The following is a 144,179-nucleotide window of genomic DNA, read 5'->3' as shown; positions in this document are numbered from 1 at the left end:
GGGTGCCTGGGTGGCTCAGTCAGTTAAGTGGCTGCCTTCAGCTTGGGTCATGATCCTGGGGTCCTAGAATGGAGCCCAGCATCCGGCTCCCTGCTCAGCGGGGAGACTGCTTCTCCCTCTTCCTCTGCCTGCCACTCTGCCTACTTGTGCTCTCTCTCTCTATCTCTCTGTCAAATAAATAAGTAAATCTTTTAAAAAGAGAGAGAGAAGTGGTATCTAAGGTGAGATCCAAAGTATTAGCAGCAATTAATCAAAGAAGACAGATATCTGTAAATCAAGGAGGTGAGACATAATTGTGACATATCTGAAGGCCTTAAAGGAATTCAGGCGCCCCAGGTATAAATGAGAAAGATAAAAAGCAGAAAATGACAGAAATCAGATAATGAAGGGACTTTTAAGTCATTAACGAATTAGAACTTTAGCTGGAATAGGGAGCTACAAAAGGATTCTGAACAGAGGACTGATTGTTAGATTTTTATTTTTCATTGGTGTCTCTGTAATGTGGAGAAAAAATGGGTTAAGGGTGAGGCAATGATATTATTTATCCTGATTACCGAATTTTTAGCATTCTTTAAAATTTTGTGCTCAGGATGAGTGCCTCACTCAGCTCAGACTAGTCTCAGCCCTGGTAGAGTTGAAAAAACTTGATATGATTGGATAAGTGATGTGATTGAGAAAATAAGGCTACATTGAATGTAGCGTTCTGACTTGAACAACTAGGTAAATAGTGGGCTCATCATCCTAATGAATTTAGTTTTGGATATGTTACATATTAGATGTCTTCAAAACATCTAATTGGAGTTATCAAACAGTTATTTGGAAATACAGCTTTGAGCTCAGAATAAATGTTTGGGCTGTAGATAAATCTGGAGCTATTAGTATATGGATAGCAATTAAGCCATGAAAATAGATGAAATAACTAAAATATAATGAGAGTAAAAAGAGGGCTAGAATAGAACCCTGAGGAATACCAGCATTAAAAAGATACGTAAAGAAGGGGGTGCCTGGGTGGCTTAGTCAGTTAGGCATCCAACCCTTGATCTCAGCTCAGGTCTTTATCTCAGGGTCATGAGGTCAGGCCCCATGTTAGGCTCCACGCTGGGCATTGAGCCTACTAAAAAGAAAAGACAGGCAAAGGGGAAAAGCCCACAAATGAGACAAAGAAGGAATGGCCAAATTGGTAGTTCTAAGGGAATTGTTCAGAGTAACAAATGTTACTGAGTCGGAAAGTGAGATCAGGGAGAAAAATGCCCATTGAATAGAGCAATAAGAAGGTCATTGATTCAGAGAATGTCAGTTACGGTAGATTGGCGAAGATTCAAGACTGATTAGAGTAAAATAGGAAGTGACTAAGAGGTGAGAAAGGGAAAATGGTATGTATAGCTGAATGTGACATGGAGTCAAGAGAGGATGGCAGACATGCTTGAATATTATTGGGAAGACTCCAACAGAGAAAGAGGTTGAAGATGCAAGGAAGAGATAGTATAATCAATATCAAAGCACAAATGGCAGAATTACCTTTGTGCAGAGGAAGAACATTGCCTTCAACTAACTGGAGGGAGGAGAGGATAGGTGTGGATACAGGAGTTAATAGATTTGGTGGCAGGAAGTTGAGACAATTTCCATTTGACAGCTTCTGTTTTCTTTGTGAAGTAGGGGGCAATATCCTCTACAGCAAGGAAGAACTAGTAGGGAAACCTAAGGTTCCCATTCCTCTTCTTTAGTTAAGTGGCCTTGACATTTAAGTGTGGTCTTATCCAGTTCATCACCTGGCCTTCCACAACACCACTTCCACTGTCCCCTCCACTATTGAGATTTCCAGGTAATTCTTAGTTTTAGGGCCAATCTATTTCCTCTCCAAAATCTTCCTCTTGTTTAGATACCTCTTTATCTGCCCACTTACCTCCCAAGATTGGCATCCTTTCTTCTAACATTTTTTTTCTGTCAACAATAAGAAGACTGTGGTAGGTAAAAGGTGCTATTTGGAGAAGTTTTGGAGACACCGAGAGGATGAATAAAGAAAAAGTGGTGATATGAATATGAGTGGAATAGAGAATTTAGAAAGTTAAGGTAAGGAAAAGTAAGAGGATTCAGGCATTCTGGTGTGCAAAGATACTGGAAGGTCCTACTTGTCACTGACAAGACATCTTTGGTAGAAGATCTACTTGAGGGACATCTTGCTGCAGTTGGGAAATCCATTAAGGAGGGAAGTACATCTGGGATCATACCAAGATAGTCTTCCTGCTGATGTTAGTTAATAAATTTGAAAAAAATAATATTTACTATTCCATAATTATAAAAATAATATCAACTAATGCTGGTAATTTAGAAAATAGAAAGAAAAATATGAAAATAAAATCTACTTATAATTAGTTGTGGGGATGTTATTAAAGAATATGGGGTAAGGAAAAGAGAATGAGCTCAAGTACAATAATGGTACAGAAAAGAATTTTTTGTAGGAATGATGATCAGTGGTTAGAATGTAGAGACCTAGTGGAAAATAATGAAACATAAAATGGGAAGGAGCAGCTTTAGGTGAGCTCCACGGGGCCACATCTTTTTTATATCGTCAGTCCCAATAGTGTCTAGCACAGTGTTTAGTGCAAGAATGAGTGAATGAGATGTTTTATGGTGGTTAAATGGGTAGATTTCTGATTCAAACAGACCTCAGGTCAAAAATGCAATTTCTAACATTTTCTAGCTATGTAATCTGCACAAATTGCTTAATTTCTTTTATCTTCAATTTCCTCAATAAAATGCAGAGAGTAGTACATATTTTTTCAGATGAAATCAGTTAATATATATAAAAGACTTAACACTTTACATATAATAATAAACCTTTAAAGATGGTTAATGATAATAATAATCATCATCAGGATAATATGAATTTGGGAAGGCCTTTCCTGCCAGGAGTTTGGGCTTTTTAGGTAGGACCTGAAACGAAGGTTTTAATTTGGCATCAGATAAGAGAAGGAAGATACCAGGGATTGAGAAAGTACTTGCTAGACATTTTAATAATCCAGGGCAGAGGTTGTGAGGCCCTAAACAAGAAATGTAGCAATAGTAAAGTAGAAGAAGGGCAGATGGGAAATACATTGAAGAAAGAGTCTAAATGAAAACTTGGTAAAATATCAGATGTAGAGATGGCGAAAGAAGAGAGAATCCAGAGATGACTTCTCTTTCTGTGATACAGGGAAGTCTCAACAGATTCCTTCTCTTAACAACTGACAACTTTATTCTTCTCTTGGGTCCCATAATTTATATAATTCCTAAAGTTGGGAAGGTTAAGTCAGACCCCTCCCTTTAAAAGATTTGCCAGTCATTCCTACACATCAGCAGCCTGTCCTTAGCATTGACATACTGAATGTGCTGAATGAGAAGCTAAGAACCTTGTTTGTGTATCAACTGCAGTTGTGTTTTCAATGGGAAGCAAAATATACAGAAAACCACCTCCTGAAGGAAACATAGTAACTCAAGTTGCCACATGTATCTGGGTAAGTCTGACTTGTTTACCTGCCTTTTCAATCAATGGAAAAAAATTATATGCTGAGTTTAAAGGCCTTTAAACACAGGTATTTATTTTCCCCAATGACTGCTGTTTTATCTCTGTACCTTTTGGCAAGCTGAGATTAATCCATTTTCCTCTGTACCTCTACTCAACCATTAAGTAAAATAATAATAGTAATAATAATAGTGATAATAATAATGATGATGTTACCATTTTTTAAATTGGCAAAAATCATCTGAAATGTGTATATGTTATATATGTTGCCAACAGGATGTAGGGATAGATAAAATTATATTGGAAATATTCTGAAATTCAATGTCTGATGAAAGCAAAGGGTGGAAGTAAGTCACTTAAAGTATGTATGTCTGAGGAAGGGATAATGAATTGGAATGGTTTCTTTTTGTCTCTCATGTGATATCTATGCTCTGCCCTAGTTTGCTATTTCCAACCGTTTCAACAACCGCTCTGGGGACATTCCAAAGCGACAACACTGGCTGGACTGGGCAGCTGAGAAATACCCTGTAAGTTGGAACTGAGGAACTATGCTTCCATGGAGAATTTCCTAAGTCCAAACTGATTCCTTCTTGCTGCATTTGGCCTCTCCTCTTACTGTTCTGGCACATTTTTACTGTAAGCAAGACAACCAAATTTAGCAATTCAGCCTATCCCTTCTTCCCCTTTCTTGCAGAAGCAGCTCATTATGGATGTGAAGGCACTGACCAGGGTACTATTCCTTTATATCCCATTGCCCATGTTCTGGGCTCTTTTGGATCAGCAGGTAAGAATAGTTCTTTTGAAAGCTACCCCTTCTTCCAGCCCCTTTCCTCCCACAAGAAAGAGATTTCTCATAATCACTTCTGTCTGCCCTAGGGCTCACGATGGACCTTGCAAGCCACCAGGATGAATGGGAATTTGGTGAGAAAAGATTTTCCAGAGAAATCTATTCTTTTCTTCATAATAAATAAATTTCCTTTTTTAAGGAAAATGATTTCTTTGGGTTTTTTGCCTGAAAACTGACTTAAGATCAGAAGAGAGTTGTCTTTAACATGAAGGTACTGAGTACACAAAATTTTAAAAAGCTACTCTAGAAATAAAAAACAGAATCTTATTTTTAGAAATCAGGAATATAAGGATGGAAAGGTTTCAGTGTGTACAGGGAAGTACTGAGAAGATAGTCAATGAAGTGATCCAGCTATGGGATAGAGATTGTTTGCTCCCCTCTCAGCCTTCCTGGGGCACAGCAGGCTCAGGTTTGACTGGTGCTACTGCACATGTAGCCCGGTGTCTGGGCTGAGATCATGTGGAGGACTTGGAAGTGCAGTATTTTGTACATGGATAAGGAATAAGAAAGTTGCAAACATTATTTTCTGTTTTTCTATTCTCCATTCTTTGGCCAACTCAAAGTTACATCTGTGCGCTCAATTGTTCTACTTAGATTATTATGTTTTTCTACCATCTCCATGGTAAAGGAGGCAGGAGAGAATGATGCTAGGATTTCATTAACCAGTCTGTTTGGAGCCTGTCAAACACAAGTTACTTTTTCCCTTTCTCTCTCTCTCTCTCTCTCTCTCTCCCTTTTTTAAAAGATTTTATCTATTTATTTGACAGACAGAGATCACAAGTAGGCAGAGAGGCAGGCAGAGAGAGAGGAGGAAGCAGGCTCCATGCTGAGCAGAGAGCCCGATGCAGGGCTGGATCCCAAGACCCTGGGATCATGACTTGAGCCAAAGGTAGAGGCTTTGACCCACTGAGCCACCCAGGTGCCCCTCCCTTCTCTTATTGCCCAGGATTCACTATGGTTGTTCTGTTATTGACTCTTCTAGAACAACTCTGGAAACACTATGTGTTAGTGGAAGTCTTCACCCTAACCATGATGTCTTGTGCTACACATTACCTCCTACAACTGCAGTGACTGAAATTAACAAAAACACACTGACCCTATTCTCTCTCAAGAAAAATAATATTCTCCTTTAGGCTTACCTGCCTTCAGTAAACATAGCCTGAAGCCATTCCCAGTCTGTTTCCCCAAATACCCTTAAAAGCACCATGTGGCCCTGAACCAATGACCTGGTAGATTTTATCTTTTGTGTCTCACCTGCTAATTAAATTTTTTTTCTGTTTTAAGAGAGAGAACACAAGTGGTGGGGCGGGGCAGAGGGAAAAGGTGAAAGAGAATCTCAAGCAGGCTGCACCCTCATCGCAGATAATTAACAGTATTTTTGATCTAAGCTTTTCTTGTCTTTTGCCACTGTATAAATGTAATTTGTTATATGTTTCAGGGTTTTTTTGTGCTTCAGCCAGACCAGATGCAGGTATGAGATTTCTGTATACTCATGGGGATTTATGGCTTTCCTCATCCATACTTCTATCTGAAGTAATGGGATTACCAACTGTAACTGGACATTTGTTTCCTTATATGCTGAGGAGGGTTAAGGATAAGGATGAAAATACTCTCCTTAAGCCTCACACTTCTCTTTCACATCCTCTTTTAAGTAAGCAGCTCCTGCCCAGCTCCAAGGAGGGTGAATTTTGAGCTCACAGGAGATGTATAAACATTGGATTTTTTTCCCTGTTAAGGTAGTACCTTGGAAATATTGTCCAAGAAAGTATAAGGCATTGTTGTGTGAGTAACAAAGTCAGAATCTCAGTTTACTGGTGACTCCCATTTCTTTTTTTAACCCTTGTTTAATCCCCAAGTCTTCCTTCTCTTCTTTACTCCATGACATTTTCCCTTCAGCTGTGGAACAGGAGAAGATAAGTGAAAATGAGAAGGAAGAAATCCTAACTGATTGACAGAAAAACAGGTTCAGAGTGAAACTGATTCTGTAGGATGTTCAGAAGCTGAGGTGCTATGCAGGAGAAATCAGAGTCCTTGGTTTAACGGGACTAGAGATGTGGAATCATTCTGTACTTAGTATGATGAAAGTATGTTTGGATGTTAGGGAGAGTGCACACAAGCAAATGAGAACACATACTTACACTCAAGACAGAAGAACACTTTGTAACTATCCTTTTTACCATGGTATTGCAGGTACTAAATCCCCTCCTGGTTCTTATCTTCATCCCATTGTTTGACCTTGTCATTTATCGTCTGGTTTCCAAATGTGGAATTAATTTCTCGTAAGTGCTCACAATGCCTTTATTGCTCAGACTGACTTAATATTTGCTCAGCTTAAAAAAAGATTCAATGTCAGTACTTTCTACTTAGTATGATTTGTTTTGGCATATCATTTTTCTGTTTCTGTGTACCTAAGTTAAACTAAATGCCTATTGGTACTGGAGGATGGGAATTAGATCTAGCTAATTTTCATTAGCCATTCCTGCACATTTAACTGCATGATGTTGAAGGGGTAGATCTAAGCTTCACAGAAAGTCAAAATTATGTGAGAATAGGCTCCTAAAGCAACCTGTTGCTTTGTTCTTGAATGTTGCCTCTTCAAAGAAGTCTAAATCCTATGATGATAATTAATCCCTGTAAATCTTTTATTGTCCATATGAAACAAAGCAGGGACATGGTAAGAGCAGAAATAGGTTGTCCCTAATTACTGCTTTTCTCCCATTCTAAATAGAAGCACCAGATGTCATATGGAACTGTTGAATCACTATAATGTGATTCAGTATACACCTGAAACTAATATTACACTATGTTAACTAACTGGAATACAAATAAAAACTTAAAAAGAAGTGTTACTTTTTTTTTATTTTATTTTTTATAAACATATAATATATTTTTCCCCCAGGGGTACAGGTCTGTGAATCGCCAGGTTTACACACTTCACCGCACTCACCATAGCACATGAAGTGTTACTTTTTATAAATTTGACAGAGGAGGATTTCAAGTCTCCTCTAATTCCTGATTTAATAGCAATTTCTTTTTGATGATGACATTACAATATTCAAATGGCCTTTTGTCATTTACTCATTAGTTGAGCAGATATTACTGAGTTTAGCACGAATGCCATGCAAATATAACAGCACAAATGAATGCTGAAAGAGTTCCCTGTTTAGTAAGGGAGAGAACACATGCAAGGATAATTATTACCCAATGTGAAATGTATTAAGTTCAGTAAGAAGGGAAGCAAAGTGCCAGGGAGTTATGGAGAAAAAAGAGAGTCCTTCTTACTGCTAGAGTCAAGAAAGACTTGTGGAGGAAAAGAAAATGGGGTAATAATGTATCGTGCTTGGCATATGGTAAATGTCCAATAAATTTGGATGTGTTACTACTATTTTTTGGTATGATGACATAATGGATAGAAAGATCATCATAAACAAAAGTTGAGGTGAGGAAATGGGTTGAATAGAAAACTATTCAGTGTGATGAGTAGAGGAAGAAAGCTGTGTGAAGGGGAGAAGTAGCTGAGACCAAATCAGGAAAGGTCTTTAATGGTAGGCTTAGAGGGTTTCAATTTTAGCCTTTTGAGTCTAAAGTTTCCATGTAATTGTCTATCCCTTCCTTTTGCAGATCGCTTAGGAAAATGGCTGTTGGTATGATCCTAGCAAGCCTGGCATTTGCAGTTGCAGCAGCTGTGGAGATAAAAATTGATGTGAGTTCAATAAATCTTAAGCTCCATGAGGAGTCAAACTGAGTCAAACATATCGTTGTTCACTTTTCTGACTTGTTCAATCCTGATTGCCTGGGACCTAGCACAGAACCTGTTTTGGAGAAGATGCATCATAACTACCTGTGGTAAATGAGTAGATACGGGTAGAAGAGCAATGCAAAACAAGGCCCACCTCCCACCTGAGTGATCCAGAGTATACTGTCAAGGAATTCCCAAACACTAATATCCAAGCTATCTTCTCATCTCTTTGGAAAGACAGGCTTTTGAATAGTTGGCAGATCAAATAGTCATTATTGGGGAATGACATATGAGGTCACAACTGAGTCAAGAAGCATGGAGTTTGTCATGTAGCATTGGTGCTTGCTGCACTGAGCTGGTGTTTCTCCCCTCCAGACTGCCTTCAGCGTTTTCTAAGCAAAATGCCCTCCAGAGGGAGAAAACTGCATCCTCCTGACTGGACGGACTAGGATGTCAGAGGTAGGACTGAGAACTACCTCCAAGGGTTGTTGGTAATTCTGACCTGTGTTCTCTGTCCTAAGAGAATGACCCCACCGCAGCCTGGTCCCCAAAAGATTTTCCTGCAAGCCTTGAATCTGGCAGATGATGAGGTGAAGGTGACAGTACTGGGAGATGAAAACAATACTCTGTTGGAAGAGTCCATTAAATCCTTTCAGGTAAGGTATGGACTTGAATAAATTAAAAACACATTCAGATTATGCAACAAGGTGACAGCATAATATTGTAGTTAGAAGCATGCACTTGTAGAGGCAAACTGTCCCCAGTCCAATTCCTGGTTCTGCCATTCCCTAGCTATAAGACCCTGAACAAGTTATTTTATCTTTAAACCTCAGTTTCAGCACCTATAAAATGGCAATAATTTTTATGCCATGAGCTGTTGTAAGGATAAGTATTATATGTGAAGCACTTAGCATAGTGTCAGGGACATTGTAAGGTCTCAGTAGGTTGTAATTTGTACTGTTATTTCAAACTGCCTCCTAATATCACATCCTCTGGAAGGATTTGGTTCATGTATTTTCACCATTACTACTGTACACATTCTGAAATATTTATATTTTTTAAAGATTTATTTATTTATTTTAGAGAGCAAGAGCACGAGTGGGAGGGGCAGAAGGAGAGGGAGAGAGAATCTCAAGCAGACTCCATGCCGAGTGCAGACCCTGATGCGGGGCTCAATCTCACAACCCTGAGGTCACAACCTGAGCTGAAAGCAAGAATCAGTTGCTTAACTGATTGCAACACCCAGGTGCCTCTGAAATATTTATTTTAAAATATTACTTTTTAATAATGAAATTAATATACATCTATTATTGAAAACTGGAGGGTATATAGAAAGACATAAAAACCACCATAATTGCATCACCCAGAGATGATCAATCAGCATATTGGTATACACAAATAAACTAATTTCTAAAAGGTAGTCAAACTCTATAGTACTGAACGTTGATTTTTTTATTAACATTAATCATGTCATAAGAATCCTTCTGTATCCTTAGATAATTTGAGAATATGATTTTAATGGACACATGATATTCCATTTTATAGATATATCATAGTTTATTGAAGTATTTCCTTATAGGCGTTTAAGTTTTTATTATACATAATTCTGGGGCGCCTGGGTGGCTCAGTGGGTTAAGCCTCTGTCTTCAGCTCAGGTCATGATCTTAGGGTCCTGGGATCGAGTTCTGTATTGGGCTCTCTGCTTGGCAGGGAGCCTGCTTCCTCCTCTCTCTCTCTCTCTGCTTGCCTCTTTGCCTACTTGTGATCTCTCTCTGTCAAATAAATAAAATCTTTAAAAATAATAATATGCATAATTCTACAAAGAACATCCTTACTCATAAATCCTTATGCATGTCTCTAATTACTCTCATATGGTATTTTCCTAAAGATAGAATTACTGGGTTAAAGGGCAAAGTTGAAAGTATTTGATGAGCTCACCCACCCTGGAATGTTATGAGATAGTGATGCCTATGATGGGGTAGGAAGTGAATGTGACGCTTTTTTCATTCTACAGAAGATGCCACACTATGCCCAGCTCCACCTAAAGACAAAAAGCCAGGATTTCCACTTCTACCTAAAATATCACAATCTGTCTGTCTACACTAAGCATTCTATGGAGGAGAATAACTGGTACAGTCTGATCGTTCTAGAAGATGGAAAAAACATTTCCAGCATGATGGTAAGTTGAGGAGTAGCTTAGGTTCCAAATTGTTATCAGAGTGTATTTTAACCAGCTCATCAAAGATAAGTCTTACCAAAGATAAGTCTTACGATCAGATTTTCTGATTATCAGTTCCTTGTTGTCAGCTGTAACTGATTTTTACTTTCCTCTATTATAGGTGAACGTTGAAGAAAACAAAACAACCAATGGGATGACAGCTGTAAGGTTTGGTTGTCAAGGAGACCCAAGGCCCCTCTGTGTTGAATCTTGGTCTCTTCTGATCTGTGGGGCTTCAGATAAAGCAGCCTCACATTTTACTTGTCTTGTACATGGATTTTCTCTCCTATAATATCAAGGGCATTGGTCTTAAAGGCATCTTCTAGAACAATAAGAGGCAGATAAGCTTGCTTTCCCATGTGGTATTAAAAAAATGACCCTGTATCTGTATGTGTCCCCTGTGCTCTGGTGCATACATCCCTTTCTGTTGAATTTTATCCACTTATTTTGCTCTCAGGAAAATAATTAAGTACTTTCATCTCTGTGATCACCGGGAAAAAATTCAGGAGTGAACAAATAATCCTCTCTTCATGGTTGGTAGTTGAATATCTCTTATTGTTACTGTATTTTTAAAGCAAAGTATAGTTTTATTATAAGCCTGTAGAGGCACCACGGTGGAGTAAAGGTAATACCTTTGGAGTCAAAAGACTTGTTTTTGAATCCAGATAAGCCCAAAAGTCATGTCAGACAGCCAATGAAAGTTACAGAAATGGAGTATCCAAGAGGTCACCTGCTTTCTGCAGCAGGAAATCAGGCATGAAATAGACAGATGCACATGTCTATGTCCATCAAGATTAGGTGGCTGCTGTTGAGACTAGCACTTTAGAGGAGAACTTGTAATGAAATGTCTGAACTTTGCTGAAGGGTGGAACAGTCATAATAATTTCCTTTTGAATATGCTTTATAAAAAGTAAACAACTCAAAATAAGTAAGATGATAGCGAGGATAAGACTTCCTGGGTGAGAAAGCCATAGGAACCTCCAGAAGGGGTAAAAGGAAATTTCTAGATCAGTGCAGGAATCAACATAGGGGTTCTAGAGGAAACTGCCCTTCTTACCTGGTGGGCCAGAGATTAGTACAAAAGCTATCAAAATACCAAAACCCATACTGAGGAAACAGTTTAGGAATCCAGGTTCAGGGCACCAAAAAGATCATTCTGGAAGGGCCCAGGATTGTCTGCAGATTCCAAAATGAAAACTCAACCTACTAATGCCTGGGAGTCCGAGTTTTGTATAGTCAAATCAGACTTAATTTTATAAGAATTTATAAGAAGATACAGTATCAGTTTTACATAAATACTGGAATATATATATATATATATATATATGTGTGTGTGTGTGTGTGTGTGTGTGTGTGTGTATATATACATATATATATATATTCTAGTGTACATATATCCACTAGTTTTTCTTAGTGGAGTCTCAACTGACGAATCCCACCATTATAAGAGGGAAAGAAATCGGATGTGCTTAAACTGGATTAATGAGGCAACTCAGACTGCCATAGGTGATTATGATTGTGTCCATCCCAGCTAGAGATGATGTAAGAGTGTGACAGATGGAAAACTAATACCTCAGGAAAGATAAAGTTAAGGATAACTAAGACTATTGATTATTTCTTACATGTGAGTTCATTTATTTATCCATCTAATAATATATAACATGGACCTTTTGTCTGCCAAAAACTGTTCTAGGCACTGGGAACATAGTGGTAAACAGGTGTCACTGTTTGTGAGGGTTTGTCTGATGTGTAACAATGTCTCTACCCTTAGGTTTGTTAATACTTTACGTAAAGAGGTCAACATCTCCCTGGGTACAGATATCTCCCTCACTGTTGGTGAAGACTATGGTGTGTCTGCTTACACAACTCTACAAAGTGGAGAGTAAGAGCATTACCCTTGTGGACATTTTATTTTTATCAACAGCTGTTTTTTAAATGATTTCTTTGCATATAGGTGAGGGGATTAGGTATATTTCAGCTAATTTTGAGTATACCCAGGTTCACTGTTTTACACTGTTCCACTAATTCATAAGACTTGGAGGAGAAAATTCACAAGAATTCAGTGAGAAAACTTAGGCCCTGAAATCCACAAAAGGAGATGTTTGTGCTTTCTTTATTTAGGTATAAAGTTAAAAAAAAAAAAAAAACTACCTGGTAGGAATGAAGAGCTCAGATCAGTGGCTGAAAAACCTGGCACAGAAATATTTCATTCCTAGAGACTTGCCTTCAAAGGAAATGGTGGCTTTTCTGCTTGACTCAGCCTGAGTAGAGAGATGAGATCAGTCATTCCCCTGGAGATGGGAGTGCTTTTCTAGGCTGTGGTGTTTGTTCTAACTAAAATTGTCCTGTTCCAGATACCCTGCAGTGCATTGTAGAACAGAAGATAAGAACTTTTCACTGAATATGGGTCTACTAGACCCTGGTGCAGCTTATCTGTTTGTTATTGTTAATGTAAGTAGCTCATGGCCACCGCTACTCTCTCCTTCCATATAACTGTATCTATATTTATATCTGTATGTCTATGTCTGGATCTGCATTTATCTTGCAATCACATACTTATTTCTAGTGTAAAGTGATAGGTCCTATCATGACTTCAGAAAACCTACTAAGGTCTCTAGAAGGGATGTTAAAAGAGATAACATTGGTAGCACGCATGTAATAGAAATACAGAATGATATAATACATGGCCCTTTGTGTCTGGATTCTTTCATTTGGCATATTTTTCAGGGTTCATTCATATTGAGACATGTATCAGTGCTTCATTTCTTGTTATTACCAAATAATATTCCACTGTATAGATGTAACACATTTTATTTGTCAATTCATCAGTTAATGGACATTTGGGTTTTTCCTACCTTTTCACTATTATAAATAATGTTGTTAGGAACATCATGTACAACTTTTTGCATGGCCATATATTTTCATATCTCTTGGGTATATATCTGGGAGTGGAATTGCTGGGTCACATAGTAGTTCTATGTTTAAACATTTGAGGAACCACTGGGAACTTTTCCAAAATGAATTCCATTTTACATTTTCACCAATAGTAGATGAGGGTTACAATTTTTCCACACCTTCGCCAATACTTGTTTTTCTGTTTTTTGGGATTTTTCTTATAGCAATCCTAGTAGGCTATCGTAGGTGTGAAATGGTAGCTCACTGTAGTATTGATATGTATTTTCTTAATGGCTACTGTTGTTGAGCATCTTTTCATGTGCTTATTGGAGATTTGCATACCTGCTTTGGAGAAATGTCTATTCAGATCCTTTGTCAAATTTCTAATTGGGTTCTTTATTATTGAGTTGTAAGCATTCTTTATATATTTTAGATATGTCTGTTATCAAATACATGATTTAAAAATATTTCCCTATTCAATATGTTTTTTAACTTTCTTGATGTTGTCCATTGAAGCACAAGCATTTTTAATTTTTATGACGTTCAGTTTATCTCTTTTTCTTTGGTTGCTTATGCTTTTGAAATCATATCAAAGAAACCATTGCATAATCCAAAGTCATGAGGATTTATGCCGATGTTTTCTTCTTTTTTTTTTTTTTAAAGATTTTATTCACTTATTTGACAGAGAGAGATCACAAGTAGGCAGAGAGGCAGGCAGAGAGAGAGGAGGAAGCAGGCTCCCTGCAGAGCAGAGAGCCCAATGCGGGACTTGATCCCAGGACCCTGAGATCATGATCTGAGCTGAAGGCAGAGACCCAACCCACTGAGCCACCCAGGCACCCCTGCCTATGTTTTCTTCTAAGAGCTTTATAGTTTTAGTTCTTATATTTAGATCTTTAATCCATTTTGAGTTAATTTTTGCATATGGCAAGAATTAGGAGGTTAACTTTATTCTTTTCTATGTGAATATTCAGTTGTCCCAGCACAATTTGTTGAAAAGACTGTTCTTCTCCCACTAAATGGCCTCGGTACTCTTGTCAAAAATCAGTTGACCATAGATGTGAGGGCTTATTTCTAGATTCTCAATTCTATTCCATTGATCTATATGTTTGTACTTGTGCCAGTACCACACTGTTTTGATTGTTGTTACTTTGTAGAAAATTTTAAAATCAGAAAGTATAGGTAATCCAACTTTATACTTCATTTTCAAGATTGGTTTGGCTATTCTAGGCCCCCCAGGGATTTCCATATAAATTTTTGGATCAGTTTAGAATCAGAAGCTAGCTGGGATTTGGATAGGGATTGCATTTAATCTGTAGGTGATTTTGAGGAATATTGCTATCTTAACAATATTAAGTCTTCTGATCAGTGAACATGAGATCTCTTTTCATTTTTTTAGATCTTCCTTAACATCTAACTTTTTCAACAGTGTAGTTTTTAGAGTATAGGTTTTACATTTACTTTGTTAAATTTATTCATAAGCATTTTACTCTTTATGATGCTATTGGGATTTTTTTGGTTGTTTTGTTTTAGAGAGAGAGAAAGCAGTTGGGAGGGGCAGGGAAAGAAAGAGAGAGAGAAAGAATCTTAAACAGGCTCCATGCCCAGGCCAATGCAGAGCCGTACTTGCGGCTGGATCTCACAACCCTGAGATCATGACCTGAGCCGAAATTGAGAGTTGAACACTTAACCAACTGAACCACCCAGGTGCCCCACAATACTGTTGTTAATGGAGTTATTCTTCTAATTTGAATTTCAGATTGTTCACTGCAAGTGTGTAGAAAAACCAATTGGTTTTGTAAGTTGATCTTTTATCCCACAACCTTACTGAATTCATTTATTAGTTTTAATAGTTTTTCTAGTGGATCCCTTAGGGCTTTTTACATACAAGACTATGTCATCTATATAGAGATAGCTTTACTTCTTCCTTTTCAATATGGATGCCTTTTATCTCTTTTTCTTGACTGATTGCCAGTATTTGAAGCTCTAGTATAATGTTGACTAAAAGTAGTGAGAACAGACATTCTCCTGGGGGGGAAAGTAATCAGTTTTTTATCATTATGTATGTTAGCTGTGGGTTTTTCATAGATGCCGTTTATTTTTTTCTTTCTTTATTTAAAATCAATTAATTAACATGTAGTATATCATTAGTTTCAGATGTAGAGTTCAATTATTCATCAATGGCATATCACACCCAGTGCTTGTTATATCACATGCCCTCCTTAATGCCCATAGTCAGTTAGTAGGTTAAGTTTCCTTCTATTCTTAGTTTGTTGCGGTTTTTGTTTGTTTGTTTTTTACCATGAAAGGGGGTTGAGTTTTGTTAAGTGCTTGTTCTATGTCTATTGAGAGACTTACATGGTTTTGGTCCTTTATCCTATTGATATGGTATGTTACCTTAATTAATGTCCAGATGATAAAACAACCTAGTGATAGTTTTCCAGGGCTGCTGTAACCAGGTTCCACAAGTAGAGTGGCTTAAATATAGGAGTTTATTGTTTTACAGTCATGAAAGCAAGGAGTCCAAGACCAATGTGTTGGTCCTTCTGAGGGCTGTGAAGAAGAATATTTTCCATGCTTTTCCCTTACTTCTAGTGGTTTTCTGGTAACATTTGGTATTCCTTGATATGTAGAAGAATCACCCCAATCTCTGCATTCATCTTCATATGGAATTCTTCTTATATGCTTGTCTGAGTCCAGTTTTCTTCTTTTTTCACCAAGATACTGGTTATATTGGGTTAGAGCCCACCCTTATGCTCCCATTTTAATACAACTAATTATATCTGCAACAACTCTATATCCAAATAAGGTCACATTCTCAGTTAGGACTCAGTTAGGGTTAGGACTTCAACATATGAGTTTTAAGGGGACACAATGCAACCCATAACACTTGTATTTCTGGTGTTATCCCACTAATTGTTCTGTCTTTTGTGTGCTACTCAAGATTGAAGTCTTATATATTGTTTCTGAATGCCCGGATCTAATAATCATTTGGAGTAGAGATAATAAATTGAAGCCCAGGGGCCCAGTTTTTTCCAGAGTCCTGTTTTATTTGGCCTGCACACTACTGACAAAAGTAATGATAATCATTAGTAATTGACAATACTTAAAATTCAGGAGATTTCACCTAAGAATCTAGATTCTTAATATTTCTTAAAAACAAAATCAGAAGATTTAATAACAGGTATTACCATGTGAGTTGGCTGGAGCTGTACTGACTTTACACTTTAGATGAGGCCTGTGCTATCCACTTCACCACAGCTCCCATCATTCCCACTCAGCCTGCTTCATTTACTTAACTATCTGCCCATGACTCTTTGAGTATGTGATCTTGATTTAGAAGCTCAGGTCATGGTCTTCCCTTAGCCTAAGAAAACGCAAACATATGCCCGTGTATTGTTCACAATATCAACTGATAAATCAACTATTTTGAACCCAATGGCCCTATGACACAGAGAATCAAGGACATTTGGATACTAGAGAATTTTGATTTCAAGACTTTTGATCTTGATATTTTAACTGCCGTTTTAATCATATTGTATTTTAGATATTACACCCACTACCTAATAATGGTTTCACTTTAAGAAATACATACAATTTTAGAATTTTTATCCAGTTCATAACAAATATTAGTAGACATAGCCTATATAAAATAAAACTAACCATAGTTAGAAACCTGCATAGTAAAAGTACTTCTAGACAAAGAAATAAAGATTAAATAGTTTTATATATTTGGTAAGATTAGTAACAAAAATATTGACCCTGAAAGAGTTCTTTTTGACTAAAATTCTACAGAAAAACTGCCTTTTTGACATAATTTAAATGTGTAAGATTTGAGTTCAGAAATGATGGCCAGTAAATAGAATTTAAAATAGCAGGCAGTATTTGATATAGATTTTTCAAAATTGATCAACAAAATCTTTTATGTAATGTTTACCAAAAAAATAATTCATTTTGATAAAAGTAATTTTAGTAAAATAATGGAAAATGCTAAAAACACTTTGCACTTAACATAGAAAACTGGACAAGGAATTAAACTTTTCTCAAGAATAAGCTTTCTGGGGGTGCCTGTGTAGCTCAGTTGTGAAGCATCTGCCTTCAGCTCAGATCCTGGAATCCAGCCCCACATTGGGCTCCCTGCTCAGCAGGAAGCCTGCTTCTCCCTCTCCCACTCCCCCTGCTTATACTCCCTCTTTCACTGTGTTTCTCTCAGTGAAATAAATAAAAGAAAAGAAATCTTCAAAAAGAAAAAAAAAAAAGAATGTGCTTTCTGAAAATTCATTGTGTTTGTAAAATTCAGATGCCATTTTATATTTAAAATGTTGGCCAGGATCAGAGTACCTATAGGTCAAAAGGTGGAAATCCAAACAAGAACAATATCAAAATATTCTGCCATTTAGGGACTCTGTCAATAATAGTATCTGACTGACTAAACCCAGGTAAGTGAGCACAGTGTTACCAAAAGGAATTAAAAAAAAACTGAAATTTGTAGAACTTGCTGTCTCTTGAAGGATGAAAATACAAAGAGGGGATGGGTATAAGATCATAGAATGCTGTAGATCAGAAATATTTACTTGAGACTGCTGATGAACCCATTTCTTCTTTTCCTCACTAAGCGCACCAGTCAGGATCCTCAGGCCTGGAAGATGGAAGACATGCCTACCACCAAACTCTCCATTGCATGGCAGCTACCACAGTACGCCCTGGTTACAGCTGGGGAGGTCATGTTCTCTGTCACAGGACTTGAGTTTTCCTATTCTCAGGTAGGTTTTTGCAAGTGAAAAGTGGAGGCAAATATATTGCTTGGAGAAGGATGAATTTTAATTATAATACTGCTTTAAATAGTGTGTGATCCTGGCCAAGACCTCTATATTTTTTTGGCCTTAGATTCCTTATATATGACCCTGAAGAGGGAGTCATGGCAGTGCAGCATAGTAACTGATGCTGTTTGGGATCTAGGAAAGGGTACTTTAAGAATAAGGACTACGGAGTCAAATTGCCCATGTTCAAATTTTGATTGTACAACTTCTCGTGTAAAACTTGAGCAAGTTAATTATCTCTCTAAAGCTATTTTTCTTTATGTGTAAAGTAAGAATACTGATAGAATTTATCTCTTAGGGTATAATGAAGATTATATGGAATAATGGATTGAAGTATTCAATTAAGAGCTCCATCTTATTATTACTGTTCACATTATTATCACCCCTTAAATCAACATGATAGCTAAAGTTGGAGGAGGAGGAGTTCAAATTTGGAAACTTTTGTGGGAAAAGTTTTCTGGATAGATGCTTGAGTCATAGAGTGGTTTGGGGGAGTTTGTTTACTCACAGACCTGTGTCCTCTTTAGGCTCCCACTAGTATGAAATCTGTACTCCAGGCAGCCTGGTTGTTGACAGTCGCAGTTGGGAATATCATCGTGCTTGTTGTGGCACAGTTCAGTAGCCTGGTACAGGTATGGATCTGATGAAGCAGGAGTTTGTGTTTACCCAAGATTTTCCCTCCAAGTTCCTTTCCTCCCTCTTCCTCCATCCCTTTGCCTCCCACATTCTTCACTCAGTGCTGTGTGTAAGATGGTTAAGATATAAACAGACATTGCCAGGAGAATGGACATGTAGAGTGGCAATAATGGCTGCCATAGACCATATAAGTAGAGGCCAGTGAAGCCATTCTTCTTTTAACAAACCTCTGCCTACGCTGGTGACCCTGAGTCAGTTTGTTCCATAGTCCTCATCCTATGAAGATCCGTTTAAAGTTTCTTCATATTCTTCTCTTATATTTATTTCTTCCTGCAGTGGGCTGAATTCATTTTGTTTTCCTGTCTCCTGCTGGTGGTCTGCCTGATCTTCTCCATCATGGGCTACTATTATGTTCCTATAAAGCCAGAGGATTTACAGGAGCCAGCAGATAAGCAGATTCCCTATACCCAAGGGAACATGATCAACCTGGAGACCAAGAAGACAAAGCTCTGATGGCTCCCTGGACTCTTCCCAGACCCTATTTCTGGGATTTTGTCTTGGTTATCACCCATCCTAAGGCATTTTTTTCTCCTACTTGTTAGGGAAGGGAAGTAGCATCATATCTGAGCAGAGGTCCTCCAATTTTCTCTCATGATAGAGGCAGTTCTAGGACTGGATATTCCAGTACATTAAAGAGCAAGTCCCCTGAGACTCTATATCTTCCCATCAGTTACTAAACTCTGTAAACATTGTGTAGTATTCCTGAAGAAGGCCTAGCATCTCTAAATGGCCATTAAAAGCACAAATGTGTAATTGAATTAGTTTCTGGGATTATGTAAAGTTATATGGGAATCCCTTTACTTGCCATTTAGAACCGATGACTCCACATTTTTAGGGATTGATTCAGGGGTAAAATTGCAGAATAACAGAAATGGTACTTCAGGTTTCTTCATAAGCAACATAATTGTACTATTCACTAGGACCTCAAGAATTGGTATTTATGGTGCGATCTGGTATAGGGCCTGGCCTCTCAGCTATCCAGTTTTGATAAGACCATAGTAAATTTTTCAGTCCAGGTGGTAGGAAACAAATGACATTTTATTAATACACAGAAGAAATACATCTTTCTGATAATTACAGTATTTTATCTACTAACCCAAACCCCCCTTTCTTCATATTAATAGATCTTTGGAAACCAAATTAAATGTGGTAAGCATAGTTCTGGAAAACAAGAACATGTATAAATTGTAGAAATTCTGTTGAGTCTTAAGAGTGTACATTTTTCATAGGGACTACAATGTTCCAGCTGGATTATGCCTTTCTAAGGACAGTTATATGGGTACTAATTATAATTTTCCAACCATGCATTTTCAGTGTTGTTGGGTCAGCTTTTTCTTATTATTACATCATTTATTGTTTATTATAACAGATGTTTAATAACAATATTTTTATGAATCCAACTTCCTTTTTAAATTATTATCCTCTTTAGCCTCAAAGTAGTTGATCTGTTTTTGGTAAGTTTTTCTGTTTTACTTTTACCATAAATTTAATTTCTTTTTCCAAGTTTTTATTTTACCTCCAGTTAGTTAACATAAAGTGTAATATTAGTTTTATTTTCTCTTTTTGTTTTTGGTAGGCAGAAAATTGGATTCATTCCTGGCTTATGCTCAGTTGAAATGCCAGAAATCCTCTATAGAAGAAGGAATAAAAAGATTTAGAGAGTGGGGTGCCTGGGCGGCTCTGTCAGTTGGTTTCAGCTTAGGTCATGGTCTCAGAGTTGTGGGATCGAGCTCAGCCTCAGGCTTCCTGGCAGTGAGGAGTCTGCTGGAGAGTCTCTCCTTCATTGGCCCCTTCTCCCCTTCTCACTCACATGTGCTCTCTCTCTCTCTCTCTCTCTGAGGTAAATGAATGAATCTTTAAAAGAAAAAAAAAAAAGATTTAGGGAGATAAGTATGTTAGAGTGGGTCTCTCATGTACTACCAACTCAGCCATCCCAGCCCTAAGGACTTGCCAGTCACAATAACATTGAGAAATGCACTAATGAAGGTAGTACCAAAATATTTGAAAAGCACCATAGTGGCTGGCTTCTGTAGATCAGAGACAAAGGTGGCAAATACTGATATTGAAATGGGTTCTATGATTTCAATAAGGAATATGATATCTCAGGGTGGCAGAGACTAGTAAGTAGCGCCAAATTATCAGAAGAACAACTTGGGCTGGTTACTTTAGTAGACAGAAGTGCTGGTGGGACAATCATAATGGTTCGATTCACAGGAATATTTGGAATTAAATAATTGATTATAGGGTCCCTAGTGCTGAAATAGGGAGTTCATCATGTTTACCTAGGCAAAGAAAATCTATGGAGTAAAGGCCCTTTGGTGGGCATTTATATAGGACACAAACACTCTAATACTCTGAATTCATTCTGAGAGATCCCTTTGCATACCTTTTTTTCCAGACCAACTTAGTATCAATTCTCTAAAGATTTTATTTATTTATTTGAGAGAGAGAGTGAGTGAGAGGTTGAGAGAACACATTGGGGGAGGGTCAGAGGGAGAAGCAGATGCCTTGAAAAGTCCAGGAGGACCCTGCAATCATGACATGAGCAGAAGGCAGACATTTAACCAACTGAGCCACCTAGGCACCCTCAATTCTCATATTGTTCCTTTCATGTCCCTGACTGTGCTGCCAAATCATTAGCTTTCTAGTCATGTATTTCTATAGAGCTTCTCCTTAGGCCAGCTTTCCTTTGTTTTTTTGGTTTTTTTGTTTTGTTTTGTTTTTTAATCATTTTTTAAATTATTTTCAGCATAACAGTATTCATTGTTTTTGTACCATGCCCAGTGCTCCGTGCAATCTGTGCCCTCTCTAATACCCATCACCTGGTTCCCCCAACCTCCCGCCCCCCCCCACCTCTTCAAACCCTTCAGATTGTTTTTCAGAGTCCATAGTCTCTCATTGTTCACCTCCCCTTCCAATTTCCCCCAAGAGGCAACTCAGCTTTCCTTTGGACTAAATGAGCAATGAGATGTCATGTTTAGGGTTCTGCCCACTAGATGGAATTACCTTTCTTTTTTTGCAGGATCACAAACTTGGTGGGACTGCATTGACTTCTGCTGCATTGCAGAAGTCATCACCAACTGTCATGCAAAACCCTCTGCAAAATAGACTCAGATTTTTTTCTGGCCATCAAGAGCATTGCATGTGGCTAAAGTCAAGAATGAGAGCAGGATAGCAGCGCAATGGGAATAGACACACCAGGATTAAGAGCTACCAGCTCATCCAATTTTCAATTGCTCAAGCCCAGTCCCAAATATACCACATGATAAAGGAGTATTGCTGGAAATGGCTGATTCTATGGATTGGTAGATAAAACACTCAATTCATGTGGGGCAACAGTGATCCATAGTCAAATGAGTATTCAGTCTCCACCATAGCCCAATAGCAAGCCAAGAGCTTTTTACTCCAAAACTATGGGCCTTTATGCTGAATCTCCTCTCAGAGCTTCCCCAGAGATCATAACGCATTTGATCATAGATAGTTGCAAGCCACTGGGCTCACTGGTCATAAATAGGATGACCATATAATCTATCATCCAAACTAGGACAGTCTTGAAAATGGAAGGAGGCCCTAGTCATAAATACACTGGGACAATAGGCATAAATTAAAACTAACCTGAGATGTATAGTCATTCAGTCATAGCAGCCAAGTGATTAATTTGTTTGCTTTGTATCCTTCATCAGTCAGAGTGCACACTGAAAGGAATTCAGGAAATTTTGACAGAGAACTCTCAATTCTAAAATATCCTGGATTAGTGGAGTAGGTCATTGAATTACAAGATATCTTCAAGTATCTAGGCAGAAAAAAAGAAATAGTTCTCAAACATTAGTAGGCATGAGAAACATCTGGATGGTTTTTTAAAACATTTCTGGACTCTATACCAAAGTTCCTTATTCAGTAGCCATAACATGGGGTTTGGTAATTTGCATTTTAACAAATTCCCATATGGTGTTGATGCTACTGACCTGGGACCATATATTAAGAGCCACTGATCTACAGAGAAGAGAAAAAATATTCCCACAGACCATCTTCAGTCTTTTCCACATCAGAATTCAATACCAAATGATAATGGAGCAGCTATTACAATATCCTAAAGAAAAAAATTATATCAAGATGTGGTTGAAATTGTAGGGGCCTGACAGCTTTTATAAACATGAACAAACTCAAGTAAAATTGCCTTTATGAGACTTGCAAAAGCTATGCAATGATGAAGTCCTGATAAGAAAAGATGAATAAAAATAACTTGGGAATGGAGAACCTGCATTAAATAAAAAACCAATATTAATTATGAGAATTATGATTGCAAAATAAATGTTAAAATGATAAAATATGTATCTAAACAAACTAATGTATCTCATCTATAAGAAATAAAATATGTAAATTTGAGGTTCCTTTTTTTTAAAAGATTTTATTTATTTATTAGAAGGAGAGCTCAAGCAGTAGGTAGAGGTGGGGAGGAGGGAAGGACTGGCTAGTTCATATCTCTTTTTTTTTATTAACATATATTATTTGCTTCAGGCGTACAGGTCTGTGATTCATCAGTTTTGCACAATTCACAGCACTCACCATAGCACATACCCTCCCCAATGTCCATAACCCAGTCACCCTATCCTTCCCCCGCAGCAACCCTCGGTTTGTTTCCTGAGATTAAGAATCTCTTATGGCTATTTCATATCTTGATGTAGCTGAACTTAAAATGAACTTTGTCCTCCATGAAATTACCCCCAAGAAGCATAACATTTTACTCAACAGAATTGAGACCAGAGCTGGTTTTGATTTTTAAGATGCCTGTATCTTTGTATCCTTTTTGTAGAAGTTGAAAAATAACTTTGAATAAAAATTATATTTTCTTTGGGTTTTTAAAAATAAATATAACTGGGAACTTTATTTTCTTTGACAACAAAACTAAATCAAGAGGTGAGCAGAGATTACAGGGAATGTGAGAGTGGCTAGCATTTGAAACCTGGGGTTTTAAAGCACAATGACTCCAACTACTCAACATTTTCCTTTGTCTTTTTTCATAATCTGATAGGGCTTTCAAAACCTGGGGTTTTAAAACACAATGATTTCCAACTGCTCAACATTTTCCTTTGTCTTTTTTCAAAATCCAGGAGGGCTCTTTTCAAAAATAAAATCTCTTCAAATGAAATATTTGAAGTTTAACAATTCTTCCAGTTTTGTTTCAATTTCCCTTTTTCTGTTAGAAAAGAAAAAAATTTTAAATTAAAATTATCATTTATATGAACACATTTTAAAAGGATTTCTATCATTCATTGTATGTCAGAAAACACATTTTGTAATGATGTTTGACCTACTATAGTTAAGACTTTTATTAAGGTATAGTATATATCATAGAATTCACACATTATAAGCATACAATTTCATGACTTTTAGTAAGTTTACAAAATTGTGCAGCCATCACCACAATCCAGTTTTAGAACATTTCCGTCACCCCGGAAAGAAACCTCCTGTCCATTTGCAGTCAATTCCTGTTCCAACCCCAGTCCTAGGCAACCACTAACTTACTTATTGTCTGTACAGATTTGCCTTTTCTGGCATTTCATATAAATGGGAATCATATGATATGTGGTCTTTTGTATCTGGCTTCTTTCACTTAACATTTTTGAAGTTCATCCATGTTGTAGTATTCATCAGTATTTTGTTTTTCTTTATTACTGAATAGAATTCCATTGTATAGCTATACCACATTTTGTTCATATGTTCACCAGTTGATGGAAATCTGGATTTTTTTCTACTTTTTTTTTGTTATTATAAATAAGGCTTCTATGAACATTTATATATATTTTTATGTAGATAAATTCTCTTGGGTAATAACGGAGTGGAATTTCTGGGTTGTATGGTAAATGTATGTCTAATATGCATTTTTAATTGCCAAAGGTCTTTCAAAGCAGCCCCATCATTTCACATTTCCATCAGCAACTATGAAGGTTTCCATTTTTCCACATTTATGCTACCACTTACTATTGTCTCTTTCCTTATTGTCATTCTAGTGGGTACGAAGTGGTGTCTCACTGTGGTTTTAATTTGTAGTGATAGTATTATTATGATAGTAATGATAGTGATATTATTTAGAACATCTTTTCATGTGCTCATTAACCATTTTTATATTTTCCTTTGTGAAATCTCTATTCAAACCTGTCTCTTTTTAAAAATTTTGTCATTTGTCTTATTTAGCTATAAGATTTCTTTATAGATTATGGTTAGAAGTATTTTTATCAAGGATTTGTGAATATATTCTCTAAGTTTGTGGTTTGTATTTCTGTTTCCTTAATGGTGTCTTTTGAAGTACAAAACTCAAATTTTGATGAAGTCCAATTTATAATTATTTTCTTTTAAGGATTATGCTATTGGTGTCATACTAAGAACTCTTTACTTAATCCAAGGACATAAAGGTTTTCTTCTCTCTTTTTCTCTAAATGTTTTACAGTTTTAACTCTTACATTTAGACTGTTATCCATTTTGAATTAATTATTTACATGTATATGAGGGTTCTAAATCCATCTTTTTACATGTGGCTATCTAAATGACCTAGCATCATTTGTAGAAAAGACAATCCTTCCCTCACAGAATTGCCTAAAAAGCTTTGTAAAAAATCAATTTACCATAAATGTAAAGATTTATTTCTGGACTCTTAATTCTGTTCCACTGATCAATATGTCTATACTAGGTCAGTACCACACTCTCTTAACTATTATAGCTTTATAGTACATTTTAAAATTGGAAAGGATAAGTCCTCCAATTTCATCTTTCAAGATTGTTTTTACTATGCTGGGAACAGGCTTATGTATAGGGACCAACTCCCACTTGTTCATGGTGTATAATTATTTTTGTATATTTAAATATTTGGTAATATTCTGTTAAGGATTTTTACATCTAAGTTCGGGAAGGATGTTTGTTCATAGTTTTCTCTTTTTTTTGTAATGACTTGCAGTGGCTTTGTGCTGTCTTCCTGAAATGAGCGGGGAGTGTGTCCTCCTCTTCTGGAAGAAATTGTATAAAGTTAGTGTTAATTATACTTCTAAAGTTGTGCTAGACTTCTCCAGTAAGACTGTCTTGGTCTGGAGATTTCATTTCAGAGAGCTTTTAATTAAAAATCCAGTTTCCTGAGGTGGCAGTGCTTGTGGTGACTGAGCGGAGCCCAGTGATAGGTTGTTGGTGTTGGTAAAAAGAGACCTGCATATCCCATATTAGTTTGCCAGCTAAAAAAACTGCTGGTGCCAGGAAAGATTCAACATTCTCTGTGCTGGAAACTTTGGACCAAAACCAGCTACGACTATCTCAAGACTTTGGCCTGTGATATTCAGATTGTAAGAAGAGGCTTTGATGAGAATCTGAATTATCTAGAACAGAAAGTTGTAACTGCTGGGCAGTTCAAAATCGGTTTGCTCCATGGGCATCAAGTTATTCCATGGGAAAATATGGGCATCAGGTTATTCCACGGGGAGATATGGACATCAAGTCATTCCATGGGAGATATAGCCAGCTTAAGCCCTGTTACAGAGGTAGTTTGATGTGGACACTCTTATCTCATACGCACAAATTTGAAGCATATGAGCATTAAAAAATTTTTACATTAACTCAGGTTCCTCCATCGGAGCATATAATGTTTTGGAAACAAACATTATTCCTTCATTTCTGTTGAGAGATATCCAGGCTTCTACAGTTGTCACTTACCTGTATCAGTAAACTGGACATGATGTGAAAGTAGAACAAATTGAATATAAAAAAAATCTTATAGCCAAAAAAATTCAATTTCCTTAATGGTTATAGAACTTTTGAGATGATTTATTACATCTTAGTTGAATTTTGGCTGTGGTTCTCAGGGAATTATTTCATTTCTTCTAAGCCACCATACTTATGAGCATAAAGTTATAGGTAGTACTCTCATTATTTATTTATAATTATTGCTTAATAACTATATGATAATTATTTATGTTTATTATTTATTTTATACTTTTGTACTTACTTTATACTGGCTGCAGTCTCTGGAATGATATTTCCTATTTTATCCTGATTATTGATAGTATGTATTTTGTTTTTGTCAGTCTTAATGGAGGTTTATCAATTTTATCGATATTTTTGAAGAACAAGCTTCTTGTTTCTTGAGTTATTTGGTAATGTTTTCTATTTGCAGTTTTATTTTCTGTTCTTATATTAGTTCATACCTTTATTTTGGGTTTGTTTTGCTCCTTTCTCTAGTTTATTGAATTAAGAACTTAGATTACAGAAATTGACATCTTTCCCCATTTTAAATGTAAACATTTAGTGTTATAAATTTCCCTCTCAGTACTGATTTAGCTGGATACTACATATTTTGATATGTTGTGTTCTCATTTTATTTAGTTCTATGTACTTTTAAAATTCCCTTTGAGACTTCCTTTTTGTCCATAATTTAGAAGTGTGTTTGCTTAGTTTCCAAGTGTTTCAAGAGTTTCCTGTTGTCTTTGTTATAGATTTCCAGTTTGATTCCATGATAGAGCACACATTCTGTATGATTTCAATTCTTCTGCATTTGTTTCTCTTCTATAACCCTTAGTTTATTTCCTGATTTGTCCCATGGTTTGTCTCCCTCTCATTTCTTCCCATTCAGTTTTCCTTCCCTTCCCCTATGGTCCTCCAAGCTATTCCTTCTGTTCCTCATATGATTGAAACCATATGACAATTGTCTTTGCTTGACTTATTTCACTTAGCATAATCCCCTCCAGTTCCATCATGTTGATATAAATGGTAGGTATTCATCCTTTCTGATGTCTGAGTAATACTTTTGAGTTTTTCTCTCTGTATAATTTTCATGGTGGTTGCTGTTGGTGCTAATTATAACGATGTCCTGGTATCAACATTTACCACTTCAGATGAAGTATAGAAAGTTCACTTCCATTTAGGTCTCTTTACCTTTCCCACCTTTAAATATCATTGTTTTGAGTATTAGTATTATAATTTTTGTTTCAATCTGTTTATAAAACTCATAAGGAAATGTGCTATTGTATGGACTCATATTTCTGTTCTTTCTATTGTTTCTTCTTGATTCCTGATGCTGTAAGTTTCCTTCTTTTATCATTTCCTTTCTGCTTGGAAAACTTCAGTCTTTTCACAGTAGGCCTGCTAGTCACAGAATCTTAACTTTCACTCATCTCTGAATGTCTTTATTTTCCCTTCATTCCTGAAAAATAGCTTTTCCAGATAGAGAACTATGTTAACAGTTCTTTTCTTTCAGCACTTAAAAAACGTTCTGCCCTTTCCTTCTTCATGGTTTTACATAACAAATCCACTTAAATTGGTGTTTCCTACAGAGAAAGCCTTGTTTCTCTTTGGCTCCTTTCAAGAGTTTTTGTCCTTTTTTAAAAGTTTAATTATGATGTATCTTGTCATGGATCCTTTAGGTTTATCCTGTTTGGGTTCATTTAGCTTTTAGGTTCATTCAATCTCTAAGTTGGTGTCTTTCATCAAATACGGGAAGTTCCCAGCCATTATTTCTTCAAATACTCATTCGTCCCTACTTTTCTCCTCTACTTTCTGGGTCTCCAGTGATATTAGATATTCTGTTGTAGTCTTACAGGTCCCTGAGACTCTGTTCATTTTTTCCAGTTTCTTTTCTATTGTTCAAATTAAGTGAATTCTATTGTTCTGTCCTCATGTTCACTGATTGTAGCCTCCCATTTCCACTCTTCTGTTGAGCTCATCTTGTGAGTTTTTAATTTCTAAGCTTTGTATTTTTCAGTTTTATAATTCCCTTTTCTTTTTTGCATAATTATTATTTTTTTTGAGATTTTCTATTTCTTAAGAGAATTGTAATTGTTGTAGCATTTTTATAATATCTGCCTTCAAATTCTTATCAGATGATTCCAACATCTGATTCATATCAGGTTGGCATCAGGTGATTTCGTTTTTCATTCAAATTGTGATTTTCTTGGTTCGTGGTTTGTATCCTGGTCATTTTGTCTATTATGTTAGGATACTCTGGGTCCTATTTTAATATTTTATTTTATAGGAAGTTACTCTCTTAGGTTCAACATACAAGTTGTCACCTACTTTTGCAGGCCATGATTCCAATGGCAGTTTAATGATTCAGAACATTTGTGATGTTATGTTGGTCTATTTGATGTACATGGTGCTGCTAAGGATCACTCTGGTCTCTGTCAGCGCTGCCTGAGGTGACAGACAGAATTTCCCCTGGCTGGGTTGCTAGATAACTCTTGGTGAGGAGTATGTAGAAATCTTTCTCTTGGTGTTCCCCTGCTACCCTAGTTAATCTGGGCCAGGGAGAAGAGTATCAGTTTCATGGAAACAAGTGGCTTCCAGGCTCAGGCTATTAGCTGTGACAGGTCCTTTTTCTTGGTTTCGTAGTCAGCACTACTATCTCTGGGCAGTGGAAGAGAGTATCTGGCCCTTGAGAACAAAGAGCTTTCTCAGCTGGGTTACTCACTTTATCTGAGCCTCTTACTGGTTCTTCCTACTCACCATAGTACTTCTCCATGGAAGAGTCTCTGGCCTAGCAGGGAAGGAGCGTACTTCCCCTGGTCACTTATTTTTGGCAGGGTTCCTAGATGGTCCCCATTGCCCGAGGTTGTCAGAGAGACTCCCACTAAATCCAGGGGGAAGAATGAGCTATTACCTTCTTTTGCTAGGTGGGAAGTTGGGAAATGCCAGCTCTGGGTGTCTCTCTTTTTTGGTTGGGGGATTCAAGATACCCTGCCTCTGTGTTATGCCTCACACCCTGAGTTCCCAAACCACCTTGCCGCCTTCTTAGCATCCTTTAGAGTTCTCCTTTGCCTGTTTCTCATGGCATTTTCAGGGTTTATAAAGTTATGCTTAGTGGGAAGGAGCAAGGAAAAAGTCTATACCATCTTGTCCAGACCAGAAGACCCTCACCTACTGAATTTTATGTCTTATCTGTTAAAATTTTTTATTTTTGTTTCTGTTTTGCTATTTTAGACCCAGTTACATTATAGACATCAAAAATCTGAAAGTAATCTTTGCCTGATTCACGCATTTAATCTATTTTCTCTGGATGTAATTAATGAGGCTGGGGGGAAAAATGAATGTGTCAACACAATAGAATCTAAATTGAGAATAAGGCCATATACATAAAGATACTGTTGAGGAGCGTGCATGCGCACACACACACACACACACACACCCCTCCTTTCAGACCATCTCCTTCCAATCTTCTCAAGGAGCATCTCTACATCAAGCACAGATGGATTCATGAAACCAGCAAAGGGATTGGGGAAAATGGGAGGGAGTAGTAGAGCTTACTATAGAGAGGGCATAGTCCTTTCCTCCTGGTGTTCTCTCAGTGGCCAGACCTACCTCGATGCTTCTGCTTGGGAAATCTCAACTCTACAAGGCTGAGCGGTGCCAGGAGAAAGGTGACTCCAAACTATCCAAGTCCAAGATGACTCCAAACTATCCAAGAAGAGCCAGGCTGGCTCTTCTCTGAGCTTTAGTAGGGAAGAAAACTCAGTTCAGTCAAGTGCACCAAAGTAAGTATTAATTTGGGACAGAATCCTTAGGTCAGTATATTTTCTAATTTATTTGTATACTGTGTTGTTCCCAAGAAGAATGTAAAGTGATTTTAGTGGATACATAATATGTAAGGATATATAAATTAGATGTAGGCCCCTCCCCCCAAAAAAGGAGGAGGAGCGGGGAGGAGAAAACAAGCGAGAGAGATAAGTTTGGTGTATAATTGCTTCTTAGTGATCTTCCACACTTGCCTAAATAACCCATGAGAGTATTTCCTGTACCATCTCTGACTTGACCCTCAGGAGCCCTCAGGACTGGGCATGGGTGTAGCAAGGTGGACTCCTAAAATGGAGGTATGTTATAGAAATAGAGACAAGTTCCCGTGGAAATTTCCATATTCAATAAATATCCTGTACCTGAAACATGTTTGATTTCTTCTTAAAGATTCCTGAGTTCTCACTTTGAGAATGGCCATAGTTCTGAGCTCTGTAACCTAGTTGAAGACTCAGGCTACTAATTTCCTGAGAGATCACAAACCAGTTAAGAGTCCATTACAAGTCAGATACTCTAAATGTGCAGAGTGTGAGCCAAAGCTAACACTACAGTAATTAATTCCTCAAACTCTTGTTTTTAATATTTTTCTATTTTGTTCTCAGAATCTGCAAGATAGACACTTTCAGTGTCCCTCCCAAGTCAGCTGGAAATCTGGGTGATGTTGATGACATGTGGGAGCTGAGGAGTAGCCAAAGATGTAGCGCTGTGCCAGGTGACTAAATGACCACACTCCTTCCACTATGGGAGCTGTCTCTCTCCTGGGGAATAGAACACAAAAGAATCCAGTCAGCTGGGATCTATTGTCTGTGCATACAACTTACAAGGTTCACTTGATCCTGGTGCAAATCCTAGGTGAGTTGTGGGACAACATAACTGAACCTAAAAAATACTTCTTGACTCCTCATGAAGCCAGTCTCTTCCCCAGGCTTAGGTTTCTCTTCTTTCATAACTTCCTGGAGCCTCCCTCAAATACCTTTAATGTTTAAAAATTTCTTACAATCTCATTCACTTTGCCTCCTGATGACTTCAACACCTTCAAATCTTCCTTAGACTGAAAAAAAAGGACCCTGTCCATTCGTCAGCCCACCTCCCTACCATTTGTTCATGAAGACATGGCCCAGTTCTTCTTTTTCCTATTCATATTCTCTTGAACCATTCCTTTTTGGCCCTTTTCTAAAAAGTTGAGCTTCATACCTTAGTATTTTTCTCAAGTTATTTTTCAAAGATCATTATCTCTTTCTGACCAAACTCAGTGACTTTTCTTCAGCTTGATCTTTTGGCTTTTTCAACTTGTTCTATCAGGGCAAGGACTGTCTATGTTTCTATGTTTCTCATATTTCTCTAACTAAGTATTATTGGGGATCATTCCTAAGTTTTGAATATCTATAGCTATAGTCCATGAATGTGACCTTTCTTATCCTATTTGAAATGGCAAAACAAGGTATCTGTCCCAAAACCTACCGTTAAATGCATTGTATATGTATATACATTCATGTTACTATAAAAAAATTGTTTCCATTTTATCAGGAAAATGAGTTTTAGGGAGCATGGCTTCTAATCAAATGCAATGGGATGAATATTCTCTGATACAAAGAAAAGCAATGAAATGGGACAAAAGAAACTTGTGCAGGGCTTGCTGAAGAGAAACCTAGACATGATCAAGGAATTGTATTAAAAGTAGAAGACTAAGTATACTGAGTAAAAATTTTTTTATTAAATCAAGTCAAGAAAAAAGAAAAAAAAAAGAATCTTGGATTCTCTACTGAAAGTTTGAGTTTAACTTGGAGAAGAAGGAATGCAGGAGTTTTCTTTTGTATTAGAACAGGAGGTATAGGGCAACTTTGTAACAAACCAGAAATGCCTGGGAAGCCCTTTCTTGTAGGGAAAGATTAGAAAGAAAGATAATCCATTTGAAGGAGGCCAGGAACAGAGGAGCAACCCAGTCTGAAATCACAGGAGTTTAAAACTTGACATTACAGTTTCCTGTATTTCTGAGGATGTAGCCTTTGATGAAGTGAAAAAAAAACACCAAACCTGAGGTCAGATCTCTGCTGGAATCCTGATTCTGTAGTCAAATGGGAGATTCCTCAACATACCTCCCATTTTCTCATGGGCACTGTGCAGAGAATAGTTCTCTTACCTTTTTGGATGGAAGCCCTTGTTCCTCAGTATCTACTTGCTAAACATTATCCTTAGAGAGTAGGTTCCATGTAAGCCAAGAGGTTTTTTGATTAATGCATACTGCTCTGAATATTTAATAAAGTATTTTTAATAAGCATTTTGTTAAAAGTTATGGTGAAGCTGTAACTGCTGAAAGATTGATTTTAAAAAATAGTGATACATTTATTTAACTCAAAGAGCAAAGGCAAACTTTGTTATACATAATCAAAGATTGCCATCTAGTGGCCCAATTGTGTTATAAGTTCTGAAGTTAGCAGCAAGCTTCTGAAGCCTTCAGAGGTTAGAAAAGTGTATGGGGGGAGGGGGAGGGGAAAAAGTGTATGGGAAGCATCCAGTCCCACCTAGGAGAGCAGCAAAGAGTAAGACTTTGGCCCTGGAGGCTTTTGCTTCACTGAAGGCATTCAAAATTCAGACTATAAACAAAACACTGTGCTCTTCAAACCAATCAATCTTCTAAAGCCAGCCATAGCCCTGGGCCTGTACTCATTCAGAATATGAGTAAACAGTTCAAGGTGATAACTCTTTGGGAGATAAGCTCAGAGAAATTCAAAACAATGAATGGGCACCTTCAAAATGATCCTGAGCAAAATCTTTGCATCTTGTGAGCAACTTTACAATAGAAAATTTGGTTTGCTTGTGGTAGAATTAGTGGTGTGTACATCTTAATGATAAAGGAAGTTGTGAGACTTTTAGAAAATGAGGAAGAAATAAAGTTACCAGGAAGAAATATAACAGGAAAATACCACTGCCCGAAATGATTCTTGTTTCTTTCAAATGAGGCTGCATAAAGTTACTGAAAAGGTACAGGCTTGAGAGTCAGCAGGCTACCCATGTTCACATTCTGGCTTCACTGCCTATTGGCTGTGTGACGTCCAGCATGATATCCAATGTCACTGAGCCTCACACATTGTTGCAAAGATTAAATAAATAAGTTTTGGAAAAGGCTTACCCCAATATCTGGAACATAACAAGTGTTTCTTTCACCCTACTCTCACTTATAAGAAACCACATAATTTCACTTAAAGAGAAGAAAGTTAAGAAAAACTTCAAAGATAGGGTTTGGATTTGGGGCCAAAAACTGCCTTTCAAATTACATTTTTTTCTGTTAAAATGAAGATAAGAGACAGTCTAGTCACTCTCTGACTAAAGGAGGAGCAGTTGTCCTGGCTTTAACTGGTTCCAGGTGTTCTTCCAGGATGTAATTTTCTTATTGATAACCTGGAAGAAAGAGTTGTATCCACTATAAAAATGAAGACAAGAGTATAAACCTCACAGGATGCTGTGAGGGTTAAATGGAATATGGCATCAATGGCCATAGTTAGGTACCACTTAGTAAGGATACTACTAAATTTCATTGTTACTGGCCTTTGCCTCTTTCCTGGGACATCTATGAGAACTGTCATTATTTTAGAACTACCTACAGGACTTTGCTACCTTCCTCATGAATTACTCTTTCACCACGGCTCTTATCTAGAAAAGCTAGCACTATAGCTCCCATAAGGTGCCTGTTTCTTTGCACACTCCATGCCTGGGATTGGTTTAAAACTTGCATTTCCAGACATCCTTGGAAATGTGTGGGAGACTAAAATTCTTCCTATAATATTCTCTACTCTGGGAACTTCCCTCAGAGCCTACCACATATCCCTTTATCTCAAAGGAAGCAAAGTAGAAAAGGATTTTGGTCAGATAGAGAAATAGGTTTTCATTTAAGTTGACTCTGAAGGCAGTTCATGAATATTTTTGAGCCATGGCAGCATAATTTTGCAAAGTGACATAAGGGAACACATCGTTTTGGTATATCAATTATAAAATGATTTTTTTAAGTCATATCTTTAAAAAAATTGAAGGCCTAAAAGGCCTATGATCCCTCTTTGCACCCCTTTTAGGTTAGTAAGCTACAACTGGCACTCATTGGCACCTTGCCTATTCCTAAACCCTAAAGTTTTGACTCATATTGGGGATATAAGTTGTTTTTTATTTGTTTGCTTGTTTAATCAGTTTAAGGATTCCTTCCAGGGGGTCTCACAGGACCTCATCCTCAAATACAAGGCCTTGCACACTGACTTGCTGCCCCCAGAAGTGGCACAAACGTCCTCTGTCAGGCATGGTCTAATTTGGGGTATGGAAATAGGGTTGCTAAGTAAAGACAGGCAGCTATGACAGGAAGTAAAGCCTTAGCCACGAAACCTGCATTTAAGTCTTAGCTCCACTACTCAGGGACGCTGAAATTATTCTGGGCCTTGTTTCTTCATCTGTGAAATGGGGGAACCCTGCCTCACGAGACTGTGAGGAGGGCTGGTCTGAGGATGAGAAGGCCCTTTTTAAGCATCAAGCATGGAGCCCTCCTCTGCCCTCTGGATGGCACAGGCCCCTTCTAGCTCTGACAAGAGGTCTCACCACGCCTACAGGGCAAGCTCAAGGACGAGGTACCCACATCAGGAGCAGGCAGGGTGGCCTGTGTCAGCTGTGGCCAAGCCCCGCTCTGCCCACACCCCACCCGCAGCAGGATGCCCCAGGCTCACCGAGCGCCTCTCCACACTCCCTTTTTTCCTGCCATTCTTGCCTGGCATGACATCCAGTGAGCGGTAGCTGGGTGGCTTCTCCTCAGGCCAGTTAGAGGAGTGTGAGCTGTGGTGGCGGTGGGTTCCCCAGCTCTGGGGGTGCCTCTCCTTCTCATCCTCCTCAGAGCTCCAGGAACTGAGGCCAGAAGGCAAGGGAGGGGAGTAGCTACGGTGTCTGCGCCTCTGGTGCCTCTGTGCATTCTCCTGGGGTCTGGGCCTGCGGGGTCCGTCTGGGTACCGGCTCCGGAGAGGTGGGTGGTCGGGCCGCCAACGGGCCTCCCTTGATGAGGGGCCATCGCTGAGGCTGTCCCTGTCTGACCAGGGCAAAGGGGACCTGTGCACCCCAGAGCGGTGGTGTCTTCCCCTCTGAAGTCGGTTCAGCTCCCGTGCCTCCAACGCCCAGCGCTTAGGCTCCTGGTCCTGAAGCTCCTGGTGGAAATCAGAATAGTGGGGCTGCCTTCTCCCCTCCCTCGGATCCCAGGGTCCAGGGGGAATTGGGGTAAGCCATAGCTGGTGGGAGGAGTTGCTGGTCCTCCTTGAGGACGGCAGGTCTCTGATCAGTGGGGGCAGGTGGATGATTCTGCGCTCCACAACCTCAGAGCCCAGAGAGGACAGCATGCTGCAGGCTTGGCCGGATATGGCTTTGAGGTCATGGGGCAGAGGCTGGGCTGGGTTGAGGTTCCGCAGCTCTTTCTCCAAATACTCTAAGACACCATTTGCAATGGGAGGGTGAGCGGTGGTCTGGGTCATTGGCATCGGTGGGAGGCTGGATCGCAGGGACAAATCTGAATAGAAACAAGGATAAGAACATGCAGAACTGCTGGCCCAAAACATACTCCTCAGAACCAGGGCACCAGAATGCCACATTAATCAGCTTGCATCTATCCCGACCCCATCCTCAATCCCAGACACCCGCCATATTGGTCATGAGGGTCCCAATATAGACCCAGTGCCTACCCTTGCCCTCTGCCCCCTTCCATCCCAAATCTCGGGCAAGGTTTACCTCGCTGCAGCAGCGGGTTCATTGGATAAGATGAAACCTGGGAGCTCCTGTCCGCCCCCCAGTATAGGGGTTTTTCCATCATCTGAGGACCTAGGGTCTGAGCCTGCTTCAGGTAGCGGTGGCGGGCCAGGGCTGCAGGGGGAAAAGGAGAAATGCAGACCCTCACCCAGGACAAGTCCCACACCTCCCACTTCACTTCTTTCTACCCAGTGGCCTTGCTAAGAGGCCAGTTTCTAACCTATCTTGTATAGGAGTCAGAGTTAAAGGAGCAGTAACCCATCGGTCATCTGGCAAGGGGCTGGAAATGTACTCCAGGAAAGTATACATATAATATCTGACTTCCCAGTCTTGAAAACATTGCATCATCCTGCCATTCCCAGGTTCCCCTAAGATGTAGGTAGATACATGGATATGAGCAATACATGAAATCCCAGGTCCTGGGCCAACAAGGCCTTCAGCCACAGGCCAAATATAGAAGATGCAGACACAAAGGACTTCGAGGGGGCTGTGAGGCCGGGGCTGCCAGGGAACCTCAGGTCTGCCTGCTCAAGGCAGAAAAAGGAAAACAAAAAACCGATGTAGGTGCTGAGGTCAATGGGCAGAATTACTGGTAGAGGGAAGGACTCTGAAGAACCTTCTAGCTGGTGTTCTAGACCTTGGGGGGAAGAACTAGTGGGAGGGAGGCAAGAGATGCAAAAAGCTGAAGTATATTCCAATGGATCCTTTCTACTCTTCTTAGAAAGTGTTGGGTTTTCCCTAAGTGGGAGGAATCTCTAAGGGATGCAGTGAAGGTAAAGAAGGGAGCATTTCAGGGCAAAAAAATCATATAAAAAAGCAGCACAAGGAACCCATAGACATGTCACTCCAGTACCCCAGGTGCAGCTAATGTGAAGCACAGAGTCCCCTCCCCTCCACCCCGTGAGTGCAAATTAAAAACAAAAGCATTTAGTTGGTTTTGTTCATGAATTTCTGTTCTGAGGTAACTGTCTCCCAAGGTCTCTGTCTATCCATGCATGCAGGAAATGTACTTGTGTGTTTCAGGGCAGGAAGTGCCTGCCTCGGGCCCCTGGCTTGACACTTTCACCTCTTCTTGCGTTCCTCAAGCCTCGTGGCCACCTCTAAAGCAGCAGGGCTCTGCCTGGGGCTTCCTCTTGGCATGGTAAGAGGAGCAGAAGACAGACATTCTGGCCCCTGCTGCACAGGGTCAGGGATTTGCTGAGGCCAACAGCTGAGTGGCCATCTGGACCCGGTGGCTCCAGTGTGAAACACACTTCCAGCACAAGACATGGTTGCTGATGAGCCCTCAAAAATGTCCAGAGCTGCAGCCGGGACAGTGCATCACGGCCTTGGCTGGAGAAAAGCAGATGCAGACTTGGAGCAGCTCCCCCAGCGGCCACACCTTCGGGTGGCAGCACTCCAGACCTTCCACGTGCACAGCACTTTCCTCTCCCTCTTGCTAACCAGTGCCTCCCCTATCTCCCTTCATGGGCCACCCTCTGCACACATAATGCCTGGCTTACTAAACATGTGCCAGTCATTTTACATAAGCTAACTAATCCTCAGAACAATGTCTTATGTGGGAATTAGATGAAGAAGCTGGGTGCACAGAGGTTGACTTCCCAGTTCAAGGTCCCATAGCTGGTGATGACAGAGGTGCCTCTCCGATGCCCAAGCCTGTCCTCTTTCTGCCAAATCACTGAGTCCCCAGACTCTCCTCTATTTCTGTGATGAAACAAAACACACTTTCCACAGCGGTACCTCCTTGCTTTATTTCTCTCCAAATCAGCTGCACACTTCAAAACCCACTCCAGACTAGTTTCTACCTCTAAGGCCTGGGGCATCTGACTCTGTTGGGAACAACCCTACCCACTCTCTACCCCTCTAACTGAATCCTGGCCACTTCCTTCTCCTACTCCCCCAATTCCACAGTTCACAAAGAGAAAGTTGGGCTTACACGTTCCTTGAATGACGCTTTTTAACTAACAGGATCCTCTGCACAGACAGACAACTCCATAAAGACCCTTACAGATACTCCATAAGCTTTCCTGTAAAATTTTCCATACTCCAGAGATTAACCCACCCACTCTCTTCTTAGCTGCCACACCCTTTTCCCCAGGGCCCCACCTTTCCCTGTTGTAATAGAACTTTTGAGTGGAAAACAGCCTCTGAGCTTCTCCCTGGCCCTCTTGTCCCATGGGGATGTCAGGATTTTCTGCTGTTCACCTAATGGGGAATCAGGCAATAAAAGAAGACACATGGAGAAAGTAGCTAAGCCTCAAAAGACTCCTAATTAGTTATCTATGAACCTCAGCGGAGTAAAGTCTGCCTTGATCATGCTAAGGCACTAGCTAAAAATATAGATTCCTAGAGCTCACTCCCAGATACTCTCCTTCAGTCTAGTGCAAAGCAAGTGCAAGTTGTTAAAAAGCTCCTTAATGCTACTGCAGGAAGCCCAACTGGAGTTGACTATTGAGAGTTCTTAACAACCTTTTGAGAACTATGGTCCTCAGGGTTAAGTTTCCTTAAATATAAGCTTTGAGGGTCAGATGGACTTTAGCATGAATCCCACCATGTACCAGCTGTGTGGTTTTGAGTAAATTTCCAGAGTCTCTGGTCCCAGGCTCCTCCTCTGTGAGCTAAGGACAGAAATACCTATTTCATAAAGTTACAGATGTTAAATGAAGCAAAACACGTGACGTGACTAATAGATGACAGACAACCAAGAGACAGTGGCTCTCACTGTCATAATAAATTGTTATAACAGGTCCCTTCTTTTGCCTTAGACCCCACAGGAAATAAAAGTACACATCTGGAGACCAGACCACCAAAGGCCTATTTATCTTCATTTCTGAGGAAAACCCAGGGCATATTCTTTAAGACGTCTCTTTTGTGAGAGAAATGGCACAGCACATCCCCCTCCTCCAGAGACCAGCACCTCTCCTTCCCTGCAGCCAGCATCACCCATGGTGTCTGAAGCTTTCCATCTGGACTTCCTAGCCCTTCCCAGCCCCTCTTCACTCTTACAGAACTCACTCTTTACCCTCTTTCAACCCATGATCACACAGTCCTTTCACTTTTTCCCATACTACCAGCCCCCTCTAACTTGACTGGCTAGTCATTTCAGCGACACCATTAGGAGCTTCCTAGAATCCCATGAGCTTGAACTCTTACCATTTCAGCTTTCACTTCCGGCCCTGTGCTGCCAGTGCTGACAGCACAGCCAGGCAACTGACCTCACTCAAACAGCACTCCCCAACATGGCTTCCTTTGACTAATCTATCAAGTCCACTTCCCTCCGCGAGAGCAGTTTAAACATTCCCCTCTTCTCATGTCTTCCCCTCCCCATGAACTCTCAGTTGATGACATCATCTTGTTTGAGAAAGAGGAACCAGCCCTGGGCATGGAATTGAGAGACCTACGTCCAGTCCAGGATCTGCCACCAACAAGCTGTGTGTGATTGTGCTGAAGTCACTCTAGGCCTTACTTCCCTCAGTTGTGAGGGGGATGGGGAGGTGGGTGGCACAGATCAGAGATTCCCAGAGTGCCCTGTGGCCTACCACAGGGTATGTCTAGAGGTTCTGTGGGAAGGATGGCAAGCAACTGATCTAGGATTCAGTTTCAATAACTTTCATCTTTAAGTTCTACTGTGGGTCATTTACCAGCACTATGTGAATTACCAAGGGTTACTAAAATTTGTTGTCATTCTCATTTTTCTCTTCACTGGTCCTCTATTAACTCATTGGAAAGTGGGACCAAGTTAGGGAGGTGAGTTGTGGTCAGAGAAGGTTAAGAAGCACCAGTGTCATTCTCAAGCTCCCTTCTGCCTCTAGAATTCTGATTTGCTGAAACAGAGACAGGCTGGTATGAGATCCCTCAGCTTCCCTTATACTTGGACCATCCCTCACATTTTAATGACTCTCTCTCTCTCTCTCTCTCCCTCCCCCCAGAGGTCAGACCTTTCCTTTCTAAATGTAGTCCTTTCTCCATATGCCTGATGTCACTCCCACCTGTTCCACCTGCTCAGTGATTGTCTCACTTCATAAAGCTTCAGTTTAGTCATTTCCTACTAGCCTTGGTTCTTTGCCTACAAATATGCTTGGGGTTATTTTATTCCAACCAACAATCATATACACCTCTTTCCTCATCCAAGACCTCTCCTTAACAACTTCTGCCCCCTCCATGTACTCTCCTCTTGTCATCAAAATTCTCAGGACAGTCTGCTGTAGTGACTCACTCTGAAAGTGACCTCATTTGCTCAAGTCCAGGGATCTTTACTTGTGGCCTGCATTTCTTTGTTATCAGTTCTTCTAAATGAACTCTAACTGCTTAGAAGAAACCACTCTCCCCCCAGAACCTGTTTATCAGCTTACTGAAACAGTGGATATATTTATCATTTGTGTTGGCCTTGTCCCCAGTCCTGCCTGTTTTTAGTGCCCCACGGACCTAGGGATTCTAAGAAGGCATCTTGGGAGTGATTTTCTCATCTCTTTTTGTGTATTACTACTCCAGTGACAGTGACTTCCTCACGGCATCTCTCCCACAGGCTCCTGAAAGGTAAGGAGTTCCACAGCCCAATATTGAGTTCTCTGCTATTTTTCCTCTCTTTAAAGAAGCCATTGGTATCACTGCCAAGCCAATCGTGTTCTCCATGTAGAGGCTGTGGCAGCCTCTACTGTGTGAGATTCAGGCACTCATAAGTCAGGTGAACCCGGATTCAACACCATACTGCCACTGCTACCGACTAGCTGTGACCACTCTGACCTTCAGTCCCCTCATCTGTTCAGTAGAGATGATACAGCCTTCTAGGGTTGTGAGGATTCATCTAGGGAAATATATGCGAAGGGCCGATACATGGCAGACATCCAATAAGTTAGTTCTCCTTTCCTGTAAGACAGCCTGGAACATGGGCCTAAAACCAAACGCAGGCCACTGACCTTCTTGACATCGTGGATTAAGTTTTGTTTCTATCTTAAGAAGTAATTCCTTATCTTTTCTTTTAAAAAATTCCTGTTCAAATGAACCAGACTGATAAGAGAGATAAAAGTGATTATCTCTGAGTGCTCAGATTAGTCTTTACATTTTCCTGAAATTCTCAAGTTTTCTACGATGTACTACTTTGCTTATATTAGGGGAAAATGTTGTTTTAAGGACACAAAACTCCCTCCATTTAAAGCAGTTGAGCCCATGCCATCTATTTACTAAGAAAAGAATTTTATAGAATAATTTTCTACAAAAAAGATTGGCATTCCACAGCCAAATTTTTTAGGACATGACATAATTCTGTTCTAAAATGTCAAATTTCAGCCAACCAAAAGAAAGATCACATTAAAAGCAAGATCTTCTGCTCTGTCTCTCCTTCCTCTAAACCTCCTTCCTTCATCTAAAAACAGGTTCTCAAAGTGTGGCCCACAGATCAGCAGCATCACATCACTTGAGAACTTTTTGAGAATACTAATTCTCAGGACTATCCAAAACCAATTAAATGAGAAACTCTGAAGGTAGAGCCAGGAACAAAGTTTTACCAAGCCCTAGGTGATTCTTAAGTTTAAGAACCACTGCTTTAGTACTTCTCTCCTCTATCTGTTCTCTTCAAGCCATCTCTAAGGGGTGGCCTCCTCTCTCCCTACTACATTCAAACTACATTCAAACCACCCACTCCAGCCACTCCCTATCAAAGCAAGGTGAGTACTAGGAGCAAATACTGAAGCACAGGTTTATCAGGGCCACTGAGGAAATACCATCAGTAGGCAGAACAACAACTGTAAGGAGACCTTAGACAGGCTAGGATGTAGACAGGCAGAAGTCTTCCCCCTTGGGTCTACAACTTCCTGGAGCATCATTTTCTGGGCTGAGGTCAAAGACCTCTGCACCTGTGATGGGAGAAGGGCATGGAGGAGAGCCTGGAAGGACCCAAGGTGTTGGCCTGGTGTGTGAGGCTGATGTATTTGAGATAGCAGTCTGCAGCATCACCCCTCCCATGGCTCGTCCATCCCCTCTCACCTTCCTCGGGGCAGCAGCAGCGGGCAGGGCAGCAGGGGCAGCGGATGTAGCAGCAGCAATACTGAGGACAACACTGGCACCAGCACACGCTGACCAGCAGGAGCAGAAGGAGGGCTCCCAGAATGATGAAGATCACTGTCAGCCAGTCTGCAGGGGAGACACCAACAGCAAGCTAAGTAAACATGCCGGTGAGAGCTTCCAGGTCTAATGTTTTAGAGGTCTAATAAATACAGCTCTTGACCTACAGATTACATTCAATCAAAATACTGGCAAAAAAAAAAAAAAAGGTTTAGCTGCAGTAAGGGAACTTCGGAGGCTGGCAATCCAACAATAACCTGGGCTTGCTTGCTTCTGTTCTTTTTTCTGCGTGTGAAAGTGTCACAGTGATGGGGTGGCTAAGAGAAAGCTCCAGCAGCACTTACGCAGGACAATGAGCTTCACCTCCTTATCTGGGTCTCCTGACGTGTCCCCGGGAGCCTCAATGGCGCAATAATACACTCCATGGTCCCACCACATCACTTCATTAATCACCAGATCTGCTCCTGCAGGAAGGGAGGGAGAAAGTGCCAGGGGTTAAAGGAGAGGGCCCGGGTTTCTGAACTATAGCTTTTAAAGACCCAGCACCGTCCTTCCACACTCTAAGAGGGCCCCTCGTAGTGCAGAGGTAGGCCTCAAGTCCTTTTATTGAGACCCTCCTCTTTCTCCACATAGTACAATGATGGTACAACTGACGATTCAGTGAGCCCTACCAGGTACCATGAATGGATTTTGGACATCACCTCATTTCATTTCCACCACAGCTCTCTGAGTGGGTGAGGTACACATTACATTGCCTCCAGGGATATAACTTTCTCTCACAGTCATGTAACTTTTGGTCATGGATGTGACCATCCAGGATAAAGTTACTATTTTCTATCTTCTCTTAAAGGTGGACATGGACACGCAACTCCATTGTGGTGGACAGAATGCAAGAAGAAGTGTCACATGATGGCTTCCAGGAACTCTCCTAAAACAGTTTGGGAACATTTTTTTCCTTCTCTTCTTTTCTTTTACTCTGTTACCTGGAAAGCAAATGTGATGGCTGCAATTTTGGACCATGAGGAAGAAAAAGACTTTCTTGGGGAGCTGGAGCTTGGGCCTATCCCTGAGGTCTTAATGGAACAGAGCCACCACACTAATTTTGGACTATCTACCTCCAAATTTATACATGAGAAGAAATAAACTTCTCTACTGTTTAAGTCACTAATACTTTGGGCTTTTGCTTACTCACAATCAAACTCAATACCATCCTGATACAGTAAGTATGCTTATTAGCTTCATTTCAGATAAGGAAACCAAGACTTCAGGAGGCTAAGAAACTGGCCTAAGAACAGAGAATTAACGAGTAGCAGAGGTAGATTCCAATCCATGTCTCTGCTGCAACCCTGGTGCTCTTAACTACGAAGTTCTAATGTCCTTTCCAAAGTGTGTGGAGAACTCCACAACCTGGGTCCCTCACCGGCTGTGAACAGATCCCTCTGGATCTTGGAGGGACAGGTTATGAGATGAAGTTGAATAAGGAAGGATAAAATGCCAATATTTTAAGGGTATGTGACTCAGTGTTCAACAAAGGAATTTCAGTTTTCATGAGCACCATGCGTTGGGCTACCTCATTAAGATAGATGAATGGTATGTTCAAGTTTAGTAAATGCTATGAATCGTCACTGAAGACCTTGTGTGGGTCTAGCTCTATGACAGATATTCAGAGGACCAAAACTCATTTCCATCCTAAAAGGGCTTAAAGTCCAGTCATGCATCAGGGCAGCCTCCACGGTAAAGTGCCAGGGGACATCTTCGAATTCCTTTTTAAAAACCCTTAGCATTATAGACTTGCTCCTGCTTATTTGGCAGTCCCATCTGTAATTCTTCATTATCTGTTCGTCAAAAAATATTGATTGAGGAAATGAAACAAAAATGCAAAGTCATGCACCACTGGAGCTAACTTCAACTTCTGTTTCCTCCTCTTTCTACGTCAATCTCTACGATATTTTTTTTCCTACCCATGATTTTCCAAACAAACTGCCTTTCCCAGAAATAAGCTTACCCCAGACTTGGAAGAATGGTAAAAATGCTTCAGAGGAAATTCTCTCTCAATGTTACTGTGCATTAAAAATCTGCTCCAAATTTTATTAGAGACATAAAGATTTTTCTAGGGATGTTACAATAATGGAGACATTCAGCTATGTTAATATTTTAAATAATCCAAGAACTGACCTGACATGGTCATCTCAAATGATGCACACACAGCCATAAAGTGTCAGAAAACAAGGGCTCCAGGAAATCATGACAACTAGGGAGGCAGAAATAAAAACCAAGGGGAAATACTGCTTTCCCACTGGTATAAGGGAGAAGCAGAGTTTGATCCAAAGGTGACTGGAATTAGAGATAGTGGATAGTATTACTCAAAATTAGAAAAAAAATTAGTGGGGACTTTCATCCTTCAAAAACTATAAAGGAGACTTGCCAATTAAAGAGGCTTTTGGGGTCAGATGAGGGCTAATTCTGCAGGCTCTGGGAAAAAGAGAACCATCCCGAATCTTTAAGAAAGCACCTAGAGACCAGAAAAGGACAGATGTACCTAAGGCCAAGAGTTTAAGGGCTGGCTTCGGGAAATCAGGGATTGCCTATAAAAGAATCAGACTTAAATATTACAGCCAAAGTATTATGCACAATTTTGGAAGAAAATGTTAAATTGGCTCCCTTTAAATGATCTTCATTTAAATGGTCATAGAGCATTCACTGATTTCTTCACATTGTTGTTACAGGTACCCTGAGTGGCCTGCTTCATGTATTCTCCCTTCTTTTTTCCCTTTTAACCAGCAAATATTTATTTTACACTGCATGTGAAGCTCATTGAAACAGGCTCTGAATTCTGCCAATAACCCAACTTGGCAATCCTAGATTTCAAGACAGGAATGTGGGGCACTAGCCCATCCATCCAAAAGTATGCTCAGTGATCATAACTAAAGTTCACTGCACATTTAATATTGTGCTAAGTGTTTTGCAAATCATCTCACTTAATCCTGACAACTCTCCAGGAGATGGATAGTACTACAGCATGTCCCATTTTGTAGAAGCTGAGGTTAAAAAAAATTGAAGGGACTTGCCCAAGTTCACATACCCTGTTAGTGTAGAATGGGGACCCACACCCAGTCTGACTACAGACTGAGGGCTCTAACTACCAGTCCCTGTACTAGGCACTAAGAATAAATATGCTTTACACATAGCTCTTAGATATCACATTTGATATTTACTTCAGTGTACAGAGACAGAGACCAGTATGTCCATCTTTCAGTTGAGGTAACAGGGGCCAGAGAAAATGTCTGTTACAAGTCCATGAACTTAGCAGGTGGAAGCAACCAGAGACCCCGCCAGGTCTTCGGATTCCAAGGCTAATGCTCTTTCCTCTACCAATGGGCCATGATGGTTTCCAGGCGGCTATCTGCTTGGAAGCCCCTTAGACATGTACAAGAGGAGCGGCCAGAGGGAAACTCAGGGGGCCCAGCGTTCATGCAGGCCCTGAGAGCAATTTATGGGAGGGAGCAACCAAGCCCGAGCCACACCTCAGCCATGAAAAAGCAAAAGAAACCACCCACTCCCAGACTCTTAGCCAAAGCTGTAGGAAATCTCATCCAGAGACCAATTTCCAGGGGAGTGACTTCAGATGGTGGTAACAGCCTTCTATATATCTGGCACTTTCCTCAAACAAACAAACAAACAAAGAAACAAACCAAACAAACAAAAAGAAAAGGAGGAAAGAAAGAAAAAAAAAGAAAAAAGAAAGAAAGAAAGAAAAGAGGGAAATCCCCAAAATGACTCAGCCCGCCAGGCCCAGTATCTGCACCTCTGGCCAGCCCTAGATGCTGCTGCCTCCCCTGCACTCACGGTTCTGAATGGTGATCTTGCGCTGCCGGTAATCCACCCCCAGCACGGGCTCATTCTGCCCCCGGCGCTGAGCCACGATGCGCACCTCCCGCTGGCTGTCGTTGCAGTCATTGGATGGGTCCTGGCCCAGGGATAAAGCTGCCTGGTATGCTGAAGAAAGAGGACAGTCAAGTCATACAGTAATGGGGAATTCCCAGGAGGAAAAGAGCCCTTACTGTTCCCTAGAGCAGCGAAGCTTCTCATTTTTATCCTAAGCTCATTTGTCTACTCCTGCTAAACATGAAGATTCTGATATTGAGTGTCCGGAGTGGAGATCTGAGAGTCTGCATTTCTTATGAACTCTCAGGTGATAAAATGAACTTTTGAGAAGCAAGATCCAGACCCTCTAAAAGGCCATCATTTCCAAATCCTGGCTCCATGCCCCTGTCTCCTATTCCATCTACCTTTGCTTCGTTTTTGGTCACCCCAGATTCTGTTTGTATGGGGTTCATCTACCTGCCCTTTTAATACATTTGCTGGTGGCAAATGCCTGCTTGTCCTGGTCTCTCCTCCCTTCTGACTTTATTTGAAGAGTAACCCCCTAGAAATTACGCCTTGATTCAGAGATGTATCTTTTGGAGACAACTGTCAGATTCTGTGGGTGACTCGTGGGTGACTCGCAGAACATTCAGGTATCAAGATTAATACTTTAAGACATTAGTCAGGGCTAAAAGAGGAAAAGCTGATGGCTCTCCCCTTTTTTCTCACTTCAGGAAGCTCACTTCCTTCTTACAAAGACAGTGTCTACTTGTACTCTCAAAATTTCTACAAGGTTAATTGTCCAGGGCTGATGGTACTGATCTGGGTTCCTTTGTTCCTTGAGAGAGGCAGAGGTAGACAGCTAGAAAGAGCTCTGGTTCCAGGGAGGAGAGCTGACATGAGTGGGGTGGCTACTACTGAGAGGTAGGATTGGCTAAGTGTGGTGGGAGGCGGGGGGGTAGTGCTGAGAATGCGTTCCCTAGATGCAGTATGCTCTCACTCACTAGGGGAGTTTCCTCGGCCACTAGGAAGGCTGGCCACAAAAATGAGTGTGGCAGTGGGAGGGAGGTTCACAAAGGGCCACTCCTCAGGATCCCAGGGGATGTAGGAGGTTTCTTGTCCACATTCTCAGGTGGTGAGGGGAATGGAGGCAGACTGTGTACTCATCTCAGTGTGCTGGCAAGCAACCAGGAACAGAACAAGACATAGGACTAGCACTGCCTTTTAAAAACTTCATGTCTGAGCTGCCCATATCTTTTTGGAACAAGGTAGGACATAAATCTTAAAATGAAATCGTATGTGACCTCAAATAAGTTACTTCACCTGTCTGGGCTGTTCATTTATCTATAAAAGGAGGGGACTGCATTAAGTGGCCTTTGTGGCTCCCTCTCACAAGGATTTGAGATCCTAAATAATTCCTACGCCCTAATGGCCATGTTTCAGGCCATGTTTCACAGAGGCACATGGGTAGAAGGGTGAGGGACTCACATGCAGAGTAGTAGTCAAAGATGGGGTCCTTGCAGAAGGACTTGAAGCGCCACGTGACCACGACATCCTGGAGCTGGGCAGAGGTAGTGTAGTCACACTTGAGGACGATGGAGGCAAACAGGGTGACATAGCGCTCTGTGTGCTGGACCGTCACCAGCAAGGACAGGCACCCTGCAGCCAAGAGCAGGAGACAATGCTGAAGGTACTCTGTGTCTCTAGGAGGTGACCTACTTCTGTTCATGGGGTAATAAAAGCAATGCAAATAAGCAAACACACTGGCTGCCTAGCTGGGAGATGGCAGACAGAGTGGGAAGCGGAGACCACACAGACACCTGGGGTAGATGGGGAAGATGAAGAGCGGGCATGAATGACAACGGATCTCTGATCGGTTGATAGTGTCAACACATCCAACAAGAAAGAAACTACATTAAAAGAAGGTCACATAGTACTAGGGTGAGCTCACCAGTACATGCACGTATTTGTTCATGTTACTTTCTTTTAAAATGTTTCCCCACTTTCCCAGGGAAGTTCAACAATCCTCCAAAGCCTGTCAGGTACCTGCCTTCAGCGTTTCCTGCTGCCTCATCTCCCTTCCAAGCCTACTTTACACTCATGGTGTCAGCCACGCTGAACTGGATTCATTCCTTGCCATGCCAGAATCATAGTCTTCCCCAAGTCTTCCCACATGTGGACCTCTTGGCTGGAGCACATTCCCAGAGCACCAGCCACCGCTCCCTTCCCTTCACGAGGCTAATTCCTATGTATTCCTTAGGTCTTCAGCAGTACCCTCACCTCCCCCAGAAGCCTTCCCAGACTGCAAATCTGGGAGAAGGGTCTCCTGTGTTTTCCCAAGGTGCCTCCTTCCCTCCAGGCAGCACGTTTCACATGCCTTGGTGATGGCCAGTTAACTGCAGGCTCTGAGAAGGCCAGCTGGTTCTGCCTCTGACTTGCTGTTACAGCACAACTTCACACTGTACCTGTCACCTCCGTGGCACCCAACAAACATTTGTTGAATAAATAACGGAACGAATGACCAAGAATACATTAACGGTAGACACTGGCAGTACAGGTGGTCAACATGAGCATAAAATAAATACAAATGATCAGACTGGGACAAATTTTACTAAGAAAGACTTGAAGTAATTAAATTTTTTTCTTTTCTCTTTTCTCTTTAAAGACTCCCTCTCCCCAGCCTCCAAGGCTACAAACTTACACAGCTCCAGGTCTGCCTTGATGAGGAACGTGGAGGCACAGAAAGTCAGGTGGGACTTTGGCATGGTCACAGGGTCCACACATAACACCTTAGAATGTTCCTACGTCAAGATGGTCTCTAGGCCAAGTTAGAGGGGATCTCCTTGTGGGAGGCTTAGTGCAGAATAACAGTACTCAAACTTGAGCATGCGCCACGAAGAGGACTTGTAACGGCCCAGATCACTTTCAGGAGGAGTTTCTGATTCAGGAGCACTTGGGTAGGGCCCCAGAACTTATAATTCTAACAAGCTTCCAGGAGATGCTGATATTAACTGCTCTGGGTACCAAGCTTTGGGAACCACTAGTGTGGACTAAATTAAAAACAAACAGGATTTGGACTCCGATACAATTGGATTCAAATAAAACTTCACTATTTATTTGGACATGGTATAAGCTATTTACTCTGAGTTTGTTTTCTCCCCCCAGCTATGACTGCAGATTATAATAGTACTAACCTCATCAGGTCTATGAAAGAATGCGATGAGATAATTCACTTCTGGCAGTTGGCGTGGTGCCTGGCCCATACACAGCTGTATTAGTGTTAGTGTCTGAGTCTGAGTCTCTTTCCCTCCTTTCTCTTATTACGAAGGCCAAATAGAAAAGGGTTCAAGTGGGGGTTCTCTCCAAGGGAGCCCTCAGGTGGAAAAGCCTCATGTTGACTAAGCTATTCTGACAAACACAAAAATTTATTCCCCATCTTCACCTCTTAAAAAGTGCTGGGTGGGCCTGGCTCGAAAGCCAGAGCCACACGGCTCTGGTCCTGCCTCACCTTTGGGACACAGCCCTCGTAAGATAGTAAGCTGTGGCTTAGGATGGGCATGTGCACCCACTTTTCTCACATCCACAGAGAAAGAACAGGACAGGTCCTCACCCCCAGGAATGACCCAAACTGTCTCCGGGGCTGGGCTGAAATGAGGAAGTCCTGTAACAGGCATGCTAGAGAGAGGGTCTGCAGAAATACGGGGGAGACCTGTGGCTAGGGAAGATTTAACAGAAGAAAGAAATATAAACTGGGCCCTGCCACTCAGGTAGGATTAAGATTACACATGAAAAATAGGAAGAAGGCAGAGAAACTTATGGTTTCAAGACAGAAGAAAAGAGAGAGCAGAAGCCCTTATCAGGAAGGAGCAGTAACTTGGGGAGCCTGGAGGGAACCAACCCCTGGCTTTATGGGAAAGAGAGGGATAAATAAGACAGGGCTGGTGGTAGTTGCTGGGGGTGGGGAGTCTAAATCTCACTGAAGCATCTATTTCTAGTTATTGGGTAATCACTGAAGACTTCTCTGTAGAGTAATAGGGCAAAGGTGGTTTTTTAGGAAGACTGTTGACTTCCTCATCCAGTTATAAAGATCATCATTTTGAAAATGAACCTTCAGTAGTTTGGGGGGAAAATAGCTGCTGTCTCTACCAGCTGTAAGATTCCTGGAAATTAGTCCAATCAGAATGGAAGAGCCAGTGACTAGCATCTCAAGCCTAACGTGGGTTGTTTTGTAATCTGCCTTATTATTTTTGCTTCTCCACTCTCACCATCCGCCTTGGTTTTTTTCCAGAACTGGCCTGAAATAGACCTTGGAGTTTTCACCCAACACAGCTTTAACCGTCGAGAAGTCACTATAGGTAAGCTTTTGAAAATGACGAAGATGGCATTGCTGACACTAGTTTATTTCGCTCGGTAAATAAAAAGATTAGAATAGAGATAAAAACACTAGACAAAATCCTATGTTCACACCGTACTTTCAAACACTGTCTTTTACGCACTAAATCTCACCCCCGGGAGGAGACAATCAGGGCCATTTCGCACATCACAAATCTGAGACTGGAAAAGATGAGTGGCTTGTCTGTGGTCATTCATTTTCTAAGGAGGTCAGAGTCAAGATTCCACCCCTGGAATGGGTGGTCTCTCCACTCAGCCTGGTTATTCTCTAAATAAAGGAAAATGTTTGTTACTCATCAGCCTGCAAATAACCGGAATGGAGAGCCAGGTGACAACTGGCAGTGGTCACTCTGATACTGTGACTAACAACCGACATGTTCTTTATCTTGCTGAATGGTAATTCGACATAAATAGCAATGTATTCAAAGGGGCTTGTGAACAGTATGTGTGTAGAGGTGGAACATGTGGAGGGAGAGCAAGTTTGTGGGGAGTCAGAGAAAGGAGTTGCTCTGGGCAGCTTTGAAGATCACTGAATCTGACACTCTGAGGGAGGAGAAAGGGGACAAGGGTGATCACCTTCATCACTAAGCCCTCCCCCAGCTCCCCTTCCATGAATGCCTTTATTATGGCCAGTATACACCTGCGGGGACACCTTCACCTTTCCCAACGTCAGCACAGGCTTTGCCACCTGGGTACTGTTTTTTCATCCTCTCTTTGATTTCATCCCTATGTGAATTTCAAGCCTTGATATACATCAGGTTCCCATGATTTGGGCCATACTGAGCTTATTCACATGTTCTCCTGGGGTCTGCCAGCCCCACAGCAACCAGTTCAGCTCTCAGACCTCTGCCCCTGGCCTTGCACAAGAAGAGTGGGGAAGAGTCCCAGGACAAAGGTACCGAGCAACCAGCAACCCTCTCTCCCTTTGTCTCAGCTGTTGCTCTGGATCTCAGCACCTACTGTGTGCCTGGTAACATATGCACATAGTTCCTAATTCTCACAAGCCCCCAAGGGGTGGGAACAGACCTGCTGATACACATGGGCAAAGGTTCAGACACTGTAATAAGCCGAGCCCTCTCAGCTTCAGGATCTGGTTTTGCTGGAGTTTTGGTTTTACAGGTTTGGGTAAACCTACTCTCTCCCACGCAGGCAAGCTTGACTTTCAAAGTGGAAGTTTGGTGCTAGACTCAGAAAGCAGGAGGATTTTCCAGATTGGGAGGAGGACAGTCCATCTCAAAGGCAAAAAATCTCTATCCTCCTTGTCCTTTAGCCTTGGACTTCTCAGTAAAACTAACCACATTGGGCATGCACACTACTAGGCAGGTAACATTTTCAAGAAGAGACTAAGAACAGCAGAATCTGAGCTGAAAAGAGGAACAGATTCAGAAAGGTAGATGTCTTTTTTGGATCTGTGCTCTTTAAACTGTTTTCAAATTCTTATATTTTCTTTCTGTTCTTTCTTGAGGTGGGAGGAAGAGCAGAGGGAAAAAAAAAAAAAAAGAGAGAATCATAAGCTCAGGGCTCGATCTCACAACTGTGATATCATGACCTGAACTGAAATCAAGAGTCGGATGCATGACTGAACCAACCAGGTGCCCTCTTTCTATTCTTAAATTTCCTTCATATTGTGGCATCTCCTTCCCCTCAGCTAACTGCCATCTGATTTCCTAAATAGCTCTATCATTTTCTTTTCAAAACTTTAATTCTAGAGACTGACTTCCTAAGTTCACATTCTGCCTCCACTCCCCCACCAGCTAAAAGACCTGACAAGTTATTTCCAAACTGTAGTTGCCTCTTTACATGCAAAATATTTCTCTGACAGGGGTGTCTGGGTGGCTCAGTCAGTTAAGCATCTAACTCTTGATTTTGGCTCAGGTCATGATCTCAGGGTCCTGGGATCCAGCCCTGCGTTGGGCTCCCCACTCAGCAGGGAGTCTACTTGTCTCACTCTGCCCCTTCTCCCACTCACATACTCAAGAGCATGTGCTCTTTCTTTCTCTCTCTCTAAAATAAACAAATCTTTCAATGTTTATAGCAGCAATGTCCACAATACCCAAAATGTGGAAAGAGTCCAGATGTCCATTGACAGATGAATGGATAAAGAAGATGTGGTATATATACACCATATATATATAGACCTATACATAGTGGAATATTACTCAACCATCAAAAGATGGAAATCTTCCATTTGAAATGATGTGGATGGAACTAGAGGATATTGCGCTAAATGAAATGAGTCAATCAGAGAACAACAAATACCATATGATCTCACTCACGTGTGGAATTTAAGAAACAAAAGAGATGAACATAGGGGAAGGGAAGGAAAAATAAAATAAGATGAAAACAGAAAGGGAGGCAAACCATAAGAGACTCTTAAATATAAGGAACAAACTGAGGGTTGCTGGAGGGGAGGGTGTGAGGGGATGAGGTAACTGGGTGATGGGCATCAAGGAGGGCACTTGATGTAATGAGACCTGGGTGTTACATGCAACTGATGAAACACTAAATTCAGCCCCCGAAACTAGTAATACAGTATATGTTAATTATATTGATTTAAACAAAGCATTTATAAATAAATAGGAAGGAGATAAAAGAAAAATAAATAAATCTGAAAAAAACCCACAAAACTCCCCTGACAGCATTGTAGAAAGGATTAAATGAGGTAATACATGTCCAGCATTTAGCAAAGAGCCTGGGACATAATAGCCACTGAACAAACATTAGCTATTATTTGTATCATTAGTACTTATCTTGCCCACCTTAGAGACTGACATCAATTGAGAACAGCATGTAAAAGGATTTTGGGGAAAAAAAAAAAAAAGGATTTTGAAAGAATTAAAATGATACAAATGCAAAGTTGCATTAAAAGCTTTTAAAGCTGTGTCACTTTGTCCCCTGGCAAACCCATTCAGTTTGTCTGCTCTGAAAGAGGGAGGGAAACCTGTCGTTTAAGGGTGGGAAAATAACTTGTCAAAGGAGAACACACGAACAACAGAGTTAAATGCTTTACAATGAAATGCTATGTGTTCCAAACACATACATATCTTTGTTATTTCTTGATTCAGTCTGTCTTCCCTGTGTCATATCAGATTGGGCAGGATGTTTTACAGTTTCTCGTATATTTTGTCCATACAACACAGGGATGTAGGTACAACGCTTTTTTTTTTTTTTTAACTAAGAACTGTTTTCAGGGGACTGAATGGCAGTTCCCCTCCTTTATACATGAAGGGTCCTGCCTGGAGAGGGGTGGCAGGCAGGAGGGGAGCTCGGTCTTCCCGGGCAAGGGGAAGTGGCCTTGTGCGAAATCCTAAGAGAAGGTCTCGATTCTTGAGTGTTTTTCACGGATGCAGGCTTCTATGCTCCACTAAGCAGGTTAACAAAAAGTACACAGGTTTAATCCTATCAGAGTTTATGTCTGAGCAAGCTATCTCCCCAAGTATATTTGCCATCTGTACTTGTTACATTTCCTTAGATAACAGTGCAAATATGAAAGGAATCAAGCGGAGGAGGGAGTGGCCGTGAGAGTGAACCAGAAGGAAGGGATCCAGAGAATCAGGAGAGGAGGAAAGGGAAAAAGAGAAGTGGCCTGGGGCAGGGGAGGAATTATGTCTATGTATTCCATGTTGAACAAAGGTCTTCTGTGTGCTACTCAATAGTGTGAGGCTCAGGGTGGTGCTAAGCATGCGAGGTGCTACCCTGGGGAGGAAACAGCCAGACTGAGCACTTGCTATGTTGTTAGCCACAGGTATCCAGTGCTTTCTTACATAGCATCTCATTTAACCCTTGTAAAACACCCATGAGATAGCCTTATTTTATTACCATCTCATAGATGAGAAAAATCCTCAAGGAGGTTAAGTAACCGGTCTTAGGCCACACAGCTAGTGTTGGCCAGCATGCCTTGTACGTGGTATGCATTAAACATTTGCTGACCGGAAAAACAAACAAATTCATACAAAACAGGCTAAACTGCCTGGAACAAATTTTAAGTGCCCTAAAAGTACAGAAAATAATAGAGTTAGCCATTGGTAGCACGGCCAGACAAAAAAACAAACGAAGTGTGTTGTAGGGGAGAGGGAGTACCAGAGCGTGCTCACGTCACTGGGGAGAAGCCTGCCCTTTGGCCAGAATGAGTGAGCCTTGAAATCTAAACAAAGAGGTTTAACCCACTCTTATAAGCTATGGAGATCAGTACAGGTGCTTGGAGGATTAGAGTGAAGGTGGGAAAGGGGAACCCAGGTAGGTAACCTATCATCTGGGGCGAGGCTGGGTGGAATGAGACAGAGACAGTAGCAGGCCTCAAGGCAAGGAGATGCTTAAGATCCTTAAAATAAGCTAGTTTGAGGTTTATCACCTGGAATAGAAAAGAGGCGGCAGATCCTGGGATTAAGAAACAGCACATGGGGGGCACCTGGGTGGCTCAGTGGGTTAAGTCTCTGCCTTGAGCTCAGGTCATGGTCTCAGGGTCCTGGGATCGAGCCCCGCATTGGGCTCTCCACTCGGCGGGGAGCCTGCTTCCCCCTCTCTCTCTGCCTGCCTCTCTGCCTACTTGTGATCTCTCTCTCTCTCTCTGTCAAATAAATAAATAATCTTAAAAAAAAAAAAAGAAACAACACATGGTGATTAACAGGGTTTGGGAAATGAGGAAAGTGTCAAAACTGCTTTCCTCTGACCCCACCTTACCCTAAGATTTAAAGATTGAAAACTATAGAAATAAAGATGAGGGGGCCCTGGGTGGCTTAGTCAGTTGAGCCTCTGCCTTCGGCTCAGGTCATGGTCCCATGGTCCTGGGATCAAGCCTCACATCAGGGTCCCTGCTCAACAGGGAGCCTGCTTCTCCCTCTCCTCCCTGTTACTGCTCTATCTTGCTATCCCTGTAGTTATCTCTGTCTCTCAAATAAATAAAAAAATCTTAGTACAAAAAAAAAAATAGATGAGAGCAAGATGACATACGATCTAAGTCTTCCTAATTCTTAAAACACACCATTTTATTTCTCCCCCAGGGACACAATGTAATACAGCACAGGGCTGAAAGAAACCCAGGCAGACAGTACATTAATTACCCAGCATCTCATTTCCATAGCATCTCTGTTGGGGCAAGATGTTTAATAAATACCATTTAGTTAGACATCCAGGAGGCAATCTATTTCTATTTCTGCATACCAGGATGCAATTAGACAAAACAAACCTGCTCCATGGTATGAAACAGAGGGAAGAGCCATAGACTACAAACAAGGATGCCAGGGTTCTGGTCTCAGCTCTCAAAGTAACTGCACTGTGTCAACTCAAGGCTTATGACCTTCCTGGACACAGATTTCCTTATCTGCCAAACTGGCCCAGAGAGGAAGACAGACAGGGACTGGGCATGATTTGTACTTGAGTTCAGCAGAGCCCAGGACTCTGGGAAGGTCCATCAGGGGCCCCATGGAGGTAAGGAAGGAGCCACGTGGGCAGCTCCCATCCACCACCCACACCCCCCTCAGCCTGAGAAGCTCCACTTTCCTACCCACTATACTGCGGACCGAGATGTCATTCAGTCCTCAGTGTGATCCCACATTTTACCCCCACCACCGAGGGAAAATTACTAGCCAAGATGCTTTCTAAGAATGTGTCCCTTAGGAGTCAGTGGGCTGATTTCCTGAAGAATGATAACATAAGTTGAGAGCTGCGTGAATCTGTAAGTTAACACCTCTCTGTAATCCTAAAAAAAAGAAATTCACAGAAGTCCCAATGAGGCACACCCTTTTAGAATCTGGGCAGAAAAGTAAATTTTTATTCCAGGAATAAACTTTGAGGCTGGATGGAGGTAACCAGAACCATTGGCCAATAGTGCAAAACGCTGCAGGTACTTACTTTGAATTATCTTAATGTTTTGTTTTAAGGAGCAAGTATCACTTGTGGGCTAGAAGTTTCTTTTTAAAGAAAAAAATTTTGAAGAAGTACAAAAACAAACTAAAACTCTGACAAATGATCACTCCACAGCTCAGAGCACAGGGACTGTGGTAACTTCCCAGGACTCCCTGACCTGAGAAGCTTCGTCAGGGCCTCTGGCCACACTGACCGGGTAGCCAAAACCCAAATCTGACATAATTTCTCTAATGGCCCATACTTTACAACTGCAGAAACTTGGACTCCAACCAGAAGCTTGGGTTCAATCTTCTTTAGAAACAGGAGAGAACAGGGCAATGGACCAAAATGAACATACTCTCGGGTTTTCCAAAGTTCATAATGCAATTTGCAGCAGATTTTGGGAAAATCAACCTACTGGACTTTTCTATTGAATGTTAATTTGGGGACTATTTTCTACTAATTTAAATGTTATTAAAATAACATTTTATTTTATTTGTCAGTTTGTTATTCTTTCATCCAGCATAGTAATGGGTTTGTGTGTGCATGTAGTTTTGTTTCTGTTTTATAAATCTTATATATGTGCACATGTCACAACTTAAACTGTCTTTCTTGGTAAGAACTATAAAAAAAAACCAAGTTTGAGAAGCATTGCTTTGGCAGATACTAGAAGTGAGAGAAGAAACTTGATTTTCAGTTTGATCTTAGAGAATTTTAGGAAGTTTGGTTTAAAAATAGAGGTGGGGGAGGTGGGACCCAGTATTTCCTGAGTGATGACCATCTTGTAGACACTGTGCTTGATCTTAACCCACCCAACATAAGTCGGCCTTATGGGGGTGAGGGGGGGAGTTGTGAGGGGCTCATCAGGAATTCTACCGGTTTTCTAGATGAAGGGAACTGAAGTAATTTCTCCAGAGTCACAGCTAGTAAGAGGCAGAATCTGAAGTCCAACCTGACAGTTGGTCTGACTTGACTATTAACTGCAGTTTCTTAGCTGTAGTGGAAGGAGGAGGAGGGGGCACTTCAATTGTTTCTTTAAAGTTAGCTCTAAAAAAATCCTCCTTGAGTCTCTATCATGAGTATTATTATCACCATGACTAACATTCATTAAGCCCTCACTTTGTTTCAGTCACTATCTTAAATGCCTTAAAATCTTCATTTCACTGAACCCTCACAAAAACTTTGAGATAGGTACTATAATCATCCCTGTTTACTGCAGACTTTCAGCAGTTCAGTAACTTGACCAGAGTCACAAACATTCTGGATGTAAAATCCAAATGCACATTAAATAGCTGAATGCAGGTTTTGTTTTTTGGGGGTTTTTGTTTGTTTTTGTTTTTGTTTTAGCATGTCCTACACATATTCGGGGAAAATATCTGCTAAAATAGTTATTTCCTCTCAAAGGGCTGGAGTCTGTCAATTTTGCACCTATGATATAAAGGTAAGATTAAATGTTCACTTAGGACTTTTTTTGACTTTGGCATTCTCTGGTTCTAAAGTGGGTCATGCAGGTAGGTTTCCAGTTAAAGAATGGCAGGAAACAGGGCAGTCTGCATAGTTTTACCACTTCAGTATCCTGGTATTAACACCGCATGGCTGGTTCCTGAACAGTTGGAACTCCACTTTCTGAAGTCCCTGTCCAGGGATGTCTGGTGGCTCAGTCGGTTAAGTGTCTGCTTTCTGCTCAGGTCATGACCCCAGGATCCTTAGATGGAGTCCCACATCTGCCTCCCTGCTCAGCAAGGAGCCTGCTTCTCCCTCTGCACACTGCTGCCCCTGTTTGTGCTCTCTCTCTGACAAATAAATAAATAAAAATCTTCTTCTTCTAAAAAAAAAAAAAAAAGTCCCTGTCCATTTAGCAATCTGCTTACTATAAGAATATACCCTTTGGTCATAATCACTGTATTTGAAAAATGTTCAGTGTTCAATATTCTTCATAAAAATCAAAAGCTTTTAAAACATTATGCTGATGATTTAAGGATTGGGGTTTATATCCTAATAAAATTTTCGTAAGGCTTCTTTTCTTATTCTTTTCACCTTGATGACTGCTGGCTGCAAAGTCCTAATCTGGGGATGGGGTGCTAAGGGATAGAGGTGGGAGTAGACCTCAATTTTCTTGAAAAGGCAGCTCAAGCAACTTCAGGAATCCCTAGCTGCTGTGGAATTTGAGCTAAACACATAAGGCAAAGGAGAAAGGACGAAGAAGCTGGGATGTTTAGGATTTTGCTGTCACAGTCTGAGCGGGTAACTGCTCTGGTAGAATTTCGGCACTCCAGTTTAGGTGAGGTTTAGTCCATTTCCTTGTGTATCATGTGTCCAGCGTCTATCCTTGTCAGCTTCAGACAACTGATAGGACACATATCCTGCAGAAACTGGTGTGAGCCAGAAGATCTTAGGAATACTGATTTTCCGATTTTCTCACCCTTTTGCAATTCTCCATCCTTTTTATTCTCAGCATTAAGCTTAAGCTATTGTAGAATCTTGTCTTAATGAGATTTAGTTACATCCGAGTGGTTTTCATGTCCTATAAGCTAAGTACACCTAAGCTGGTAAAAATGAAATTCTGCCCATACCTTCATATCACATCTTTTCCCTCAGAAAATACAAGACTTACATTAGTCTGTGAGCAAACTGAGCAGACTTCCCACTGATGACTTAGAGGTAAGAGGGCAGTTAGTCCTAAAGAGGGGGTGGGGAATGGTAAAATGAAATACAGCAGGGCAGAATTTCCAAGGGAACTCCCACCAGTCTGTTTGTAAGGTCACACCTACATCCTAATTGAAAAGGGCTGGAAGTCCTGCACATGCAATCACTCAGCTGTCCTTTCCTACCTGATTTTACTCCTGCAGATACACACTCCTGTCACATTTCCAAGAGATATACTGAGACACAAAAACCATGCTTTCCAAAGCAGACAGGGTGGGAAGGTTAAGAGAAGGGAGGAGAGGGTGGATGGTTGGGCACCTGATGGAGAGAGAACTGAGCAAGGGATAAAGTTAGGAAAGTGGGTGGATACAAAGAAAGTAGAAAAATGACACTAAACATAATGAGCAAAGAGACATATGGTTCAGTCCTGTAAAATAGGTTCTGAATCATCTCGAACATCCCATGATTCTGAGGACACATTATAACCCCCCAGGAGCGACATCAATGCACTTTTGTCACCATATTGAAATCCTAAAAGCATTCAGATGAAAGGGCAAAGTAATGAGGGATCAAAAGAGTGGTGCTTCCACGTTTATCAACTCAGCTTTCAAGACCAAGAAGTGCCTAAAGACTGCGGCAGGGAAGCCCAGAGGCTCTGGGTTTCTTCCTTAGTTGCACCTGTCTCGGGAGGGCTGGGCTAATAAAAGAGGAAAACAACAGGTTCTCACAGGCAGAAACTCGAGCCAGTACCCGCACCTCCTGGAGCCTGTGCCAAGAGCTACCAGAGCGCGGCCCAGGCCTCCACTGGCCTGCCTGTGACCAGTTCTGCAAGACCTGGCAACAATGGCTTCCAGTCTCCCCGGGCCCAGGGTGAGACCCACTTTTTCCCAAGGCTCACCTGCTGGGAGCCAGGTGAAGAGCAGCAGCCAAGGCGCAGGCAGCTCGGGGCCCATGCCGGCCGCTCTCTGGCCCCTGCCAGCTCAGGAGCTCCGTGGGGGACACCGCATCTCTCTGCAACAGCGGCCGCCCCAGGACGGACCACTTCTCCAAGGAATCCCTCCGCTTTCCCCTCTCTCCGCGCCGGGCGGTGGGAGGGCCGGCTGCGGTCCTGGAGCAGGTGTGGCCCCGGATCATCCCCACCTGGGCGCGCCGACGGCTCCGCCTCCCGACCCGCGCACCGCCCTTTCCTGCTCCGCCCCACCCTCCCCCCCTTCCCGGAGGACCGTGGCCACCTTTCCTACCTGCCACGTCCGGCTTCCCGGGCTGCCATGTAGTTCGTCCCTCTGGAACCCCGTCTTTCGCCACACCCCTCCCACCTATAGATATAAACAGCGTTACCATTTTTCCCCAGAGTTTTTGGGAAATCTTCTCCCTAGCAAACTTCTTCCCCTCTTTGTAGAATTATGTAGATATAATTTTCTGGGGTGTGTTTTCCTACGTTATATTTCCATACCCTCATACATGTTTGGAACACTTTTTTCCCCACTAAAAACACTCCAATATGAAGTTTGCCCATAATGTCTGCTCGGGTTTTCTAGAAACTAAAGATGTACATATAAACTAGAGAAATAGATTTAATTTTCCACAAATATAAAAGTCATAGGTGCTTATTATAGAAAAGTCAGAAAAATATGAATTATTGGAGATAAGAAAAAAGTCCTGCTTTCACCTCTCGTAGTTAGGCATTGTTAGTGTTGATGTATTCCTTGTTTTTAATTTCCATCCTGCATGAAGACGGCTCATCAGCCCCTCCCTGAGTCAGCCCTCCCAAGTCAGAGATTCTAGGTCTCCTTGCAACAGGCCAACTAGGATATAATCCAGTGTCTCTTTTCTTGGTAGCAACCCATGGGAAGGGGCAAAATACACCTACCTTCAGAAACCAGCCAACAACATTTACTTGGAAAGTCATCTAAACACTGGTCAATGTAAATTGCAAGCTATTTTATCTCTCTCTTATTAGGGATTATTTATTGTGCTCTCCCTCCTAGCCACCACCTTTTTCCTCAAGAAAAGAATTTTAAAGATGAATTAAACAGGGTTTCTGCCCCTCAGGAAGCTCCCATTCTCATCACTGCCCTTGGAAGGCAATATTACTTCTCTTAAGTATTACCTCCTAACCTGCTCTGCTGTGAAGGGTTCTCTTTGTTAGAGCTACTGGTGTCCCTCATCTCACTTCCTCCCAGAGGAACATCCTTGTCCGGAAACTAATTGGAGGTCAACCCAGTCCCTTCTCCCAATTTCCCCTCTTCCCCCTGAGTCTGGCCTCTAGTTCCCCAATCAGGCCTCTCCACTTTAAATGTTTTTCTTATAGCCTCTTCTCTTCAAAAAAGTAGGAAGTAAATTCAGACAGTACATGGCCAAAGGCAGGTGGTACAGTATGTTCAGGGGCCTTTAGACCTTCCACGGTGGGATCTCAGCAAAGTGGCTGAAGCAGGTTATAATGTGAGGGGTGTTCACCCAATGCCCTCCAGGGACTGTGCACATTGTTCCCAGGAACACTGTATATATCTGAGTGTTTGTGACCCTGAGGGAATTGTATAGCCCCTGGATTTGTAAATAGCTCTAGACAGATTTTCAATCCCAGCCTTAAAAAGTATGAGTCCTCTCTTTCCCAAACCTACCTCCCATGCCCCTCAGCCCTTGTTTTGATGTAAAGGTCATTTTTAATACTCATCGGAAGCCAGCATTTCTCCATTTTTATTCCATGGCATGTTAATAAATACCATATAGAGAAAAAGCTCTGTGATCAAATTCAAAAAATGCTTGATTAAACTCAATGAAACATTTTTGCAGCATTTCTCAACCCCTTAGAGTGCTACTATACATTTGAAGTTTCTTTTTTTTAAGATGTTATGTATTTATTTGACAGAGAGAGCACAAGTAGGCAGAAGGAGCACAAGCAGGGGAGAAGGGCAGAGGGAGAAGCAGGCTCCCCGCTGAGCAAGGAGCCCAGTGCAGGACGTGATCCCAGGACCCAGAGATCATGACCTGAGCCAAAGTTAGAGGCTTAACCAACAGAGCTACCCAGGCGCCCCTACATTTGAAATTTCTAAGGAAATCAGTCATATAGCATTTTTCAGCATTATTCAACCCCAAAGCCTTTTTCTTACACATATATTTGGGCAGATGCTTCATGGAACATATTTTGGGAAGTTCTGGAGGTCTAAACCCAACATAACTGGAGACATATTGAAGGCTTCTATAGAAACAAAATATAACATTTACAAAAGTTATCCCAAGTGCAGCAGAATTAAATGTCCTTATTTTTTTCTTAGGATCACTCATTCCATTGCTCATCTACCTCTCTTGCTTTTCTTGGAGTGAACACACAGATTATGTATTTCTCTGCCTACCGCATGCATCTTTTTTCTTCACCACTTTTATTCTGTACCAAGCAATGTTCTAAGCGCCTTATACGCATTCTCCCATTACACTTCTAGAATAACTACATTTAATAGGGACTGTTTTTCTGCTATTATCAATTCCATTAATAATAATGTGGCAGCTGAGGTACAAAGAAGTGACTTGCCCAAGGGAACAAAGCTAGTAAGTGGTGGAGTCACGAATCTAAGTGAGGCAGTCTGACTCCAGATCTTCAGCTGTCAATTCTCACACCATACAGTCTCACCTAGCTATGCCTTCGCCTGAATTTGCAGCTATTTGACTCTATCTGCTACTACTGTTTGTTTCCACATAGATCATTTAGCTCTCCATGAAGTAAAACTCCATTCCACTACTGTGAGCTTTCCTGGGCCAGTTATTCTGCCAGCATGTGCCCTTGGTTCAGTAAAAATTTGATAAGAATATACATTTGGCTCAGAACAACAAAAAGTTCTTTAATTGCTCAATATAGAAGTAAAAGTCACTTGACCTACTGATAGTGACTGAGACAAAAGTTTCCCCAAAGTAACAATAAATACCATTTATTAAACAATTATATTGTACAGGGCACTATTCTCAGTACTCTTGTATTAACTTCGATAATTCTCCCAACAACACTGAGGCAAGGATTATTTTTGTTCCCATTTTACAGCTGAGGAACTTGAGGCATAAAGGTTCAGTTACTTATCCAGGGTCACCCAGCTTGTAAGTAGCAAAGCTGAGATGCAAATTCAGGCAATCTGCCTTCAGTGAGCACACCCTTAACTACTACCCTAGCCATACTGTGTTTCTTTGTGTTCATGGTCCAGAGTCTAACCACAAAGTACAGAACTTATGATTTCATCATTTATAATCATACTTTCTAGTTAAAACTGTCCATAAATGTTACTGAATACTGGGTCTATATATGCAGGTGCATCTCTTCTTTTTTTTTTTTTTAAGATTTTATTTATTTATTTGACAGAGAGAGATCACAAGTAGACAGAGAGGCAGGCAGAGAGAGAGAGGGAAGCAGGCCCCCTGCTGAGCAGAGAGCCCGACTCGGGACTCGATCCCAGGACCCTGAGATCATGACCTGAGCCGAAGGTAGCGGCTTAACCCACTGAGCCACCCAGGCGCCCCTATGCAGGTGCATCTCTTCTTAAGCATAGTGCGATATTTGTACATCTAACTGTGTATTTATCAAGAATGAAAGAAAGAGGGGCACCTGAATGGCTCAGTTTGTTAAGCATATGCCTTCAGCTCAGGTTATGATCTCAGGGTCCTGGGATAGAGCCCCACATCGGGCTCCCTGCTAAGCAGGGAATCTACTTCTCTCTCTCCCTCTTCCTACCGCTCCCTCTACTTACACTCTCTCTCTGTCAAATAAAGAAAATATTTTTTTAAAAAAGAATGAAAGAAAGAAAATAAACATGTAAGTAAAAATACTGCTCCGGGCAGTTAAACCTAAAAGGAGACAAAAAAATGAAAGTAGCTAACTGATGCTGCAACATTTGGAACGCATCTTGTTCATTTTCTATGCCGGCATCTAGCAAAGTACCTGGCATATAGGTAGTGCTCAATATTTATTGTTGAGCTCTTTATCAATAGTTCCTGAAAGAAGTGACACTTGAGCTGGGTTTGAAAGTGAACAACTTTGCCAGAGCAATCCAAACAAAGAGACTATGTGCAAAAATCATAGCACGAGGGAATAGCACAGCTGAACTATAAGCACTTCATTTTTTGTAGGGCAAGGTGGGGAGTGGTAGGAAAATATGTTAGAGAGCCAGGGTAAATAAAGGGCCTTGCATGACCAGCTGAAGAACTAAGACTTCATACAGTAGACAATGGGGAAGCAGTGAAGGGTTTAAAGCTGGGTGAGGCATGATCAGACTTGCATATTAGGAAAATAAACTTGACAACAATGAGAAGAATGGTAAGCAAGAATTGAGATGAAACGTGGAAAGATCAGTTAGTCAAGATGGAAATACTGAGGGCTCAGTGCAGTCATTGGTTCTGAGAATGGAGAAGAGAAAATACTTTGGCAGATATTTAGAATGTGGAATTGACGAGACTGATGGTAAATTAGATGTGGGAATTGAGAGAAGAATATAGGTTTCTGATTGTTGAGTCTGTGTGGTTGGTGATGCCCTTAAAGAACACAGATATATGGAAAAGTTTTGAATCATTTCAGACACATTGCACCTGAGAGAATAGTGGAGTATCTAAATGAAACTCCTCTGGGTGATGGACTCCTTTATTAAGTGCAATTGGTTGAATGAGGTTAGTAGGTGCTACGTGCTTGGTAAGGGAGGTTTGGGTCAGCAGGGACTGGGAGATCTACGTTTTGGTCAGTGGGATAAAATCCAAGACACAATTCATCTTGGCCTAGGGATAAAAATAGAAGGTGGTAGAATCTAGTGAAAGGATTTTGGGAAACAAATTTGCTCATTATTACTACTCCTATTCAACAGTATGCTGAATCTTCTAATTAGCACAATAAAAAAATTAAAATACTGAAAATGAATAATAAAGATGTTGTTATTCACAGTGTTATGATTACACAAATTACTGAAGAGAATCTATAAGGACTAACAAGAGAGGTTGCTGAAAATAAGGTCAATACGTGAATGTCACTGGTATACCAGTTTATACCAGTAACATCCATTTTGAAGATATAACTTTAAAATATATATTTGTAATAGCAGTAAATCTATAAAGTAACTAGGAATAAATCTAACAACATATGTGAAATAGCTCTGTGGAGAAAATTGTGAAAAGTTAATGAAAATAGTTTTCAAAGGTGTAAATAGTGCAAAGATGTACCATATTCATGGATAAAAACAATACCACTAAAGACAATAATTTTTTTCAAATTAATGAATTCCAAATATTTCTAACACAAACCTGAAAAATCTCCCAAGAACTCCACAAGTTATTCCTAAAATTAAAAGGAATGGGGTTGTAAATAGCCAAGATAATTTTTGAAAAAAATAAGAAGAGGGGAGTTTGCCTCTTTAAATGATAAAGCTAGAGCACTTAAAAAATGTGGCATCGGCATAGATAGGCAAACAGACAAGTGGAACATAAAAGAGATTCTGGAAACAGATACCCATATAGCTGGGAACTTGATATATAACAGAGGTGGCATGATTCAATGGGATAAACATAAACTATTCAATAAGTGATGCTAGGACAATTAGTGTTTGTTATGTTAAAATCTTTTCTTCATATTACATACAAAATTCCAAAGTGATTAAAATCTAAATATTAAAAGCAAAAATTTTAAGTTTTGGAAGAAAAGAATGGTAGAATACCCATATGACCTTGAGGAAAGAAATGATTTCTTAAACAGAAAACAAAAAGAATAATTCATGGAAGAAGGCTGATACAGAAGACTATATTAAATTTAAAAGTTCTATAAACAAAAGATAATATATACAAAATTAAAAATCAAACCACAAACTGGAGAAAGATATTTCCTGTGCACTTAAAAGGCAAACAAAATATAACCACCAATTTTTTTTTTTTAAAAACTCCTAAAAAGTAAGGAGGCAACCAATGGTAAGGGAGATGAAAAGCCAATTCATATAAGAGGAAATCTGATTCACTATTAATTATATTAAAAGATGCTCAACCTGACTAGTAATCAGAAATTGTGAATTTAAAATGCTATTTCATAAGTCAAGCAGAGAGAGTCAATTATCATATGGTTTCACTTATTTGCGGAGGATAAGAAATAACATAGAGGACATGGGGAGATGGAGAGGAGAAGGGAGTTGGGGGAAATTGGAGGGGGAGACAAACCATGAGAGACTATGGACTCTGAAAAACAATCTGAGGGTTTGGGAGGTGCGGGGAGTGGGAGGATGGGTGAGCCTGGTGGTGGGTACTACGGAGGGCACATATTGCATGGAGCACTGGGTGTGGTACATAGACAATGAATTCTGGAACACTGAAAAGAAATTTTAAAAAAAAATTAAAAAAAATAAAAATAAAACCTATAAAAAAATAAAAAATAAATAAAATAAAATGCTATTTCACCTGTGACAAATGGGTTTAAATGTTAAAGTGTGAGCAAATGAAGTGCTGATAAAGATGTGAGAAGTATAAACTGGTTCAACTACTTTGGAGAACAATTTGACAAAATCTCATAAAGTTGAAGGTGCATATCTCCAGGACCTTGTGATTTCCCTTCTAGGTCTCCAATCTATAGAAATTCTCACTCTTGTACACAGAGATACATGTCAAGGATGTTGACTGTGAAACAATTTGTGCAAAAACTGGAAACAACTTTCCATCAGAGAGGAATAAGTAAATAAAATGGGGTTTATGAATGAAATGAGATAACATGACACTGTTAAAATCAATTAACTTAATCTATACAATAGATCTCTCTCTCTCTCTCCATATATATATATATATATATATATACATATACATATATATATATATATATATATATATATATATATATATAAAACAAAGTACAACAACATTCCAGGGAATAGGATTCACCAATCTTTGAGTGCTGTTACTTGTGAGAGGGAGGGAAGAGAGGTATAGGTTAGGAGGGACTTTGTCTATGGCCATACCACCCTGAATGTGCCCCCATCTCATCTGATCTCACAAGCTAAGCAGGGTCAGGCCTGGTTAGTACTTGGATGGGAGGTTAGGAGGGACTTCAGCTGAATCTGTAACATTTTATTTTATTATTTATTTATTTATTTTTAAAGATTTTATTTATTTATTTGACACAGACACAGCGAGGGAGGGAACACAAGCAGGGGGAGTAGGAGAAGGAGAAGCAGGCTTCCTGAGGAGCATGGAGCCTGATACGGGGCTCGATCCCAGGACTCCAGGATCATGACCTGAGCTGAAGGCAGACGCTTAACGACTGATCCGCTCGGGCACCCCTTGTAACATTTTATTAAAAAAAAAAAAAAACAAAAAAACCTGAAACCAATATGCTAAGAATGTAAAATCGTTAAATTTCATATACTTTTCTCTATCTTTGACATATTTTGTAATTAAAAATACTTTTAAGACAAAAAGGAGCGAGCACTGGGTGCTGGATCAGACCATGTGTATTTGTGCTATGACATTTCCAGTGACATCCTGTGTGACTTTCAGTAAGTTACTTATGGCTGAGAATGTTTTTATCAAATGGGAAACTGGGTGAAATAACCTCTTTGGTCTTTCCCACTTCTAGTATTCTACAAAGGTGAATAGGATACAGATTAGTAAGATGTACCTTGACTGGACAGAGGAATACAGAACTAATGCATCTCTAAGGGCAACCTTCCTCAGAGAATGGGCTCTACCCATTCTAAGCAGAGGTGTAGACTCCATGTTCTGCCAAAGCCATGCATGGGACCAAGGTACTTTAATTGTACTTTTCACGCAAAGCCTAAGAATCTGGTGTCCCCAATATTTTATTATAAAGAGAAAAACTAAGGACAAATGGGGGCTGCTTTCCTGAGGCTGGAGACACAGAGAAGAGGCCCAAGTTCTCATACTAATAAAGATAGGCAGCCTGGAGTTTTGCTACCACCAGAGGGATTTTTTTTCTTTCTCTAGTTTTTTTTTTTTTTTTTCAACTTGTGGCAAGGCCCAATTTGTTGTTTAGACTCAGAGCTTCTCTGAGATGATGAGCTCAGTCCATACACATCTTAGTAAATCTCAGTAGGGGTCAGAATATCCAGTTCTTTCCAGCCCACTCCAGAGAATCTGATTCTATTTGTCTATGGGGAGACCCAGGAAGCAGTATTTTTTCAAAAGTTCCCAGGTGGTTGTAATGTACAGCCAGAGTTGAGAACCTAGTTGAAGGGTGAGCTGGATGAGAGAATGCCCCACATCTTTGTTAGCAAATAGGGTATTCCCCAGGGTAGTCCCTAAACAGAACACTTTCCAACATATTTCTTGGTCTCAGCTTATCTTTGATAATTCTGCTTTGCCACCACCTCGAATGACTGAATTGGAGAGTAGCTACTCCAAAGACCAAGGTCCTGAGATATGTAATTTTTCCTTTTTTAGGTTTCTTCACCAGAGCAGTACAACATACTTCAGGTGGGAGTGAATCTCAGGACATTACCACCAAGCAGTTGTATAACTCTAAACAAATAACAGTCTTTCTAAGCCTCAGTTTCTTTATTTGTAACACAAGGGCATTAGGCTAGATCAGTGGTTTTTACACAGTGTTCTGAGAAGCACTTGCAGTCTGTAGAGTACCTAAGGGGTTGCCTCTGCAAGTGAGGTTGGTTTGAAAAATCACTGGATTAACTGATCCAGAAGGATTTCTCCATAACCAACATCTGACAATTCTAAATTCTATAGGAATAGATTTATGCTGCCACCAAATTCTAACATAACTGGAGATCATATTTAGCAATCTGGTCTAGAGCAGATATTACAAACTGGCTACTTGCAGACCAAATTCAACACACAGACATGTGTTTTTTCCTGAAGAATACTTTTTTTCTTTGGCATCTTTTTAAAAATTTTCCAAATTTGAAGTATAAGACAGTTCTGAAATCTGCACAAATCAGAGGTGTATGGCTCCATGAACTATAACAATGTAAACATATCTTTGCCACTACCACTCTGGGCAAGTTATAGATCAGTAATGAAATGGTAATTTCAGAGGCATCTCCTTACAACCCCTCTTAATCCTTTCCTCCCTTCTCCTCCCTAAAGGTAACCACAATCTTGACTTCTTATAGTATAGGTTGGTTTTGCCTTTTTTAACATTTATATAAAGAAAATAATGTAGTACACATTTTTGAAGTTTGTCTCTTTTGCTCAATATTAGTATTAGCAAGATTTGCCTGTGGTTTTGCATGTAAGTTTGTTAATTTTTATATATGAGTAGTATTATAATGTTAGAATATAGCACAATTTATGTATTGTTTGATATGCATTTTGTTTCTACTATTTGGCTCTTCTGAATAATGATGCTATAAACATTGTTGTAAATGTTTGGAGAGCCATACAATCGCCCATTTTTGCTTCTGTACCTCAGGGTAAAATTATTTGGTCATGGGGTATGTGTGGTGATTTTAATGTACATCCCCAAATTCTCTTACCCTCCTCTCTTCAAAAGGGGGGGAGCTTAAATCCATGACCCTCAAGTATAGGCTGGGCTTAGTGACTCCCTTCTAATGAACAGCAGAAGTGACGGTGTATTACCTCCAAGACTGGGTCATAATAGGCATTACAGCTTCTTCCTTGTTCAGTCTGGGGGAAGAGCTGCAATATCATGAAGACACTAAGGCAATCCTATGGAGAAGTCCACATGGTGAGGAACTAAGGCTTCCTGCCGATAGTCATATGACTGAACTATCTTGGGAGGAAATTTTCTAGCTGTAGTCCAGTCTTCAGAAGAGCTAACATTTTGACTGTAAACTCATGAGAGACCCTGAGCCAAAATCCACACAACTAAGCTACTGTCAAATTCCTGACCCACAGAAAGAGAGAGAATATATGTTTGTGATTTTAAGCCACTAAAACAATATTGCTTTATGCAGTAATAGATTTTCAGTATAGTAAGCATATGTTCAAACTTAGGTTTTTCCCAATTTATATACATACTGCTAATGTATGAAAGTGTTAATGTTCCACATCCTTGGCTATATATGGGATCAACAGTCTTCAATTATAGCTCTACTGGTGGGTTTGTGATGGTATTTTATTGTAGTTTAATTTGCATTTCCCCGATGACTAATGAAGTTGAGCACTTTTTCATATGTTTAACTGCCTTCAGGACTTTGGGATATCCTTTTTTGTCTTTGGTAGAATCTTTTGCTTATTTTTTTCTATCCAGTTTTCTGTTATTTTCTTGATTTACAGGAGTTTCTTATTGTATTCTGGATATGGTCCTTTCTGTGATTATACAGGTTACAAATATCTTCTCCCAATTTGTGAGTTGCCTTTTGCTCTCTAAATGATATTTTTTGATGAGCAGATATTTTTAATATTTATTTTCAACAAGCTTAACTTATCAATATCTTCTTTTAATGTCTTTAAGATTTTAGTGTCTTATTTAAGAAATACATGCCTTTCTTAGGGTCATGAAGATATTCTCCTCTGTCATCTCCAAGGAGCATTATATTTTGCTTTTTACATTTAGATTTACAATACACACAGAACTGACATATGAAGTAGGGAGTTAAGTTCCATTTTTCTCTCTCTCTCATTTTTCTTTTTTAAAGCAGGCTCCACACCCAGCATGGGGCTTGAACTCATGACCCTGAGATCAAGAGTCACATGTTCTACTGACTGAGCCAGCCAGGTAGCCCTCCATTTTTTCTCGTACAGATATCCAATTGACCAAGACTAATTATTGAAAATTAATTCCTGTGTTTGCTTGGGCAGCACATATACTATAAAAGGAAAGTAAGAGGGGGAAAGAGAGAGAGAGAAAGAAAGAAAGAAAGAAAGAAAGAAAGAGAATAAATTAATTCCTTTCCCTTCTGTTCAATAATGTCATCTTTTCCAAAAGTGAAGTGTCTATACATTTGTCTATATTATTCTGGACTCTCTATTTTCTTTCATTGAGCTTTCTATTTGTTTGACTACCCTTGTGTCAATACTACACTCTTTTAATTATTGTAACCTCCTAACAGATCTTCATACTTACTAGAGCAAGTCCTTTCACTTCACTTTCTTCTCTAAGAATGACTTGACTATTCTCAGTCCTTTACATGTCCATACACATCTTAGAATCAGCTTGCTAATTTACACAAAAATCTTCTAGGATCTTAATTGGGATTGATTTACATCAATAGATCAGTTTGAGAGGAATTGCCATTTTTATATTTTTGAGCTTTCTGATTTATGAACTTAGTATATGCCTCCATTTGTTTTTATATTCTTCAATTTCTCAAAAAATTTTTTTAGTTTTTTTGGATAGAAATATCATACATCTTTATGAGGTTTATTTGTAGGTATTGATATAATTTGATGATAAATTATATCAATTTTAAAATCATTTTTAAAATTATATTTTCTATTGTTTATGGCTGGTTTATAGACATTCAGTTAATTTTGTATATTGATCTTGTATTCAGCAAACTGGTGTGTTTGGTTATTTTGGTTGAGTCCCAGAAATTGTATGAAATATATGAAAAAAATATAGATATTACTTCTGGTTTCACCTCGGAGGTTTAGAGAGCTATGAAGAGAGTTGTTCCCACCCTTACAACAAGAAAATGCTGGACAAACTGCAAAACTAATAGATTCTTGAATCCTTAGGAGAATTGCTATCACAGGGCAAAAATATAACCCAAAATTGGGGAGAGTCAACTCCTTTATAGAAAAACAAAATCAGAGTATTTGATTATCTGAGGCAGATGCCCTCAATGCCATATAAGCCAGTAACAAGAATAACTGGAAAACTGTAATCAATTTCTAAAGGCTGACTGTGGGCCAGTGTGATACAGTGAAGCAAGCCATTCTTGAAGGGTTTTTCTGTGAGAACCTCACCAGGAGCACTGAAGAAAATTGAAAGAAAATTGAAGAAAACTCTGAGGACATTTTCCTTACAGGGATGGCTGGATGATGGGGACTAGAAATCATTGCCATAACTTGGCTCAAACCCAGCTCTATGTCTTTTATGAAACAAAAGGCTCAATCTGCAGGGATAATGGAAACAAAAATTGTATCCTTAGGGCACTGGTTGATGCGCATTGCCACTGGGGTGGGGTGGGGTGGGGTAGGGAACAGGAGAATAAATGTTTAACCCTAGGATTAAGTCAAGAATAGGTTCTGGCCCAGCACTATGTCCAGTGGAAGGCAAGAACACTAGTGATGGCAAGAACACAGGTTCACAATGTCTCATGAAAACTGAAGCAATTAGAACTTCGGAGAACAAAGCCTTTCCTACCCCTTTCCCCGTAACCACCCTAATAAACATTAAGTAAAACTAAGAATGGAATACAGCTAGAAGAGCTTCAAAAAACAGATTATTTTGGGCAAGCAATTTAAAGGGAAGACTCAGAGGAAAGCAGAAAGATGAAGCCAAGTGTAGAGCAGACATTGAGAGAAACACTCTGACAAACAACCCACAAAAGGTATCACTAGAGAAATTTGAAAGCCTGTGGTACACTGAGGTTAACCAAAGCAACACTGAACTTCCAGCCCAACTCAACTCCAGACAAATTTAACACAAATCCCCGAATCACTAAGAGCCTAGCAAAAGGAAAGACAGGCTTATCTCTGAGCATAAAGCATGTATACCTCAGTATCTATAATCTTGTATAACACATCTGACTTCGAACAAAAAATGACGAGGCTGTCTTAGTTTGCTCAAGCTGTCACAACAAAATACCACAGACCGGGTGATTTAAACAGCAGAAATTTATTTCCCAGCATTCTGAAGGCTGACAAGTCCAAGATCAGGGTGCCATCATAGCTGGGTTCTGGTGAGAATTCTTTGTGGGTTTTAGATAAGTGCCTTCTCAAGGTGTGTTCAGATGGTGGAGACAGAAAAAGGACAAAGTTCCCAATATCTCCTCTTATATGAACACTAATCCCATCATGAAATCCCCATCCTCATGACCTCATCTAAACCTAATTACCTGTCAAAGGCCTCATCTCCAAATACCATCACACTCAGAGAGCCTCAACATATCAATTTGGGGGAAGATACAATTCAATCTATAGTAGAGGAATACAAAATGGCAAGAAAAATCAAAATCTGAAGAGACAAAATAATCATCAGAACCAGACACAAGGCACCTAGGTGGCTCAGTCAGTTAAGCATCTGTCTTCAACTCAGGTCATGATCCCAGGGTCCTGGGATCAAGTCCTACCTCGGTCTCCCTGTTCAGCAGGGTGTCTGCTTCTCCCTCTGCTCTTCCCCCTACTTGTGCTTGCTCTCTGTAAAACAAATAAATAAAAATCTTTTTTAAAAAACCTTAAAAAAAAACAGACACAAATATGACATATGTTGAAACTATCTTACAGGGACAACATGCAGGATCAGACAGATAATTTTAGCAGAGAAATGTAAACTATAAACAAAAAAGAGTCAAATGGAAATGCTAGAAATAAAAAAAAATGTAGTAATAGAGATGGAAAATGCCTTAAACAGACCCATAAGTAGACCTAACACAGCAAATAAATCATGCAACTTGAAAATAGGTCAATAAAAATCATATAAACTGATAAGCAAGAGGAAAAAACTAGAATGGGGGGAAAATAAACAGAACAGAGCAACCAAGACCTGAAGGAAAATATCAAACATTATAATATACATGTAATTAGAATCTCAGAAAGAGCAGAGAATAAGTATGGGAAAGAAGAAATCTTTGAAGAAATAATGACTATGAATTTTCTAAAATTAATGCCATACCTCAAACCACAGATCTAAGAAGCTCAGAAAACAACATGAAGGATAAATACCAAAAACAAAACAAGAGAAACTGAAAGAAACCCTGCCCTTAGACATATCGTATTTGTATTAGTTTCCTAGGGCTACCATAACAAAATATTATAGACTGGGTGGCTATAACAACCAAAATTTATTTCTCAGAGTTCTGAATTCTGTGAGTCCAAGATTCAGGTGCTGGCGGTGTTAGTTTTTTTCTGAGGCATCTCCTCTTGGCTTACAGATGGCCCCGTTTGCTGTACCTTCACATCGATCGTCCCTCTGTCTATGGATGTCACCGATGGTATCTTTTTTTGTATCCCAACTTCCTTTTCTTATAAGGATACCAGTCAGATTGGATTAGGAGCCACCATATTGGCCTCCTTTTAACTTAATCACCCCTTTAAAGAACATATCTCCAAATACAGTCTCATTTTGAGGTAGTTGGTGTTAGGACTTCAACATTTGAATTTTGGAGGGACACAATTCAGTCTATACCAAAATCAAACTGCTGGAAACCAAAACCAAAGGAAAATCTTGAAAATACACAGAGAGGAAAAAAAAATACCTTCAGAAGAAACAGGATAAGAATTACAGTGGACTTTTTATCCCAGAAACCATGCAAGTAAGAAGACAGTGGAATGACATATTTAAAGTGCTAAGAGAAAAACTATAATAGGCTTTGAAATTAGGAAGTATGATGCTTCCATCTTTGTTTTTCTTTCTCCAGATGGCTTTGGCTATTCAGCCTTTTGTGGTTCCACACAAATTTCAAGATTTCAGTGAGAACTGGCATCTTTATCTTATTCCTGATCTTAGGGAAAAAGCTTTAAGCTTTTTACTGTTGAGCATGATATTAGCTATGGGCTTGTTGTATATGCCCTTTATTATGTTGAGGTACATTTATTCGATACCAATTTGTCAAGAGTTTGTTTTTTTTTAATCAATAAAGGATGTTATATGTTGTCAAATGCTTTTTCTGAATTTCTGTTAAGATGATTATAGGATATTTACCCTTCATTCTGTTAATGTGGTATATCATGCTTATTGATTTGCATATGTTGTATCATCCTCAAAACCCAGGGGTAAATTCCACCTGTTCATTGTGTATGGTCTTTTTAATGTACTGCTGAAGTCAGTTTGCTAGTATTTTGTTAAGAGTTTTTGCATCTATGTTCTTTAGGAGTAAAAGCCTATCATTTTCTTTTTTATTATAGTGCCCTTACCTAGCTTTGTAATGAGAGTAAAGCTGGCCTTGTAAAGTGAGTTTGGCATTGTTCCCCACTCTTCAATTTTTTGGAAGAGTTTAAGGAGGATTGGCATTATTCCTCTTCAAATGTTTGGTAGAATTCACCTGTGGAGCCATCAGGTCCTGGGAATTTTCTTGGTTGTAGTTTTTGATTACTGCTTCCATCTCCTTACTCATTATTGGTCTCTTCAGATTTTCTGTTCCTCATGATTCAGTCTTGGTAAGTTATGTGTTTCTAGGATTTTATCCACTTCTTCTAAGTTATCCAATTTGTTGCTGTATATATTTTTTGACAATTCTATTTATTCATTTTTAATTGAAGTACTGTTGACACACAATGTTACTTTAATTTCAGGTGTACAACATAGTGATTTGACAAGTTTATGTGTTACTCTATCCTTACCAGAAGTATAGCTACCAACTGTCACCATACAACACTGTAATAATACCATTGAATATATACTATATCCTGTACCTTTTATTCCTGTGAATTAATCCTTCCATAACTAGAGGCCTCTATCTTCTACTCTCCTTTACCCATTTTACTTAATCCTCCACTACCCTCCCATCTGGAAACTATCAGTTTTTTTCTCAGTATTTATGGGCCTGTTTCTGCTTTTTGTTTGTTTATTCATTTGTTTTATTTTTTAGATTCTGCCTATAAGTGAAAGCATATGTTATTCATCTTTCTAGTCTGACTTATTTCACTTAGCATAATACCTGCTAGGCCCATTCATGTTGTCACAAATCAGAGGATCTCATCTTTTTTAATGGCTGAGTAATATTCTATTGGGTATATATTTTGTATTTTTTTTTAGTCCATTCACCTATGGATGGACACTTGGGTTGGTTCCATATCTTGGCTATAATAAATAATGCTGCAATAAACATAGGGATGCAAGTATCTTTTTAAATTAATATTTTCCTTTTTTTGTATAAATACTCAGTAGCAGAATTACTGGATTATATGGTATTTCTATTTTTAATTTTTTGAGGAACCTCCATACTGTTTTCCATAATGGCCACACCAATTTACATTCCTGCCAATAGTACACAGGAGTTCTTTTTCTCCACATCCTCACCAACACTTATTATTTCTTGTCTTTTTGATTCTAATCATTCTGACAGGTGTAAGGTGGTATCTCATTGTGGTTTTGATTTGCATTCCCTTGATGATTAGTATTATTGAGCTCCTTTTCATGTGCCTATCTTATGGGCATACAATTGTTTATCATGTTCTCTTACCATCATTTGTATTTCTGTGGTATCATTGTAATGTCTCCTCTTTCATTTGTAGTTTTATTGATTTGAGTCTTTTCTCCTTTGTTCTAATTTAGTTAAAGGTTTGTCTATCTTGTTAGAGGTTTGTCTTTTTAAAGCCAACTATTAAGGTGCCTGGGTGGCTCAGTGGATAAGCCACTTCCTGCTCCACAGGGAGTCTCCCTCTCCCTCTTTCCCTCCCTCTGCTGATGCGCGCTCTCTCTCTCTCTCTGAAATAAATAAGTAAAATCTTAAAAAGAAAAAACCCAACTATGAGTTTTGATGATCTTTTCTATTGTCTTTGTAGTCTCTATTTCATTTATTTCTGCTTTAATTTTTATTATTTCCTTCCTTCTGCTAAATTTTGGGTTAGTTTGTTCTTTTTCTAGGTTCTTGCAGTGCAAAGTTAAATTGTTTATTTGAGATCTTACTATTTTCTCAATGCAGGCACTTATTTTTATGAACTTCCCCGTTAGAACTGCTTTTGCTACATCTTCAAGTTTTCATAATTTTTGTTTTCATTTTTGTCTGCCTCAAGATTTTTTTTAATTTTCCTTTTGATTTCTTTAATTCATTGGTCATTTCTGATTCAGTAATTTAAGTCTTCACTCTTATTTTCTTAGTCCATTTGTAGCTAAATTTTTGTTAATATTTTTTATTTCTTCGAAGAACCAACTTTGGGTTTCATTGATTTTCTCTATTGTTTTTCTATTCTGTATTTCAGTTATCTCTGTTTCAAGTTTTACAGTTTCCTTCCTTCTGGTATCTTTTTGTTTAGTTTCTTCTTTTTCTAGTTCCTTAAGTTATAAAGTTAAGTTGTTGATTTGAGATCTTTCCTTCTTTTTTTTTTTTTTTGAGATCTTTCTTCATTTTTAAAATAAGTGTTTACATCTATAAATTTCCACTTTAGCATTTGCTTTCACTGTGCCCTTTTTTCTCCTCCTCCATTTTTCTCCTTTTTGCAGCCAGGAAATCAGACAATAGCTTCTGTATCCTTATACTTTCAACCTTAATTCATTTCTTACTATTCTGAAACATATCTTGAAGTAATTTATTTAGGAAGGTTATTTTTTAGTGGTATTTTTCTTATTCTGTCTGCTTGGTGATGTATTTCTATTGACCTTCATACTTAATTGGCATCTTCTCTAGGTAAAGAATGCTACCTCAAAACTCTATTGATAAAAAAAAAAAACTCTACTGATATTGTTCTGTGCCTTTTTGATATTAGGGCTGAGTACGAGGTCAAGATGGTTTTATCTTTCTCTGTAGTCATCCTACTTTTTCGTTTTGCTTTTAGCTTTCAATGTCTTTGTAATTTAAAATGCTCACAATGATTTATCTGGAGGAAAATTCATTTTCTTAAAGTTTTTTCGACAATCTGAATCCTTTAAATTCCTTTATAGTGTTCCTTTCAGTTCATATTCATCAAGAAATTTCTTTTCTTCTGAAAATAGTTTCTACTTGATGAATTTTATGTTTCTCTCTCAAGTGCATCTCTTAATATTAGGATATTGCTCTTTTTTTTTCAGGCCTCTATTTCAGGAAACTTCTCTTGGACCAATTTAATCTTTGCCTCTAGTAAGAATGAAATAATAAAAGCAGTAGTTTTTGTTTGCCTTCCTTAGTTGTGCAGCTCTCACAAGACTTTGCCACCTAAGTTCAGTGAAATCTCTATCATCTCTGTGGTGGAAATCAGTAGGAAGAGGCTACTCACTCCCAACCCACATCCATAATAAATCATACTTTTTATTGTCTTAGTAAAACTGTAGAATATTCTTTATTCTATTTATAAATGCAGAGATTTTCTATCTTTCTAATTATTTTATTTTCTAGATTTTTTGAGGGAATTTCAAGAGGGGGAATTTCAGTCAGTCTCATCTTAATGTCAGGTCTGGAACTCAAGCCACTGAATTATGTTTAAAAATATATTTAGATGTAGGTCAGTGAATTCAAATGCAAGGAAATGGTTAAGTTTCTTCCACAAGTGTTGGCAAAATCTGTAGAAAAAAAGAGGAACAGCCTTTATTAAAGAAAGTTACAGGATATACAGTCATCAGGAGGAAGGCTTTCACAGGCGTGAAAGGGGTTGCTCCTCCTTCCACAGTAGCACAGACTAGTACAGACAGAGAAGAATCATTCCCAGACCTTAGCGCAACAGCTGACGCAGCCAAGATGTATCTCAGATGGTGAGTGATCATTCTTATTATTCTTTGACGGGCGATTTAGAGTTAAGTTACCTCAGGGGCACCTGGGTGGCTCAGTCGGTTAAGCATCTGCCGTGGGCTCAGATCATGATCCTGGAGTCCAGGGATCCAGCCCCAAATCGAGCCCCACATCTGTCTCCCTATTCGGCAGGCAGTCTACTTCTCCCTCTGCCTCTCACCCCACTCTCAGTGCTCTCTCTCTCAAAAAATATAATCTTAAAAAGAAAAAGGAGTTAAGTTACCTCAGCAGCAGGCTGAGGTTGAGGATGGTACTCTGTTTTCTGTCCTTCCTGCTCAAGAATGCTAATATGTATTAAGGGCATATTTATGCACAAACCAAAATCACGAACACCTGGGATAAAGAACAATCTGTGCTTGTGAAAAATTAGATGAAGTCCTGGAAGCCATTCTCCCCTTCTGAGATCATCCACTCTAAGTTGATCCTGTAGTTCCAAGGAAGGGGACCTTTTAAAGAAATTTCTACTGAAGACGTGTTTCACTGCCACTCAAATTTAAGAATTACTTGGGGTGCACAGAAAGCTTACTGGTTTGGGGTTTTTTTTAAGTGATTAATTTTGATTTTGTAAATTTACTTTTTGAATAACTTTTTCTTTAAGATTATATTTATTTATTTGACAGAGAGAGAGAGTGAGAGGGGGAACATAAGCAGGGGAGTCGGAGATGGAGAAGAAATGCTTCCCGCGGAGCAGGGAGCCAGATATGGGGCTCCATTCTAGGATCCTGGGATCATGACTGGAAGGCTGATGCTTAAAAACTGAAACACGACTGAAACACGCAGGCTCCTCTGTTTTTCGAATAATTTAGATGTTGCAGTTGTTGATTTTAAGAATCAGAAATTTAAATGTCTGCATAAGCATTACAAAGTCTAAAGAGTAAATTTTGTGTATACCAAGGCCAGTTTGGCCCCGGGGGCAGGGGAATGAGTTAGAGAAGGTAGGAGAGAAGTCAAGGCAAAGGAAGAGGAAAAAGAGGTGCAAGAAGAAAATGCAGAAGCCAGAAAATGAGTCACAAACAGGCCATGGGAGATTCTGAGCAGGATGAGGTAGTAGAAAAAAGTAAAGTAATAATTCATTTAGCTCCCCAGTATTGAACATACATAATGTATTATGTACTTCATTCATGATATGTCATTGGATTTTAATGTTCACAATGACTTAGACAGATATCTGTTTTATAGATAACTTAAAGAGCCTAAATAACTTGCTAGGGTCACACTGCTCATATAGGAGTGAAACTAAAATCTTTCTTGCTGCTTTGCTCTGTGCCACAAGTTTTCCTCACATGTGGCACACCGCCAAGGCTGTGACTTACTGGAAGCGGTCACATCCACCCTCCAGTGGAACCAGTTATTATTTATTATTGTTCTTTGAAAATCTAAGCAGCCCTCATCTACTCAGTGCTTACTGGTTCCAGAAATAGCTTTGCTGATTTTATTTCAGAAGATTAGAATTTAGTTTCTAAGTAGAGTCTTTTTTCTTGCAGTGGAATTTTGATGTAATACATATGTATGAAAAAAATTCAGAATTTATTCTTTTTGTGAAAATAGAGCAGTGATACCACTTGATTGCTATGTGCTATGCTAACGCTGCCTGCAGACATCTATAGAACCACAGGCCACTGTCTATACTGTTCTTGTTAAGATTCACTGTTTCACAACGCCTGAAAATTGATAATGAACAGAAAATTTTAAAATATAAATGACCAATAAATAATGTGGAAACTCATCAGAAATAAAAGAAATGCTAACTAAAACAGTGAAATATTATTTTTCTTTATCAAAATGGCAGGTTTCTTTTTAAAAAGTAACTAATATGCAAGGAAGAAGCCTACATGTTTCTAAGGAGGGAGGAACAAATATTTATACCCTTATTACCTGCTTACTGTAATATAATCTTTCTGGGCAAAAATTTGGTGATATAAATAAAAAACCCTTAAAATGTAAATGCCCTTTAACCAGGAAGTTCAAATTTAGGAAATTTATTATAAACACATAATCATAGGGGCACCTGGGTGGCTCAGTCAGTTAAGCATCTGCCTTCGCTCAGGTCATGATCCCAAGGTCCTGGGATTGAGTCCCATATCAGCCTCCTTGCTCAGTGGGGAGGCTGCTTCTCCCTCTGCCTGCAGCTACCCCTGCTCATGCTCTCTCTCTTTCACTCACTTGCTCTTTCTGACAAATAAATAAAATCTTTAAAAAAAAAGACATAATCATATATGTTTGTAAAAGTTTAGTGACATAAATATTTTTCTTATTGTTTATAATAGTGAAAATCTAAGAAACAACTGAAATATCTTAAAATAGATAATTGGTTAATTATGGAATATCCAAAACAGAATACCACGAACCATTAAAAATTCTATTGTAGAACAATTTTTAATGTGTTTAGCTAAAGAAAATAAAGCAGAATTTACAGTGCTACTACTTTTATACATGATGCCTGTATGTTCACAATGTTAATCAGAAGTATAGATGTTTTCTATTTTCTACTTTATGCTTTTGAACTTGGATCACATCTGCAGGCAGAAAAATAAAACTAGATAATTAAAAAAATAAATCAATACTTGGCTTCTCTCAGAAAAGCAGACGGCTGTGTAGTATTATGTGATCACTCATAATTTGTGGAATTCTATTTTTAGGGTTTTGGTCTTTTGTGTTTAACTTTTTTCTCACTTGACTCCTCTTCAAAATACACTCACAAGATCCTGGTTTTCATAGAATGTTCTATGTGGAAAGACCAGAATGCGTGCTTCTGCAGTTTATAACTGTGAAGGCATGGCTCTAGAGTGAGCTGTATATTGGAAGGAAGGCCAGGGCAGTGGTTAAGGGGCCATGCTTTGGAACCAGAATGCTGGGGCTTGAATCCTACCTTCTCCTGCTTTCTGGCTGTGTGATCCTGGACAAGTTGCTTAAAAATTGTGATCCTCAGTTTCTTACCTGTACAGTGGGGATAAATGTAGTAAGTCATAAGTGGTTGTGAGCGATAACCCATGTAAAGTGCTTAGAGTCTTGCTCTGATAAGTACTTAGTAATTATTATTAGTTGTTTTTATTATGGTTACTATTAGGATTAAGAAATAGAGGGGAAGTGTTTCATCCAAGATTACACAATTACTCAATGGCAATGCTAGAACTAGAATTCAGGAAGGTTTTCTTCAACAGAAGTGTGCAGTACCCTCTGGGCCTGTTAAGACAGGCTGGGTTTCCAGTGAAACTGACTTGAAATAGACAGAGCCCAAGGAAAGGCCCCCACTTCCAAGGAAGGACTCTGATCCCAATGAGAAGACAAATACTAGAAAGGAGGGTGAAGCTAGGAAAATAGGGAGTCAAATTTAGGTGCAGGGGTGAAGGCAGGAGCAGAGATAGTGCAGAAGAGAAGAGAAGAGATGGCTCAGGGATCTGCTGGGGCTTTTATAGACCTCCAGCTGTGGGTTTCATGGTGGGTCAACATGGTTTAAAGACCCAAGGTCTGGGTGATTGAATAGACAGATGGGGAGGGTGGGGGGTGCTGCAAGTATAGCTATGAGAGGGTGCCTGACAGCTAGTAATAACAGAGGATGAGGTGGAAACTAGGAGGGACTAGACCAAGGAGACCCAGAGCCCAGATATCCAGCTGTGGTTATCTCAAAATTACAGCCTAAGTTTGAAGAATAATAAACTAGCAAAAATATGATAATATTTGCTTTAAAAAATTCCTCTGACAGCAGAGCACAGAACTGATTCAGTTGATAAGGAGATTATTCAGGAAACTATTGGCAAAATCCAAGGAGAGTTGTTGAGGATGTGAAACCAGGGCAGTTATGGTAGGACCAGAGAGAAAAGGATGCTAATTAGAAGATGTTTAAGCACAAGAATTGACAGGATTTGGTTTCTGAAAGATGTGGAGCTTGGAAGGAGAGATCTAAGTACACAGTGGCATCCTTCATAAAATGAGGGATATAGGAAGTGGATGGGGTTTGAGCCAGGGAGAAGAGACGACTGAAGGTGTGTTCATTTTTGAACATGCTGAATTTGAGATCCTGTGAGCAACTGGATGGTGATGTCCAAGTAGACAAGTGAATATACAGGTGCAAAGCTCAAAAAAGAGGTACAGGTTGAAACAGATATTAACAGTATTCATCATAAGTACAGCTGAATGCTGAAATTCTCCTTGTGGGTGAGATCACTGGGCCGAGAGGATGAAAGAGTGAGAAGAAGCCAAGGATGGAACCTGGAAAACCTTGACATTTAAGGAAGAGATGAGGATGAAGAGTCCACAATAGACATCACAGAATGACAACAGAGATTGAAGCAAAGCAGGAAAAAAGTGATGTCATAGAAACCAAGGGAGGAGATAGATGCAAGCAAAAACAGGACATCCCCAGGGAAAAGTAAACTGTATTTACTAAACTTCTACATGGAACACATGAGCTACAACAGAAAAAAAATCAATCTAATGACTAAATGTTAATGATTGAATTGTGTTCCCTCAGAATTGATATGTTGAAGTCTTAACCCCAAGTACCTCAGAATGTGACCGTATTTGGGAATAAGGTCTTCACAGTAATAATCAAGTCAAAATGGGGTCATGAGGGTGCCCTAATCCAAGATGATAGGTGTGCTGATAAAGAAGAGAAAATTTAGACAGAGAAACATGCATAGAGAGAAGACAATGTGAAGAGACATGGAGAAGAAGGCCATTCACAAGCTAAGGAGAGAGGCCTAGAATAGATCCATCCTTCACAACCCTCAGAAGTATCCAGCACTGCTGACACCTTCGATTAGGACTTCTGGCTTCCAGAATTGTGAAACAATAAACTTGTGTTGTTTAAGCCACAGTTAGTGGTACTTTGTTGCCAGAACCATAGCAAACTAATTCACTTGGTGAGTGTGCATAATACATTGGTGAGAAGAGTGCATATGGCCAGAGAAAGAAACTGGGTGTATAAGGAGGGAGGGAAGATAAAGGATTATGTCACCTAAGCTAAGAGAAGGAAAATATTTCACAAACCAGAGGGTAGCCATAGTGTCAAATTCTGCAGAAAGGTGAAGTAGGAGAATGACTGAAAATATCAGTCCAGAGGCCTTTGGTGACCTTTGCAGAGATCTCCCAGCTAAGTAGAAGGAGTAAATCATAGAGCTGGGAATACAGAGACAGCACATGGACCACTCCTGTAAACATTTGGCGATGAGAGGAGACCTCCTCTCTGGACCAAACTCACCTCCACTGTTCGTAACAGCCACATGGAAACAACCTAGAGTCCAGTCAGCCAGACCTGGAGTTTTCCTTCTTCTACTTTAATTGCTAAACACAGGGAGTGGAAAGCAGATATTTTTTCCCACCAAACTGGTTTGAGAAGGCTTTCAGGAAGAAAAGGATTTTTGCAGCTATTATTTTACAAATTAGATTTTTAGTACTGACACAGATTCCATTCTATTTTGTAAAGCTGTAAGCAAGTCGTTATGTGAGACTTCTCAGAGCTGAAGACTGCAGTGAATCGGGTGATGTAAAAAAGAAACACAAACAGAATTTTGGGGCTCGCTCATAATTTAAACAGAACAATATAGTAGATTTGGAATAAAGAAATATTAAAGCAGTCTTAGAAAGTTCTGAAGTCAAAATGAGTCTAAAATTTGCTTTCTATAGTCTCAGTTCTATATTATCTATCTTATACTATCTAATGTCACAGTTCTATATTATAGGGGATCAAATTAATCTGATTTGACTGTACTGAAAGATCTAATAAAAATAATAAGGAATTAATTAATAGTTAAGTAAACCAATTAGTCAATATCAGCCAGGAACTAACCATGGGATAAAATCTGAAAAAATACCCAAAAGATAAACCTAGATTGCAACCTCATGTTGCAACTATTTTCAACTAGAAAACAATACCAAGAAAACAATAAATCTTTATCAAGAACCTGATTGTTTTAAGGAACTGTAAAATACAGGGAAAATATAGCCAACAGGTAATCTTTATAGTGTAATTAGGAAAAGAGAACAATAATTACAAAATGACAAAAGCATGGAACACTATATCAAAAACTAACAATGTACCGTATGGTGACTAACATAACATAATTAAAATAAAATGACAAAAGCAATCCAATGCAATTAATAATTAAGCTATTTTAAAGAATACATATAAATGACAAAAAATGATCCTCTGCTAGGTATTAAAGAAATGCTGATTCAAGCTCCAATGAGATGTTTTCATTTATCATATTAAACAGTAAACAGATGAACAATCCAATTTGATATTAGGCAAGAGATATACAAAGGCATTTTCTCAGAGGATATTCAGATGACAAATTCAAATTCAGTCTTGAAAAGATGTTTAACATCATTAGCCATTATGAGAATGAAAATTAAACCCACAGTGAGATATCACTATACACCTATTAGAATTGATAAAAAAAAATAATGGTAACATCAAATGCTCGCAGAATGCAGAGAAACTGTATCATTCATATTTTGCTGTTGAGAGTGTAAAATTGTAGAGCCACTCTGGAAAATAGTTTGACGGTTTCTTATAAAACTAAACATACACTTACCGTATGACCCAGCAGTTGTAGTCTTGGGCATTTATCGCAGAGAAATAAAAAAACCTATGTTCATACAAAAACCAATACATCAATATTCATATCAGACTTATTTGTAATAGTCAAAAACTGGGGAGAAAATATCCATCATTGAGTGAATGGTTAAACAAACTATGGTACACATGTACTATGGAATACCACTTAGCACTAAAAGGAAAGAACTACTGATATATGCAAAAACTTGGATCAATCTCCAAAGAATTATGCAAAGTGAAAACGCCAATCCCAAAATGTTATATATCATATGATCCCATTTATATGTCATTCTTGAAATAACAAAATTATAAAGAAAAAAAAGCAGATTGGTGGTTTAGCCATGGGTGCTGGAGAAAGGAGGAGGTATGCAACTACCAATGTTAGCACAAGGGAGCCTTGCGGTAATGGAATATTTCCTTATTACATGAATGGCAGTTGTACATGAAATTACACATGTGACTATTACAAATAGAACTACACACACACACACACACACACACACACACACAGATGAATGCACATAAGACATAAAACTGGTGAAATCTAAGTAATCTTTACGGACTATACAAATGTCCATTTCCTGGTTTTAACTGTTGTACCACAGTTATACAAGACGTTATCTTTGGGGGGAAACGTGAAGGGTACACAAGACCTCTTTATACATTTTTTCCCAACTTTCTTGGCATCTTACATTAATTCAAATATAAACATTTTAAAAAGTAATTTAAAGACATAACTCAACACCCAAAAGGTAAATAATCCTATTAAAAAATGGGCAGAAGACATGAACAGACACTTCTCCAAAGATGTACAAATGACCAACAGACACATGAAAAGAGGCTCAATGTCACTCTTTATCAGGGAAATGCAAATCAAAACTACAATGAGATATCACCTCACACCTGTCAGAATGCCTACAGTAAAAAACACAAGAAACAGGTGTTAGCAAAAATGTGGAGAAAAAGGAACCCTTGTGCACTGTTTAGCGGGAAAGCAAACTGGTGCAGCCACTGTAGAAAACAGTATGGAAGTTCTTCAAAAAGTTAAAAATAGAACCTCCCTATGATCCAGTAATTGCACTACTGGTTATTTACCTCCAATATACAAAAACACTAACTCGAAGAGATACACGCACCCCTGCTTATTGCAGCATTATTTGCAATAGCGAAATTATGGAAGCAGCCCAAGTGCCCGTGATAGATGAATGGATAAAGAAATGGTGTATATATGTATACATTGGAATATTACTCAGCCATAATAAAAAAAATTAAATCTTGACGTTTGCAACAACGTGGATGGAGTTGGAAAGGATTATGGTGAGTGAAATAAGTCTGAGAAAGATGAATTCCATGTGATGTCCCTCATATGTGGAATTTAAGGAACAAAACAAATGAGCAAAGGGAAAAAAAGAGAGAGACAGACCCAGAGAGAGACAAACCCAGTAGATTTTTAACTACAGAGAACAAGCTGATGGTTACCAGAGGGAAGATGGGAGGGGGATGGGTGGAACAGGTGATGGAGATTAAAGAGTACACTATGATGATCACTAAGTAATGAGTAGAACTGCTGAATCACTATATTGCATACTTGAAACTACTAGAACACTGTATATTAACAATACTTGAATCAAAATTAAAAACTTAATTTAAAAAAGTAATTTAAAGAAACCCAAAATGTTTGTCTTCACTAAATATTAAAGAAATGCTAATGCAAATATTTTTATTTATCAAATTAACAATGTATGTTTCATTGGGGGCAGAGATAATAATGCTAATGTGGGGGCACCTGGGTGGCTCTGTCATTTAAGTTTCTCACTCCTGATTTCAACTCTGGGCATGGTCTCAAGGTTGTGAGATTCTCTGTCTCCCTCTGCCCCTCCCCTGTTCACTCTCTCTAATAATAATAGTAATGAGTGTACAAGAAGAATAGTACTTTCATATACTATTGATTGTGGGATTATGAGTGACTATAACCCTTCTGGAAAGCAATTTGCCAGCCATAAGAAGCTTAAAAATGCTTAAAAACACCTATTCTGGCCAACTGCCCATTTCTCTATTCTTAATAATTTTTCAGTTCATTCAACACCTTTATTCCAGGCCCTTGACTAAATATTAGAAATATGCCAAAATGAGTAACATGATTTCTCAAGATAAATATATCAAATATGATGATTTTTTTTAAATAACAGTGAAGTCTGCGAGGTTCCACAGAACAAGGTAGCTGCTTTCCATTTGTCTGTAGGCAGTATGTCTTGGCTAAGTGCCAGAGTTCTGAGTCAGTCTGACTGGTGTCAAATAATAAGTAGTTAATAAGTAGTTCTCTGTTTATCAACAGTGTCACCTTGGGGAAGCTACCTCACCCCCTGAACTTCAATGCCTTCATCTGTAAAATGTGGCTATGAGCACTTACCAATGCCATGAAGCTTTTGGGAATTTATAGTGGATGTGAAGTCTCGTGGAAATAAAATATTTAAGTCTTCACATTCTTTTCTTTAAATCTATTTTCTATGTTTTAAATTGTCTTAAATTTCTTTAGCTTTACCTTTTCTGATTCACTTCTAGCAAATGGATTCACTAGAGTAAATCTCTAATTATAGATAAAAGAAGGACAGGCTCAGTGCAGGTGAATAAGGTGAAAGCCAAACAACAAAGCCACCTAAAATATATTTTATGTAAGGTAGGATGCCAAAAACATTAAAATATAATCCTGTTCCATAGCTGGTAATTATCTATGTCTTCACAAAGCTATGAGAGCCCTGTTTTAGTCTTCTGGACTTCAAATATGTTACATCTGCTAATGTCTGCTCTTAATTTATAAAGACTTCTTTGCTTATTAGTCATCATGGGTAACGTATTCAAATTTGCACTTCTAATTCTAGAAGATATATAAACTACCACTTTTGTTTATCATAAAAATGCTTATTCCTCTTCTGTAATAATTTCACCTTTAAAGATACAGATAAATAATAAGAGACATGGAAAAGATTTACGTACAAAAATGTTTATTATAGCATTATTTAATATGATGAAAAATAAGAATCAAGCTAAATTTTTCATAGTAGGTGAACAGTTAAGTAAATTAAAACTGAAGTTGGTGATGATGATGTGTGTGTGTGAGTGTGTATGTGCACGTGTTGATGACTTTTTAATGATAGAAGGACTCATAAGGCTATGGAATCATAAGGAAAATAATGCATAGAAACAGCATAGCAAGCAAGTATGTCAAAATAGTCATAGTGGTTACCTCTAGATTGGTGAGATTGCAGAAATAAGTTTTTTTTTCTTTGGAATTGCTAAATCTACAGTGAATTTATATGGTTCTGCTAAGCAGGATGAAATCAAGTTAAAAAGCAATCTAGTGGTGAGGTATAGTCTCTAAGTCAGGAGTGGCAAATGTGGAATGCCTACAGAGACCCTCAGAAAACAGAAGTGTGAAGCAGGCCTATAGTTTATTAGACCCTCATGGCACATGAATGGTGGAAACTTCATTACACAAGCAGATGAGTCCCATGTTGAGCAATACTGCTGGTCACCATTCTGTTGTCCTGCGTGCAGGAGTCTGGTCCAATACAACCTAATCTTATTGACAGGAGTTAGGAAGGTAGACTTATAGGTGAAATCTCCTGATTTTTTACACATTGTCTGGAGGTGCGGGTTTGGCTCAGGCCACCAGTTTTGACCTCTGACCTCTGTTAGTGCAACAGAGATTGAGAGGAGAGTGAGATCACTGTGGAAGGGAGGGCTTAAGAACATATCACATTCTGCATTGTAGTGAATCAGAGCTAGAAAAGAGGAAGCTAAGACTATTAGCTTTTTCATTTATTCAATAAAGTTTTATTTAAAGTTGAGAAAATGAAGATGAATCAGATAGAGATCCTACTTGGCAGCTACTCAGGGAGAAGGTCTCACTATAGTTAACATTTCTTACCACATGGCAGGCATTATGGCATACTATACCACATCATGTAATATTTCATTTAATCCTTACAAATCCAGGAGGTAGGTAATATTATTATCCCCCATTTTCCACAAGTGAAAACTAAATTTTAGAGATGTTAAATAATTTGTCCAGGTCACATAACAGATACAGAGTCAGGATTCAGGACCCCAGTCTAATTCTAGACGAAAGCTCTGAACAAGCATTATGAGAGCCTATATTATGGGAGATCAGGGGAGGATGAGATTTCCCTTAGCAGCAAGATAGATCTGTGGGTGGAAAGATTTGTGCTCAGAGAGAGCTGTATTTGTGTCAGGGTCCAAAACAAGCTCCGGCAACCAAGTGATAAAGCTGAGGATTAGGGAGCAATGGGTCTGGCACAGTGGGTGAAAACTAAAGGTTGGTAGGCCAAAAATAGTATACACATAGACTATAATCTTTAAAAATTATTACTCAACCATCAGAAAGGATGAATACCCGCCATTTGCATCAACATGGATGGAACTGGAGGGGATTATGCTAAGTGAAATAAGTCAAGCAGAGAAAGACAATTATCATATGGTTTCACTCATGTGTGGAATATAAGGAATAGCCTGGAGGACCACAGGGGAAGGGAGAGAGAACTGAATGGGAAGAAATCAGAGAGAGAGACAAACCATGATGGACTCTGGACTCTGGAAACCAAACTGAGAGTTACAGAAGGGAGGGGGGGTGGGAGATAGAGTAAAGTGGTGGTGGGTACTAAGGAGGGCACAAGTGGTGATGAGCGTTGGGTATTATACGCAACTAAGGAATCCTTGAACACTATATCAAAAACTAATGATGTACTATATGTTGGCTAATCGAGCATAATAAAAATAAATTAATTAATTTAAAATACAAAAATAAATTTAAAAATTAAATTAAGAAAACTAAATTATAATTCGTTACCTATATTTTAAAAATCTAGAGAATTCACATAAATCAGAATACCTGGTAACACTGGACCCACATTCCCATGTTTTTAAGAACTGGTGAATCTGGAAGAGGCTGCTCAACTGCCATTGGGGTATAAGTTCTCCTTCTACTATGTGGACTACTTTGCTCATTGATTTCCATTACCTGCCAGGACCCTGCAGGCACTGGAGTCTAAAAACCTTGGCCTAGTCAGTGAGACATCAGCAGGTGGGAAGGAATAACCAAGTAGAATAAGATAGGAGAGAGCTGGGAGTTACAGAACCTAGGGGTTTTGAGAATGTGAACTCAGCAAGACACTTCCCCCCAGGACGCCAGATCCTATGGCAGAGAGCCTTGACCTTTTCCCTTCTGACCGGGCTGGAAGTGGTCCCAGGATCTTTGCTTGGGGATTGGAAGGAAGTGGATTGGTAGAGAGAGAGGAACTGGATTGAGGCCTCAGTAGAGAAGTGGAAATTTGAGGGACATAGAGAATTTAGACAGCAGGGAGCAGAGAAGTTAATATGTCCATGCAGCGGCTCACCCAAGATTCTGTTTTCAAGAGAATTCTCTGGCTTATTAAGTGTTCATGGTTGCCAGGGGGAAAAAAGTTAGAAAAAAGAAAAAAAAAAGAAAAAGAAAACAAATGCAAACTCAGTCTCTATAATGCCTCGAGTTGTGTTTTCACACATACAGGCAGAGTGATCCCTTTACACATCACTTAGGTATTGATCTGAGGGTCCTATTTAGTTCTGGGATACCTCAGGAAAAACATCTCCTTGGATTAAAGGAACTTTGGGCAGGTTACTTACTTCTCTAAGCCTGTTTCTTCATCTGTTAGAGGGTTTAATAGTTCCCCATTTTCAGAGGGTAAGGATTAAGTGAGTGAATGGAGGAATACGAAATACATGGCTGAGAGCAGGAAGGAATAAGTGATTGCTGTGATGGTCAGCGGTGGGGCTGGGAACCTTATATAGGTGTTGTCCCTGAATCTTTATAATAACCATATAAATTAGGTATTATTTTCCCCATTGAAAAAAATGAGGAAATTGAGGTTTAGAGAGGTTTAGTAACTTACTCAAGGTTGCAAAATTAGTAAAATGTAGAGTGGAGAGATTTACTTAAAAAGAGCCAAACCACATCAAAAAAGTACACTGACATTCTAATGATAGTCATATAGCGTTATCAGCTAGAAATGAAAATAGATTCAATTTTATATCCTGCTAAAACCTTGAGATCACCAGCACTATGTCCCTAGGCAAGTGGCCTAACTTCTCTGAAACTCAGTTTCCTTATCTGTAAAACTTTGTACATTTATTGTATAGATTAAATGAAGTAATGCACGAAAAGGACTTAGCAGAATAGCTAGTTTATAAGTGATCAGTTAGGGGTGAAAGGATGGCTCAGTCAGTTAAGCGTCTGCCTTTGGCTTAGGTCCTGACCCCAGGGTCCTGGGGTGGAGCCCTATGTTGGACTCCCTGCTCAGCAGGAGCCTGCTTCTCCCTCTCCTCCTCACTTGTGTTTTCTCTCTCTCTCTCTGTCACTATCTGTCTCTCTCTCTTTCAAGTAAATAAATAAAAATAAAATCTTAAAAAAATAAGTGATCAGTTAACAGATATTAACTTTAATATTTACTAGACCAGCACTAAGTATCAGGAATGCAAAAGGAATTAAACATGTTTCCTGCCCTTGTGGAAGTCAGGACAGGACATCTCTGTGAGTAGTGAAATTTTAACACAAGGAGGAAGCTGTTCTAATGAAAGAATAAATGACATGATTTGGGAGGGAGGAAAATACAGATATGGTGAAAAAGGAGGGAAGGATGGCAGGGAAGTTTCCAGCTGTGAACTATGGAGTGATCTGGATCTCAAAGTAACAGGGGAGTTTTCCATACAGAAAAAGCAAGAAAGACATCCCCGGCAGAAGGAATAGCTTGTGCAAAGGCAAAGAATGCAGAAAGTCCTGAAACGTCTAGGAGGGCCAAGGGACAGTGAAACAGTTCAAGTGTGACTACAAGCTAAGTTATGTTGGTTGACTGATAAAAGCAGAAGAGAGGGGGTGCCTGGGTGGCTCAGTGGGTTAAAGCCTCTGCCTTCGGCTCAGGTCATGGTCCCAGGGTCCTGGAATCAAGCCCTACATCGGGCTCTCTGCTCAGCGGGGAGCCTGCTTCCTCCTCTCTCTCTCTGTCTCTCTCTGCCTGCCTCTCTATTTGTGATCTGTCTGTCAAGTAAATAAATAAAAATCTTAAAAAAAAAAAAAAAAAAACAGAAGAGACTAGTTGGATTTTGGCTCTGAATAGCTTTCTGTGTCTTCCTAAGAAGTACGGCCACTAGCCCCTGAGGGAAAAGGGAGCAAGTCTTCAAAGCAAGGAAGTTTCATAATCAGATTGCTTTTGGTGAAGGGTAGTGATAGGGTAAAGAATAGTGAAAGGGAAACAGCCAGGAGGCTACTGCAGTAGTCCAGACAAGAGGTGACAGAGACCCCAAAACTGGCCACCGATGAATTGGAAGTGGGTAGTGAGGAAGACGAAGTGAAGGCTGACATAAACACAATGTGTGAAATCCAAGGTATGAAAATGGCTCGCTCCTTACTTACCACAGTCATCCCAAAGGACCAAAACAAAAACACAGAAAACCTCTTTTAAAAATAATCTCTTTTGTTTGTATGCAAATAGGCCATGCACAGTGAAAGTGCAACTCAAGTATGATGACAAATACGATATTTTGTTTCCAATACATGAATCGCAAAGATTGGTTTACAAATGCTGTCCTTCTTAAGAACACCAACCCCTTGCATTAAAATTTTAGCCAACCAGTACAAGGCTTATTTGAGATTATTTCCCACCTTAAACCAGATTTGAGGAAAGCTATTTAAGACACTCTTCAAAAGAAGCTATCTTTTACTCCTATGGCTGAAGATTAGGAAGAGTGACATCTTGTTTTACTAGAAAATTTCTTCCAAGTAGCAACGTGTCTGTGTGGTGATGGACCCTTAGACTCTTCCAGATAAAGGCATGTGAAGGGAGCTGCAAAATTACATCTCAATGTTTCTGCACCATCAATTTGAAAATTGCAAATCCAGCCTAATAAATGCATATTTTAAGGGTTCCCAGAAGTCTTACGTGCATTGCTTTTGGTTACAGAAACGCCACAGGGAAGTGAGCCTTTGAGTGTGCAGTGCTCCCCTCCCTCAACCCTCTTGTGAAATGGAAGCTTTAAAAAATCCAGTGGTTTTTTATTTATTTATTTATTTATTTTAAAAAAGCTTAGTCATATTGGCTGTGTTCTATATGCCCCAGCATATTTTATTTTACTTTGTGGAGCATATTTTATTTATGCTCTTATGTCAATATTTTGCATAAACAGGTGCTTTCACAGATCATGTTGCCATTTGTTAAAATGTGTTAGTTTTGTTATGTATTAAATTCCCTCCTCTGCATAAATAGGAAAAAGCATATGGACCTAACTCTTCAAGCCACTTTTACATTTAGAGTATTACCTCATTTTATTTCTTCTAAGTAAGGTTTAAAGGAAATGGCAAATGTCAGATGCTTTCTGAAAGAAATGACAGTTTCTCAGAATGTGTAAGTGCAGACCCTTAAGCAAATGGGCCACTTTAAATTCAGAGATCACAATCTTTTGAATCCGGGTTTAGTGTTCCCAGGTAACACTAAAGATTGAAAGGATAACAAGTTTGGAATCATATGTTTACTTTGTTGAATTCTGAAATGTGCCATCACTGATGTTGGTAGTTTATTGGTTATCAATTTTTTAAACTTGCTGCTATATGTGTTTCATTCATCTTGGAAAGATTTTATATACTTTTGTTATTTGTTAACTAATAAGTCATCTTTTGTGTAAACTCTCGGAAGTTCAGAGATTCTATGATTGTATTGTAACATTACTAGATAGCTGTGTGTATTGTATGTATTGTAAACATTAATAGATAGAATTATTAAGTTAGAAGTTAAGTATCACTTTAGTTTACCCTTCTCCCAAGTGAGCTCTCTACTGTGCCGTCCATGACTGATGGTCATGCAGACACAGGGACCATTTAAAATATGAACTGAAGAAGAACCAATATTTCTTAGAGAAGCCTACTCTTATTTCTTCTTTTCTTTTCTTTTCTTTTCTTTTCTTTTCTTTCTTTCTTCTTTTTTTTTTTGGTATTTAAAACTCATTATTTACTACTTTTTAATTGTGTTATGTTAGTCACTCTAAAATACATCATTAGGTTTTTTTTTTTAAGATTTTATTTATTTATTTGACAGACAGAGATCGCAGAGTAGGCAGAGAGGCAGGCAGAGAGAGAGAGGAGGAAGCAGGCTCTCTGCTGAGCAGAGAGCCTGATGCAGGGCTCGATCCCAGGTCGCTGAGATCATGACCTGAGCTGAAGGCAGAGGTTTAACCCACTGAGCCACCCAGGCACCCTACGTCATTAGTTTTTGATGCAGTGTTCCAAGATTCATTGTTTATGCACCACACCCAGTGCTCCACGCAATACGTGCCCTCCACAATACCCACCACCAGGCTCACCCATCCCCCACCCCCTCCCCTCTAAAACCCAGTTTGGTTCTCAGAGTCCACAGTCTCTCATGGTTCATCTTCCCCTCTGATTTGCCCCAATTCACTTTTTCTTTCCTCTCTTACTCCATGTTATTCCTTATGTTCCACAAGTAAGTGAAACCATATGATAATTGACTTTCTCTGCTTGACTTTTTCTTAATTGTGACCTATACAACCTAGTTAGAATCTACCACGTGCTCTTAAGGAGTTATTTAATCACTAGTACACCCTACGAAACTGAAGTCGTTTATGTTGAAAATCATGTGGTGGTAGTCCCTTGACATTATTAGATTGGTCTAGGTCTCCTGCACTCACCTGCAGGCCCTGGCAAAGACCCTCTGCTTTTGCTCATCTTGTATCCTAGGACCATCCCAAGGTCTATGCTCTATTAAAGCTGGCGAAGCATTTATTGAATGGATGAGGACAAATAAAAGTAATAAATAAAAGTAGAAATAAAATATTGCTGCAAATATAAAGTAGACAAATAAAAGTAGAAATTCCAAGCGGTGCAATTATGTCAGTGGATTTTGAAGTATTATTGGAAAATGGGAAATATTATTAAGATACAAAGATGGGTAGAAACAAATGTGAAGCGTACAATATATGTATTTGTTTGTCACGAAAGTCTATAGTTACTAGTCCCCCTGGACACCCTGGAACAACCCTGAAACTCTGCCCTGTCCCTTTTTTGATGTGTTTGTACACCAAGCAGGCAGGCAAGGCGGAAGGGATGCTCTGGTTGTAGTCTTCCTACTATAATTCGAATTTCTAGTGTCCAGGGGGTGAGTTGTGAGTCCCTCAGTTCCCCAAGCTGCAGTCCTCCTCTGGCTTGGTTTCCTGATCTGGGTCCAGTTCCCCATTGGTCCTTGAGGCCTATCCACCAGTGATGGGCCTTGTTCCACGGGGAGAAACAACCAAGTGTTTCCACCCACCACACTTTAGATATCCCACTTCCCAGGAACTCCCAATTCTGGGGGCGCCACAGCACACCTCCACCCCACTCTGCCATGTCTCTGCCAGACCCCCAACCCTTCCCAGAGCCTGGGTTTGGGATGGCTGGCTCCTTGCCAGCTGGGCTTGCTGTCCTTAGCCTGAGTTCTACGTGATGCCATGACCTTCATCTCCCCACTTGCCCATACTGCTAAAGGAACAGTTCGTCCAAAGACCACACCCATCCCGGGTACAACAGTACTTTTTCTAAATGTGCGCATCCTGATACTGGCCTTTTGACAATTTTTCCTTATCCTACCTTTTACTAAATGCTAATATAATCTTCAGTCCAAATAAATGTATCTTGTTGCTAAAGTTCGGATATGCTTTATTATGCCAACATTTGGTTTTGAGAGAAAGTGCAGACAAGGATCTATTGCATTCACTTGATAGAATCTTATAAATCACTTGGTGTCCTTTGCCTTTCTGACTTCTCCTTAGAGGACACCTAGGCAAAAGTGTGTCACTGAGTCCTAGTTTCTGTGCTGAGAAGTTGATCAAATGTAAATTAGAAACAATACATGTTCCCTCTTTCTTAGCATGCATGAATGATGGGAGTGAATTTGCATCATGAGAAAGTGAAAAAAGTAAGACACCCCAGGGCAGCTAGGGACACCAGCCCAGGACTAGAGAGGAGCCTGAGCTAGAGGTTGTAAGAGTGAGGGTCTCTCCCTACCTTGGTAACCTTCTTCTAGGATCTAAGTATGAAGGCTGCAAAACTTTGGCTGAGAAGAAGAAGATTCAACCTCCAGCGCTTAACTGTATAAAATTGCTCTTAAGTGTATGCCAACACTGTATCTCCCCCTCAAAGAAAAAAGAAACTTACTACGTTTCTAAGAATGTTCCTCCAGAAACATGGAACTGAAAGCTATTTTTTATTAATTTGGCCCTTAGAAAACAGTGGGACTTTTTAATGTACCTAAGGAACTGACATAAAAACTTATGATTCTGCACGAGAAAGATGCAGAAAATGGCAAAATAGAGGGCAGAAATACAAAACTAGAGATGTTTTGCAACAATATTTTATGTATGGTATTTGATTACAAGTGTGCAACATGGAGAAGTGAACAGTGGACTGTGAAATTGATGCTAATTTTCTTACCCACTAGTGGAGAAGCCCTCTAAAATATCATGTCATTAACTTAGTTGCTTTACCAGAAATCAGGGCGTGTGGTTAGTGTGTGTGTGTGTGTGTGTGTTTGTGTGTGTGTGTGTAATTAAGAGACTTTATTTTTAGAACAGTTTTAGATTTACAGAAAAATTGAGCAAACAGTACAGAGAATTCCCATTTACTCTCTCCCCTGCACACAGTTTCCCCTATTATTACCATCTTGCATTACTGTAGTATATTTGCTACAATTAATGAACCAATATTGTTAATTAAAACTCACATTTATATTAAGTTCCCTCTTTGGGTTCTACAGGTTTATGGGCTTTGACAAATTTAAAGCAAGTATCCACTATTACAGTATCATGCAGAAAGTTTTACTGCCCTAAAAATTTCCCTGTTCTCCACTATTCATCTCTCCTCATGATCCCTGGCAGCCACTGATCTTTTTACTGTCTCAGTGGTTTTGCCTTTTCCAGAATGTCATCTAGTTGAAAGTACAGAGGCTTTGGGGGTTGGCTTCTTTCATTAAACAATATACATTTAAAGTTTGTCCATGTCTTTTCATGGCTTGATAGCTCAACTCTATTAATCACCAAAGAATACCCCATTTCTGGATATATACCACAGTTTGTCTATCTATTCACTTACTGAAGGACATCTTAGTCACTTCCAGTTTGGGGCAACTATGAATAAATCTGTTATAAATATTCATATTTATATGAATATTTAATTCATGAATATATGAATTCATGAATATATGTCCATATGTGTGGACATAAATTTTCAACTCATGTGGGTAAATACCTATGAGTCTGACTGATGGGTAACATGGTAGGCTTAGGTTAAGTGGTGTAAGAAACTGCCACTATGAGTTCCAAAGTGCCTGTATCATTGCATTCCCACCAGCAATGAATGCAAGTGCCCATTGTTCCACATCCCTGTCAGCATTTGATATTGTCAGGTGTTTTTTTTTTTATTTTAGCCATTCTAATAGGTGTGTAGTAGTAGATCATTATCGTTTTAATTAATGATTCCCTAATGACATATGATACGGAGCATTTTTTAATCTGCTTATCTACCATCCATCTGTATATCTCCTTTGGTAAGGTGTATAATTCAATCTTTTGCCCATTTTTAGACTAACTTATTCTTTTTATTGAGTTTTAAGAGTTCTGTATACATTTGGATATCAGTCCTTTACAAGGTATGTGTTTTGCAGATATTTTTTTCCACTTTGTGGCTTGTCTTTGCATTCTCTCAGCAGTTACTGGGTTTATGCTTTTAGGAGGAAGGGTTTTAGGAATGCATTTTACAACAGCAGTAAAAGAAAAAATTTATAGCAAGTGTTTTCACTCTCTTTCAATCAGTACAAGGGAACACTGTGAATCCAGAAGAGTTTCAGTAAAAGGGAAGAGTCAGGTCCTGGGAGTGGTGGCTGGCTATTCTGCATTGTGAGTTTGTGCAGCAGGGCTGGGAACAAGAACAGAGCCATCCTGAGCTACATGACTTCTAAACTAAAAGCAGTTTTGGAACTATGTGTACGGTCTGAATTTCTATCCATGAATCCAAGTATGTAAGAAATAATCACTTTCCATATTTCCTTTCATTCAACTGAATCTCACCTGTGAGACCCATCCTGCCAGTTGGATAAGGGACTCCATCTTGATCATACAGGGATGCCCTTCCCTTCCTTCAGCCTGCCAGAATTCAGGAAGCTCACTTAATGCCTGGAAATGGAGGAAGTGCTTCAAATCCCAAGTATGTCTTCGTTGCCTTAGGCAACCTTACCATCTGAAACATGGTAGTCTATGAATTCTGGCAGCTCTGCCCCCACGTTATAATGGGGAATGAGGTTACCAACTGATGCCTAGGGGCCAAGTGTACTGTCTCTGTAGGTAAGAACCATACTCCCAAAGCTTTTATCCCCTTGGGAGCACTGAGAAGCGGGTGCTTGGATCCCACTGCTCAGAGGACCCAAACACGTCTGCCCTTCCTTTCTCTTGTATCTCAAAAGCACTCTCTTTCTCTTCTAGGACACCTATATTTCTTCCATGGGCTTTCACCAGAGTCTAAATGTGTCTTGACTTTAGGTCTGTTCTGCTTTATCCCCTGCAAAAAATCTATGTGTCAAGAAATTTCAGAAAACAGAGGTGCCTGGATAACTCAGTTGGTTAAGCATCTGCCTTTTGCTCAGGTCATGATCCCAGGGTCTTGGGATCGAGTCCCAGTTTGGGCTCTCCGCTCAGCAGGGAGCCTGCTTCTCCCTCTCCCTCTGTTCCTCCCTCTGCTTGTGCTCCCTCTCTTTCTCTATCAAATAAATAAGTAAAATCTTGGAAAAAAGAAATCTTGGAAAACAAACACTAACATTTCAAAAAATAATGCTGCTACAATTATTTGTGGAAACGATTTTGTCTTACATTGGAACAACCACAACCTAGAATATTTTTAGATTGCCTCTTGACCAGTGACCACAGGAAGCCATTTATGTATAGCAAACAAATATATGGCTGGAATTGGAAAATTTGGCTAAGTGTCTGATCTTTCCAAATGTCCACAAGTTTCTAGTTCTGCCCTTCCCCACCCCCAGAGTAGGTCCTAACTATTGGTGCCAGAGGAATATCTCTTGGACACAGTTGAGCAAAAATATCAGGAAGGTATCTATTTCCCTGTCTCAGCTACCATCCATGGCCACTCCCCTCCTGCTGCTTTTTCTTGTAGCCTTGACCTCCTCAGACACGAGGACATCTGGGAGTAAGGCATGGAGGAAGCAGCCCCATACAGAAAGCAGCTTTCTGAGGTTACTAGTAACTTCCTCCTTAATAAACACAAGGAACTGATCTTCTTCATTTTGCTTAACCTCATCTCAGCATTTCATACTGTTGAACGCCATCAGTGCTGAACCTTGTCCATCCTTGGCTCTGATGACCCTTGGGTAAGTCCTCCTTATCAGATTTTTGAGTAACACAAGGCTTAGAGTGATGACTAATACAATGAAAGACATGTATGGGATTCAGAGTAATTTTGATTGGCTGAACACTGACACATAAATAAGATGGGGCCAGGAGGTGTGATCTGTCCAATACAACTGTTTATAGGCTTATGTGACCTCTAACTCATTAGTGAAAGTCATCTTATCACTGTCCATTCCATTCCATGAGCCCTCTCTGCAAAGAGGTATGTTGATAAATTCAGGGAGTTAGGTGCCAGTGGGAGAACCACCAAGTTGATTAGGGTTCTAGAGACCACATCATATGAGGAATAGTTGAGGACACTGATACTTTTTACCCAAGAAAAGAGTCTATTAAGGAAATTTATGATAAAAGCTTTCAACATGTGGAGGGTTCAATGTAAAGAGGTTAAAAATACATATACCAATAGTTTTAGAAAACAGGACACGGACAGCTATATAGTACCTATATGGCTGGGGAGGGAGAGGTAGGAGATTTTTATAAAGGAGACCTTTCTCTTTTAACTGTCTTATTAGGTAGTGAGTTTTCTAACATAAGTGAGAAAGCAAAGACTAGACATCCATCTACTAGAGAGAACATCAAAGGGGTCTTTGCTTCACAGTGAGAGACTGGGATGACTTCTGAGAGACTGGGATGACCCTGCAAAGTTAATGAAGTCTTAAAGTGAGAGAACTCCATGACACCATGATGTCTTCTATTTCTGCTGCCAGCCTCACCCCTTATCTGCCATTAATTCAGTATTGTAGTGCATTTGGACACTGCTCTAAGCAGGAGGTGAATGAGGAGATAAGAGAAGAAATCGAAAAGAAAACGATAAAACAACTTTTTTAAAAGAACCTGCTGTATGTCAGAATCTGTTTGAGTCATCATATATATGTCTTCTTATTTGATCCTCACAACAAGCTCATGAGATATTTAGTATTACTTCTGTTATGAAACTAGCGTTCAGAGAAGTAAAGTGACTTCCCCAAGAACACACACGTTTCAGCTGGTGGAGCCAGATTTGAACCCAGTTCTCTGTAATTCCAAAGCCCTGTGTGAGGTGTTATTTTTATTCACCCTTTATTTATGGTAAATGATACTGGTTTTTAAAAATTTCCATGTTGGTATAAAGATTCCTTCTATAATAAACTGATTCAAATTAAGTCAAGAGAAAAATAAGTATATAAAAAATAATACAGATTTGACAATGATATGAAGTGGTACTAGTAGCTAGAATGGCTAAAGTTTGGGAAGTACTAATTCCAAATATTTTGATAGCAAGACTTTCCAATTTAGTCTATTTTATATGACTGCTGAGTACAAGGAAAAGAAGGAAACTTGAAAACTGAGTGGAATGTAAATTAATACTCCTGTGCCCTGATACATGGGTAATTTCATGTGTTACAATAAGGAAACTAAATGGACCCTTTCAAATAAAAAAATATATATATGATTGTAAAATCCAGAGGAAAACCCCAGGTGGGGCCTATCCGAATAAAGGATGAAGTTTCCAAGGTATGCACACAGAATGGCTGAGAGGAAGTGAAGACCCTATGAGTCAGGGGCCAGGACTCACGCAGGAGCCCTTTGGCTTTGGGAGGCCCTGGAAGGAAGGTGAAGGAGTTGACAGGTCAGTTTGGGGGAAGAATGACCATCACCTTTCCCGTGGTTAAGGATAATTTTTGTGGTAAAAAAAGGTCAAAGTGAGAACCGGAAAGTCTGAAAGGAAGACAGAAAAGTATGAATAAAGACTAGGTAGCTGTATAGCCTGCTCTGTGCCCAGTGATTTGCATGCAAGATCCCACCTGTCTTGCAGAACAATGCAGCAAGGATGCTGGTCACCTTTCTTGCATGAAAAGACTGAGATGAGGAGATGTTCAGTAATGGGTTCAGAGCCCAGGGGTCAAGCCAGGATTTGACCTTAGCCACCAGTTCCAAACCCATGCTATGCTACTTCCCCTGCACTACACGTCCTTGCTTGGGTGTTCCTTCTCAACCCAGACAACACATAGATTTCCCTTTGTTACTTTTAATTTCTCCAGTCCTGCAGGGCACAACTAGCCTCCGAGAGAGTGGAGGAGACATGCTCAGAGGGAGCTGCTCCCCTCCTGAGTGCAAATGCTGCACGCTCATAGGCACATAAATGCCTCCAAACATTGAGCAGAGGCCTTCTCAAGGCCTGACTGGTCAGAAAAAGAAACCATACATTTGAGGCATGATTATTATATGTGTGAACCCTGACCCTGAAGAAGCACTAGGTTTGGAAAAATCCGACTTGGCATTCACACAGCTTTCAGTCTTCTGCTTGGGACTTGTTTCCAGGCTCAAGAGTACCACCCACTTCCAGAAATAGGAGCCAAGGTAATAGAAACATTCTAGATTACGACAATTAGGATTAGATCAGGATAATTTAAAAACGGGCTGTGGATGTTAATTGGCTTCTAACGGGATCCATGGAGGTATACTCAAATGAATGGTTTGGGGGTGGGGAGTGAGAAGAGAAATACCCAGTCTCTGGGTTTTCTGATTGCAGACTGTCTCCTGCAGCTCTGCCAAGCCAGAAACAGTCTGGAGTACACGGCAGCCCAGTTAAACTGTTGTTAAACTGAGCTGAACCTTTACCTTTAGGCCTCAAAAGTTGCACTCCTGGATCTCTGTCAGTGTTTGTCATGTTTGTGGCTGGGCTGTCTTTGGGGAGTTTCCTCAGGGCTTTACATTCACTCACTCTCTGCTAGTGCATTTGTAGTCATTTTCATCGGTGGAAATGCCCACCTGCCATCAGAAGTTATCTGGAACCAGCCCCTGTCTGTGGTGCTATTTCTTTCTTGTCAGTTCCCCTTTCTGCATTTGAGTTCTAGCCTCAGCCCTGACATTATTTCTTTCTCTACAAGGAGTGTTAGGAGGTTTGGGGGAGCTCACAAAGGCTCCTTTTCGTTTGTTCCAAATACCTTGCTTCTGTGTTCCTCGGGAATGCCACTGGGCTTATGCATCTGGTCTCTGGGAGCTGCAGTAGATGGGCATTTGTGACAGGTATGTTCTTATGAAGCTCGTATGCCTGGGGAATGTGGTGTTAGATAAAGCTGCGTCTGGGGCAGAATGCTCAGAGGTGGGGCTGACGACTGGCAAGGGAGTGGGTAAGTACGTTTGTGGAGTACATGCATAAAACTTGTGAGCATCAGGCTTGATGTTGAGACTGGCTACATTGGAGGTAGGATATTACAAAAACGTTTCTCTTCCAGCCAGAGACCTTTGTCTGCTTTGGTGAGCTAAGAGACAGGACAGGCAGGAAACAGAAGGGGCCACTTACCAAACGACCAGCAACCACCCCTGGCATCAGGGTGCTGGGGGCTCCAAGTAGCTCTGCTGCAGGAGAAGCTATCCAAGGATCCTGGCCCTGCCTGAGACCCTTGTGCTAGTGAGAAGTCCAGAGATCTGGAGCAAAACCCACAGCTTCTGCACTGGTGTCTGTTTTCTTACTTGGCCTTTCTCTTCCTATCTCTCACTCACACTCTCTCTCTCTCTTTTTTTCTCCTCTCTTTTCTACATTTCTTCTTCCCCTCTAAATGCCCCATCACAATATTGGCTCCTCTTGGCACTAGAGACCAACAGCTCATTTGAAAAGAAAGTCTTAGGTCAAAAAGAGCCCAGGCAGTGGGCTCGTGTTCTGTATACCATGAACATATTTGCATTTGCAAATAGGCTTAAAATAGTGCCTCCACTAATAGTTATTTAAGGAGAGACAGGTGAAAATAATTTTTGGCCAAGGGAACTTCCCACTCCTCTCAAATGGTAATAACTAAGGAGATGGTCTATTCCTCTGACATGCAAACTCTTGGGACTAAGGCTCTGGACTTAAATGAGTCTAACTATGTGCACAAGTTCATAGTTCTCTATTATTTCATCTGTTTGCTGTTGCAGGTACCATTAATGCTATTTACATGAGCTATCTTGTGTATAAGCTTTTATAAATATCTGTTAATTGGTGTGTCCTAAATATATTTATTGAGTGCTTAACGATGTCACAGGTAGTGGGTATTTAACAGGGAGCATAAAAGACATGGTCCTTATACTTTTGAACATTTTAGCCTAGTGGGAAAACAGTACTAATTAGATAGTCACACTAAAATTATTGTATAGCAACCATGCTTTGAAGGCAAGGAAATGGCTCCTTGCGATTGCACTAACTGTTTAACTATGTCTTTGAGCTTGATATTTTCATTACTCTAATATCCCTGGATATCAGATATCTCTTCTTGGTGGAGATGAGGATCAGATGTTATGGAGTTGAGGCTAAGGTGGGAGAGGAAAGAGCATAAAAGGTGAAAAGTTAAGCCAAGCCAGATTCTTTGGGAGAAAATCGAGATTCAAATACAAAGTTTCAAAAATTGGCGAGAGGTAAGAGGTAAGTCTAGGGGTCTCTGACCAGGAGACTAAAGCTGTGAAGAAATAGAGCAAGAACAAAACATGTCTGAAACAACAAAGAGGGTGGTGGGAAAGTTCCTGAGTAGTTATCCAGAGTCCAAGCAAGTGTTGACAATTCACCTTTCTTGGTCAGGCAAATAAGGGTATTTAGGGGGCAGGACAGAAGGATAGGGCCATAGGCTGGGCACACAATCCTTTATTTGACCTTTATCCTCATCTCTAACCTCATATACAGACTTGTTTCTGAACCATAGATCAGAGTATAGTCAGGGTGAGGTTTGGGAAACAGACACCATTTTGAATATGTGTAGAAGAAAAATGTGTCTTCAGCACTTTCCATCCCCCCATCAGAATAGGAAGGTTCCCATTCACTATTCTCCTTCTTTTATTTAAGAGTATGGTTCCTTTCTGAGTTCCTTTTCCCATTTAGATAAATTAACTTGCGCTTAACTCTTAATGGCTAAAAACAAAAAATATTGCTCCCTCCTAGCTAGCATTTGTATTTTAATAGGGGCTTTCAAAAATGCCTTTACCCAAGGAATGAGTAATTTGGGAATTCCAAGCACCAGGGTAGGGTTGGTATATAGAATAGGGAGAGGGGACGTCCCTCAATTTGTGCTCTTGAAACATTGGCTTTCTCTCTTTGACCATGATTCTGGTTCTGAGAGAACAGGAAGGGTCCCTCTTACTTTTTTATTCCAGGGTTGGCATAAACGCCTTTTAGGGAGTTCTGTGGGTCTTATTTGTGGTAGGTGGAACCCTTGACCAGACGCGCACAGAGTTGCCTGTAAACTTTGCATGATGGTCACCCATAGGCATTTTTTGACAAAAAAAGGAAAAAATGGTTTCCAAAACCATTGATAATTTGGAAAAGCGATGCACCTTGACTTAGAAAGATCTGATTCTAGATATGACTGAGAACTGGACATCTGTCTTGTACATAAACTTGCTATAAGGAGACTGGAAAAGCTAAATGCTTTCACCATGTTACGCTACTTCTTTTGGGTAAGTGAGGGAATGGATTTTTGATTTTAATACTTAGTTACCTAATATATCAGAGAATGAATAAAAGCAGCCTTTCCTCCTTATGAGTCTACATAGACATTTCTTCTTTGTACATATGCATCTTTGATGCTGCTCCCCTCATATCTGTGTGGAAACACCATGCTCCCAAATGGGTGAGGAGAGGGACAGCTAATCAAAGTAAGTCAGTGTTAAGTATGAAAAACTCAATGGGGCCCAGAAAGATTTGCTCCAAGAAGAGATTGGAAAACAAGTCCGACATATGATCCAGCCTGAGCTAGAGAGAGACATGGCTGCTAGGGGAGCTCAGTTAAGCTCAAGATGGGTGACGCACATTCATAGCCAATCATCATCTCCCATGTCTATAAGACACCAAGAAGTGTTCATGTTTTCATCAAGGTGGCATTCATGCTCATCCTCTTTCTTGTCATACCCACTGTCCCTATGCTGGTTCAGCCTCTTCTTCTCAGGTCTATGAGACTTTAATCCGGGCTTTCTTGACCACCATAACACCAGCCCTCACCTCCTTCCTCAGGTCACTGATAGGCTTATTTTTTTAAACTTCCATTACATAATTTCCCTGCTCCCAAACCATTAATCTCAAACTCTCAATTTTCTATCACATCAAATACAAACTCATCTGACATTCCAGACTCCATTAAGCTATCCTACTCTACTTATAGAAAAGAATTTCACTTATTTGTGCAAGTGAAAAAGTAAAAAAGCCCTGCAGCATCCACCATGTTAGTCTATTAAACAAGAGTGATTCTTGGCACTCAGTTGTTGAATGAATGAATGAATCAATCAATGAATCAATCAATCTCTCACCCTCATCTTCACTTCCAGTTGATTATAATCCTAAATATTGCTTGAACCTATCCACTTCTACATCTGCTACTACCACTCTAGACCAAGCGGCCATCTTCTTTCATTTACATCAGTACAATCAGTAGCCAACTGATTGGTCTTCTGGCATCTGTTCTGACTTCCCTACCATTCATTTGCTACACAGTAGCCAAGTCATCTTTTCAAAATGCAAAACTCATTATGTCACTCCTCTAATTTCTTCAGTGATTCATGTTGTACTCAGAATAAACACCCAAATCCTTTGCTGACCCCTGAGATAAGCATGGTCTGTTGCTTGCTGACCTCTGCAGGCTTCTCTCCCCACTTGTCTAGTCATTTAAGCCACATCAACCTTCCCTCATACTCCCTCTTGCCTCAGTGCCTTTGTACCTGCTGTTCCTTTTGCCTAGAATCCTTCCAAGCCGCTCCACTTCACCTATACAACATTTATTCAATCTGTTCTGTTTACCTATTAATGCCTAACAAACTGTCCCCAAACTTAGCAGCTTAAAACAACTAATATTTACTCTGCCTCACAATGTTGTGGTCCAGAAATTTGGGCAAGCTTTTGAGTGATTTTTCTATTCCTCGTGGCATCAACTGAAGTCAGTTGGTGGTTGGTATTAATCTAGTGAATGGGCTGCTCTAGAGCTGCACTGTCCAATTCAGTAGTTCACTAGCCACATGTGACTACTCATCACTTGAAATGTAGCTTATCTAAGTGCTATAAGTGTAAAATTCCTATAAGATTTTATACAGAAAAAAAGGTAAAATATCCATTAATAATTTTATATTAATTATATGTTGAGATTATAATATTTTAGATATACTGAATTAAGTAAAATATATCATTAAAATTGATTTTTACCTATTTCTTTCTAATTTTTTTAATGTGACTACTCAAAATTCTCAAATTACATATGTGATTGTGTTATATTTCTATTGGAGAGTACTAACCTAAAACAAGGGTCAGCATTTTTTTCTATAACAGGCCATATCATTCCTAACACAGCTACTCATTTCTACAAGTATAATGGAAAAACAGCCACAGACAACAATTAAATAAATGGGTATAGTTGCATTCCAACAAAACTTTATTTGTAAAAATAGGTGGTGGCCAGATTTGGTCTGTAGGCTGTAGTTCACTGACCTTGGATCTAGAGGATCGAAGATTTTATTCCAGTGTCTGATGGCTTGGTAGAAATGGCTGGAAGGAAGGCCTCAGCTGGGACTGTTGACTCAAACACCTACACATGGCCTCTTTGACATGGTGGTCTCAGGGTAGTGGGACATCTTTCATGATGTTTCAAAGCCCGAGAAAGAGTATTCCAAGAAAGATAGAAGCTGTAAGCCTTCTTATGATCTACCCTGCCGAGTCCCAAACATCCTTTCTGCTACATTCTATTGGTTAAACAAGTCCCTAAGGCCAGCCCAGATTTAGGGAGAGGAGTTTAGACTTCACCTCCTCATGGGAGGAGTAGCAAAGAATACATGTCCATCTTTAATCTGTCACATCATTCTTCAAATCTCAGTTTAGACTAGTCCTATAATAGGCATTCAAAGTACCACAAACCTCTCCTTTGCAGCACTTGTCATCATTATAATTTTACACTTAATTGTGTGATTATCTTGCTCCCCGACTAAACTATAAGCAGCCATGTGATGAGGAGCTATTCCTGGTATTTTTCATCATTATATTCCAAGCACTTAGCACAATGTCTGGTTCAATAAATATTTGTTGAATGAGTGAACAATATTAAAGCAGTTTTTTAGCCATTAATAGTACTAATCTCAATCCCACATTTCTCCACACACCTCTCAAGCATATCACAAAACACCCTGTCAGAAGCCTTGTTAAAAGTCAGACACATTTCAATCCCAGCAACTTTATTATTTTGCAGTTCAGAAACTTTATAAGAAAGGAAATAAGCCTACCCTACTCCTCCCAGTATCTCAAAGGTAGTAATAGCTGCTCTAACAGTATAGCTTCAGGTTCTGGTGCTCTGAGAAGTAGTTCATGCAGCATGTCAAACTAGAGGCAAGCCAAGGCCCCAGGCAGCTTGTGGTCCTCCTGGACCTCACTCACAATGCCGGTCCACAAGCTTGGCTTGTCCAATGACAGGATGAACTGAGCACTAGGCTGAGGCTGACCTCCCTCCTCAGAGGCTGCAGGATCATCTCCTGCTTTGCTTAAAGCAAGGACTCTTGTGTGTGCCAGGACAGGGTATGCATTGCCACCTTGCACACTGATCCTAGAGCTTAAATTGTAGTTACATGGGTAGACCCTATATTTCTTTTTAGTACTGAGTGAGGGAGCAAGGCCCACACATCTTTATTTCCCCCACAAGCTCTAGAACAAGCCTGTCACTGAGTATATTCAGTAACTGTTTTCATGAGAGACAGTCTCAATGAACAATTTTCCTTAGACACCAGCAAGCTTAGCACCTTTCCTGATACCCTGATCACCACTAATATTCTGGTCCAGTTGTGAAACAGAGAACATTTTTCTCCATTGATCCCCAACTTCTACCTTGAATTCTTCTTTCCCTTCCTATGTCAGCATATCTGTACTCCTGTCCCACCATCTGGCTGGCCACCACCACCCCACATCCTGTCTTCTGCCTGAACTAGATCCCATATGTTCCTTCAGATCTGAGATACAAAAGATCCTTTGTTTATCCCCTTCTCTTTCCACCCAAATACACGTATTTCCCTAGAGTTCTTCTAGGTGAGACTTGCTGAAACACACTGAAGTGTGCCTGGAGCTAGGTCCATGCTAGAAAATTGATAACCTGTCCAGGGCTGGAGTGGAGAGATGCATTCTCTGCCTGACACGTAAAAGGTGCTCAAGTAATATTTGTGGAATGAAGGGAAGCTTAGGATAGAAATTCTCCTGATAGGGAGGGACACTTTGGGTCCTCCTGCCCCCATCACAGCCTGTCTCCCATGAATGTGCACTCTGATCCCAGGAGCTACCCTCACACCTGACCTTTGGAAGTACTGCTCCCCCAGTACACTAAGAGTAGGTAGAATCAGAATCTTCTCTCCTTGCTCCCACAGCTCCACTGAAACTGGCTGGAACTTTTAAAGGAACTATACCAGTATTTAAAAGAACACAATGAAGCTGTGTGGGTTTAAACCTCAACTCTATCACTTACTACTGGGTGGCTAGGGCAAGTTCCCTAACCTCTCTGAGGCTCCATTTATTCATCTGCAATGTGGGGAGGGGGTAAGTAATCCCACTTTGTTATGAGGAATAAGACTGTAACTAGTCATTTAGCTGCCTCTAACTCACGGTCCATGATGGGTCAGGCATATATATAGTAAGGAAAAGTGCTGTACATTAGGAGCTCTTTGGTTTCTGTGGTGAACATTCAGTTACATGGAGGCTACTTGCTTTAAATTATTGTCTAGTTCACCGACCTACAGACCTTATTCTGAACACAGCTGACAGAAATCTCTTCTCAGAGAATCCCCCCCGTAAATTCTTAGGTTCTTTCCTCTCCCAATCCCCTTTTTGCTCCCTCCCTTCAAAAGCCAGTGTTTCTACTTCTCAGGCCCTCTGGAGAAAGCAATGACTCGTGGTTGTGGTTGAGAGTTCATTCCTGAGGAAACAGTGACATTTCTGCTCTTCTTCAGAAACAACAACATTGAAGAAACTGGTTCCCTAACGTAAGCCCCCATCCTCACACATATTCCATGGCTAGAGTTGAGAGAAGTTCTTCACACGGCGTGTAGAGGAACATGTCAATCTCAAGCATTTTAGCACTGTATTTTATTAGGGTCTCTGACAAATGAAGTATCCAAAGTGTTATCCAGGACAGGATCCAATCTTCAAATTAATGTTAGTAAAGTTTATTAGAAAGACTCTCTGCTGGGCCAGGATTTTGAGGAGGGATGTGATCTCTGTCCCCAAATTCTTAAAGGGCTTTGCCAGAAGTGTATTAAGGTTTCTCTGCATAGCTCCAGAGAATGACACCAGTATTAATGAGAGGAAGTTAAGGAGAGGCCGTTTCTTGCTCAGGGGAAGAGAGAATTTCCAAATAGAGAAGTTAAAATGGTATTGATTTCCTTGTCATACACAGTGCTTCTCCCCAGTGCATGAATTATAGAGATAATTTGTCCAAAATACCGTGGGCCATACTGAATCATGTAATAATTTGAATCAAAGGTATTTGTTAAATTTATAGTGAAATATAATTTGATTTTGTGTCCCTGTTCAATACATTGCCCCAAGGAAAAACAAATCTTTGGTTGGGTCAGCCATGTTGATTTTTGGTTTGTAAACAGTGGGAGATTCCTATATTAGATGGGAGTTCAGATTTAAAGGATTCCTAGTCCTCAGATTCTATGACAAACAGGATGCTGGTGGTGATTTAGTATGAGGAAGTCCATAGGAATCAAATAGAGAAATCTCTTTCCAGGCTCTACCATTGAGTGGTGTCAGCTTTGGCCCAAGAGTTAATGCCCAAGCTCTGTAACCTACTGAAATTGTTGGGAGGGAGAAAAGAGAGTAATCAGGAGCAAGTGTGAGGTCCATATACTGAATACCCACTGTGTCCTTTAGTAACTGAATATATGTGTAACTCATCGTCACAAAGCACTGCCTTTCTAACTAGTTAGTAATTAACACTACTTTTTTTAAATATTAAAGTGCTCCTGCAAGTTAAGAAAAATTTATAAAAAGCCCAAAGACTCTAATTAAAAGTAGTAGAAGAAATGTATGCACAGTACATGGAACAAGAAATGTTATCTCTTGGGGCACGGGTGGCTCAGTCAGTTGGGCATCCATCTTTTGATTTCATCTTGGGTCATGATCTCAGGGTTGTGAGATCAAGCCTGCATCCAGCTCCACCCTGGGCTTGGAGCCCACCTGGGATTCTCTCTCACCCTCTCCCTCTTCCACTTCCCCCATCTCTCTCCCTCTCTCTAAAAAAAAAAAAGAAAGAAAGAAAGAAAGAAGTGTTATCTTTAATACATTTGAAAAGATGTTCAAAGTCATATTAAAACAAATTAATTTTAAAATTACAGTAAGCACCACCTCACATCCTTAGGGTGGATACCATAAGGAAACAAAAATAACAGGTGTTGACAAAAATGTGGAGAAATTGCAACAGGGCAATTCTGCACTGTTAATGGGAATATAACATTATGCAGCTGCTGTGGAAAACAGAATGTCAGTTCCTCAAAAATTAAAAATAGAATTGCCATATGATCCAGTAATTCCACTTCTGACTATACGCCCAAAAGAAATGAAAGCAAGGCCTCAAAGAGATATTTGTACATCCATGTTCACAACAGCGTTATTCACAATAGCCAAAAGGTGGAAGCAACTCAAATATCCATCAACAGATGAATGGATATACAAAATGGGGTATACATGCAGTGGAGATATTATTCAGCTTTAAAAATGAAGGAAATTTTGACATACGCTACAACATGGATGAACCTCAAATAAATTATGCTAAGTGAAATTAGCCAATCACAAAAAGACAAACACAGTACAATTCCAGTTAGGTAGCTAGAGTAGTTAAATTCATGGAGACAGATGATGGAATGGTGGTTTCCAGGGCCTGGGTGGAGGAGAGAACAGGGAGTCAGTGTTTAGTAAAGTAAGGAGTTTCAGTTTTGCGAGATGAAGAGTTCTAGAGATGGATAGTGGTGATGGTTGCACAACATTGTGCTTAACACCACTGTACACATAAAAAATGAGTAAGATGATAAATTTTATATTACGTGCATTTTACCACAATGAAAAATAATTTTTTAAAAATGACAATGAGATGTCATTTTAACTCTCCCTATTGGTAAAGATCACAGGATAGAAAACATGCTCTGTGAAAATAGGTATGCTTGTTTATTTGTTGTGGGGGAACATAAATATTTAATTTTAGGGGAGAACAATTTTTCAGTGTCTTTGAAGATTAAAATTACATTTACCCTTTGACCCTTTGGTCAAACCATTTCTACTTCAAGGAAGATAGCTTACTCCCACATACGTGTTTTGGCATATGATCAAGGTTTTTCATTGCAGCAGAATATTGCAAACACCTAAATGTCCCTTGATAGAGGCTGGTAAAATAAATTATTGTCACTCAATAGAATATAACAGAATATGCAACTGTTAGAATGAAGATACCCTGTAGTTAATACAGAATCTCTAAAGTAGTGGCCAGTGTGCAAAATTGTGTATAAAGTGCTACTGTTTGTGTTTAAAAATAAAATGAAAAAAGAATATGGGTCTATGTTTTCATTTTGTTTTGCCTAAAATAACTGCAAGTAGAGGCAGGAAGCTGTTAACAGGTAACAGTGGTCTCTCCAGTCATGTCTGTGGGAGAAAACTTGATAGCTAGCAGACAGGGGTAGGAGAAAGACTTGGTTTCCACTATTTATCCCCTGTACTTTTAAAATTTAATACTATGTGCAAGTATGATCTAATCAAAATCTTTTAACTAAAAAGATAGGTTATAGTCTAGAAGGGAAGAAACTTAACAGACAATTTTAGCCCAAAGCCCCATGCTGAGTGCTATGAGAGCAGAGAGGAAGGGTGTCTAGCATAACCCAAAGGCACCAGGAATGGCTTCTAGACACACCACCCCCAAGGATGAAATTTCTGCTATTGGATCACGAATAGTTGTGCATCTTCTCCTGAACATTGGTTTGTTTTATCCTAATGGACAGATCTGTAAATTTACTGATTAGGTTTTCATTTTCACATCAGCTGTTAAAAGGATATAGGCCAAACTTGTGACCTGAACCATACAGGGTAGGCAGATTTCTAAATGGTAAACATTTAGCACTGGACTTGTACCAGGCTCCATTTTATATACTTGCATTTGGTTGGCTTTTTAGCTATTTCTTTTTTTTTTTTTAAAGATTTTATTTATTTATTTGAGAGAGAGACAGTGAGAGAGAACATGAGTGAGGAGAAGGGCAGAGAGAGAAGCAGACTCCCCGTGGAGCTGGGAGCCCGATGCGGGACTCGATCCTGGGACTCCGGGATCATGACCTGGGCCGAAGGCAGTTGTCCAACCAACTGAGCCACCCAGGCATCCCTTTTTAGCTATTTCTAGTTTTGGTCATTCTCCACTATTCTGTGCTATACTGTAAGCCACTCTGCAGCCTTTTTGGTCTAAGTTGGAATAAGTGGGTGAGTGAAGAGGAAAGGAGGGAGGGAGAGGAAGAAAGAGAGGTTAGAAGTTATAAAGCAATGCGTGTTTTCCTTGACTCATCATGTTCTCAAAGTGGGGTCCTTAGGCCAGCAGCACAGTATCACCTGTGAGTTTCTTGATGTGGCTTTCACGGAGCCTACTAAATCAGAATCTCCATGGACAAGGCCCAGATAATGGCTTTAACATGATCTTCCAGATCATTTTTATACACAGTAAAGTTTGAGAATCACAGGGAAACCAAAGGCAAGTCAATTTCTAAAATAAATACACTTCATTTGTCCCATCATAGCCATTGTCTTGGTCAAGGTAAGTAATGCTAGATATTCCAATAAACAATCCCCTAAGTTTCATTAGCTTGACACAATTGAAGTTTATGTTTTGCTCATGTCACAGTCCAGTATGGATTGCTTTAGGGTGGAAAGAGCTGCTTTATTAATTTGTTCACTGATCCAGCTTCCTTTAATAGTGAGGCTTTGCCATCTTCTAGGACCTTGGACTCTCTGAATTCTCTGCATCAAGAAGGCAGGAGAAGTAGGAAAGAGAGAGATGCTTTAGTGGCAGGTCTGGAAGTAACATCTGTCTTTTCTGCCCACAATTCCATTGGCCAGAACCCAATCACATGACCCATCGAACTTCAGGGAGGCTGGGATGTAGGGCTTATCTGTGGAGCTAGAAGGAAAAGGAAATGGCCTTCGTGAACACATAGCATGGTCTCTGCTACACGCATGGGCCCAAGCGATCCCCAAGCTCCACTTGTCATGTTTTGGTTTTTAGGCATTTTCTAATCAAGTTCTATCTTTTCTTTTTTAATTCTAGCACTATGGGACTGAGTAACACTCTCCTTGTGATGGCCCTCCTGCTCTATGGTAAGAACCTTTTGGCTTTTTAAAGTCCTAGAATCCTACTATGTCTTCTGATGAACTGGCCACTGCAAGACTGGGCCTGAGACTTGGTGGGTTTTACTTCTTTCTATCCAGTGTTGCATAATACCACATAGGGAAAAAAAAGAAAAAGGAAAAAAACTTTCCTGGAGAAGAAAGAGGCATCATGTTATAGGAGGTCTAGCCTGGGATGGTGCCCCCCACCCCGGTACATCCTCCCCCTCTGCCATCTTCCTCCCCTGGTACTGGATGCACAAAGTAGGGTAGACTGGCCTATCCAGCAGCACCCAGGGAACTAGGGAAAGACCCCTGCTCTGACACCCCCAAGGCTTAACTCTTTTGCTCCATACATATTTCCTTCTGGTCTTCTCTATTCCCATTCCTGGCATTCTCAGGCTTTTGGAAGACAGCCAATGGGCTTCTAAAAGCCTTCTATTAGGGAATATTGGTTTCCATGTTCCCTGCCTTCCCTCTCCTCCTCCACAGCCGGCTCTACCAGTTGATGCCCATAGATCACAGTGGCCCCTGCTTACTGGGGGGACCCAGAAGCCCAGCTCTGCTACTCCCGACTTCAGTGACCTTCAGCTAGTTAACAGCAACTGAGTCACCATGAAGTGAATGAAGCTGATCTTCAGGGTTTCTCACTTATGCAAGCCTTTCCCGAAGTCCCCTCCAAGCGTCTGTTAGGGGCCCTAGCAGTGTGGTCACATGTCTTATTCTTTGGTAAAATCTTCATAAGTATGGTATTTTAACCACAATAGTTAAGACCACTGTCTCTTTCCACTGCGACTTTTCCCTCCATCATGTTCTCCTTCTGTTGGCTGGCAGTGTAGTGGCCATGGGCATTTTGTATTTGAAATCTATATACTGTCTCTTCAAGAGCACTCCCCCCTCCCCCTCAAAGAAGAAGTTTTAGAAGAGTCGGCCTCACAGGACTCAGATCTTCCCTGTTTGCTGCTCCTCTCTGAGTTTCAGTTTCTTCATCTATAACCTGGGGTTGGCTGAGGTTCCTGCCACACATCCTGTGACTGGGCGACTTCAGTTTCTCCTCTCCCGCTGCCCCTCCCTGTGGCACATCTTCCCCACCCTCTGTACTGAGAGAGAAGCCATCCCAGCCTTGATGTGGGGCACACGGTGGCGGGGGTGGGGGGAGCGGGTGAGCTGAGCCTGAGCTTGGCCACAGCAGCAGGCAGCTGCCCTTAACTAACTGGCCCGCCCATGAGTTCACATCCTCCTGATGGCTCTGTACCAGGCCCTTGGCCGATGTCCTCCTGCCTGCTGTGTGTGGCAAGGAGTTAAGACTCTAGGGAGAGATGCTCCCTCAGAATGATGCTTGCTGGGATGGGCCTTTTGGGATTTCTGTGTTCTGCTTAGCCCCTTGGAAACTGTTAAGTCCATGAGTGTGAGGTCTATATATGTGCTAACTGACCACTCCAGTACTATGGGTCAGAACAGACCCTTCTACTTCCCAGGGCCTGCTAACTGTGAGGAAGGGCATAAGACAAGGCTCTGGAGAACATTATCCAGCAGAAAGCCCTTCCCATCCACTTCTTATTCTATTTACTTGACAAACACTTAGATGTAGCAGTTACTTTGTGCCAGGTACTGTTCTAAGAGTTTTATAAGTGATAATTTATTTAAACATCACAGTAACTTGCGTATAGATGTGGAAGCTAACACCCAGAGAGGTTAAGTAATTTGTCTAAGATCAACATAGGTAAGGAGTGGCAAGGCTTGGATTCACCGCACATGTATAGATTCAGCATCTGCTCACTTAACCTTGACATTATACTGCTTCTTCCAACACTTTCCCATGAACTATTCATAAGTGGTAGGATTTGTTCCGTGGAGACCCAAACAACTTTGGTGGAAAATGTCACTTATCCCTCAGCCAAGTTCACAAGCTCCTCAGGAGCACGTCCATCACTTTCCTTGCAGCCAACACCTCATCTGTCCCTAATGCTTGGGCCCCAAACTTCTCATCGCAGTGACCAGCCTAGCTCTTACGACCTGGGGAAAAATGAAGAAAAAGGGCCTAGAAACAAAGTTTTAGAAAAGTTTGATACCATTTCCCCCCAAACTTTCTGACTTTGCACACTGAAAGTGAGAATAAAGCTGAGAAGCCCTATCAAAACTGAGTCCAGATGTCACTTTTGCCCTTGCCTTGCTTTTGAAGTTTCAAAGTATACTGCTTGGATACTTCTTAGCCTCAGAAAAGAGAATTACCAATATTGAAACCCTAAAAGTAACCTCCCCAAATGGTAACTGCTTAAGTTTTATGGCCGTAAAAGAATCAGTGATTATATATTTGGCTGTATAAATTTCAATGCTGAGATAGGAAATGGTGATACCAGATCAGAATATCACATTGCCAATATTTCACATGCTATCAAAAAGAGCAACAAGAAAAACAAAACAAAACAAAAAAACCCAGATACCATTATTTTTTAAAGAAAGAAAAAAAAGTCAACTTCAATTTTATCTTTCTTCTCAGGACGCATCTCTGTGTACTGGGCTGGTGAGCACTGAACTGGCCACAGGCAGGCATCCAAGGGAAGAAAGGAGATGCAATTGGCCAGGTTAATCCACAGCAAAAATGTAGGGTTGAATAATTTATTTGATGGCAGAGGGAAAACAGTGCAGCAAAATAATTCTGTTTTTCCTCTCTCCCATATGTTCTTTGTCCTCCCCTAGTCAGGGAAATTAGACATTAGAGTTGCTGCCCCTGCCCTTGCAGTGAAAACTAGATGAGAGTTTAAGACTGAAAAGGGCAGGAGGGCTTTGCAGAATTAGGTTACAACTTGTGCTTTGTATTTATAAAGATAAAGGAATTTCTAAGTGCAACTTGCAAGGCACCTTTAACTGTCAAGTTCTGTTTGCTGCTAGCCCAGCACCTCTGTAACTTTACGCTGGAGCCAGAGTGGTATTTGGAAAATCACTAGTTCACAGGTCAGAAGGAAATTTCTTCCCAGTTTGACTTTTGATGGTGGCTCTCTTACTGGCTGGGGGTTCTCTGGGTCATAGTGCTTCCCATTTCTCTTGAACAATACCTCAGTTTCAAGGAATGTACCCAAAGTATGGCGGAAAATCTTTATTCACTTTAAAATTTACATAAAATTAGCTCAAACCCTCATCCCACATCATATGGAAAGGTCCACTGTTCCCCCAATCCCAGATTCTTAGAGGTTCCTAATTATGTTTATATGGTTACGTTTACTTCTGTTTCCTGCTACTGTTGATAGTGGTCACTAAAATTACCACCTGGAGGTGAACAGATAATTCAGACTTAATTCCAAAATTCCCAAAGAATTGTCATGAAGCCTAATAGTTCTCATATTGGAGTCACTCTTTCATGGTAAGTTACTGTTTCAGGGTCTTTTGAAATACATTATGCTACCCAGTAGGGAGTATCTTACTCCCAATGTAATTAATCATTCTAGTAGTGTGCTCAGTAAGTTCCAAAGAGTATGGGCTGTCAGTCATGATAATTTAGGGGAAGATAGTCACTGAATAGGGTAAGTATAGGGTTGTTTGAAAACAAGAATGAAAGTGGGAACAGAGACTTTTTCTAGGTGTGGATTTATTTTCATTTATCTTGCTTGGTACTTAGAATGAATGCACTTTTGATCTGAGGACCCATGTCCTGCTCAATATGAATATTTACAATCTTATCTCTTCAACTATAGTTTATCTACCATTCCCTCCATTCTCTTCTCAAGAAACTCTAGAGCTTCTCAGACTAACTGTTCATGACTCTTATTTATCTGTTCTTCCACATTATTACTTCTTTCTCTCTGTGTACAGCATGCCAACCAAGGATCCAATGGATCAGCATAGATGGAGGGGGTGCTTCTCATTGTTGAGGGAGCCCAGAGCAAAAGGCTCCAGCAGTGTATGGAACCTGGGGAAGGCGTAGGGAAGAAAGATGAGGGGAAGGGTCGGGGGTGGACATAATGAGTCATCATGAAGAAAGTGTCTTCAAGGCTCTCCCTCCTCCCCAATATAAGGAGCCCTCAGCAGAGGCACCTGAAGCAGACCTCTACTTGAGGCCTCAGATAAAGAAATCTAGGAATAAAGGTGCCTGGGCTATGAATGTAAATATGTGAATAAGCATGACTAGCCACAGATCTTGAGTTTTGACTACAACTCCCATTAGAGACTGCTGTGCATGACCTGTGCACTAAATCTGGTGTGGGGAGGACAGTTTTCCTCCATGAAGCCTGCCAGGTAGAACCTTTGTAATTGCCTAGGGTCCGAACTAAAAAAATTAACACGGGTTTTTAACTAGAAGTTAGATTACTCAGGAGAAACAGACAGTAACCAACATACCACATCATGTCAGGTCATAATAAGTACTCTGATAAAAAATAATTCCGTGTAAGGAATAAGGAGTGACAAGGATGCTATCTTCAATGGGATGGTCAGAGAACTCTTTGAGTGGGTAGCATTTTATGAAAGACCTGTATGAAATGGAGAAATAACTATGAGATTGTAAGGAGGAAGGGTCTTCTAGGCAGAGGGATTAATATGAGAAAAGGCCTTGAGATAGACTGTGCCTGCCTTTGGAGGAATAACAAGGAAGCCAGTGTGGCTGGAGCTGAGCTAGGGAAAGGGCTTTGGAAGATACCAGGGATCAGATTACATGAAACCTTGTAGGCCAGGGAAGGATTTTGGATTTAGTTCTCAGTGTCATGGGAAAGGATTTGGATTTAATTTTCATTGTGGTGGGAGGTCATCAGGGACTTCTGAACAGGAGAATTATGTCATCTAAAGGATGATTTTGGCTTGAGGAACTAGACTTGGGGGCAAGGATGAAAGTGGACAATTAGGAAGCAATTGCAATTATCCAATCTAGCTGTAATGGAGGGTTGGCCAAGGTTACTATCTGCAGATCCAGTGAAAGATATCCCAATTCATAATCAGTCTCAGTGAGGCAAAAGAATTGATGGAGTGGTGGTATTAATTAAGGAGGAATTAAATAAAAAGATGGGAGGTGGTAGTAATAAGGTGAGGTGCTTAATATTGAGAGTTTTTAGGAGATAGAGAGGGAGCACTTTGGTCTTGGGTCTGGTCCAAGGAAAAAATGGCTGGGACAGAGTGGACAACAAGACTATTGGAGAGGAATAGGACAAGAAAGTGAGAGGCTTGGCACTGTGTGCATGAGTCTGAAATCACCTAGGCAGGGGCAGTGAAGGAGAAGGCAGGAGAAGTTGGCTGCAGCATGCCAGGTACTCAGATCTTCTGTGAATAAGGGGCACCTAGGAGGAAGACGAACAATAGCAACCATGAGAGGTTGCGGGTAGTATAGCCTGATGACTTCTACCTTGAAGGAGCTGGGTTGTTGTTGTTTTTTTAACATATACTGATGTGTTTTCCATTTTACATTATATGATGGTTCATAAATTTTAATAGATCATATTTCATAAAATGGTATTTTTTTATAATTTTACAAAATATTACAGATATTGTGTATAATATGTGAATATATATATATAATTATCTATATGTTTATGTAGATAATAGGATACATGGTAAACTTGAAAGCAAAGCTTGTTTTAACAGAAATATCATGTAGGCCATGAAATCTCCTGAAGAACCATCCCTGTTCTAGAATACAGGATCTCTTTTTAGTTTACTGTTAATGAAAAAAATACTGGATGACTCTTGTTAAAGCACAGTAAAGAAGACTTTATCTAAGGGGTGGGAGTGCTATTGAGATAGGCATATGGACCACTGCAAAGGGATTTTACAGTGACGGAGAGATATTTGGTTCAACTCCAAATATAGCATGGGCAGGTGGGAATTTATAACCAAGAAGAAAGGTGGGGCAGGATGGGGGGGTGGTCAATGGCTGGAAAATTACTAAGGGGAAATAAGGATAAGGAGGGATTCTGCCCAACCCCAGTTAATTCTTGCTAAGGACAGGCCAGGGCAAACAGACATCACCTTGGGGATTGTGGAAGATGAGGAACCGACTAGATTCAAGCATAATCAGATAGCAAGGTTGGGGATTCTGGTTAAACCGGGTTCTTAGCAGGGTTCCTACTATAACTGGGTTTTACAAGGATGTGCACAGATGGATGAGGAGTGGATTAGGAGCCTGAATAAAGTTTGATCAAGCAAAAAGTTTTTGTCATACCTAAAAGACAATGTCTGCAAGATTTCTGGATAAACACAAAACCCTTTTTCTCTGGTACCCTTTTCTTTGCTTCCTATTGTCTCCTCACCCTTTTCTTACCCATATTAGAGTTTAGCTCTGGTTATCATAGTTTTACATCTCCTCAGCCACATCTGTGCAGACCCTTTCTACAGATGGTTCAGATAAGTCCTGACAGCAGCAAGTGGGGGACCATCTCACTGAGATGGAGGACAGGGGAGGAAGAGAGTATCTGTTGCTATATAAACAGCAGTATCCAGCAAAACGCTGAATATGGATATCTGGAGCTCTAGGGCGAGTGATTGTCTGGAAATAAGCATCTGTGAATTATTAGCTTATAGTTAGCAGTTGAATCCAGGGGGATAGAAGAGAAAGACCAGAGAAAGCGGAGAGCAAGGAGAAGATCAAGAACAGGTACTTGAGATAGCATTTAAGGAGTGATCAGAGAAAACTGACCAAGAGGTCAGAGAATGGGAATGAAGAGAGTTTCAGGAATTAGATAAGACCAACACTGTGACATTCAACAGAGTGGTCAAATAACAGGAGGTCTGAAAAGAGCTCTGAATTTGGCACTGGTGGGAAGTCACTGACAACCTTTGTGAGGGAAGTTTTGGCGCCAAGGTTGGGTACAGAGGCTGGGGGTGGAGGCAACGATTGCTACTTACTCTTTCAGGGAGTTTGACTATAAGAGAAAAAGAAACTAAAAGCATTAGCAAAGGGAATTGCTGAAGTAACTACGATGAGGAAGGGAGAGGGTAGTAAGCAGGGTAACCAGCCCACAGAACAAATTAAATGGGATGGGAACAGATTTGTGATATCATCAGTCTGAACAACTGAGTAAGTTCCTCCAGTATTGCTCAAACATTTAGTTATAAGAACTAGCATGTAGATCAAAAGTGAAGTGTTTTTAGGATGAATTCTGCACAAAGGGGCAAGTTTTTTGGCAACAGAATGATTGGAAAGGTATACTATTGCAGTGCTATCTAATATGAATCCCACTAGTTCCATGGGGCCACTTAAATTTAAATTAATTAAAAATTTAAAAGATTAAAACTTCACCTTCTCAGTCACACTGGCTACATATCAAGTGCTCAATGGCTACAGTGTCTGGTGACTCTCACGTTGGTCAGCACAAATATAGAACATTTCCAATATTGCAGAGAAGCCTTTTGAAAAGCACTGCACTACAGGGGCTAAACTGACTAGAGCTGAAGTCTTGATGAAGTCAAAGAACAAATGTTGGTGGAGTAATAAAGGGCAAATCTTGGAGGGAGACATCTTGTGGACAGAGATAGGGTACATTGAGGTTTACGATTTTAGGATTAGAGCTGTTCTTGGTGAAAAGGTTCAAGGTTATGTCATGGGACAGGAGCTGCTGAAATAGCCTGTGGATGAAGATCTTTGAAATGGTAAAGACCAAAGAACTTTGAAGCAAGGTTGTTGGTGAATTTATCCATGCTGAAATAGCTCAAACAGACAGTAATAGTTGGCTGGAAAGAAGAACCTTATGTCGACTGCCAAAATCCTCAGTGAACAGAGAATTAATGACGAATGATTAGTAGCGACCAGCAGTGAGAGAGGTAGGCACCTCAAAATGGGAAGGATGTTGTTATTCAAGTTCTCTGTGAAATGTGGTAAAACAGGCAGTGTCTGAGGACAAGGGTTGTCCTTTAGGTAGGGCCAGATTTCAACGAAAGCATAACCTTATGGGACATATTTGATGGAGAGGTGGAAGATACAGAGGAGTTTATTATAATGGAACGAGATTTCCAGAAGACCTAGTAAAGCTTTGAAGAAAGTTTAGTAAAAGAGGAAAAATTTATGAGTACGGATGACTGTAGTAACTTGAGGAAAAGATGGTTCTTGAATTTATAAGATGTGCATTTGGGGTAACGGCCAGGGAAGACTGAAGTCCCAGGGGTAGTCAGAGATCTCACAAGGTTAGAAGACTACAGTTTTTGTGTAACATGCAAACAGTATATTGTTTAGGAACAAACTTCTCTATCTGGTTAGGGAGTTGTCTAGACGGATCTTGTGTGCCTGGCTCCTGACATCATCATAGCAACAAATCAGTTATAATTAGACCCAGACCTTCTCTATTACCCAAGTCCTGGGCAAGGGAGAGAATCTCAATAGGTACCCACCAATGGAGTCCCAGTGATTCCGGGAGCTGGGTGACCTAAGATGTGGTGCCATCACAAGGGAGGACTAAAGCCTCCGTGAGATAAATCTTCTCTACATCATCAGGAATCAGCATGATGTGCACTGTGTATAGCTCTGAGTGATGTCATGGAAGGCAGTGGTTGGTGAGGAACCAAAGAGTATAAATTGTGAAATACTTTCAGTTCCACTCAAAATGGACCTCAGTGATATTTCCACCCCAGAGTGAGGGGAGAAGGAGAAGAGACAGGAACAAATTTTTCCTATCATTACTTTCTCTATTCTACTTTGGAAACAGAGGTAGAGATACTTAAAGCTTGAAGCTTCTCAAACTGAGCTATTGTTAAAATGCTGATTCTGAACAGCAGGTGTGCTGGGGAAGAGGGGACAGAAACTCCACATTTCTGACCAGCTCCCTGGTGATGCCTATGCCTTTAGAACACAAACCACACTTTTGATTGGTAGGTGAGGAGTGGGGCAGTCAGATGGGTGTAAGGAAAAGCCCTTATAATCTTTGGGCGGAGGAACCTAAGTCAGAGATTTGGGACTGGTCTGTTACTGGAAAAAGTTGGTGGGAAGGAAAGAAGATACTGTGAGGTTCTGCAGAGAAATAGTCATAAATCAAGAAGAGAGAAGAAGCCAAAGGTGAAGTCATTTCCAGTCCCAGAAGGTACAACTGACCAGTAAGCAATAATATAACATTGACTCGTGAACTGGGAGAATTTTCAGCTCTGAGTTTGGTTTCTCCCTTAGGTCATCTGCTCTAAAACCAGAATGAGTTTCCCCAGAGATGAAGCCGCTAGAAGCTTTTACAGCAGGTGGCACTCTTACATTATCATTCAGAGTTTAGCAAAGAAGTAGCAGGAGCCCCAGGATTGCCTTGCAAGGCAATTGCTGAATACAGTAAACCTTCCCTCTGTTCCCCTTTCACAGTTCCAGGTACTCAGTAAATTTTCCCACCGTCCTCCAATATTGGAACACATCCTATACATAGGCTGCATTTTACACTTGCCAAGTGCTTTATAGGCTTCTAGCAAGCAAAATGCAATAGGCAATGATTTGAGCTTGTGCTGACTCACAGTTGCCTGAGTCCTCTTCCCTTAGAATTCAAACCATCACCAACCTTCTTGATTATGTGTTCTCACTGGGCCACTCTGTGGACAGTTCAATTTTGCCTGGTGCGTGTCACTGTTATTTGTCCTACCCCCTCTTAGAAGAGAAAACCATTGATTAGATCAATTGAATTTCTCCTACCGCCCTCAAAGAACACCTCAAAGGAAACTCCTCTCATCTCTCTCACCAACCTAACTCCCCTTTCCCCCTTAGTGTCAAGACTCTTCACTGAATTCTGGAATGATGAAACTTTATTCAAAACCCATCCTAACATTTTCCCCAGGGCAACATTTAACTTTATATTAACTAAGAAACAGCATTTCCCACTAACCCTGCTCTTCTCACCCACCACTATTTAATTTCTTGGCCAACTCTCCAGTATTTCTGTGACCCAGAACAGGTCCTACAAACCTTATAATCAATCACATTTAAGGAGTTAGGTGGCACACATCACTTCCACAAACTTCAATACGTCCTCAGGGGTGAAAGCCTTTCTCTGAACTCTCCCAGCATGTCCTCCAGGAGTTGTAAAAATTTCCATTGGCAATGCATACTGGGAAGAGCAAATGTCTCGTACCTGGGGTTTCCCCAATACTCCAAAAGCACATCCTCACCTTCTCATCTATGAATCATTTCCAGCATTTCATTCATGTACGCTAAATGGCTTTGACCACCACAATCCCAAAACAACCATCAGAAGGCCCAGTTCTCCTTCTGATCCCTGAAAGAGCTTAGAGAGGTCACTGAAAATAGAGGCTTTGGTTGACTGTGTCATTTCCAAACTGTTTTACATCCTTGGGCAAGCTGGCCATGGAAGCAGCATTCATGAGGAAAACTCTCTAACGGGAACTATGTGAATTTCAAATATATTACTCAATGTGATACCCAACTAGTAAGGCCTAACGAGGGGGTCAGATATTAAATTTGTTACCATTATGAGAAATCTTTTCAGTATAACAGGCCAAGGAATAAGGAGGTGGGGAGGAGAAGGGAGAGCTTTTGGTAATGGCATAGAAGTAACGGAGCTTAAAACAGCTACAGTGAAGAGAATCGGTATTCAGGTTATAGGAAGGTTAACAGATGGGTGGATACCTTGTCTAACTCTGCTGTTTTTCCCTGGTATGGGATTTAAATTCACAGAATCATAGTACTAGAAAGATTCTTGGAACCCTTAGACCAGCCTTTCATTAAACTGATTAAGGAAACTGAGCCTCATGGTAGTTGCAGTTTGCACAAGGCCCACATTTAGTTAGCAGCAGAGTGGAGACAAAGTCCCATTCTCCAGATGCCAGTATGTATACACTTTCCCGAGTTTAATACCTAGTTCTTCAGTATCGTTACTGGTAAGATAACATGTGGGTACTGTATAAAGAGAAACAGGGTTGTTTTTTTCTTCTTCCATCTTGTTTCTCCTTCCCTAATCTCTACCTTTCCTTTTTTAGGTGCTGCTTCTGTGAAGAGTCAAGCATATTTCAACAAGACTGGAGAACTGCCATGCCTCTTTATAAACTCTGAAAACATAAGCGTGGATGAGTTGGTAGTATTTTGGCAGGACCAGGATAAGCTGGTTCTGTATGAGCTATTCAGAGGGAAAGAGAACCCTCAAAATGTTCATCCCAAGTATAAAGGCCGCACAACGTTTGACAAGGACAATTGGACGCTGAAACTCCACAACATTCAGATCAAGGACAAGGGCTCATATCAATGTTTCATTCATCGTAAAGGGCCCAAAGGACTGGTTCCCTTGTATCACATGAGTTCTGACCTATCAGTGCTTGGTATGTAGTCAATGGCATGTTCAGATCCCTGGCCTTCTCCGATGGGACTGCAATGAGCAGAGAAATGTTGGGGGAGGCGGAGGAGGAGTTGTGGGGGGGTACCTGTAGAGAGAAGGCAGGAAACAGCCATTTCTGGGAAATCCATTTGAAGGGAATGCAGGGTTCGGTGATAGGGAACTGAAAATCTTTTGTACTTTTTATAGTTTGCTTCTGAAGGATCGGTAAGAATTTGCTTTGGGTACAAACTAGAGCTAACTGAACAAAGTTAATGTGTCTAAGGGAAAACAATGGGTAATTTGGCCATTACTAAATTTATATAACTATACAGGCTTCAGATCTCTTCTACATTCATCTTTTCCCTTTGGTTCAAGATTTCTTACCCACTAAGTCTTTGCCTAGAGCTCCTAGCAAAGATGACAGCTGATTGATTTGGGTTTTTCCTTCAACCTCCTGGAGGTTACTTATGAGTTGTTGGTTGCCCAACAAAAGCCCGGGAGACAGAAGGGAAATAACCCAGCACACATAATCCCCAAACTGACAATTCAGCTCCTCTTTTTTTCCGGCCTTGAAAAGCCTAAATATCACTACAGACTTAATTAAAATGCAGTAAAATTGTTTTTTATTTTAATGCACAGTTCTGTTAACATATGTATAGATTCATGTAACCACTACAATAAATAGGATACAAAACATTTCCATCACCCCCCAAAAAATTTCTTCATGCTATTGTTTTGTGATCATGCCCTCTTCATACCCACAAGCTCTGTTTTGCATCCTAGAGTCTTATCTTTTTTGAGAACATCACATAAATGGAGCCACCTTTTAAGATTGGCTTCTCTTATTCAACATAATGCCTTTGAGATTTATCTAAGTTGTCGCATGTATCAAAAACCTGTTCCTTGTTATCACTGAGGAGCATTCTATTTTATCGACTCAACCCATAGAAACACATTGGGATTTTTTTTTTTTTCTGTTTGGGGTTATTATAAATAGCTGCTGTAAACATATACAAGTGTGAACCTAAGTTTTCATTTCTCTAAGGTAGATACCCAGGTGTGCGATTACTAGATTCATATTAACTTTTGATGAAACTGGAAAAGGCAGATCAGCAATGATTATGAAGCCATACAATAAAGAAAAGGCAAAAGTAAAAATAGAATGAGGAGTCCTCCCTTTAAGCCTTGTATGATTCAAACGAGGCTGCAGGACTTTTGGAACATTTAACCAAGTGATAAATAAGTGTGTTCAAGGTATGGCCAGATACTATTGAGGAACATGGTATGTTTTAGGTGGGACATTATCATTTTTTTTATTTTAACAATTTTATATTTATTTTAACGTATTAGGAAAAACAATAACTAACTTATCCAACCTGTGATTTCACAGATATTGTTAAGGAGGCCAAAGGAGGTAACACTTTCTATAAACCACATAAAGTACAAGCAGAGTACTTAATTAGTGTGTTGATACAGAAAACTTAGAAAAGTGACATGCAAATCATTGGTTTTAGAGACAATAAAGTAAATTAGAAATTAGTATGTAGAACCTGAAAACTACAGTAACTCTTGAAGAGTTGCAAGGATTTTGCTAGCAGAAGGGGCTAGGTGCCAGTGACCGCCAACAGCCATCAAATCTGAATGGCAAACTAGGGCAAGAAAAGCTCTATGTTTATCAAGGTCATATATTTTCCCTAAAAATGGCTGGGTTTGGCCTTCATCTTATAGTACATGATGAAGAAAGCTTGACAGTCATGCCCAAAACCAATATTTTGAATTTCTAAATCCAAAATCCCCATCCACTCACTTATCACTATCCTGTTTGGGTTTCTAGAAGTTATGACCCAGAGCATGCCAACACCATGAACTCTGTTAGTGTTGGTCCCTTTCTGCTTCCTTAGTCTGGCAAGCTACAATGTACCCCATGAGACAGCTGGATTCTAACGTCAGACTACTTCTCTGTCCCAAAACTCCACTCCTCAGAACAATAACTTCACTGTGAATCTTTGGTGACTCAATTTCAGCCCTCCTGTCACTCAGAGAGCACTCCCCACCCCGAATGGGGTAAGCAGGAAATAAGCATGGCCCAAAACTCCATTCCTGAAAAATAAATGTGGGGTCTGTATGTGGCTCTTGCCATGGGCTGAGGCCCACACTTTAGATATCCAGAAGCTCCCAAGTGTGCCCCCAGGAAGCTCCAAGACCAGAGCCCGTTATTTGCAGTTGTCTTCTGGACACATCTAAATATCGACTGATTTCTTTTTTTGTATCTTTATTCTGCTTTCAGCTAACTTCAGTCAACCTGAAATAATGGTAACTTCTAATAGAACCGAAAATTCTGGCATCATAAATTTGACCTGCTCATCTGTAGAAGGTTACCCAGCACCTAAGGAAATGTATTTTAAGCTAAAAACCGAGAATTCGACTACTAAGTATGATACTGCCATGAAAAAATCTCAAAACAATGTCACAGAACTCTACAACGTTTCTATCAGCTTGTCTTTTTCAGTCCCTGGAGCAAGCAATGTGAGCATCACCTGTGTCCTGAAACTTGAGACGATGGAGCTTCACTCCCTACCTTACAATATAGGTAAAGCTGCTTCCCAAGTTTATTTCTTTCATCAGGTATTATACCCAAATGGTTGAGGCACATCATTCAATGTGTCCTGCTTGCCAGGAAGCCTCCAACAGGGCCATTTTGTGGTACTATTAGGAAGGAACAAGTTGGAGGGCTTCTCTCTTCATCTGAGTGTTGCTGTAGGGTCCCAGAGACTATGAACATAGGCTGCACTTAAGGAACTCTGTTCTTAGCCCCAAAACTGACCCAGTCTTTTGGGCTACCTTTGGATAGAAGATTCTGAAGTTTAAGTCAGAAAATGCAAGATTCCTCCAGCTAGAATTCTTCCATACACACACACACACACACACACACACACAAACACACACAGTCATCATCACCCATCCTTCCAGCCATCCATTCGTATATACGGTACATGCTTTGAGTACAGAGTCACTCTAGATGTTGTTGGCTGTAGACGTGAATCCTAAAATGTGTAAGACATGCTCTCTGCCCTCAAGTACCTTCCAACAGAATGTGCACACATGAAAAACTGGATTTTTAACAGATTGAATTGGGATCTAAAGCATATCCCACGGAAATACACAACTAAATTTAAAAACAAGAGTAACTGATAATCAGTTTTATAGACATTTGGAGATAGGCAGGTTCCTTAAGGGCCAGAGAAGCCTTCCTAAAGGAAATGGGACCTTAAAACATCATAAAAGATAACTGGGCTTTAAAAGCATGAAGGGCCACCTGGATGGCTCACTGCGTGAAGTGTCTGCTTTCAACTCAGGTCACGATCTCAGGATCCTGGGATCAAGCCCCATGTCCAGCTCCCCGCCCAGCCAGAGAATCTGCTTCTCCCTCTCTTTCTGCTCCTACCCCCACTTGTGCTCTCTCTCTTCCGCTCACTCACTCTTTCTCAAATAAATAAAGTCTTCTTAAAAAGTTTTAAAAAAATACATAAAAGTATGGTGAAGAGATGACAGGTATCAGACTTGTGGTTTCCTGAACAGAAAGAAAAATTCTGAGGCAGCATCCTGGCTTAGAAGGTGGGAGGACTAAAATCAATGAACAGTATTTGATATGGGTACAGGTGGTGGTGGTGGGCGTATGTATCAAGGAAGGACTAAGAAGCAGAAATTTTTGCAGCATGTTGATAGTATAGTACAGGGTCCAGTCCAGCTGGAGGAAGGGGTTGAAACTAAACAGCGTCCACTAATAGAAGCCTAACATTTTTTAAAATAATTTTTTAATTTTTTTATAAACATATAATGTATTATTAGCCCCAGGGGTACAGGTCTGTGAATCGCCAGGTTTACACACTTCACAGCACTCACCATAGCACATACCCTCCCCAAAGTCCATAACCCCACCCCCCCTCCCTACCCGCCTCCCCCCAGCAACCCTCAGTTTGTTTTGTGAGATTAAGAGTCCTTCCCGATCGCATCTTGTTTCATTTATTCTTTTCCTACCCTCCAAGCCCCCACGTTGCATTCCACTTCCTCACATCAGGGAGATCATATGATAGTTGTCTTTCTCCGATTGACTTATTTCGCTAAGCATGATACCCTCTAGTTCCACCCACGTCGTCGCAAATGGCAAGATTTCATTTCTTTTGATGGCTGCATAGTATTCCACTATATATATATATATATATATATATATATATATACACACACACACACACACCACATCTTCTTTATCCATTCATCTGTTGATGGACATCTAGGTTCTTTCCATAGTTTGGCTATTGTGGACATTGTAGAAGCCTAACATTTTAAAGTCCTGGCTTTACCCTGGGAGAACATCCATGTTTGAGACCCCACATTTGAGGAAAAGTAACTGCAAGTTTCTCTCCTGGAATAAAGGCACTCTGCACCCGCACTGCCTCTATCACTGCTTCTATTGATCCTGACCCCTCTCTTCCTATACATGTGACTTCTGTTTACCTTAGCCCCTTCTCTAATTCTGGTCCTTTGGTTTTCCCTCTCCTAAGGCATCCAGCTCACTCCTTGCTTTATCCTCACAGTTTTCTTTCTCCTGCTCTCTCATTGTTCAAACATAACTTGGTCTATGGACACATTCTTGTGGACAGCCCCTGGAGCCAGTCCCTCTCAGCAAGCTTGACCAGTGAGCCAATCTCTACTCTTGGTACTGATTTCCTTCTGCTAAGACATCTCTGCCTGTGAGAGGCCAGTAAATAGGCTACACAGAAGCCTGATTTCTTCTACTGTGGCCTCCCTTGGCTTAATAGAAGCCTTCCCCCACCACCAAAAAAAAAAAAAAAGAGAGAGAGAGAGAGAAAGAAATAAAAGAAAAGAAAATAAGAAGCTTCTCTCTCAAGCTATCCCTGAGGGTCAGATCCTATTTGGAGCCAGCAACAGCACCACAGATGACATGCCCTGGGACCTTCTGCCATGGTTTCCTCTGCCCTGGCTCCTACAGTCTACAAATGAATAGGGTCTTGCCATCCCTGCAGCTTCATCATGGCTCACCTTTCTGTTGTTTCTCAACTACTGCCCAAACCTTCCCAGCTCCCACCAACTTCAGAAATATTTCAGCTCCAGCTGCCTCAGGAAGCCAGGTCTTGCCTCTCTGTATCCCTGTTCTATGGCTTGACCAGAGATAGTATAGATCCTGAAGCAAAGTTACTTTTTGGGTGTCAAAATGTAGCAATCTCCATGTTATCAAATATAACCCCCATTTGCTGGGAATGTCAAACAGGCTCAAGTGGGATAAAACTAGGACAGACTCAAAAAAGGTTGAATATGGCCTGCAATGCAGCAACTCCTTTCCTAATGTCCCAGGAACCGGGTATGTGCCCACAAACTGCAGCTAAACTAATAGGTCAACTGGTATTATTTTCCTATAATTTGAGATTAACTATCAGAATGAGTCCTGCAAATGTCTTTAAAACGGATCACTCAGCTCTAAGCTTTCCCCCCAAAGTCTGTTTTTCAACTTCCTGGAAACTTAGAAGTCCCCGTGCAAGGAAGAAAGTCCTGACCTCTCAGGAACTGATTCTAACCCTGATTCCTCAGGGCATGAAGAGATACCAAAGGTTTTCTAGTAGGTGATACATTCTGAAAGCCCTGTTTCTTCCACTGTGACCTCAGTGGAAAAAACAAACAAGCAAAACTGGAGGTAGGCAGCTGTTATATTTGTTCGAAGGGGGTGTATCTGGAGCCTGATCTAGAGATGATAGTGGATGGAGAAATTATTACAAGGGAAACTTCAGGACCCCGGGCCTGGCTATACATGGGCTGAGGAAGCAGGGTGTTGCACAGATGACTGTACATTCAAAGCTTCAGCCTGGGTACCACTCCCACAAGCAGAACCAAGGGCCAGGTTGGCTTTCTTCTTCTAGATCACAGTCATTGTCATCCCACCCTCTGGGAAGGGAAGACAGCTTAGTCCAGGCATTTGGCCAGAAGCACTGGTTCTAAGCTGCTAAGGCCCTAAGCCTGGGGCTTCTATGGCCTCATATTGTGGATTTCAAGCTCCTCTGGCAGCAGAGCCCTGGGGACATGCTGACTTATAAATGAAGATGACAGTAATTATAAACCTTTTATAATCAATCTTCCTGGCTGATTAAAAACTTGTGGTCATTTCTAGATGCACATACGAAACCCCCCCCTGCCCGAGACCCCATCCTCTGGATTGCCGCTCTACTTGTAATGTTGGTCATTTTGTGTGGGATGGTGTTGGTGTTCTTTCTAACACTAAGGAAAAGGAAGAAGAAGCAGCCTGGCCCCTCTCATGAATGTGGTGAGTCAGTGCTTGTCCCCTCTGCAGACTGCCATTTCGTACCTACCTCCGGTCAGCTGCCTTCTAGAGCTCATTGGCTGAGCTCAGATTAGCAAAAAGTCAGCAAGTGGTTGGAGGAAAAGGTTTTCCCTCGGGGTTTGGAGCCCGTATAGATGGGACTCAACATTGTTCTGGATTTCTGGGAAAGGTAGTATTTCTAAGCTAAGGTCTACAAATGTACTTCTGGTTTCCAGACAAAACTGATTATTCTTTGCTTTAGCTACCTCACTTCATGAAGTTACTAAATTCAATGAAGTAAAATCGTGAAAACATTTCTAAATGTTAATGGCTATGGACCTGGCAGTGTTCAAGCAGGGAAGCTTGGGGAGGCAGGCAAGGGGGGAGGATTAGATGACCAAAGACTTCCTTTCTCATTTCTAAAATCTGGGTTTCTGAGAAAAAAAGAGTGGGATGAATTGTTCCCCACTGACATTTTAAAAATAATAATTAACTTTTATCGATTACCAAATATTACATACCCATTACCAAATATGCTGAAAAAAAATCTATAGTTCCACTAGTAAGAAAGAAATGGTTATACAGACAACATTTTGGTGTATATCTTCCAGGTTTTTCTGTAATCTATGTTATTTTCCATAAGTGGATTTATATTATAAGGACTATTTTTCACAGTTTAGATACTATCACATGTACTGTTTTCTAAGTTACTTGTGCTAAGCATAGTAAGAAAATTGTCAGTGCTATCAATTATCATTCTATAGCATCATTTTAAATGGCTGTGAGATACTCCATTTTGTGGATACACCTGGTTTATTTAACCAACTCCACATTGTAGGACACTTGGGTTTTTCCCATAGTTTTGCTATTGTAAATAGCACTGCACTGAGCAGCCTCCTCACTGACTCTCATAAAAGTGGTACTGTGCTCAATGGGGGACAAAAGGGTCCCTGACTTTATAATAATTTTATGACTCTTTGTGGTTTGGGCTGGTCTGGGCAAAGTCGCAAGGTAAGGTAACGCCTGTAGTAGAAGTTTGGTTGGTGCTAATAATTAAGGTGGTCATCTTACTCACTTTGGTAAAAAGCACCAGATGAGTAATGCTTCTGATCAGTGTACTGATTTTAAGATCCACTAGAAAATAGATGGATGGCATTAGCAGTCATTCATTTCATCCTGCTATATTTTAAAAACAAGAAACTGGGGTGAGATTATCCAGTTTCAAGAAATGAATACAAAGCTTCTGGTAGAGTCATATTCAAACTGCCAAAATATGGGGTGTGCTGATATAATAATAGATTTCTATGATATAAAAGTGTAAAATTCAGAGCACAGGGTCAGATGTACAGATTATATTTATTGAAGCTTTGACTTTTTAAGGTGAGAATTTCCAGCTGTTTCTTTCAGTCTCATTGCCATTTAGAATTAGCTAACTGCTCAGAAGCACCTTTATCTTGGAAATAAGCTGTTTCTTAATCTGCTTTCACATTGGAATGATTAGCTTACAAATGAAACATAATAAGGGATGGAGAGAGAGGAAGAATGTTTCTTCCCCCAGAGGCAATCAGAAAAATTCAGGAGAGAGAGTTACAGAAGATGTGTGTGTACCCAGGAAAGAAGCTGAAAAGGGGCCCAAGAAGCTGTGTGTATGCATAGGAAATGGTCAGACTGAGTTAGGAGTGGTAAAAGGCAGACTCTAGCAAGACAGTATAGCATAAGACCTCCTCCCCCCAAGAATGTGATAAAGAATATTGCTAGGAAAGTTTGGTCAGAGAGTCTCTTATGCTAGTGAGTTTGGTCAAAGAGAAGAATCTGGATATCCCTGGAGGAGGAAGATGTACCAAGTAAGCCTGCCATGTAGATATGTTTGTAAATATGGGTTCTGTAATTCAGCAACGTCAGCACTTGCTTTGTGGATACCTCTGGCATTTTCTCTATGAGGTACTGCATAATGTGCTCACCAAGATATCCACCTCCTCTTCACAGAGCCTAGTATATGTTATCTCACATGGTGAGAGGGACTTTGCATATGTGCTTAAGGAATGGATTTTAAGATGATGAGATTATCCTGGATTACCCAGGTGGGTCCCATCTAATCACAGGAGTCAGAGAACCTTCCCCAGGCTGGGTTAGAGAGAAGACATGGAAGGAGGAGAGATCCAAATCTTGAGGCAGACTTAACCCACCACTGCTGGCTTCAAAGATGGAGGAAGGGGCCATGGGACAAAGAATGTGGGTGGCCTCTAGAATCTGTGACTGGCCCTCAGCTGAGAGCCATCCAGGAAATGTGGATCTCAATCATACAACAACAAGGAACTAAATTCTGCTTTAAAACAGACATAGAAGCAGTCATGATCCATCCACAGACACACAAGCTTACTGATAACCAGTAGGAATTTCTCCAAAAATGGAGTTTCCCCCCAGCCCAATATTAATCTGGTCCTCAGAGGAGAGAGCCCTCAAACTAACTTGGCATCAAAAGTCCTTTTCAGTGTTTGTTCAGTAATTACAGTTTTTCAATGCCCTAAACATCCACATTTACTCTGGTCAGGCTGTTAAATGAATAAAAGGGAAATGCCACAGTTATTCTAGCTGGTTTCTAATCTCTCTTCTCTTTTTTGATTTGTCAAATAGGGCAAATTAGGCATGAGAAATTATAACCTTGAATTACAGTCTTTTCCCAATCAGAAGTTACCCTATCAGCTTACCCATCAGGGAGAGAGACTAAAATAGCTCCTCCTGAGATTTTACTTCCTCATTTGGGTCTTGTGTGACTGAAATCTGCATGTAATAGAGCCCTAGCAACCAACAGTTTTTACAGTTTGCTGCCCTCCACCAAACCTGGAAGAGTCTCAGCTCTTTCAGGAATGGTTTCTTAAAGGGCAAGTGTTTTTTTCTGAAATAAGTAATTTTAACCACTATTTAGACAGAGACTTTAACAGGACTTAAAAACTGGAAGTCGATTATATCATCACATCTGGCCTTCAAAATGTTAAATTTGTAATCAAATCCACAAGTTTAGAATCTACCTTATTATTGTCTGCCTTCATTTTAAAATAGAAACTTTTTTTTTGAAATGGTGATGATTTTGTCATAGGTATGAAAAGACAATTTAAATATTACATATTGGTCTACAAACATCTGAAATACTATATTCAGTTATAAATAAGTATTTTTAATTTTATTTTATTTTTTCAGTGAAGTAAGACTTTTTTAAGAGAAAGTTTGATAAAAATAGAACCTAACCAGATTTATAAAGTGTCTAGAAGCTCAGTTAAATAAGAAATAGTTGAAGTAACTGAGAATCCATAACCAGAAAAGAAGTCTTGGGAGGAGAAAAGTGTTCCCTTCAAATATCTGGAGAGCTGCTATAGGATACAAAGATCATACTTAACTGTGGCCCTAAAGGGCATCTCAATTCATGAACGTTATGAGAAGATGTAAAGGAAAAGACTGAGTTTTGCAACAGTTAAGGCTCTTTTAAAATTACATAGAAGACAAAATCTTCTTCCTCTCACGAATGATTACCTGCTACAGGAATGTCCCTCCTATTGTAAACAACTAGAAATCAGGCAAAATATGAAACAACTATTTTCAGACATTGGACAGTAAGTTGTAGAAAACTGTAATCCTTGAAAGAAGGATAAGGATGAGATGAGCCTATGATTGCCCCCAACTTACTGCCTGGAGTCAGTTTCCAGACTGCCCTAAAAGTAGGGGGGAGCCCTGATACCAAAACTGGAAAAAGACATTACAAGAAAAGTTTGCTATACATATATCTTGTGAAAATAGATGGCAAAATCCTAACAAAATTGCCAACTACAAGCTAGCAATCTATTGAAAGTATGACACATCATGATCAAGTGGGGTTTATTCCAGGAATATAAGCTAGGTTCAATATACAAAAGTCAAACCATAAAATTCACCATATTGGCAAACCAAAAAGCAAAAACATGTAATCACATCAGCGGATACAAAAAAAGCATTTGACAAAATTAATAACCATTCATAATTTTAAAAAAGAAAGAAAAACTCTCATAAAAGTTGGACTATAGAGGAATTTCCTCAACTGACAAAGGAAATATACCAAAATCCTTCAGTTAGCACCATATTTAATGATAAAAGAGTGACTGCTTTCCCCATAAGATCAAGAATGAGGCAAGGATACCACTCTCACTACATTTCCTCAACATTGTACTGGAGGTTCTAGGCAGTGAAGCAGTCTAGGAAAAAAACTAAAAGGCATGCATAGTGGAAGGGAAGAAGTAAAACTTTTTTTTTACCCACAGATAACATGACCATGTTTGTAGTAAAGCCTAAGGCATCCAAAAAAACTATTAGAACTAACTGTGTGGGTGCCTGGGTATCTCAGTCCATTAAGAATTAGCCTTCACTTGCATGGAGCACTGGGTGTGGTGCAAAAATAATGAATATGGTTATGCTGAAAAAATAAAAAATTAAAAAAAAAAAAAAAAGAATTAGCCTTCAGCTCAGGTCATGACCTGGGATGAAGTCCCACATCAGGCTCCCTGCTCAGTAAGGAGCCTGCTTCTCCCTCTCCCTTTGCCTGCCATTCTCGCTGCTTATGCTCTCTCTCTGTCAAATAAATAAATAAATAAATAGATAAATAAATCTTTTTTAAAAAAAGAACAAACTGCATGTAGCTAAGTCTCCAGGTACAATTGTGGTCAATATACAAAATCAAAATCAGTTATATTTCATGAAAAAAATTGCTATTCTTTCCTTGAAAGAATGGGATCAAAACACAATAAAAACATACAGGTCCCAAGACATAAAAGCAATGCATTTGCAAAAACAATTTGCATATATGAAGTAAATGGCTAGGAAAGTCAAAAATATATTCAGCCTCCTTCCTAAAAAAATAGTTGCAAATTAAAAAAATACAAAAACAAAATCAGTTATATTTCTATATACTCACCACAAACAGTTTGGACACTGAAAAAAAGTTTAAATACTATTTATAGTAGAATCAAATAATATTAAAACCTTGGGAGTAAGTTTTTAAAAAGAAGTTAAATACCTATACACTAAAAATTAAAAGACATTACTGTTGACAGAAATTAAAGTAGGCCTAAATATATGGAGAAGTATGCCATGTTCATGGATTAGAGGAGTAGAATTTTTCTTTAAAGATTTTATTTATTTATTTGACAGACAGAGATCACAAGTAGGCAGAGAGGCAGGCAAGAGAGAGAGAGGGAAGCAGGCTCCCCACCAAGCAGAGAGCCCGATGCGGAGCTCAATCCCAGGACCCTGGGATCATGACCTGAGGCAAAGGCAGAGGCTTTAACCCACTGAGCCACCTAGGGCCCCCAGAGGAGTAGATATTAAGATATCAGTTCAGCCCAGGGACACCTGGGTGTCTGAGTCGGTTAAACATCTGCCTTCGGCTGAAGTCATTATCTCAGGGTCCTGGTTGGATCAAGCCCCAAGCCCTGAGTCTGGCTCTCAGGCTCCCTGCTCTGCCAGAGTTGCTTCTCCCTCTCCCTCCGCCCCTTCCCCCTGCTTCTGCTCTCTTTCTCTTTCTGTCAAATAAATAAATAAAATCTCTTTAGAAAATGATATCAATTCAGCCCAACCTGATCTATGGTTTCAATGAGATACCAATCAGAACCCTGGCAGGCTCTTCAGTGTAAATTAAAAAGCTAATTCTAAAAGTTATATAGAAATGCAGAAGACATACAATTGCCAAACAATTCTGAAAAACAAGAACAGACACAGACAACTTATACCACTAACTTCAAGATTTATTAAATACCCACCACCAGGCTCAACCAACCTCCCACCCCCCTGCTCCCCAAAACCTTCAGATTGCATGGAGCCCTGGGTGTGGTGCACAATGAATTTTGGAACACTGAAAAGAAGTTTTAAAAGTAAATAAAAACTTAAAAAGAAAAGATTTATTAAATTGCTACATAACCAAGACAGTGTGATATTGGTGAAAGCACAGACATACCAACCAAGGGAACTAGATGGATAATCAAAAGGAAAATCACATGGTGAGCTGATATGGACAAAGGAGCCAAGGTAATTCTATGGAGAAAAGGCCAGTCTTTTCAACAATGGTTTTGGGACAACTAGATATGCACATGGAAAAATATGAATCTCAACTCATAAAAAACAACTTGAAGTGGATGTCAGACCTAAAATTAAGAGCTAAAATTAAAAGACTTAAAAAAATTTTGGAGAAAATCTTTGTGATCTTAGGTTGTGATCTTAGGACACAGTAAACATAAAGCATAGCATAAAAAGTAAAAATTGATAAACTGAACTTCATCTAAATTGAAAACATTTGCCCTTTGACTTTGTTAAGAAAATTAAAAGTCAAGCCAGCCACAGACTAGAAGAAAATGTTTGCAAAATATATATCTCAATAGGACTTATATCCATAAGATGTAATTATATATTACTACCCAGTAAAGAAGACAATCCATTTAACAAAAGGCTGGGAGCAAAAGACTCGAACACATACTTCATAGAGTAAAATATACAAATGGCCAATAAGCACAGTCACACAGTCACAACATCATTAGTCATTAGGGAAATACAAGTTAAAGCTATAATGAGAGACCACTACACTCCCACTAACATGACTAAAATTAAAAGGACTGGTAAATATCAAGTGCTGGAGAGGATGTGACACAATTGAAACTCTCACGTACTGCTAAACAACCCAGCAATCTCAGATATTCACTCGTGAGAAATAAAAACATATGTCCTCACAAAGACACACACCAATGTTCATAGCAGCTTTCTTCATAATATTGAAAGCATGGCATTCTAAATTTTCATCCGTTGGTGAAAGGATAAATATATAAAGGGTAGTATATTCATATAAGGAAATTCTGCCGAGCTCTAGAAAGACTACTAGTAACATGCAACAAGATAATGAATTTCAAAAGCAGTATGCTACCTCCATACTGTCTTCAAGAGTGGCTGTACTAGCTTGCATTCCCACCAACAGTGTTAAGAGTGTTCCCTTTTCTCTACACCCTCGTCAACATCTGTTGTTTCCTGTATTGTTAATTTTAGCCATTCTGACCTGTGGGAGGTGCTATCTCATTGTGGTTTTGATTTGTATTTCCCTGATGATGAGTGATATTGAGCACTTTTTCATGTGTCTGTTGGTCATTTGTATGTCTTCTTTGGAGAAATGTCTGTTCATATCTTCTGCCCATTTCTTGACTGGATTATTTGTCTTTTGGGTGTTGAGTTTGTTAAGCTCTTTATCAATCTTGGATTCTAGCCCTTTGGAGTTACTTAGCTTAGAAGAGGACAACCAATCAAAGTGATTTTTTTGGCAAACATTAAGTCAAGAATTACATTGTGATATCAAATACCAAACATAAAGTTAATAACTGCATTTCCCTGAAGAATATAATAGGAAATGGTGCATTTTCTGAGCTTTTTGTCTAAATTTTTAATATAGTTTTTTCTTGTTTTGTGTTACCAATAGGTTTTAAACTTGTATAAATCAGATAATATTTAGAATTTTCTAAAACACTTCATTAAAGTATCTCTATGGTGAAAAAAAAAAGCAGCATACTAGGAGAAAGACACTGGGCACAAAAAGACCACACGACCACACATATGTGATCATTTAGAATTATAAAATTCTTTTTTTTTAAAAGATTTATTTATTTATTAGACAGATAGAGATCACAGGTAGGCAGAAAGAGAGAGGAGGAAGCAGGCTCCCCGCCGAGCAGAGAGCCTGATGCGGGGCTCGATCCCAGGACCCCGAGATCATGACCTGAGCTGAAGGCAGAGGCTTTAACCCACTGAGCCACCCAGGCGCCCCTAGAATTATAAAATTCTAAAAAATGCAAAACTATTGTGACATTAACCAGATCAGTAGTTATCAGGGGATGGGATGGGGAAAGATACTGACTGAAAGGGGGCAGGAGAGAACTTTTGGGGCTTATAGAAATGTTCTATATCTTGGTGATGGTGGTAGTTACGTGAGGGTATACATTTGCTTAACTCACCAAAATCTATACAGGAAATTATTGTGTATTAATTATACCTCAATAAAGCTGATTATTTTTAAGCACACCCATGTGCACACACCTGAAAACTGCCAATGGTAGTAAGTGTTCAAAACCATCAAGGGTGTTGTTTCCCTCCCTAAAGTCCTGCATGGACACCCAGGTTAACAACCCTTGCTGCAAGGCTCTGAGTTGGACAAAACCATCATCACAACAGTCAACCAAAAGAAACAGTCAGCCAAAAAAAGACTGTTGACTTTTTCACAACAGTCAACCAAGCTGCTTCAGTAGTAAGCCCATACCAATAGCAACTTGGGCTTTGGGAGGTCTAGCCAGTTAGAGATTTCCCACTTGGGCTCATCCATGCCACCCCGTGTTATATTGGTAGTGCCAGCTGACTCACCCATTTAGGCATCAACATTTCCAAGATTTACTTTTCTTCCTCCTTCTAGACCTTACTTTCAGAAAAGGACTGAAAACTTTCCAATCACTAAATGATAGCTAAAACTAAGTGTGTTACCCCTCCCAGCAGTATTTTTATTTTAGTAAAGAATAGAGCTGTAAGTGAAAAACGTATTTCCACAGTGAATAAAGGAAGGCATTTGGTTTTTGGATGCAAAAAACCTCAGTTGCATCAGATAGCATCTGTTTCACGTATAAGGACACAGTGATTTTTCTCGGAGTCCTAGGATTTTGAATTCTCTTCAAACTTCCCCTCTTTTACTATCTATAGGCAGTACATTTTCTGAAGTTGTTTTGGTCTCTTTCAGAAACCAACAAAGTGGGGAGAAAAGAGAGCGAACAGACCAAGGAAAGGTGAGTCCTGACCTTACAACACTGCTGAAATAGGTACCATCTCCAGAGGATCTTTAACTTGACCATCAGTTAAGTCTGAGGCATGCTGACACCTCAGCAAACATGAACTAATGGAGAAGAAAGGAAAGCTAGGATCTGGAAGGAAATGTTCTAGCTATATATGGATGGCAGGATGTCCAATACACAAGACTCAAGTGGCATGGCAAGCTGAGTCAAGGAAAATTAAAAATTTAATACCAAATGGGTCTGTGTTGTGTGCATGAGCTGTATATTATTCACCATGGTAACCCCAGTACCTATCCTGGTGCCTGGACTCGTGGGAATCCTCCCTGTGTGGAATGAACAAGTAAATAAGTAAGGAGTGATAACATGTTCCCTTTAGCTTCAGTGTCTTTGCATCTGCTGCGTCCTCTGCTTAGAATGTTCTTTGGCCCCTTTTTTACCTCATTCTTCAGATCTTGGTTCAAACTGCACATCTAAAAAAAAAAAAACCACCTCTTTTTTAAACTAGAATATGTTAGCCTGTTATTGTGTCATATGGATTCCTCTGCTTTTTCTCCATAACACGAGGTAATACTTATATTTTTGCATAATTACAGTTACACAAAAGTTTATCCATACAGTTTATCCATTAAACTCTATGAACTATACCAAACTTTATAGAGAGTAGAGATCATATCAGTTAAGCTTATTGTTGTGCTGCCAGCACCTAGCACAGTACCTGGCATATAGTAGGAGCTTAATAAATTTTCTTCTACTGTGAAATTGTAGCAGCAGATATTTTTTAATCCATAGAAAGTAGTCTTTTTATAATACTAACAATTTTCTGTAGGTGTAATTTCATGGCATCTCCTGGTTTACAGATAACAGGACTTATTCAGAAAATTTGCACTGTAGTGGTTTGATAAATATATAACACATTGAAAAGAGTTTCATGGAAACATAAGTGCTATTCATCAAGGTTTAGCTTCTCTTACATTTGCTTTCAGCTGAGCAATAGTATAAGTTGGTGGATTTTTATTTATTTTTCATTTATTTACTTACTTTGTAGATTCTTTACCTAATCAAATCCAAATAAGCAATCCTAAATATGGCACAGGGGAAATATGTATATCCTTTTCTTTATGTTCTCTTTTGTCCACTACTAGGGGCCCTAGAAGACAAAATGTGATGAGGTGCTTTTCTTTAAGAGTTCAAGTTTTAGTTGTTTGTTTTTTTAAATATTTTTTTTATTTATTTGACACACACAGAGAGAGATCATAAGTAGGCAGAGAGGAGAGAGAGAAGGGGAAGCAGGCTCCCCGCCGAGCAGAGAGCCCGATGTGGGGCTCGATCCCAGGACCCTCAGATCATGACCTGAGCCGAAGGCAGAGGCTTAACCCACTGAGCCACCCAGGCACCCCAAGTTTTAGTTGTTTTTAAATTCAATTTATTCAGACCAAAAACAAAAAAAGTTCACCCATTCTCCCACCCCTCACCCCCCACTTCTGGCAACCAGCAATCTCCTCTGCGTGTCTATGAAGTGGGTTTTTATTATTTATTTTTAGATTCCACATATAAGGGAGATCACACGGTGTTTGTCTCTCTCTGTCTGACTTATTTCCCTTATCATAATGTTCTCAAAGTCCATCCATGATGTCACAAATCGTGAAATCTCATTCATTTTTATGGCTGAATCATATTCCATTATATGTATATGCCACAATTTTTTATCCATTCATCTATCAATGGACACTTAGGCTGTTTCCGTACCTTGGCTATTGTAATAAATATTTGTTGAAAGAATGAATGTATGCATGAAAGAATGCATAAAAATTCCTGGCAATCAGTCCTTTCACAACATGATGAAATCAGATTACCTGTACCTCCATCCTCCCTGAGGAGCAGGGCTCTCAAGAATATCAGGGCTCTGGACACACAACCATAGGGTCAGGCAAACCGAAGTCAAGAGCTTGGTCACAAAGATACAGTCACAACCCCAGGATCAACAGCCCCAGAGTGCCCAGCGCCTACCTGAATACACACGCTGCTGAGTCTAGGAATCCTGGATGGTGAGCGCAGGTGCTGAGATCTTGCCTGTCCTCCTAGACTCAGTTCAGATATAGTCCAGAAGAGCCTGCAGGGAGAAGGCAGCAAGTAATCAACATACTGCAGGGGCAGATCCAGATGACAATAAAGGGTAGTTAATTGAAAGAAGCAAGAACAGCACATCTCTACCTCTCTCTTCAACAGTTTGTTTCTCCTGGTTGCTATTTCAATGGCTCCTGTATTCTGCCCTCTCACTGAAATCTAGAAAAAGGAAGTGGCTCTATTATGAAATCTCACCCAATTCCTTTTCTGTTATTGTTTTTCCAGAGTACAATACCATGTACCTGAAAGATCTGATGAGGTCCAGTGTGTTAACATTTCGAAGACAACCTCAGGCGACCAAAGTACTACACATTTTTAATTAAAGTCTGACCATCCGTTGTTTATATGCGTTCACTTTCAAATTTTGGCTTGCCTTTTTTCTTGTCCATTACTATTATTATTACCATTAAAAATAGCTGGGGCTCCAGGACTCTCTCTAAGGGAGAGAGCCTCCCTATAATGCCAGTAGCAGATTTTAACTGCTTCTTTTAATTTCAGAGCACACTTGTGGCCCAACCTCACCTGACTGGCTCCTGGCTCAGGACAAATGTTTAAGACTAACACCTCTTGTTTCAGATTCAGCCTTCTTTTCTTAATTTTATGAATTGTGTTTTATGTAGAACTCTCAATTACTAGAATAATGGCTTTTATCTGTGCTTAATTCTAAAACAGCACCTCATTCCATCTTGTATATTTGTGAGTGACTACCTCTTCAGTCTGGGTGGGAGTTATGTATGTTATGGCTTTACAGTGTTGCTAGTAATATTTTGAAACATAAAGAGATGTGTACCTTAATCATGTGTACTTTAATTACTGTGCCTTGAGAAAAGTCTACCAGTGCTCTGTGAGGATCAGTAGGAAAACGGTGTTTTAGTGGGATGATAACACTGAGCAGACCAATTCAAAATTTGGAAAATTAGGAACGATGGAGATAGAACCCACTCTGAATCCTCGAGCCACTTCTATCTGGGCTGCTGCTAATCTGAGGAGGATCCAGCTGCCCAGCAAGCTACTGGTAAGTCTTAGCAGAGAGCTAAAGCAGGAAAGCACCATGCACTGTGAACCCTACTTCTCCTCTTGAAAGAAATGACTGAGATGATGGCCCAGGGCAAGTGTTCAAGAGCCAATTGATAGATCACAATACTCAAAAGAGAGAAAGGAAAAAAAAAAGAAAAGGAAAGGAAAGCTCTTAACCAACAGAGATGCACATGAATGTCCTATCTGTCTAGCTCCAGAAAGCAACAAGTGAACAGACTGTCCAAAAGGACTTAAGACAGACAGCACCATCCCTGGTGTTTGGTGAGAAGTTTGGATAATATTCCATTATTGTGATGTTCCATCTGGCTAGAGGCGGAGCCAGGGAGGAGGAGCTATCATCTTGATATGGGATAAATGGAAGGAGGTTTAGGACTCTTCCAACTCATGGCTGAGAGAGAAGGAGCTAGAGTGGAATTAGGAGGACCAAAATGCAAATCATCCAGAGGCCAACATAGTTGGCAGGTGTCCTAGGAAGGGATCAACTGGCCCAGAGTAGGGCTCGCAAATTTGTGTCTGAGGACTGTCTATGTCATTCTCAACGATGGGAAAACTGGGTGGACAAGAGGACTATGCTAGCCCAGTAGAAATGATTTGGGTAAGCCTGGCTCTAGGGCAGCATCACTAACAGATGGAGCAGTCTCAGTCCAAACCCAGAAAGAAATTTGGGAGGCCCAAACCACAGAAATATTTCTTCTTATTCTACATAAAGGAACCTAGAAGATTGTAGACAGCTGTGCTAGCCATGCTTGCCTTTTAATATTACCATTTGTGTGTTGTGCCTTGCCTCTGCTTTCATTAGGCTCTAAGCATCTTGTTGGTTCCTAACATGTTTTATACAGTGAGCTCTAAATAAATTTTTCTTAAATTGATTTAAAAGTCTCCATTTTCTGCTTTTACTTCAACAGAACTACTCAACCCTTATAGTCTGACATTACCTCCTCTGTCCTCCTAATGTACTTCCTCCCTCTTAACTT

The 144,179-nt window shown here is 40.0% G+C and overlaps 3 protein-coding genes and 1 long non-coding RNA gene across 18 annotated transcripts in view; 3 read left to right on the top strand and 1 right to left on the bottom strand.

Annotated features, from left to right (window-relative positions):
* SLC15A2 (solute carrier family 15 member 2) overlaps positions 1-20,117 on the top strand; it is a 41,043-nt gene extending 20,926 nt beyond the window's left edge. For 7 of the 8 annotated variants that reach the window (XM_032869549.1, XM_032869547.1, XM_032869548.1 and 4 more), the window contains 15 exons: positions 3,412-3,494; positions 3,943-4,029; positions 4,197-4,286; positions 4,379-4,423; positions 5,788-5,820; positions 6,540-6,628; positions 7,971-8,052; positions 8,610-8,744; positions 10,103-10,267; positions 10,428-10,474; positions 12,078-12,188; positions 12,661-12,757; positions 17,818-17,964; positions 18,549-18,653; positions 18,994-20,117. In XM_032869549.1, the coding sequence (XP_032725440.1) occupies positions 3,412-3,494; positions 3,943-4,029; positions 4,197-4,286; positions 4,379-4,423; positions 5,788-5,820; positions 6,540-6,628; positions 7,971-8,052; positions 8,610-8,744; positions 10,103-10,267; positions 10,428-10,474; positions 12,078-12,188; positions 12,661-12,757; positions 17,818-17,964; positions 18,549-18,653; positions 18,994-19,170 (1,493 nt within the window). In that variant the 3' untranslated portion in view covers positions 19,171-20,117. The remainder of the gene's footprint in view (positions 1-3,411; positions 3,495-3,942; positions 4,030-4,196; positions 4,287-4,378; positions 4,424-5,787; positions 5,821-6,539; positions 6,629-7,970; positions 8,053-8,609; positions 8,745-10,102; positions 10,268-10,427; positions 10,475-12,077; positions 12,189-12,660; positions 12,758-17,817; positions 17,965-18,548; positions 18,654-18,993) is intronic. The other variant, XM_032869544.1, reaches the window with a different exon arrangement.
* Positions 20,118-21,663: 1,546 nt separating this feature from the next.
* On the top strand, positions 21,664-36,637 carry LOC116874688. Its single transcript, XR_004384050.1, has 3 exons — positions 21,664-22,339; positions 24,932-24,937; positions 36,625-36,637. It is a non-coding gene; the product is annotated as an uncharacterized LOC116874688 (long non-coding RNA).
* Positions 30,406-59,906, bottom strand: ILDR1 (immunoglobulin like domain containing receptor 1). 4 transcript variants are annotated; one of them, XM_032869553.1, is made up of 8 exons: positions 59,726-59,906; positions 47,434-47,604; positions 45,928-46,077; positions 42,426-42,545; positions 42,004-42,150; positions 36,004-36,135; positions 34,962-35,785; positions 30,406-31,016 (listed from the first exon to the last, which is right to left on the bottom strand). In XM_032869553.1, the coding sequence occupies exons 1-8, from the start codon at positions 59,778-59,780 to the stop codon at positions 30,975-30,977; spliced, it is 1,641 nt and encodes a 546-aa protein (XP_032725444.1). In that variant the 5' UTR covers positions 59,781-59,906; the 3' UTR covers positions 30,406-30,974. The 4 variants fall into 4 exon arrangements, with proteins under 4 accessions (XP_032725444.1, XP_032725445.1, XP_032725443.1 ...); XM_032869554.1 differs by lacking the exon at positions 30,406-31,016 and adding an exon at positions 31,980-32,449; XM_032869552.1 differs by lacking the exon at positions 30,406-31,016 and having other exon boundaries at positions 34,432-35,785.
* Positions 59,907-78,109: 18,203 nt separating this feature from the next.
* Positions 78,110-142,529, top strand: CD86 (CD86 molecule). Of its 5 annotated transcripts, none has more exons than XM_032869538.1 (7): positions 78,110-78,250; positions 113,613-113,662; positions 124,550-124,885; positions 127,169-127,471; positions 131,063-131,215; positions 139,992-140,037; positions 142,393-142,529. In XM_032869538.1, exons 1-7 carry the CDS (start codon positions 78,237-78,239, stop codon positions 142,484-142,486), a joined length of 996 nt encoding a protein of 331 aa, XP_032725429.1. In that variant the 5' UTR covers positions 78,110-78,236; the 3' UTR covers positions 142,487-142,529. The 5 variants fall into 5 exon arrangements, with proteins under 5 accessions (XP_032725429.1, XP_032725430.1, XP_032725433.1 ...); XM_032869539.1 differs by lacking the exon at positions 78,110-78,250 and adding an exon at positions 99,200-99,314; XM_032869537.1 differs by lacking the exon at positions 78,110-78,250 and adding an exon at positions 102,198-102,363.
* The last annotated feature ends 1,650 nt before the right edge of the window (positions 142,530-144,179 follow it).

The sequence above is a fragment of the Lontra canadensis genome, unplaced genomic scaffold (assembly GCF_010015895.1).
Source record: "Lontra canadensis isolate GAN:19392208 unplaced genomic scaffold, GSC_riverotter_1.0 scaffold38, whole genome shotgun sequence".
In the NCBI taxonomy this organism is placed as follows: Eukaryota; Metazoa; Chordata; class Mammalia; order Carnivora; family Mustelidae; genus Lontra; species Lontra canadensis.
This window is presented reverse-complemented; position numbering and strand designations above follow the sequence as displayed.

What these genes read in the sequence shown, in the direction of transcription:
- ILDR1 (XM_032869552.1), bottom strand. Translation starts at nt 59,780, where the DNA reads ATGGGCCCCGAGCTGCCTGCGCCTTGGCTGCTGCTCTTCACCTGGCTC. An exon ending in CTTCACCTGGCTCCCAGCAG is followed by an intron (nt 47,605 to 59,725) that starts GTGAGCCTTGGG and finishes TCTTGGCTGCAG; the next exon opens with GGTGCCTGTCCTTGCTGGTG. An exon ending in CAAGATCACCATTCAGAACC is followed by an intron (nt 42,546 to 45,927) that starts GTGAGTGCAGGG and finishes CCCTTCCTGCAG; the next exon opens with GAGCAGATCTGGTGATTAAT.
- CD86 (XM_032869537.1), top strand. An exon ending in TTCTGACCTATCAGTGCTTG is followed by an intron (nt 124,886 to 127,168) that starts GTATGTAGTCAA and finishes TTCTGCTTTCAG; the next exon opens with CTAACTTCAGTCAACCTGAA. An exon ending in TGGCCCCTCTCATGAATGTG is followed by an intron (nt 131,216 to 139,991) that starts GTGAGTCAGTGC and finishes GGTCTCTTTCAG; the next exon opens with AAACCAACAAAGTGGGGAGA.